We start from the raw sequence: 144,179 nt of genomic DNA on the forward strand, positions 1-144,179 counted from the left end.
TGCTTCAAGGTATCTCTGAGTTGGTTACCACATTGAGGCAGACATTTTGTGTGCTGATACTGAAAGTGGATGTTTCTTTGCTTGTAAAGTAATAATTCTCATCTTTTGGGGCTTGAGTCAGGAGTTTTGCTGCTACTTTTACTCAGCTCTGTTCAAAGTACCACTTTGCACTCTAAACATGGATTTTACAATGGGAATATCTGCATTTTGATATTATACAGAAGAGAAGGGTGAACACATGGAAGAAAAATTCCCTGTCTTCCCTAGGAATTCCAAATTTTATACCCTCCTTAGGTATAATTTAAATGGAGAAAAATTGCCAAGTGCTGCAGTATAGAGAGACCTGGAGGTCCTTGTGCATGAAACACAAAAAGTTAGTATGCAGGTACAGCAAGTAATCAGGAAGGTAAATGGAATGTTGACCTTTATTGCAAGGGGGATGGAGTATAAAAGCAGAGAAGTCCTGCTACAAATGTGCAGGGTATTGGTGAGACCACACCTAGAGTACTGCATACAATTTTAGTCTGTGTATTTAAGGAAGGATATACTTGCATTGGAGGCTGTTCAGAAAAGGTTCACTAGGTTGATTCCGGAGATGAGGGGGTTGACTTATGAAGATAGGTTGAGTAGGTTGGGCCTATACTCATTGGAGTTCAGCAGAATGAGAGGTGATCTTATTGAAATATAAGATAATGAAGGGGCTCGACAAGGTGGATGCAGAGAGGATATTTCCACTCATAGGGGAAACTAAAACGAGGGGACATACTCTCAGAATAAGGAGCCGCCGATTTAAAACTGAGATTAGGAGAAATTTCTTCTCTCAGAGGGTTGTAAATCTATGGAATTCTCTGCCCCAGAGAGCTGTGGAGGCTGGGTCATTGAATATATTTAAGGCGGAGATAGACAGATTTTTGAGCGATAAGGGAGTAAAGGGTTATGGGGAGCGGGCAGGGAAGTGGAGCTAAGTCCAAGATCAGATCAGCCATGATCTTATTGAATGGCGGAGCAGGTTCGAGGGGCCAAATGGCCTACTCCTGCTCCTATTTTTTATGTTCTTATCAAAATTCATAGCTGGCATGAACTGTGAGTGCTTAAGAGGTACCAAACCTATACTAGGGACAGGTTATCTATGCAGTTGCCGGTTCCGGGCCAGTGCCACTTATATGCCTTCTCCGGCCATGCAAATGAGCCTGTGCCCAGGATTTGGAACTGGATCTTTGGCTGGGGCTTATGGTAGTTGTTCCACACTGCTGTATCTTCACCCGTGGATCAGATCTTTCAGAACTTTGTAGCCCAGGACTTTTACAGCTGCCAAGAAAATACATCTATTTAGAATGAGGTATTTTGGATTCTGTGAGATGTGCCACAAATGTCTTCATGTGGGGTATTCCAAAACTAAGGGTCATAAGACAGTCATTAATAAATCCAATGAAGAATTCAGAAGAAGCTTCTTTCCTCAGAGAGTGGTAACAATGTGGAACTCGCTACCACATGAAGTGGTTGAGGTACATAGCATAGATGCATTTAAGGGGAGAAAGAAATGGAAGGATATGTTGATAGAAACATAGAAACATAGAAAATAGGTGCAGGAGTAGGTCATTCGGCCCTTCTAGCCTGCACCGCCATTCAATGAGTTCATGGCTGAACATGCAACTTCAGTACCCCATTCCTGCTTTCTCGCCATACCCCTTGATCTCCCTAGTAGTAAAGACTTCATCTAACTCCTTTTTGAATATATTTAGTGAATTGGCCTCAACACATTTCTGTGGTAGAGAATTCCACAGGTTCATCACTCTCTGGGTGAAGAAGTTTCTCCTCATCTCGGTCCTAAATGGCTTACCCCTTATCCTTAGACTGTGACCCCTGGTTCTGGACTTCCCCAACATTGGGCACATTCTTCCTGCATCTAACCTGTCTGAACCCATCAGAATTTTAAACGTTTCTATGAGGTCCCCTCTCATTCTTCTGAACTTCAGTGAATAAAAGCCCAATTGATCCAGTCTTTCTTGATAGGTCAGTCCTGCCATCCCGGGAATCAGTCTGGTGAACCTTCGCTGCACTCCCTCAATAGCAAGAACGTCCTTCCTCAAGTTAGGAGACCAAAACTGTACACAATATTCCAGGTGTGGCCTCACCAAGGCCCTGTAGAACTGTAGCAACACCTCCCTGCCTCTGTACTCAAATCCCCTCGTTATGAAGGCCAACATGCCATTTGCTTTCTTAACCACCTGCTATACCTGCATGCCAACCTTCAATGACTGATGTACCATGACACCCAGGTCTCGTTGCACCTCCCCTTTTCCTAATCTGTTACCATTCAGATAATAGTCTGTCTCTCTGTTTTTACCACCAAAGTGGATAACCTCACATTTATCCACATTATACTTCATTTGCCATGCCTTTGCCCACTCATCTAACCTATCCGAGTCACTCTGCAGCCTCATAGCATCCTCCTTGCAGCTCACACTGCCACCCAACTTAGTGTCATCCACAAATTTGGGGATACTACATTTAATCACCTCATCTAAATCATTAATGTACAGTGTAAACAGCTGGGGCCCCAGCACAGAACCTTGCGGTACCCCACTAGTCACTGCCTGCCATTCTGAAAAGTACCCATTTACTCCTACTCTTTGCTTCCTGTCTGACAACCAGTTCTCAATCCATGTCAGCACACTACCCCCAATCCCATGTGCTTTAACTTTGCACATTAATCTCTTGTGTGGGACCTTGTCGAAAGCCTTCTGAAAGTCCAAATATACCACATCAACTGGTTCTCCCTTGTCCACTCCACTGGAAACATCCTCAAAAAATTCCAGAAGATTTGTCAAGCATGATTTCCCTTTCACAAATCCATGCTGACTTGGACATATCATGTCACCTCTTTCCAAATGCGCTGCTATGACATCCTTAATAATTGATTCCATCATTTTACCCACTACTGAGGTCAGGCTGACCGGTCTATAATTCCCTGTTTTCTCTCTCCCTCCTTTTTTAAAAAGTGGGGTTACATTGGCTACCCTCCACTCCATAGGAACTGATCCAGAGTCAATGGAATGTTGGAAAATGACTGGCAATGCATCCGCTATTTCCAAGGCCACCTCCTTAAGTACTCTGGGATGCAGTCCATCAGGCCCTGGGGATTTATCGGCCTTCAATCCCATCAATTTCCCCAGCACAATTTCCTGACTAATAAGGATTTCCCTCAGTTCCTCCTCCTTACTAGACCCTCTGACCCCTTTTATATCCGGAAGGTTGTTTGTGTCCTCCTTAGTGAATACCGAACCAAAGTACTTGTTCAATTGGTCTGCCATTTCTTTGTTCCCCGTTATGACTTCCCCTGATTCTGACTGCAGGGGGCCTATGTTTGTCTTTACTAACCTTTTTCTCTTTACATATCTATAGGAACTTTTGCAATCCGTCTTAATGTTCCCTGCAAGCTTCTTCTCGTACTCCATTTTCCCTGCCCTAATCAAACCCTTTGTCCTCCTCTGCTGAGTTCTAAATTTCTCCCAGTCCCCGGGTTCGCTGCTATTTCTGGCCAATTTGTATCCCACTTCCTTGGCTTTAATACTATCCCTGATTTCCCTTGATAGCCACGGTTGAGCCACCTTCCCTTTTTTATTTTTACGCCAGACAGGAATGTACAATTGTTGTAGTTCATCCATGCGGTCTCTAAATGTCTGCCATTGCCCATCCACAGTCAACCCCTTAAGTATCATTTGCCAATCTATCCTAGCCAATTCACGCCTCATACCTTCAAAGTTACCCTTCTTTAATTTCTGGACCATGGTCTCTGAATTAACTGTTTCATTCTCCATCCTAATGTAGAATTCCACCATAGTATGGTCACTCTTCCCCAAGGGGCCTCGCACAACGAGATTGTTAATTAATCCTCTCTCATTACACAACACCCAGTCTAAGATGACCTCTCCCCTAGTTGGTTCCTTGACATATTGGTCTAGAAAACCATCCCTTATGCACTCCAGGAAATCCTCCTCCACCATATTGCTTCCAGTTTGGTTAGCCCAATCTATGTGCATATTAAAGTCACCCATTATAACTGCTGCACCTTTATTGCATGCACCCCTAATTTCCTGTTTGATGCCCTCCCCAACATCACTACTACTGTTTGGAGGTCTGTACACAACTCCCACTAATGTTTTTTGCCCTTTGGTGTTCTGCAGCTCCACCCATATAGATTCCACCTCAGTGTGAGATGAAGTAAATAGAGTGGGACGAGGCTCGTGTGGAGCACAAACACTGGCACAGACCAGTTGGTCCGAATAGCCAGTTTCTGTAATGTAAATTCTATGTAATTCTATGTAAGCACCTTTCTGAAAACTGTACACAAACGAGAACACGCTTCCTCTCAATGCACACTGAATACACTTTTGAAAATTATGACAATTTTTGACAACCTCTTATTTAAAAGGTCTCTGCTCTTAAAATGTTTATGTCACAGATGAAGTATACTTTCTTGGTGCTGCTATTACTGGTGATGCATTCTGCATTTTAAAAAATTCAATGGTAACATTAAAATAATCAGAGCATCAACCGGCCTGAAGTTCGGAGATGATGAAGCAGTAGCACCACGAGAACGAGACTCATTGGTGTCAAAGATGAGCCTATGCACTTCTGGAGACAATACTAAATGGGTTTTGAGCTTTGTGATAAATTATTAATTTACACACTGGTGAGCGTTAAGGTGGATTATTGTCCCCAGAAAGATATGGGACATTGGGAATAATCTTGGAACACTCACAGGATTTTCAGGAGGAGGCAATATTTCTCCCAAGGTGTGAACATGCATAAAGGTGTGATCTGTGTCTGTGTGAAATTATGGTCCATACTGACCCAAATAGTCATTGTACACATATACAGCAGGGTCTTTATTCAACAAAAAACAAGATTTACAAATAAATTGATGATCCCCAGCCTCTCCCACCACAAACAATCAATCCCTTGAAGTTTACATGTGAAATATCCTTAAACCAGTTTTTTCCATTTGTATTCCACACTCACTAGTGTGAGTTTACAATGGCTTCAATGCACATCTTACTATTGTTTACACATTATTACAGATTCCTTTTATTTCAACACTTCTTTATACTCTGGAACATTTTATTTTACAATAATTTCAAATGTTCTCTTTAACTATAAGTTTGGTCTGCTCAGACTATTTACAACGGGTAAATCTCCTGCGAGAGAAACCTTGGTTATGCCACACTTCGGACAAGGTTCAGAGATGGAGCAAGAGCAGCTACAAATATTTTTTACCACAGAAGTTCAATATCAATTGAAGTGCTTGACAAGTGATCAGGACTGTCATTTTGTTCATGTAGGATTTTGCAAGCAAAATTACCTCTAAATCTACTGTACATGCAGACTTATTCCTGGTGATGCATCTGCATTAATGTTTTGTTTCTACAATTTAATACAATATACCTTATTTACCTCTTTTATCAAAAATGCAACATTTTTAACTACCATAAAAATATTCCAAAGTTCTAAAGAAAATGTCAATTCTGCATTTTTAAAATTTATGTAAACTTATATTTTACCCAGATTAAATCTGTTGAATGTTGCACGGTTTGAATATGGTTTATTAAAATGTGTTAATTAAAAATACGACCTTTAGAAAGTATTTATGTACAATACAAGGGGCAATTTTAACTCTCCCTTATTGGCTGGAACAGAGCGGGGACTAGTTAAAATGGAGCAGCTCCATTTCCTGCTCCGGTCCTGTTGATCTGCAATTTTACCGCTGCAGGTTTGATGGAAGATTAGGCTTCCTCTGGATTCTGGTAGGAACCTCATTAATAAGCGCAAATCCAGGTCCCATCAGGTACATGGGATCCCGGTGAAATTTTTTACCTTCTCCTGAAGGGTACACCTGCCACAGCCAGCCCCCGCTCGCTCACCCCCCCACCCCAGGTGAAGCTGCTCCTCCGGGACCCAGGCTCACCACCCATCCCCACTGCCTGCGATACCCTCGCCACACCTACATTGCCACATACACTTTGCTGCCAGCAGTCTTCTCTCAATGCCAGTGGGTGGCCTCCAGACGGCCCAATCTTCATCTACCTGCCACCGCCCAGATGCTGCTTATCACTGGAAATGGCTGAGTGGCTGACCCACTCCCAAGTGAAATTGCCCTCCACTCCTGCCGGCTTCCTTCCGGCAGTTAAATCCTGCAATCCTTCACTTTAGAAATTGCATGAATGAAATCTAATTCAGGCCAAGTCAGCAAGTTAGAATATTGACATTCCTTTCTCGAACTTTGAAGAGAGGTCAAGGCTAAATTACATTGTCTTTATGTTAATGTTAACATATAAAATGCAAATAAATCTGTTATAAAATATAGAAATTGCAGGTATGGTGTGCACAATTTAGAGAACTGGATGGATCAATATGCTATATTTGTTAGTGAATCATACAGAGGAACTTTCTAGGCTTGATCCCTGGTCCATGCTGAGTTATCTGACCTCATCCAGGGTAGCATTCAGATGCTGCAAATGCCATTAATGCCTCTGGGAAACAAAGGGAAAGTAGCAGCCAGGGTTGCTGCTTCCAATTGTGGAAAATGCACTTCTGTCAATGTCAGATGCCGACAGGGTCAGGTGCAGCTATGATGTACCCCTATGGTTAAATAACCTATCGACTAATCATAATGACCACTGAAGTGAGGAAAGCTTATTGGCACCATCAGAACGGCAGTGTAGTATGGGTGATTTATCTTCAGGAGAACATGGGAGAAAACTGGTTGGGGAGGAGAGGAGAAGGAAAGGAATAGAAGAGCAAGGGCATAGAAGTTCTACCTTTGCGCACACAGAAAAGTGGGAGGTAGAGAATAGAGGAAGAGATAAATGGCAATTGAGAAATATCATCAATCAACCAGAAAAAGAAAGATTTGTATTTATATAGCGCCTTTCACAACCTCAGGATGTCCCAAAGGGCTTCACAGCCAATGAAATATTTTTGAAGTGTCGTCACTGTTTAATGTAGAAAATGCGGCAGCCAGAACAATCAGACAAATGACAGATGGCTGTGAAGAGTAAGGGGACAAATTCAACTAACAGCCATCCATTTTCATCTAAATAATGGGTGGCCAGCAGTTGAGAATTGGGGGGAAAACCTCGGTTACCCTTTTGACTTCCAAGGCCTGCCTGATTGGATATTCAGGCGAGCCGGTAAATGGGCATGCAGTGTGGCCACCTGGAGCAGACGAAAGGCTGCTTGAATATGCAAATTAGGGCTCTAACCAGTTGTAGGACTCCAATTGCAAAGTTCCGATACAAATTGGTGAAAGCTTGTGCCGTGCTCTTCCTAGCTGCACCAGACACTGAGTGGCCCAACTAACAGTCCTTAAACATCAGCAATTCAAAAAAGGCCGAAGGAATCCTTAACTTTTATTTTTGTGTTGCAGGTGTGCTCCTCCTGGGCCCATAATAATCTCTGTCCGTGGCCAGCACTCTCAAGGTCCTTCCTGGGATTGCCTCCTCCCCCAAGACCCTAGTTGCCGGCCAGCACCACATGTGAACCAGCCGATTTCCCACCTTCCCAGGCAGGAGAGCTGCAGCGGGGCATCAGCAGCTCGCAGGTGAGATTGAAACAAGATCCGAAGCCAACTTTGGCTCAGGCCTCAGGCCGGTATGGACCAGAAGGTAGAGCCATTGCTCTGCTAACTTTGTATCCGTTTTGGGCGCCAGTCAAATATCTTGGTCTAGGTTTTCAAAAAGGAATAAAATGCATTCTATCAAAATTTAGTTGGACAGTTGCTTCAGAATTTTTAAGATATAATCAGCAGTTTGCTGACAGTGCCTAATATTGGTTCTGAGTGACATTCATTGTTGTTTTCTTTTGTTTTGTAAGAAAACCTTTGGAACAGTCTTCAAGTATTTCAAGTGCATTTAACTTTCCAATGAACAACTGCCTATTTTATCTATCATTTACCCATCCCTTTTCTCTCCCTTCTTGGATCCTCTCTAAGTCACCAGAGATTTAACATAATGTCCATATTCTCCTAAATCCTAATACTTTGGAGTATGCTTGTGAATCCAATGTATTAAAATGTTCTAATTCATGAATTTGAACTCTGCAATAAACTGTATATATATTAAAATGGTCCCTGACATTCTGCTCAGGGCAATTCTATACACACCTTGCTTTCCATAGTGAACCCCACATGACTAACCTGACACATGTATTATTACAGGAAGAAAGATCAAGTAAATGTTTCAATCTTCAGCACTATTGATGTATCCTGCAAGACCATCAACACATTTCCAATTCTAAATAAAAGAAAAACTCCCATGCAAAGTGCAGAGGAAGTGAGAAAGAGGGAACAGTAGAATTCAAAGGAATACAAACAATGACATTTAAGTCAAAAGCAAAATATTGAAAATGCTGGAAATTTGAAATAAAAACAGGAAATGCTGGAAATACTCAGCAGGTCAGGCAGCAACTGTGGAGAGAGAAAAAGAGTTAATGTTTCAGGTGAGCAAGTTTCACCTGCCCTTTTACCTCCTCCCTTCCCACCATCCAGGGCCCCAAATACTCCTTCCAAGTGAAACAGCGATTTACTTGTGCTTCTTTCAATTTAATATACTGTATTCGCTGCTCACGATGCAGCCTCCTCTACATTGGGGAGACTAAATGCAAATTGAGTGACCGCTTTGCAGAATACCTCCATTCAGTCCACAAACGTGAACCTAAAATTCCCATTGCTTATCATGTTAATTCTCTGTCCTACTCCCATTCTAACCTCTCTGTCCTCAGCCTCCTGCACTGTTCCAATGAAGTTCAACGTAAGCTCAAGGAATAGCATCTCATCTTTCGATTAGACACTTTACAGCCTTCCAGACTCAACATTGAGTTCAACAATTTCAGATCATAACCACTGCTCCCATTTTTTAAGAGAGCAGCTATTGGTAATGATTCTGCTGTTGCCATTTACAGCTCCTCTAGCTTCTTTTGTGTAACTATTAGTCTGTTTCGTTACTTTTCTCATTACCCATCTACCCGTTTGTCATTTAATCTCTCCTGCCTTCCATCCTATCACAGACTTCCTTTTTGGTCTTTCTTCCCCTCCCCTTTTTCCGTGCCTCTGCATTTGCTTAAAACCTGTTATGATATATTCTTTACAACATCACTAAGCACACTACATGCAAGATGCCTCTACAGAAAAGTATTGTATGACTTTGTCACATGAAATTTTATTGTATTTACTTCAGCAGTTGCATTACCACAGTCGTCTACGAGGTGGAACAGTAGTCCACTAGGGGAAGCTCTAACTACATTTCTCCCTCCTTAATGAAGAAGTAATCATAACAAAATAATCATCATACATAACTTGCATGATTATACACAGCAAAAGATATGAAGTTATTTTGCCATATTTACTAATCAAACTTAACTACTTGTTTAAGAAATAAAGAAATAAAGGATGGTATCCAATTAAAAACAAAGTGGCCAAAACTAGTGGGAGGACAGAAGATTGGGAAGCTTTTAAAAGCCAGCAAAGAATGACTAAAAAAAATGATTAAGAAAGGGAAGATAGACTATGAAAGTAAGCTAACACGAAATATAAAAACAGATAGCAAGAGTTTCTACACGTATATAAAAAGGAAAAGAGTGGCTAAAGTAAATGTTGGTCCCTTAGAGGACGAAACCAGGGAATTGGTGATGGGGAACATGGCAGAAATTCTGAACAAATATTTTGTATCACTCTTTACAGTAGAGGACACTAAAAATATTCCAACAGTGGATAGTTAAGGGGCTATGGCGCGGAGGAACTTAACACAATCACAATCACAAGATGGTGGTACTCAGTAAGATAATGGGACTAAAGGCAGATAAATCCCCTGGACCTGATGGCTTGCATCCTAGGGTTTTCAGAGAAGTAGCGGCAGGGATAGTGGATGCATTGGTTGTAATTTACCAAAATTCTCTGGATTCTGAGGAGGTCCCAGCAGATTGGAAAACTGCAAATGTAATGCCACTATTTAAAAATGGAGGCAGACAAAAAGCAGGAAACTATAGAACAGTTAACCTAACATCTGTGGTTGAGAAAATGTTGAAGTCCATTATTAAAGAAACAGTAGCAGGACATTTGGAAAAGCATAATTCAGTCAGGAAGTCAGCATGGACTTATGAAGGGGAAGTCATGTTTGACAAATTTACTGGAATTCTTTGAGGATGTAACAGACAGGATGGATAAAGGGGAACCAGTGGATGTGATATATTTGTACTTCCAGAACTCATTTGACAAGGTGCCACATAAAAGGTTACTGCATAAGATAAATGTTCACGGGGTTGGGAGTAATATATTAGCATCGATAGAGGATTGGCGAACAAACAGAAAATACTAGCTTTGGGGGCAGTTCAGAGAAGGTTCACTAAGTTGATTCCGGAGATGAAAGGGTTGACTTATGAGGAAAGGTTGAGTAGGTTGGGCCTCTACTCATTGGAATTCAGAAGAGGTGATCTTATCGAAACGTATAAGATTATGAGGGGGCTTGACAAGGTGGATGCAGAGAGGATGTTTCCACTGATAAGGGAGACTAGAACTAGAGGGCATAATCTTAGAATAAGGGGCCGCCTATTTAAAACTGAGACGAGTAGGTATTTCTTCTCTCAGTGGGTTGTAAATCTGTGGAATTTGCTGCCTCAGAGAGCTGTGGAAGCTGGGACATTGAATAAATTTAAGATCGAGATATACAGTTTCTTAACCGATAATGGAATAAGGGGTTATGGGGAGCGGGAAGGAAGTGGCCCTGAGTCCATGATCGGATCAGCCATAATCGTATTAAATAGCAGAGCAGGCTTGAGGGGCCGTATGGCCTACTCCTGCTCCTATTTCTTATGTTCTTATGTCCTTATGTTCTATGTTTTCTGTTTCAAAGAGGATACCTTTGCTTTTGAACAGAACTTTCCAAACTTGGAGTCGAACGTAGACTCATTCTAGCATGAGAAGAGTTTTTTTTCCAAGGCCAATCCTTGATCTATATTTTGACTCTCTATAACTTCAGACTGTTTGTCCACCTGACTCAGATTCAGACTTAAATTCTGACTTTCTCTTCAACTTGTTTCTCATACATCTGATGTAGGATTTGCTGCTGGTATTCTACTTGTAACACGACTATCTGAATCATCAGAAATAATCAAATCATTCCAACTTTCAATTCCTTCTACATCTGTAGGTAAAATATGATCTATGTGAACAAAGCTAACCTGTCCATGAGCAAACATCTTCACTACTCTTCCTGGTAACCATTTTAACCATTTATGGTGATGGTTCTTCACTCTCACCTTCTGATTCAATTGTACACTTCTCTCTCTTACTCTACTTCTATCACGATTCTCTTTCTGTCTTGATTGTTTCTTTTCTACTGACTGCACGTGTTCTACCAGTAGTTGTATGAGGAGTATTACGATAAGTCTTGTCCATTGCAGTAATGATGGCAGAGTGGGATGGAGGAATTTCAGCCTCACCGTGTTGTCCAGAATTGAATGAGAAGACAGTGTAACAGGTTATAACAGAGAATGGAGGGGGCAAACCCAAACATTTGTAGACTGGAGTGAGAATTTTATGAAGAAAAATGTATTCCTTGATATATTAATTTCCAGCTCTACAGTGTCGCTGTTTACAGTAGGTGGTGGTGAGCCGCCTTCTTAAATTGCTGCAGTCCATGTGGTAAAGGTACCACTGTTGGAGGGGCAGTACTGAGGGGCCAACATATGCAGCATTTTCTATAGACCAGCCGAAAGGACCCCGCACCGGCCTGCTCCTATCCCGGGCCGAAAGGACCCCGCACCGGCCTGCTTCTAACCCAGGCTGAAAGGATCCCACACCGGCCCGCTCCTATCCCGGGCCGAAAGGACCCCGCACCGCCGCTTATATCCTGGGCCCAAAGGACCCCCGCACCAGCCTGCGGCTCCTGTTTGGGGCTTGTGGCCTACACCGGGACATCATCCAAGGTAGAGAAGTTTGGTTGATTAGTGTTCCTGCCACTACGAGACACCGAGAATCGGACACCGGGAGTCCGACACTCCGGGAACCCATCTGGTTCACTAATGTCCTTTAGTGAACATGTGACTCCAGACCCATAGCAATGCCTAGCAAGCAACTCAAAGGCAATTTGGGAGGGGCAATAAATGCTGGTCTTGCAAGTGATGCCCACATCTTGTGAATTAATTGAATAAAAAGCTGTTTTAACTTAATATTGGCACACCATTTGCGAATGTATAGTTGGAACGTCTGTATAGTCTGGTTCACCGTTGGCATAAATAGTGTTCTTCAACGGTGGCATTGTAAAATCATGACGTGAATTGGATAATATAGAGCTCCTTATTTTACATTGGAGAAAACACAATGGGGGTGAATTATCTAGGGACTTCTCCCACTCTGCTGCCATGACATCAGCGGAGATTTGTTAGAAACCCTGTTTATGTGCGGAAACAGGGTCTCCACAAAACCTCCACCGAAGTTACGGTGACAGAGCAGAGGAATCCCTGAGGAATGTTACTCCACTGTCACATCACTTGGTTAGTCCTTGGAGGAACCAATACAGTCAGAATAATTTTGAATTTATCAGCCCTATCCTGGGATTTTCACAATTAGTCACACAAATGTCAGGAAATGCATGCATTACCAAGACAACGGTAATACTTACTGTTGAGACTGCCACTAATTGGTCATAGTAGACAGGTATCTATACAGAGAAACTTTAAGGCAGGTTTCAGACAGATTTCACTACACATGTAATACCATGATCATTATTTCCGATTAACATTAAAGGCTGATCTTGCACTCTTTGAGACATTTTGAACACAATGGCTACCTAGAATGACTATGCAGCAGACTAATCGAGGGTTGAGACTATCATAAGCTTAAGCACACATTTAAGAATAACTTTTTTCTGAATCAAGAATTAGGATTGCTACCCAATAATAATTCTTGGCATCTAATATTTGTTTTTATAGAGTGTACTCTTTGAATTTCATGGAGGAGGAATTATTCAGTCTTGGTCCTATTTTAGTTCCAATAACAGCTGTCTAGCACGCTTGCTAACCTGCTCTATCTCACTCTATTCATTCAGACTGAAGTATTAACATATCTTGATTGCAAGCTGATGGAGGAATAATTTGCAGTTGATTATCAGGGTGTTCAATGGTCAGTGTATATTATATTTCAAAAGCTTATTTTAAGGTACTCATTATAGGTGCGAATAAATTTATGTATTGATTCAGATTCACAGCTTTGCCAGGGTAATCCTTGTGTATATCATAATCACAAATGGTCATTCTCAACTTATCCTTACTCAATCAAAATTGTGATGTTTCTGTGACAGCTACAGAGTCTGATTTATCTACATCAAATGCCCCATTGACATATGCTTCCTTTATCTTCATTTCCTCTTTCTCAGATGCTGCAGTTTCCAAAGCAAATGGATTCACTATATCAATGCCACTTGTGAGGTCCATCTGCTGCAGTTCTTTTCTGGATAGCTTCTCCACAATTCCAGCTCCAAAAGAATCTCCAAGTACGTTCACCATAGTCCGAAACCGATCCCTGAGGAAGTAAACATGAGAGGTTATGGATCAAGAGCAGGCAGAATGAGTATTAGTGCAAAGTGAGGTAGACTATTTTCTGACTATTCTATCTGTAATAAGATATAATTCTGAAGTAGTTTGGACATCCATGATTTTTATACACTTTTGCATAAACTACAAATATAATTTTTTTCTATTTAGTTTGTTATCAATTTCACGGTTTCCAAAAGCACTTTTTGGAATCCAGTGATTGTTACAAATATTTGACTTTTGTGTTGCTACTCTCTCGAGTTCAGGATCTCCAGCCACTTCTGTAAATGAACCTCATGTCTCCAATGATCCTGAGTGTACCTTTCTACTGCTCAATATCTAGTTAAACAATAGTCTGATCCAGAGATCATAAAATAGAACACGTGTATTCTGCTCCTGTAATTTTCCACAAGCCACCGTGTGCATCCACCTACCTTTACGAAAGAAACCCTAGCGGGAGGATACATGATTTTTAGCCTGCAAATTGGTTTTATTTGACATGAAGTTCATGACTAAACAGAATACAGTTTTCACAGTGAGAGCCATTAATTTTCTCTTTGTTCCATGAAAATAACAAAAACATAAACTTCACTGACACTCTGGTCAAATGGCAGCTTTGAAGCTAACTAATCCTAAACTAACTAGCTCTCTATTTTTTGGTTATAAGCTGCACGGGTTTGTGCACCAATCTGTCTGAGAGACAGGGATGGAGAAAAAAGCTGGCCGCTTAAGAAAAATGTCTGTGGTGGGGGGGTGGGGGGTTGCGAAGATTAGCCCACCGAGCTCTCAATCAAAGTTACCTCTGATCAAAATGCTTCTTTCTCATGTGATTGCCAAAATGTCTTAGCTAAGCCCTCTGCTGATTGCAATGAATGAACCAATGCCTGGTTGTTTAGGTGTCTGAGGAAACCAATGCGTTATTTACAGTCTCTGTCACAGATGGAGCAGGTGGTGGTTGGAGGGACGGGTGGGTGGGGTTGTCGTGCGTTCCTTCTGCTGTTTGTGCTTGGCTTCCGCGTGCTCCTGGTGAAAAGACTCAAAGTGTTCGGTGCCTTCTCGGATGCTTATCCTCCACTTTGAGCGGTCTTGGGCCAGGGATTCCCAAGTGTCGGTGAGAATGTTGCACTTTGTTAAGGAGGATTTGAGGGTGTCCTTGAAGCGTTTTCTCTGCCCACTTGGAACTCGCTTGCCGTGTCGGAGCTTGGAGTAGAGCACTTGTTTCGGGAGTCTAGTGTCGGGCATGCTGCCAATGTGGCCTGCCCAACGGAGCTGATCGAACGCGGTCAATGCTTTGATGCTGGGGATGTTGACATGGTGCGCCTCTCCTGCCAATGGATTTGCAGGATTTTGTGGAGGCAGCGTTGGTGGTACTTCTCCAGTGCTTTAAGGTGCCTACTGTACATAGTCCATGTCTCTGAGGAATATAGGAGGGCAGGTATCACTACTGCTCTGTAGACCATGAGCATGGTGCTGGGTTTGAGATCCTGGTCTTCTACTTTTATGCTCATGGTAAAATAATTGATGGCCTATATAGGTAGTTACACAAGAATTTTCTGGTCAGCTCATTTGTATATTTATTGGAATAGTGATTGGCGTAAAACCTTTGTAAAATGGGAATAGTGTTCTGAGGTGATGGAAATTAGTGTGAAGAATCGAGAAAGCTAGCTGAAGATTGTAGCAGCAGTTTAGGTGAGCAGCAAGTCAGAAAGGAACTGACCTTGGTTCACTCAGTTGACTGCAAGCTTATCTGGATATCTCATCACTGTTTTTGTGCCACTTTTCAAGAATGTTTAACACAGGATCGGCTGGCACAGGAAGCCAACAAGAGACCAGGGCACAGCATGGCAACACAGACGTCTGGCTGTTTGTGGCAGAAAGTCTATCAAAAATATCACTCTTGCTATATTGTGTGAGTGGAATCAACACCGAGTGCCACTCTCTCACCCCCAGGGCTACACGTCAATGCTGCAAAAAATACAATGGCCTGTTCAGGGCAGACAAGGTAACACACTGGCCACTCTCCCTTTTTTTGCTTGGGAACCCCAGGTACCAGCCCACTCTTCAACTTCTAAAAGTAACAGTTGTACATCTAACCTTTCACAATGCACTCTGGTTAAGGGGCATTAAATTGGAATCTTAATTATGACCACCCATCTCCCCTAACAGAATACAAAAGCAAAGTATTGTGGATGCTGGAATCTGAAATAAAAATAGAGAATTTCTCAGTGGGTCAGGCAGCATCTGTGGAGAGAAAAACAGCCTGACCCACTGAGATTTCCAGAATTCTCTGTCTTTATCCCCGAACAGAATGTTTCCTCATTCCCAAGACGGTAATGTTCATCAATTCTTAGCTAGCACACTCCTTTCCTGAAGATCCACCACCAGCAACTTGGGTTACAGGAGAAGGATTAGGAAAATGATAATAATGAAGATGAGCAGCAGGACATACATTTCTTCATCATTGACTATGACAATAATGATGAAGAGGACCAGGCCACACAGGTGTTTCTGGAGCATAATCTTCTCCATGTTTCTCTGCCCAAACCCCTCAATGTACACATAAGAACATAAGAACATAAGAATTAGGAACAGGAATAGGACATCTAGCCCCTTGAGCCTGCTCCGCCATTCAAAAAGATCATGACTGATCTGGCCGTGGACTCAGCTCCACTTACCCGCCCGCTCCCCGTAACCCTTAATTCCCTTATTGGTTAAAAATCTATCGATCTGTGATTTGAATACATTCAATGAGCTAGCCTCAACTGCTTCCTTAGGAAGAGAATTCCACAGATTCACAACCCTCTGGGAGAAGAAATTCCTTCTCAACTCGGTTTTAAATTGGCTCCCCGTATTTTGAGGCTGTGCCCCCTAGTTCTAGTCTCCCCGACCAGTGGAAACAACCTTTCTGCCTCTATCTTGTCTATCCCTTTCATTATTTTAAATGTTTCTATAAGATCACCCCTCATCCTTCTGAACTCCAACGAGTAAAGACCCAGTCTACTCAATCTATCATCATAAGGTAACCCTCTCATCTCCGGAATCAGCCTAGTGAATCGGCTCTGTACCCCCTCCAAAGCTAGTATATCCTTCCTTAAGTAAGGTGACCAAAACTGCACGCAGTACTCCAGGTGCGGCCTCACCAATACCCTATACAGTTGCAGCAGGATCTCCTTGCTTTTGTATTCCATCCCTCTCGCAATGAAGGCCAACATTCCATTCGCCTTCCTGATTACCTGCTGCACCTGCAAACTAACTTTTTGGGATTCATGCACAAGGACCCCCAGGTCCCTCTGCACCACAGCATGTTGTCATTTCTCCCATTCAAATAATATTCCCTTTTACTGTTTTTTTTCCCAAGGTGGATGACCTCACATTTTCCGACATTGTATTCCATCTGCCAAACCTTAGCCCATTCGCTTAACCTATCTAAATCTCTTTGCAGCCTCTCTGTGTCCTCTACACAACCCGCTTTCCCACTAATCTTTGTGTCATTTGCAAATTTTGTTACACTACACTCTGTCCCCTCTTCCAGGTCATCTATGTATATTGTAAACAGTTATGGTCCCAGCACCGATCCCTGTGGCACACCACTAACCACCGATTTCCAACCCGAAAAGGACCCATTTATCCCGATTCTCTGCTTTCTTTTAGCCAGCCAATTCTTGATCCATGCTAATACATTTCCTCTGACTCCGCATACCTTTATCTTCTGCAGTAACCTTTTGAGTGGCACCTTATCGAATGCCTTTTGGAAATCGAAATACACCACATCCATCGGTAAACCTCTATCCACCATGCTCGTTATATCCTCAAAGAATTCCAGTAAATTAGTTAAACATGATTTCCTCTTCATGAATCCATGTTGCGTCTGCTTGATTGCACTATTCCTATCTAGATGTCCCGCTATTTCTTCCTTATTGATAGCTTCAAGCATTTTCCCCACTACAGATGTTAAACTAACCGGCCTATAAGTTACCTGCCTTTTGTCTGCCCCCTTTTTTAAACAGAGGCGTTACATTAGCTGCTTTCCAATCCGCTGGTACCTCTCCAGAGTCCAGAGAATTTTGGTAGATTATAACGAATGCATCTGCTATAACTTCCGCCATCTCTTGGAATCCACGATGTCACTGCTTCTCACTCCCAGACACCAGGTTAGATACTTTCACCCAGGGGCAATTAGATAGTATTAGTGACAGTTAGGTGCAGGGGGATTTACGAAGCATGTGGACTGCGTGAGGATGTGCCACATTCCAAGTGGAAACAGGAGACAGCTGCCTATGGCTTTGCAGTCATGGGATCTAAACCTCATGGATACTTGTCTGAAAAGATGAATGTTCTCGGAATATTGGCTGCTAAATTGAATAGCCCCTGAAAACAGGCACGGAGACCTTGATGTGCAGTTAACCCGTGCCCTTTGATTGAAATGCAGGCAGCACGCCATCTTCATGCTGCTCTGACCAGCATGATTGCTGCGTTCAACCAGCACTAACCATGTTGTTCATTATCTGCATACCTCAACAGCGGGCCCAAAATCATAACTTCCTAGCACCACTTAAAAGCTAAACTGCTTTGCCTAAAGCTAGGCATCACCTCTTAAAGGGGAGATGCATTGTGGCTGAAGCAGGTGCTGGGAGTCATGCAGGAAGTGAATCTGACCTGGGAAACAATGAAGAATGACACAACATGGGAGAGAGCAGGCTCCAAGGTTTTCAGACACTGCAATGGAGATCTTGGTGAAGGAGGTAGAAAGGAGGAGAGACGTCCTGTATCTGAAACAATGGACTTTAAACTGAGATCTTGCTAATATCTGCCTGGAAGGAGCCAGGTGTTAAAAGTTCATAGCCACGGTCACCTTCACAGCCACTGGCAATGTTGTCCTTGCCCTGTTCTGAGGTTGGAGTTGTGGCTGCCGCAGTTGGCAGATTTCGATGAAGACCTCCTTAGTGAAGTGCAGACATCTTACACATGGTTCCTCGCTGAGGTTCAGGTAGGAGAATTGCTCCCTGAACCCCCTGGGCGGATGTGGCTCCTGCTGAGAGCCCTTCTCCTCCTCCCTCTTCTAGCAGCTTGCCCTGCTCTGTGTGACCTCTGCTCATTCTCTCTGTCATACTTGATTCCAAGAGGAAGGCCGACTAGTGTGCCCATGTCTGGGAGCATCTGGTTTGTGTAGAAGCCTTGAAGTCAGCAAAAAGTATTTCAGCACCTGCCACACCACTCCCTGTAAACTTTTGAAACAACTACAGAAAGCTCTAAAAACATGCAGAATTGTAGCAACAGCCAGAAGAAATCAACCAGCAACTAACCTGTAAGGAGTTAATGATCCCCTTAAATTGCACTGGTAGGGGGTTCTTCCTTCTACTGAACCTGTGTTTAGCTGTGCGAGCTTAAGAGGGAGCATTGGTTGGAGCATTGAGCTACAAAATGGCAGCCCTGGTGTCAAATCAGCATTGCACACTGATTGACGTCATGATCTGCCTGCTCTGCATACTTCCGGTGGATATTCACTGCGCATTCGCTAATGCCTGTGCCAAGGTGCCTTCCGGCACGATTCACATCACATGTGTACGTGTGTGCCACAGACATCATTTTGGAGCTCTAAGGGCACTCAGAGTGCCCACGAAATGCACGCTACTGAGCCCAATTTCTCCCCCACAGTACCTAAGTGCTGGTGCTTAGCTCAGTCGCGAAGGATGTGCAGCTACTGACATGTGTGACTCTTAAGTCAGCAGCTCTCATTTGAGGCAAAATCAGGAAAGCTATTTGCAGACATCAATGGAGATTTCCTTCAGAGCACTGCATCAGCAGCACCCAATGGGTGATATTCAGCTGTGGCTCAGTGGGTAGCACTCTCATCTCAGAGTCAGAAGGTTGTGGGTTCAAAGTCCCACTCCAGGGACTTGAGCACCAAAAATCTAGGCTGACACTCCAGTGCAGTGCTGAGGGAGGGAGTGCTGCACTGTCTTTCGGATGAGATGTAAATAATCCCATGGCACTATTTCGAAGAAGAGCAGGGGAGTTATCCCCAGTGCTCTGGCCAATATTTATCCCCAATCAACATAACAAAAACAGATTATCTGGTCATTATCACTTTGCTGTTAGTGGGAGCTTGCTTGTGTGCAAATTGGTTGCCGTGGTTCCCACATTACAATAGTGACTACACTCCAAAAAGTTCTCCATTGACTGTAAAGCGTTTTGAGATGTCCGGTGGTCATGAAAGATGCTATATAAATGAAAGTCTTTCTTTCTTTTACCCAGGAGCAAGCTCCAGATATGCAGCCAGGAGCAAACTGCTGTGGAGCGAAGGCCACCTCAGTCCCATGAGCTTTTTGTAGAGCATGAACAGCCAACCATCTCTTAGACTGGCCCTCAGACTACAACTAGAAGTACTAGAACAGGTAAAAGAAAGTCGTGTAGCTATCTAGGGAAAGCAGAATGGTGGGAAAGAGTAGGTTGGCTTGTGTTCACTTTGGACTTTAATCTAATAAAACAGAATATGCACTGACATCAGGCTTTGTTATTTATGGTCATACAGGAAAAGGATGCATTTATTTGGTGCAGACTTATTAAATCAGGTAGTGATTATTAGCACTCTCATGTAGAGAGCTATTATGTTGTAAGATGGATAGTGGATTGAGGGAATGTTCCATTATTTGAAAGTGGGAAGACAGAGATAGGCTCTGGTGTCAAAGGTAGACAGTATGATGCAGAAAAGAAGTCTTCAGTAATGAGATATGCTCTAATGCATCAGTCACTGTGGATTCCGAGTGTAGGTCGCAGTGACATTTTCCTCCAATAATTCTACAGACAACAAAGCTAGAGTCACCTCTCCAGCAGTATCAAAGTCCAGATCTTTGTGAATGGTGCAGTTATCAAGAACACAGCAGGTTACAAATATATATGATGCTGCACAGACACTCCCAACCTGTCTAGAGAGCAACAGCATTCTTTTAAGACCCTGATGGTTCTCTCAATGCTTAATCTAGTAGAGGCATGTACCTTGTTGTCGTGTTTCTCTGCTGTTCGGGCAACTCTTAGTCATTAACCATGGAGCAGTGATAGGCTTTGCCATCCAGAAGCCATCCATTGTCATGATTGTCTTCCCTGGAGCAGTCAGAGAGGGCCAACACTTGATGGATGAATGCATTGTGACTACTTTGAGCATATTTCACATTGACATGTTGGCACACACAATATGTACACTGAGGAAGTGCAGTTTTTGAGGTAGTTGAGGGGGCGTACCGTGGGAGCTTGCAAAGCAACTTGGGCACCATCGATTCCATCCTGGACCTTGGGGAAGCCAGCAACCTCATAAAACTGGATGACCCTATCTTGCTGCTGCCTTTCTGTGATGCCAAAGGTGATGAATTCTTCAGCTCTTTTGTAAAGTGTGCCAGTCACTTGAAGAAAACATATCCATACCGCAGCCTGGCTGATATTAAAGATTCCTCCACAGCAATCCCTCAGGCTCCTTTAATTTGATATTGGTCCCACAGACACACTACCTTCCTATCAATGATGTTGTTCTTGACCTGCATACTCTAGAACTTTTATTACACTGAACAAAAACAGTAAAAATGGTGCAAAAAAACATGCATCTTGACCATTGGAGACAATTCTCTTTTCCACCCCACAATTAGAATGAAAAGTACATTTTGTTTTTCTACGAGAAGAAACTTTTTCTTCATGGACACTTACAGAAGCCAATCTACGGCAATGATCAGAGTGACGTCATTAGCAGGTAATCCAACTGCAGTAAGAACAATCACCATGGTGACCATTCCAGCCTGAGGAACTCCAGCTGCTCCTATACTAGCTGCTGTTGCCGTAATACTAGAAATAAACAGACGCACATTTAAAAGTTCAATTGAAAAACATTGTGATCATACTCCACGTCGTTTGCTAGTGTTCCTTCTATAAGAACAATTCTAAAATCCCATCACATCTCATCCAAAGGCAACACTTTGAAATGGACCGCAACCTCAGGATGTTGTGTATGCGCATCCTAATACAGAAATCCTAAAGTTGCGATCAGTCATTCATTGCTCTGACACTGGCGACCTCCGACCCCCAGCCCCCCCGCCCCTCCCACACACCACACACAGCCAGCAAACAGTGTAATCTGTAAAATCAGGGACATTGATGAAGTATGAGAGGAAGCTTGCTGGGAACATAAAAACTGACTGCAAACGCTTCTTTGGTTTTTGTGAAGAGAAAAAGATTAGTGAAGACTAACGTAGGTCCCTTGCAGTCAGAATCAGGTGAATTTATAATGGGGAACAAAGAAATGGCAGACCAATTGAACAAATACTTTGGTTCTGTCTTCACAAAGGAAGACACAAATAACCTTCCGGAAATACTAGGGGACCGAGGGTCTAGCGAGAAGGAGGAACTGAAGGAAATCATTATTAGTCAGGAAATTGTGTTAGGGAAATTGATGGGATTGAAGGCCGATAAATCCCCGGGGCCTGATAGTCTGCATCCCAGAGTACTCAAGGAAGTGGCCCTAGAAATAGTGGATGCATTGGTGATCATTTTCCAACAGTCTATCGACTCTGGGTCAGTTCCTATGGACTGGAGGGTAGCTAATGTAACACCACTTTTAAAAAAATAGGGAGAGAGAAAACAGGGAATTATAGACTGGTTAGCTGACATCAGTAGTGGAGAAAAGGTTGGAATCAATTTTTAAAGATGAAATAGCAGTGCATTTGGAAAGCAGTGACAGGATTAGTCCAAGTCAGCATGGATTTATGAACGGGAAATCATGCTTGACAAATCTTCTAGAATTTTTTGAGGCTGTAACTAGTAGAGTGGACAAGGGAGAGCCAGTGGATGTGGTGTATTTAGACTTTCAAAAGGCTTTTGACAATGTCCCACACAAGAGATTGGTGTGTAAAGTTAAAGCACATGGTATTGGGGGTAATGTATTGACGTGGATAGAGAACTGGTTGGCAGACAGGAAGCAGAGACTCGGGATAAACGGGTCCTTTTCAGAATGGCAGGCAGTGACTAGTGGGGTGCCCTAGGGTTCAGTGCTGGGACCCCAGCTATTTACAATATACATCAATGATTTAGATGAAGGAATTGAGTGTAATATCTCCAAGTTTGCAGTTGACACTAAGCTGGGTGGCGGTGTGAGCTGTGAGGAGGATGCTAAAAGGCTGCAGGGTGACTTGGACAGGTTAGGTGAGTGGGCAAATGCATGGCAGATACAGTATAATGTGGATAAATGTGAGGTTATCCACTTCGGTGGCAAAAACATGAATGCAGAATATTATCTGAATGGCGGCAGATTACGAAAAGGGGGCGGTGTAATGAGACCTGGGTGTCATGGTACATCAGTCATTGAAAGTTGGCATGGAGGTACAGCAGGTGGTGAAGAAGGCTAATGATATGTTGGTTTGTAGCTAGGGGATTAGGAGCAGGGAGGTCTTACTGAGGTTGTACAAGGTCTTGGTGAGGCCTCACCTGGAATATTGTGTTCAGTTTTGGTCTCCTAATCTGAAGAAGATTGTTCTTGCTATTGAGGGAGTGCAGCGGAGGTTCACCAGACTGATTTCTGGGATGGCAGGGCTGACATATGAGGAGAGAGTGGATCGACTGGGCCTCTATTCACTGGAGTTTAGAAGAATGAGAGGGGTTCTCATAGAAACACATAAAATTCTGACGGGACTGGACAGGTTAGATGCAGGAAGAATGTTCCTGATGTTGGGGAAGTCCAGAACCTGGGGTCACAGTCTAAGGATAAGGGGTTAAGCCATTTAGGACCGAGATGAGGAGAAACTTCTTCACTCAGAGAGTTGTTAACCTGTGGAATGCTCTACCGCAGAGAGTTGTTGATGCCAGTTCATTAGGTATATTTAAGAGGAAGTTAGATATGGCCCTTACGGCTAAAGGGATCAAGGGATATGAAGAGAAAGCAGGAAAGGAGTACCGAGGTGAATGATCAGCCATGATCTTATTGAATGGTATTGCAGGCTCGAAGGGCCGAATGGCCTAATCCTGCACCTATTTTCTATGTTTCTAAAACGTCAGCTCTTCCACGGTAATACCGCTGTTAAATACCCCATTAGAAGTTAGACCTTTTTGAATTAGGTGTAACTGGGGTTTTAACAGCGTATTGACTGTTAATCAAAAACTAAAACCGCAAGATGTCTGTGAGAAACTTACTTTGGGGACAGAGTGAATGCCTTTGCTTCACTGCTGACCCCAAAGTAAGGGCCAAGAAGTTTGTAGATTCTAAAATAATCATTATTTCTTATATTAAAAGATAGATAAGATTACATACAAAATTTTAGTACTTATTTGAGAACCATGGAATTAGGCAAACAATCACACAGAAACTGATTTTAACTCGCTCTGCCGAGCGGGAACGAGACAGTAGCAATCAAAGTGCTGCTTTTACTGCCTGATTCCCATTCGGATCCTGCCTGCTGCCATTTTGCCTGGGGTTGTCCCGAGGGTGATCCAGGTGAAGCAGGCAGGAACCTCATTAATATGGAAATTGAGATCCTATGATGTCAATAAGACCCCGACACCATATTTACACATGAAAGCTGAAATGATTAGCAGTTGCTTTTAGGTAGAAGCAGAAAGCTGTTATTGTCGGTTGTGAGGGGAGAAGAAACAGGTGAGTGTGTGATTGGAATGAGAAGGAGAGTTGGAGCAGTGTCCTCTTGTGATTGGTGGATATATTAAACACCATTCACTCGAAAAATCGGAACTCCTCCACAATTTCTTCAAATGCATTTTGCATGGAAAATAGTAAAATGGGGAAAGTCGCTCAATTCTAACAAGGCAATATTATAATTTTGACAGCACCACTACCTTCAAAAAAAAAGGCAACAAAATTGATTGATCGGATTGATGGAGGTCTCACCTGATAGTGACTAACTGTCCAGCATCCAATGGATAGTCATTAAGTTGAGCAATAAATATGGCGGCAACTGCTTCATATAGAGCTGTTCCATCCATGTTTATTGTAGCACCCACTGGCAACACAAATCTAGTGATCCTCTTGTCCACTTTGTTTTTTTCCTCAGCGCATCGGAATGTCACTGGCAGAGTTGCCGAGCTGCATACAAGAATGAATGTTATTGCCAGAGCAAAATTCTCTTTAAAACAAGCATTTTCATATCTTTGTATAATCCTCTGCTCTGGTGGAAGTATCTATTTTGTGATCAATGATCTAATTCAATTAGAAGTATCTATCGCCTCTTGTTCCCTCTCCCTTTCTCACAAATCCACTTTTTCCACATGCACACTGACAAAAGTAGACCACCGTATTTGCTCAATTACATTACCAATTCCAAGGCATATTGGAAAAAATGTTTGACTGATTGATTTTATCTTTAATGCCAATAATCACTTCAGCACCACTCTAAAGGGAAACAAGGATTACTCCAGAGAAAGTTCTCAACAATAATTTCTGCAAAATATTCGCTATCTGCTAGCTCCTTCGGGAAGCTCCAGCACCCCTCTGGTACCTCACCCAAGCGGTCATGCCTATCGTATTGGAAGATACAGCGAGTGTATAGATGGAGCATCGACAACCTGAGCAACAGCAAGGAACATTGCAAACCTGTTCCTGTCCTTGCCCAACATCTATATACTTTCCAACAGGGATTGTTGGATAGCAAGCAGGACCATCATCCTTCCTGGTCCAGGGATGCTAAAGACAATTAGAACACCTTTACTACATCCCCTGAGAACTGTTAAACCAGCATGCAGGGATTAAACTTGCAGCCTACCTGATTTGTACGGTTCAGCAACAGATCATGAATTGCATTAAGTTAAATAAGTCTTCAGGGACTCAGTATTTTGAATTTTAATTGGTAAGCCTCTTAACTACATTCAGAATAAATGATTAATGAGGATCAATTATTTCTTCTTTTCTGTGCAGTCACTATAAATTCCTATCCCAGAAATGTCCCTGCTGCTTACAGGATCGTACTCCATTACTAAAATCTGGCCTGTACCTGGATGAAATCATGACAGATGTCAGTAATGCCTCAGCCATTCCTCCAACGAATATGAAGGGGTTTTTCCGTACCACGATAAAGTAGATCATGGGTAGAATAATAACACCATGGATGGCTAATCTGCAAAAGCAAATTAAAACAAAGTTAAAATGAATCAGGTGTCATATATAGTTTATAAAAGCAAAATACTGCGGATGCTGGAAATCTGAAATAGAAACAGAAAATGCTGGAAATGCTCAGCAGGTCAGGCAGCATCTGTGGAGAGAGAAACAGAGTTAATGTTTCAGGTCGATGACCTTTCGTCAGAACTGGAAAAAGTTAGAGATGTAACAGATTTTAGGAGGCTGCAGAGGCAGGGAAGGGAGAGGGAAGGAAAGAACAAAAGGGAAGGTATATGATAGGGTGGGAGGCAGGGAAAATTAAATGACAAAAGTGATGATAGTACAAAGCAAACGTAGATGGTAATGGGACAAGAAAAGAAACAAAAGATGAATCAGGAAGAGGTGCAAATGGGAATGGCAGAAACTACCATGTGAAAAAATAGAAACGGAGGTTATGGTCTGAAATTGTTGAACTCAACGTTGATTATGTTATATTTTGTTTACTCTCAACCTGCATTGTAACTAATAAATGCTAATAAAATCCAATATAGAACCATTCTACATGGCACAATTTATGTCAAACATTACATGGTTATTCATTAACTCTTTGTTGAGGGCCTCAATAGTATAATTGGAATATCCATAATTCTCTTGCTCTTTGTCTCTCTATTATATACACTTCTGGTCTAGCCAACATTGTCGTTTCCAGGAAATCCAGGGATACATAGAATAGTAGGGGTCCTGATAGCCAAGATGATCCCCAGCCCATGTTGTGAACATCATTGAACTAAGATGAGGTACGCTCCTGTGCAGCACTTGGGATATTTTACTACGTTAAAAGCACTATATAAATGCAAGTTATTGTTGTAGTAAACATTTAAATCTTTTTACTAAAAATTTCTCTGCATTCGCTCAGCGAGATAAAGAATATTAATACTGGAGGATGGAACACCTTTCAATTTTACACCCTTATGTCACCCTCTTGGAACTCACATACACAAACACCACACAAAAATGACATTACAATACATCTCAATCCTTATCCCAAAAGAGAGCTCTCATTAATGTGAGTTGGTCACATCGCAGGTAAAGGTTACACAGCCAGATAGGGAATGGGTGACCATCAGGCAGAGCAGTGGAAGGAAGGTAGTGCAGGGGTCCACTGCGGTCATCTCCCTCCAAAACAGATACACCACCTTGGGTAACGTTGGAGGAGATGGCTCATCAGGGGAGGGCAGCAGTAGTCAAGTGCATGGCACCAGGGGTGGCTCTGCTGCACAGGAGGGCAAGAAAAAGAGTGGGTGAGCTATTGTGACAGGGGATTTTATTGTAAGGGGAATAGATAGGCGTTTCTGCGGCCACAAAAGAGACTCCAGGATGGTATGTTGCCTCCGTGGTGCAAGATTCAAGGATGTCTCGGAGCAGCTGCTGTGCATTCTGGAGGGGAAGGGTGAACAGCCAGCTGTCATGGTACATATAGGTACCAACGATATAGATAAAAAATGGGATGAGGTCCTACAAGACGAATTTAGGGAGCTAGGAGTTAAATAAAAAAGTAGGACCTCAAAGGTAGTAATCTCAGGATTGCTACCAGTGCCATGTGCTAGTCAGTGTAAGAATTGCAGGATAGCTCAGATGAATATGTGGCTTGAGGAATGGTGCAAGGGAGAGGGATTCAAATTCCTGGGACATTGGAAACAGTTCTGGGGGAGGTGGGACCAGTACAAACTGATTTCCTAGACGGAGTGTTTGCTAGTGCTATTGGGGAGGGTTTAAACTAAAAAGGCAGTGGGATGGGATTCTATGCATGGGCAGAAGCAAAAGGTAGGAAGGAGAAAAGCAAGAGTGGAGGGCAGAGAAATCAAGGGCAAAAATCAAAAAGGGCCACATTACAACATAATTCTAAAAGGAAAAAGAGTGATAAAAAAACAAGCCTGAAGGCTCTGAGTCTCAATGCGAGGAGCATTCATAATAAGGTGGATGAATTGACTGCGCAGGTAGCTGTTAATGGATATGATGTAATTGTGATTACAGAGACATGGCTCCAAGGTAACCAAGGCTGGGAACTCAACATCCAGGGGTATTCAATATTCAGGAAGTACAGACAGGAAGGAAAAGGAGGTGGGGTAGCATTATTGGTTAAAGAGGAGATTAATGTAATAGTAAGGAAGGACATTAGCGTAGATGATGTGGAATCTATATGGGTAGAGCTGCGAAACACCAAAGGGCAGAAAACGTTAGTGGGATTTGTGTACAGACCACCAAACAGTAGTCGGGAAGTTGGGGATGGCAACAAACAGGAAATTAGGGACGAGTGCAATAAGGGTACAGCAGTTATCATGGGTGACTTTAATCTGCATATTGATTGGGCTAACCAAACTGGTAGCAATACTGTGGAGGATGATTTCTTGGAGTGTATAAGGGATGGTTTTCTAGACCAATATGTCGAGGAACCAACTACAGAGCAGGCCATCCTAGACTGGGTCTTGTGTAACGAGACAGGATTAATTAGCAATCTGGTCGTGCGCGGCCCCTTGGGGAAGAGTGACCATAATATGGTAGAATTCTTCATTAAGATGGAGAGTGACACAGTTAATTCATAGACTAGGGCCCTGAACTTAAAGAAAGGAAACTTCAATGGTATGAGACCTGAATTGGCTCGGATAGACTGGAGAATGATACTTAAAGGGTTGACAGTGGATAGGCAATGGCAGACATTTAAATATCACATGGATGAACTACAACAATTGTACATCCCTGTGTGGCGTAAGAATAAAAATGGAAGGTGGCTCAACCACAGCTAACAAGGGAAATTAGGGAAAGTGTTAAATCCAAGGAAGAGGCTTATAAATTGGCCAGATAAAGCAGGAAACCTGAGGACTGGGAGAAATTTAGAATTCAGCAGAGGAGGACTAAGGGTTTAATTAGGAGGGGGAAAATAGAATATGAGAGTAAGCTTGCAGGGAACATAAAAACTGACTGCAAATGCTTCTATAGATATCTGAAGAGAAAAAGCTTAATGAAGACTAATGTAGGTCCCTTGCAATCAGAATCAGGGGAATTCATAATGGGGAACAAAGAAATGGCAGACCAATTGAACAAATACTTGGGTTCTGTCTTCACTAAGGAAGACACAAATAACCTCCCGAAAATACTAGGGGACAGAGGATCCAGCTGGAAGGGGGAATGGAGGGAAATCCTTATTAGTCAGGAAATGGTGTTAGGGAAATTGAAGGGACTGAAGGCCGATAAATCCCCAGGGCCTGATAATCTGCATCCCAGAGTACTTAAGGAAGTGGCCCTAGATCTAGTAGATGCATTGGTGGTCATTTTCAAACATTGCATGGACTCTCGTTCAGTTCCTATGGATTGGAGGGTAGCTAATGTAACACCACTTTTTTAAAAAGCTTGACATCGGTGGTGGGGAAAATGCTGGAATCAATTATTAAAGATGTAATAGCAGCGCATTTGGAAAGCAGTGACAGGATCGGTCCAAGTCAGCATGGATTTATGAAAGGGAAATCATGCTTGACAAATCTTCTAGAGTTTTTTAAGGATGTAACTAGCAGAGTGGATAAGGGAAAACCAGTGGATGTGGTATATTTGGACTTTCAAAAGGCTTTTGACATGGTCCCACACAAGAGAGTAGTGTGCACAATTAAGGCACATGGTATTGGGGGTAACGTATTGATATGGATAGAGAACTGGTTGGCAGACAGGAAGCAAAGGGTTGGAATAAACGGGTCCTTTTCAGAATGGCAGGCAGTGATTAGTGGGCTCAGTGCTGGGACCGCAGCTATTTACAATATACATTCATGATTTAGACGAAGGAATTGAATGAATATCTCCAAATTTGCAGATGATACTAAGCTGGGGGGTGGCAGTGCAAGCTGCGAGGAGGATGCTAGGAGGCTGCAGGAGGACTTGGACAGGTTAGCTGAATGGGTAAATGCATGGCAAATGCAGTATAATGTGGATAAGTGTGAGGTTATCCACTTTTGTGGCAAAAACAGGAAGGCAGATTATTATCTGAATGATGACAGATTAGTAAAAGGGGAGGTGCAACGAGACCTGAGTGTCATGGTACATCATTGAAGGTAGGCATGCAGGTACAGCAGGCATTAAAGAAAACAAATGGCATGCTGGCCTTCATAGCAAGGGGATTTGAGTATAGGAGCAGGGAGGTCTTACTACAGTTGAACAGCGCCTTGGTGTGACCACACCTTGAGTATTGTGTACAGTTTTGGTCTCCTAATCTGAGGAAGGACATTCTTGCTATTGAGGGAGTGCAGCGAAGGTTCACCAGACTGATTCCCGGGATGGCAGGACTGACATATGAAGAAAGACTGGATCGGCTCGGCTTATATTCACTGGAATTTAGAAGAATGAGAGGGGATCTCATAGAAACATATAAAATTCTGACGGGATTGCACAGGTTAGATGCAGGAAGAATGTTCCCGATATTGGGGAAGTCCAGAACCAGGGGTCACAGTCTAAGGATAAAGGGTAAGCCATTTAGGACCGAGATGAGGAGAAGCTTCTTCACTCAGAGAATTGTGAACCTGTGGAATTCTCTACCACAGAAAGTTGTTGAGGCCAGTTCGTTAGATATATTCAAAAGGGAGTTGGATGTGGCCCTTATGGCTAAAGGGATCAAGGGGTATGGAGAGAAAGCAGGAATGAGGTACTGAAGTTGCATGATCAGCCATGATCTTATTGAATGGTGGTGCAGGCTCGAAGGGTTGAATAGCCTACTCCTGCACTTACTTCCTATGTTTTTATGTTTCTATTACCATTGTCACATACTCTCATTCCTCGCGTCATGGTTTTATAAAATGAGCTACCTAAACCAATTTAAATTAATGATGAATTTGAAGGCACTTTTATTCTCTGAATTCTTGTCCAGTGCCATCTGGATTAAGACTGCTTCTGCTTATTTAATATAGAGAGCTCAACAACTATCATCCTATCCAGTCCTAGTAGATTTAAAATAGGCCTTAGGGATAATAGCGCAGCTAATTACCATACAGAACCATCGCATCATGCAAGATTCAATCCTGCATCATCACTGAAAGATTTCAATCAACTCTTATACTTAACTCTATAAATAACCTTAGTCCATATATTTTCCCTGAAATAACTCAGTAACCTGCACTGTCTTCCTTTAAATGATAATTGTTTTAGTTACTATTCAAAATTTGATTCAGCAATTCCCCAAAACATTTTAAAGAGCTGTGATACATACCCACTCAGCACTGTAGCCATATAAAGCCCAAGTCTACGGAAAATTTCCCAATCATCCACTTCCATTACTTTTGCAGCAATGAGGAATAATATACCTATTGGCATATACCTAAAAAAATCATTGACAAATGGTCATGTTAGGAAAATAATTGTCAAATATCTCAGTACATTTACATTTCTGACAATCAAGAGCCTGCAAGACCATCAGCAGACCGGGGCCATTGGAGGGAGTAGCATGCGGCAGCATACCACTGCAGGGAGCAGCACATGCTGCTGCAGGAGGGCGACGGCTACGAAGCCAGGTCGCTGATTGCAGTGGACAGCAGGAAGGGCGAAGGAGCGACAAGCACAGCAGGAGGGGAGAAGGAGCGGCAAGAGTCCGTAGAGGGAAGTGACCGGGGCCCAGAAGAGGCGAAGGCCCAGGGGCAGTACGGGCCGGCCCACACTGCGATATGTGTGCGCACTCGGTCTGTACAGCAGAGCTGGTCTCCAGTTAGTCTTGGGTAATCCTTGTCACTGGACCAAGACCTAACTCTGTCAAGCCCGTGTGGTGGCTGGTGTGCAACGGCCACCCCACTTTAAAAAAAATCTAAGCACAGGCATCTTCCACCCTTCACGATGTAGTTCTGTATCTGGAATATTAGGTCCTTCATTGAAACACCTGTGAACTCATCCCTTTTTGGCGCAGAAGCAAGTCATCCTATGATGATGATGATATTATTTCAGAAATCATAGTTAATTTCATTTTATTTTAGCTCAAATAAATAGTACTACTGAAGCAGGAAAGTTATACCTTGTAGTGGAAGTTTAAATAACAGGTGCAACAGTAAAACAGTTCATTACTGGAGATTATATAAATTCCTCTTTATGACAGCAAAGTCATATTTAAATATGTGGATTTTATACAGCATAATAGCACATTTTTCTTACTGGCACCATACTGCAATGGCTGAAGACATGTCCAGGGGTTAAGTAGCTTTTTGTTTACCTTTTCACACTTTACTTACTCTTCCCCCATAATATAGTTGTCATCACTCTTTGGCTGTTGAAAAGTGGAAAGCCGCCCAGGAACTTGGTCCCCAGGACTATAGTGAGGGTAAATGTAGCTTTTAACTGGCCGTGTCTCCACCAAAAGTGGAAGCAACCATCGAAGGAGAAATATGGGTCATAGGTGACAATAAGAGTTATCACCAACATTCCCTCTTATTTTTTTCGGGGGGGTACTCCGTCCCTTTAAGTATTTGCACGGCCCAGTCAAACTTCCGTGCATGTGCAGTTTTGACATTGAGAAATTGGCGAGCAACCTGTGCGGGAGCTTCAAACAGCCGCGTGGTCATGTGGCCGTGCAGCTAAACGGGAATGTTGGTTATCACCCCTTGCTCTTGTAGACCGGGCCAACCCTTTCTTGCTAGAGCTGTTTCTGTTTTGAAGGGGAAGGAGGAATCATAGACTTGATAACAGTTTACGGTTCTTGTTACTGCCAAGGGGGGAAAGCCAATCCACAGATGGTGTCAATGCCTCACTCAGTTAGCGCAAGAAGAATGGTGTTGAAATAATGCAGAGCATAATTTTAGTGCAACATCCTACTCACCACATGATGATCTGTACTATTTTCATGGTGGCTTCATTCAATGCATCAAAGAAGTCAAGCAGAATTTTGCCTTTTTCGCCCATCTGTCCTATGACAATCCCAAACACCAGGCAGAAGACAATGAGGCCCAGTACATTGATTCCATCAGAGTATGCGCCAATTATTTTGTAGTCCTTGGTTTTATTCTATGAAGATTTTTGAAAAGATTAAAAATAAGAATTGTAGCCTAATTTATAGTTTTGTTATTTGTACATGATTTGTTTTCAATTAATCAACACATTTAGTAACTCACGAATGGACATGCACCAGACTACCAGAACTCACAATGTTATACTTATATGATTAAAAATAAAATCATATGCACAGGGCTATACTAGGAAAGACCTCCACAGCTGTGCATATCTTTTTAGACATAAATGTTATTTTGGTTCGCAGGGAATCACAGCCATGTTTTCAAGATTGAATAAAAAATGTCTGCACTTTTCAGCATGGGCCGTTGAATAATTATTAAGAGGATTAAACGTTGGAATGAATCCCTCCTTCTCGCTGCAACCCAAAGAGACTGAAGCCAATTGCAGTGCACATCATGTGAGAGCAATCCTGTGAACTTAATGGCTCAGTACCTACTGTGTAAGAGAGATAGCCATTTGTTAAGTAACATCTTTGGTGCACCAATTAACAGGCATTTATAAAAACTCAAAAATCTCATTACCTTTCCCGAAGGGATATCTGAGTGAAAGTGGCATTGGCACAGTAGTGGCTTTAGAGGATAACATGGTGGGGAAACCATCATTAGAGAGGCTATTTGGATAGAATTTAGTTGTCAGTTTGCAGCAAAAACTGACTGATATTTATAAATTACACATTTATGTTGTCAAAATTCTTGAAGTGGAGTGGAATGTGGAGGGGCAGGCAGCTGGGAGATGCTGTGCTACACTGTAGTCACTCTAGGGGCTGAATGCTGTAGGATCAAACCTTGTAGTCTCCACATTATATTTATGTTTCCTTCTTCCACAAATCTTATCAAAATTGTTGAGTTTTCCCGAACGCCAGCTCTTAACTATAAAAGGCTATTATAAGAAAAACGTGGCATGCGTTTAAAGGATATAGGCCTTCCATCTCTTTCCATGCTCATGTTTTGCTCAGATACCTTGAGAAAGGATTCACTTTTTCTTTACATTTTTAAGTAGGGAAGATGTGCAGCTATTCAAAAAAAAAAATCAAGTCCAAGATATGCACCGTGATATTATGAAATTTTTTTGTGTTATAGCCATACTGACATCACTAGCGAGCTCATCTCTAGACCTAATTTTCGTCTGAAAACGAGAAGAAGGCTGTGCAATCTGAATTTTCATGAAATGGGACCTGGATATTCTTTAATTACTGCTGTGAAGTTAATGCTGTTTACACGTTCGCAAACAATGCTCAAAATGAAAACTAGCTTTTACTGATTTTCTTTGAATTTACCTAGATTTTTGGGGGTCCAATTGTTTTTCTTGCTCATTTTTTTCCATTTTTTTACACTAAAAATAAAAATCAGAAAAAGTCCAGAGTTTTAAATTGACAAAAAAGCCTGACTTTAATGATCCTTAGTTACCTTTAAAAAATAGGGTATGAAAATCTGTATTGTTCCTTTTTTCCTCCTAAAGTGCTATCAAACCACACACTTCCTGTGTCCACAGTTCACTTAAACAATGCTGCTGAGACAAACCGTGGTAGCTGTGCTCCTTCACTCTGTGGTGCTATGTATTGGTGTTCTGAGATGCTCTGCCAATTCACCGCAGACTAAGCACACTACCAGGCCGAAATTCATCAACTCGCTGCCGACACTGCTCTTGCAGATCTGCCCAGTGCCACTTTCTTGGTGGCCTGGAGCGGGCGGGAGGGGCGAGCCACCGGGAACCGCCCGCTGACGTCAGCGGATGGCCGAGTGGCGTAAGTGACTTCCCGCCCGCTGAGATCCCACATTGATGCGTGCGGGAGTCAGCGGGAGTTGGTGCCAGAATTGGGGTGGGCCGCTGTGAGGAGGCTGATCTGTCCCCGACGGTAAGTATGAAGAACCTGAAAAAAAGGTTAATGAACATTTTATATATTTTTTTCCACAGTGACTTACCTGCATGGGGTCCCCCGAAGGTCTTCCGATAGTTTAAAAAAATTTTTATTGATGATTTTGTTTTGCAGCTCTTCGACCCTCCGTGGGCCCGACTATATCCTCGCCGGCACTTGGGCAGCAAGTGCCTCTGCCACCGAGAATGAGACCTCCCGCCCGCTGCTGCCCAGATTGGTGGCATACGTTGTCCATTTGCTGCCCGCTGACCTTGGAGGGACCTCGGCGATGAATATACTGCTCAAAGTACTGTCCGGTATCTCGGCGGCCATCGGTGGCAATTTGGGCGACACTTGGGAGGGCGAAGCCCTTGATCAACCTAAGAAACTTTGATCTTGAAATTGCGTTTCATAAAAATTACTTGGCAAATATTGTGATACCAATAAATAGCAAGTAAGTTATGTTACCTCATTCATTTGTGTTGTCATAACAACAGTAACTGTTGGCCCAATAGTAAGACTGGTATTGTTTAGAGGTTCAATTTCTTGTCGTTTGCTTTTATACTGAAAAAAAGAAAAATGAGGTCAAACACAACATGTTTTGAATTATACCTGAATCAACCATGGCATTATATACAGCTGTAAATAACTATCAAAGCAACTCAATTCAGTTTTTTTAAATCACCCAAATGCAGCTTGAGTAAATATAAAATATTTTAAGGGAAAAGAAAGGTTACTGGTGTCTCATACAGGAGTGAAAGTGCAGCCTTTAACCTCTGGGATCAGAGTACAAATCCAGCCCAGCCTGCTGGGATGAATGCTTCTTCTAACTGTTGGCTATATGGGTCATGTGTGTAGTGCGTTGATACAGTGTCAACCCAGTTCCTAGTAGGCATGGGCCTATAGCACAAAATTGATAATAGTTGACAATCTCACTCAAACATGCCACAGGATGGCACAGGGGTGCTCTTCTGAGATAGGAGCCAATGTACATTGTTCGGGAAGAGTTACAGGGAGCTCTAATCTGCATCTGGCTGTGCTATACCTGTTCTGGGATAGCTGGGTGCCTAAAATGAGAAGAGTTGCATTCCCAAACACAAAATGTTTTAAGTGAACATCACAGTTGAATTAATCTAATGGCGACAGTAACTCCTGGCTGACCTGGGAGCATTTCAAGAGCCACCCAGGGTAAAAAGCCATCAGTTGGCATGCTGCAGCAACACCACTGGAGCAGCCTTGTGGGAAGGAGCCTTGAAATGACAGGTCTCTGTTGGATTAGATCATTTTGAAAACATCAAAGAATATTTTTACAATTTTGGGGGTAAATTTCCACACAGTGGCTTTTACATCAATGGAAAAATTTGTGCCCGCTGATGGTTTGCAGAAACAAGCACAAAATGCTAAAGGTTTACTGTCACTTGATTTTATTTATGCCCAAATGATGCATTTTCACTTAGCTATTAGTTGGTATTTTAGATGACTTTACACTGTCTCAGCAAGTATCAATATTTAAGGGATATTTAAGTGAATGTAGCATCAGCTGGGTTCTTTGGCTGATACAGAAGTTTTCCACTTTTATTCCTGGTACATTATTGATGATTTTATTTACAAACTGTGGCAGGATTGTATAATGATTCATTCTTTGGCAACATTTTCATTATAGTAATTTTTGATTTTTCAATCATTTATATGGTAGCAATTTTAAACCAAAGCAAAGTAAAATCAATCCAATGCTGAGCAACAGGCTGAATCTGATGCTTTTCAAGTACCTGGAGAAAATAGTTACTCAATTACCTGCTGAAAGCTGGCTTGTACCAGGTTTTCTGGGAATGCATTCCTGTATGAAAAAAAACATTGGCGATAAGAATACTTCACAGAGAAGTGGATATGTGGAACAAGCTCCTACCAAAAAGTCATTGATGTAGCATTGATTAACTTCTGCAAAAAGAGCTGAATAATGTCTGGTACTGCTCACAATTGACTTCCATCAGTCTTGAGTAACTCTGGCATATTATAATGAGTTGTTCCTCTTGCAACTATCTCATTAGATTTCCAATCAGCAAACCTCATGTCCCTTGTGACCAGAACCTGCAGCCACTCAGTTTCCTGCTCCTCAAAGGGCCTTGCAACTTTGGCACTCACAAAATCCTGTATTGACAGTGCCACCACACTGTACTTTTCTCTAAGCCACTCTGGAAGATGTTATTATCAATATGCTACATTTGGACTCAGATTCTGAAATAACAAACTCAGTTTATTTACAGAAATGAAACACCCAAAAGGCACAATGCGGTTACGTACAGCAACAGCAGAGAAAGGCCTGTGTCTCGAAGTTCTGGCACTGCTGTTCCACCAATGGAAGTGTGGCAGGGAAAAATTTGTGCCCTAAACTTTGACCTGGTCATAACCCCATTTCAAATTCTGGACACGGGGTAATTTCAATAATAGGGCAGGGTGTCTGTGCCTGTAGCAGCACAGCATGATTTTGATGCTACTTCTGGTCACCGGATTTATTAAAAGAGAGCACTCAAAAAAATTCTAAGTCAATGGGGAAAGCTGGTAAAAGCTAAATTGAAGCAGAATCACACAAGTAAGAATCAAAAGTTAAAGAAGACAACTGATGTAAGCCAAAATGAAGAAAAAGTATATCTTACAGTATTAAACACTTTAAAAGAATACAATATGCGACTATTTGAGCGAATTAACTTCAAAAGGGAGACCCTTGAAGAAGTAAAATTATAAAAGGGGACAAACAGAAGAAAGAAAAGAAATAAGGGGCTCCTAAGTGAAGTTAACTCTAAAAGGGCAATGAGAAGTAAGATTAAAAGGAATGCTTGACTTGGTAAGTGAGTTATCACGCGTTAATGAAAAGTATGGGCTAGCATTAGACTTCCAGAGTGAATCATCAGGGAACAGAGCTGGATTAGGATTGCCATGAAATAGAGACAAGTGTGAAGGGAAACCAAGGATATCGGGATTCTAGATGGATTAAGATTGATAAAATGTCTGTAAGGTTACCCAAGAGATTGCAACAAAAAACAGATACTTGACATTGGCCATAAATGCAAAGAGAAACAAGACAGAAGACAAGGTAGCTAAAAGCCAGAGATGTTAGGTTGGCTAAAGCTGCAGTCTGAAAGTTACAGAGAGATTGTAGTTGTACAGAAACTCCGGAAAGTTGATAGCCACGTGTGTTGTAAGGACAATACTGCAGGATGGTGAATTATTTTGCTGAAACTGGTGCAATACATATTGAGGAAATGTTGAGGCGAGGAGTTGGCAACACCCGAGGCTATACAAATCCGGCGAATTCAAATACAACAAAAAAAGGAGTGATGTCACAGGACTTCAGGTAGATGATTGGTTGGTGAGTATTAAGGTTTTTTCTCTCAGCTGGGCAATCGTTTAAACTAAGAGCTGGGAAACTGTAATGCATTTTGTTAAATTAATAACATAATTAGGTAAATTAATTAATATAACTATAAATAATCATTGAATAAAGACTTTAAATAATTAAATAAATAAAATAAGGTTGGACTAAGATATGGCAGAGCAGGTTGTAGGTCTGGACTGCAGAATGTGGGAGTTTGTGGACAGCGAGACTGTCCCGAGTGAAAACATCTGCAGTAGATGTCTCCATCTCAAATCTTTCTGGCTCAGATTCATTGAGCTGGAGTGCGAGTTGGAGACACTCCGACACATAAGGGAGTAGGAAGAGTAATCGAGACAGTGTGCTCCAGACTTCGGTCACACCTCGAGGTTGGCGTGACCAATAGTGTGCAGAGTAAGGGGAACACTAGAACGGGACTGTGGATTCACAGAAACTGATCCTATCCAACAGGTACAATGTATTTGCTACCTGTGAGGATAAGGATAAAGACTAGGAGAAGGACAGCCAGAATGTGGACCATGGCACTTTGGAGCAGGAGACTGTCAAAAGGGGGAAGGAGGAGGAGGAGAAGAAGTGAAATATGGCAGTTGTAGGTGAATCTATAGTTAGAGAGACATATAGCATCCTTTGTCAGCAAGATCGAGAGTCCCACATGGTAAGCTGCCTACTTGGTGCCAGGGTGGGGGAACATCTCGAAGTGGCTTGAAAGGATTTTGTAGAGGGAGAGGGAGGATCCAGGAGACGCTAACGGGGTGATAAGGATGGCGGCGGTGCACACGCCGATGATGTCATCACCATGAGCACCTACCCCTTACTGCCCCATTCCGGCCCCTTTGTGCCCCACGGGTGAAATTGCCCCATGGGAGCGAGGTTGGCACGGGACGATGCCACTGACAGCTTTGTGGGTCGCAAAGCTTGTGGTGGCTGGGCGGCCCGTCCGACCTTAAACATAGAAACATAGAAAATAGGTGCAGGTGTAGGCCATTCGGCCCTTTGAGCATGCACCACCATTCAATATGATCATGGCTGATCATGCATTTCAGTACTCCATTCCTGCTTTCTCTCCATACCTCTTGATCCCTTTAGTCGTGAGGGCCACATCTAACTCCCTTTTGAATATATTTAATGAACTGGCCCCAAAAGCTTTCTGTGGTAGAGAATTCCACATGCCCACAACTCTATGAGTGAAGAAGTTTCTCCTCATCTCGGTCCTAAATGGCTTATCATAGAAGCATAGAAACATAGAAAATAGGTGCAGGAGTAGGCCATTCGGCCCTTCTAGCCTGCACCGCCATTCAATGAGTTCATGGCTGAACATGCAGCTTCAGTACCCCATTCCTGCTTTCTCACCATACCCTTGATCCCCCTAGTAGTAAGGACTTCATCTAACTCTTTTTTGAATATATTTAGTGAATTGGCCTCAACACCTTTCTGTGGTAGAGAATTCCACAGGTTCACCACTCTCTGGGTGAAGAAGTTTCTCCTCATCTCGGTCCTAAATGGCTTACCCCTTATCCTTAGACTGTGACCCCTGGTTCTGGACTTACCCAACATCGGGAATATTCTTCCTGCATCTAACCTGTCCAATCCCGTCAGAATTTTATATGTTTCTATGAGATCCCCTCTCATTCTTCTAAGTTCCATTGAATACAAGCCTAGTCGATCCAGTCTTTCTTCATCTGTCTGATGAACCTTCGCTGCATTCCCTCAATAGCAAGAACATCGTTCCTCAGATTAGGAGACTAAAACTGTACACAATATTCAAGGTGTGGCCTTACCAAGGCCCTGTACAACTGTAGTAAGACCTCACTGCTCCTATACTCGAATCCTCTCGCTATGAAGGCCAGCATGCCATTTGCCTTCTTCACCGCCTGCTGTACCTGCATGCCAACTTTCAATGACTGATGTACCATGACACCCAGGTCTCCTTGCACCTCCCCCTTTACCAATCTGTCACCATTCAGATAATAATCAGCCCTGTTTTTACCACTAAAGTGGATAAACTCACTTTTATCCACATTATACTGCATTTGCCATGTATTTGCCCACTCACCTAACATGTCCAAGTCACCCTGCAGCCTCTTAGCATCCTCTTCACAGCTCACACTGCCACCCAGCTTTGTGTCATCTGCAAACTTGGAGATATTACATTCAATTCCTTCATCTAAATCATTAATATATATTGTAAATAACTGGGGTCCCAGCACTGAACTTTGCAGTAACTCACTAGTCACTGCCTGCCATTCTGAAAAGGACCCGTTTATTCCGACTCTCTGCTTCCTGTCTGCCAACCAGTTCTCTATCCACATCAGTACATTACCCCAAATACCATGTGCTTTAATTTTGCATACTAATCTCTTATGTGGGACCTTGTCAAAAGTCTTTTGAAAGTCTAAATACACCTCATCCACTGGCTCCCCCTTGTCCACTCTACTAGTTACATCCTCAAAAAATTCTAGAAGATTTGTCAAGCATGATTTCCCTTTCATAAATCCATGCTGACTTGGACTGATGCTGTCACTGCTTTCCAAATGCGCTGCAATTACATCTTTAATAATTGATTACAACATTTTCCCCATCACCCATGTCAGGCTGATCACTCTATAATTCCCTGTTTTCTCTTTTCCTCCTTTTTTAAAAAGTGGTGTTACATTAGCTATCCTCCAGTCCAAAGGAACTGATCCAGAGTTTATAGAATGTTGGAAAATGACCACCAATGCATCCACTATTTCTAGGACCGCTTCTTTAAGTATTCTGGGATGCAGACCATCAAGCCCTGGGGATTTATCGGCCTTCAATCCCATCAATTTCCCGAACACAATTTGCTGACTAATAAGGATTTCCTTCAGTTCCTCCTTCTCGCTAGACCTTGGTTCCCCTAGTATTTCCGGAAGGTTCTTTGTGTCTTCCTTAGTGAACACAGAACCAAAGTATTTGTTCAATTGGTCTGCCATTTCTTTGTTCCCCATTATAAATTCTGACTGTAAGGGGCCTACATTTGTCTTCACTAATCCTTTTCTCTTCATGCATCCGTAGAAGCTTTTGCAGTCACTTTTTATGTTCCCTGCAAGCTTACTCTCATATTCTATTTTCCCCATCCTAATTAAACCCTTTGTCCTCCTCTGCTGAATTCTAAATTTCACCCAGTCCTCAGATTTGCTGCTTTTTTTGGCCAATTTAAATGCCTCTTCCTTGGATTTAACACTATCCCTAATTTCCCTTGTAAGCAATGGTTGAGCGACCTTCCCCCATTTTATTTTTACGCCAGACAGGGATGTACAATTGTTGAAGTTCATCCATGTGATCTTTAAATGTCTGCCATTGCCTATCCACCATCAACCCTTTAAGTATCATTCACCAGTCTATCCTAGCCAATTCACGTCTCATACCGTCGAAGTTACCTTTCTTTAAGTTCAGGACTCTAGTCTCTGTATTAATTGTGTCACTCTCCATCTTAATGAAGAATTCTACCATATTATGGTCAATCTTCCCCAAGGGGCCTCGCACAACAAGATTGCTAATTAATCCTCTCACATTGCACAACACCCAGTCTAGGATGGCCAGCTCTCTAGTTGGTTCCTCGACATATTGGTCCAGAAAATCATCCCTTATACACTCCAGGAAATCCTCCTCCACCGTATTGCTACCAGTTTGGTTAGCCCAATCTATATGTAGATTAAAGTCACCTTTGATAACTGCTGTACCTTTATTGCACGCATCGCTAATTTCCTGTTTGTTGCCATCCCCAACCTCACAACCACTGTTGGTGGTCTGTACACAACTCCCACTAGCGTTTTCTGCACTTTGGTGAGTGTCTTGCGCCATGGCCGGCCATCTTCCTTTTTTTTGGCCGACTTTGCAGTCGGCAAGACAATGGCAGCCATTGGCTCAACTGGGCCGCGAATAGGCAGTCCAGCAATCCCACTTGGGTGCCGAGCTGCTGGCCCAACCAAAACCCTCTCTAGTGGCCCAGTGGGTGCCACGGAAGCAGCTGTGGAGTAAGCAGCAGCCTTCTCCTTTAAGAGAAGGGGAAGGACATTGTGAAGCGTCAGTGCAACGCACTACATCCACGTTACGCTGACATCATCAGCGCAGCGCTGAGTGACATCGCTGCGCTTCCGACCCGCTACCGCCTCGCAGAGCACCTCCGATACCGCTCGGGTGTTTTTTCATGCAACAAGACCCCAATTCCAGGTCATTAAAGTTCCGCTTTCTCCGGGTAATAAATTTTTATTTAATTCGAACTGTGCATCCCAAACGGGGCGCCGGGCAGTTTCACTCCGAATAATCTCTGGATTATTACCTGAGCTGCATGCAAATTGGTGTAGGGATATGCTGATTAGGGAAGTAAACATGCGGCTAAAGGAGTGGTGTGGGAAAGAGGGTTTTCATTTCATGGGGCAAAAGATATGGGGGCCAAAATTGCCCTCTGCCCAAAATGGGGCGCTCCTACCGAATTTTTGCGTGTTTTTCCATCCCAATCGATGGGGAGGCCATTAGACCGAAATGCGGCACTTTGAAGAAAAAAAATGAGTGGGGCGGTGTTTGTGGCGGGAATGGGTTATTTGTAGCGGTGTGGGTGCAGACTGACCGATTAACTGGAGAAATTCAGCTGATTCCCATTGAGTGATGACGAGGCAGCTGTTCCCTGGTCTTCTTAAACGGCAGGTTTTGCAGGTAGGTCCTGAGCATTGGGAGTTTGTCTTTGGTGCTTCTGATGGTACATAATGGCAAAGGCAAGAACTTCAAGGAGTGCCAGCTGCTTCTCTGATGCAGGAATTGAAACCCTTGTCCAAGGTATGGAGGGAAGGATGTGCGTACTCTTTCTGGACTCAGCAATGCTTAGTCAGGAGGTGTTTGTGAATGCCTGGAGAGAGGTAGCTGTCAAGGTGTTGGAGACCTCAGTTTATGACCGGACTGCCACCAATGCCGCAAAAGGTTTAACGACATCACTTGAATGGTGAAAGTGAGTACATGTTCCCCCAACTTCTGACCTTCCATCTCTGAGCATCTCCTTCACCTACTCTTATATTCCACCTTCACTTTATAGTTAGTGAAGCACCATTTGAGTGCTGAGGCACCCGTATCTATGTGTGCATACTCACAATTGAGGGTCCCTTTCATTTGCGAGTTATATCTGCATGTAATGGACCAACACATGCACTAATTGCCGATGCATCATTACACTGCTACTCACCAACCCTTCTTTGCTTTGCAGTCCAAGATGTCACAACCATTTGGAGCAACAGAGGACTGATGGAGCGAGGATGATATCCACTGACATCGAGGAGAGGGTGCATTGGCTAATCCATGCAGGCAATGTGGATCTAACTGGGGACATCATCGGTAAGGGAAGGCCTTCCGATAAAGCCATCTGTCCCTGAATGTCCAAACGCCTATCAGTCAATTGGTTATGAATGTGTGCAAGTTGCTTGCTGAATGGTGCAATCCACTACCTGACCCTCCCATTTATGCGTGTAGATGATACCCCGAGTGTGAGCCAGAGTCAGATTGACACCCTTGAGCCGAGTGGAGAGATTGGCGACATGTCCGATGAGGATGATGAAGAGGGGGACACTGCTGGTAGCACCGCGTCACTGCTCCCATGCAGCCAGCTCAGATACTGGGAGTATACAGTCATTGCAGTTAGATTTAGGAGAGGGGTCTGCACTGGGTGATGCACCGGGGCCTAGCGGGCTGCAGCATGATGAAGGGCAAAGGGAACTGCGGGGCCCAGCTCGCCGGAGGGCGAGTTTGCACGTGACTTCTGTTGGAGAGGACTCAGATGTGCATCTCAATGTGGCGGCCTTTGAAAAAAGGGTGCAGGCCATGCATTTGCAGATGTTGGAGGCAACAACAAAGGTACCCAAGAGCCTCTCGCAAGTGGTCAGGAGTGTGGAGGAGTCCGCCTCCCACATTGCGGACAGCTCTGTGCACACTATGGAGCCTATCATTGCCAGTGTGCAGACGAGGGTCGACTCCCAGAGTGATCATGCAAACCCAGCTGTGATGACGCATGTCGTGGGCAATGTGACAGCTGCCATTACAGTACAGGCACAAAGGAACCAATGTCTCAGTGCTTCATTGGAGAGGATGACCGCTGCCCTGGAAGCTCGAAATGCTCTCATGCATTCTGAGCAACAGGCCACAGAGCATCTTACTGCTGTTGTGTCTGGTGGCATCGAGACTGTGTCTGCCCTCATGCAATCTCAGCTGGATGCCATGCGAGATCTGACTGCTGCCATCACCGCCGGGTCCACCACAGTCCACTGGGGATCTTCCAATGCCGCCCCACCCCACCAATCTGTGCTCCAACAGATTGGTGGAGATGCTGAGGTGCTGCCCCGGGGGAGTGGCTCTGGGTCATTGGAGCAGGATCCTGATGAGCTCTCTCTCGATCGCAGCAGTCGTGAGGCGAGCCCTCTCACTCCGCCATTGCTCCCAACCATGGCTTGCCCCCAGCCAATCCAGACTGATGGTATGGAGGCTGATGTGGCCCAGTCTGCAGCCGGCCCTTCCAGGTCCAGAGCTGGTCGAGGAAATCCTAGAAGGACATCTATAGCTTCTACAGTTCAAACAGAGCAGCCTTCCCACAGCCATGATGCAGCCACAGGGGATACAGTGAGGTGTAGTTGTAGAATCGGTAGGTGCAAGATGGGTTATAGGGAACTTCACAAGGGTGAGAATTGATAACATTGATGTTTTATTGCACCATTATTGTGATATAAACAATTATATTGATTTTGAATATCTGTGCAGGTCTCTCATTTCAGTATGGGGAATGATGTGTGAAAGGGCTCATTGATTTGCCCATGGAGATATACAGATGAAGGTCAAAGTGTGAATGAACTCAGCAGAAATGAGCAGCAATGAGATGGTCTCGGATTTCCCTTGCAAGAATCGGATGGCGACACCGCCTGCTATGTGGCCACCGAGCTGCCTCCTGGTCCTCCTCCTGCGCCTCCTCCTCCTGGTCCTTCTCCTCAGGTGGTACTGCTTCCTCGTTGTCCAATAGTTGTGCCCTCGTGATTGCCAGGTTGTGAAGTATGCAGGAAATGATGACAAATAGGGACATCCGCTCAGGTGAGTACTGCAGCACTCCTCCTGAGCGATCCAGGCATCGGAACCTCTGTTTAAGGATTCCGATGGTCTGCTCAATGATGCACCTGGTGGCCAAATGACAATCATTGTACGATTGCTGCGCAGCAGTCCTGGGGTGGTGAAGGGGAGTCAGTAGCCAAATGCAGAGTGGGTAGCCCTTGTCTCTTAGGAGCCAGCCGCAATCTTGATTTGGGGCAGCAAACACACCTGGCACACCGGTCTGTCACAGGATGAAAGCATCATGGCTGCTGCCAGGATACCACGCATCAACTGCCATGATTATTTGGTTGTGGTCGCACATCAGCTGGACATTGAGGGAATGGTATCCCTTGCAGTTAAGGAACATCTCGGGATTGTTCTGCGGTGCCCTCAATGACACGTGGATGCAATCTATGGCACCCTGAACCTGGGGAAGCCTGCTATTCTGAAAAATTTGGTGTGCCGCTCCAACTGATTCTCCCTGGTCATTTGAAAGGATATGTAGTCTCTCCTCCTCTTATTATCATCATAGGCAGTTCCTCGAAATCGAGGAAGACTTGCTTCCACTCTAAAAGTGAGTCCTCAGGTGACTGTACAGGTCAATATGGGAATTACTGTCGCAGCTTGGACAGGCAGCGGTTGAAGGAAAGGGTGGGTGGGACTGGTTTGCCGCATGCTCCTTCCACCGTCTGCATTTGGTTTCTGCATGCTCTTGGCGACGAGACTCGTGGTACTCAGCGCCCTCCCGGATGCTCTTCCTCCACTGAGGGTGGGCTTGGGCCAGGGATTCCCAGGTGCCAGTGGGGATGTTGCACTTTATCAAGGAGGCTTGGAGAGTGTCCTTGAAGCATTTCCTCTGCCCACCTGGAGCTCGCTGGCCATGTAGGAGTTCCAAGTAGAGCGCTTGTTTTGGGAGTCTCGTGTGAGCATGCGGACTATGTGGCCCTCCCAATGGAGCTGGTCGAGTGTGGTCAATGCTTCGATGCTGGGGATATTGGCCTGAGCGAGAACACTGACGTTGGTGCGTCTATCCTCCCAGAAGATTTGCAGTATCTTGTGGAGGCAGCGCTGGTGATACTTCTCCAGCGCTTTGAGATGTCTACTGTATACCTGTCACCTAACGGATGGAGCAATGCACGGCAAATTGTAAGATTTTAGAGATCTCTGCTATTGCAGCTTGAAATTCAGGGTGATGGTGACCTTTGATGCCACTGATAGAGCTGTCCTCAACCTTGGTTGAGCCTGCAGGTCTGGCTGCAGGAGATTACACAACTCCACTGCCACATCTTTGCCGAATCGGAGTCTCCGCAGACACTGGTCATCAGTTAGGTCCATGCAGGAGAACTGTTGCCGGAAGACTTGGACGATAGGGCCTTCTGCCACCACATCTGTGTAGGCGCCTTCTCCTGCATGCCTCCCTGCCGCGCACAATGTGGAGGAGGCATTCAGTTGCCAGCACTGATCCCACTTTTTAAACCTGTTCAAACACAACTTCCTCAAGCAGCGTTCTTTTTTGCTGACTATGAAAAGGCAGGCTCACTAATGCACAAATCCGTTCTCAGTGACCCAACTTTCAATACTTGAAACCGTCAAAATAAATTTGGCCAACAACAATGGTGGGAGCCGCAGTGCGCCTTTAAGTCCCGCTGGCGGTCTTCATCCCACACTGTGCCCCGTCCCAAAAACCTGTTGTTGGCCCCGACAAGCAACTGGAAGCTGATTTAAGGGCAATTTGGCTTTGGGGCAAGGCTGAGCTGGTGCGCGGTTGGTGACGTTGGGGCGGAAGTTGGGGGAGTGGGATGGTGACAAACATCGCAGGAAAAAACAGCGAGGGGAATGTTGCGAGCATTGGACACTCCGCGCCGTCTGGCCGGTGAGTCCGCACCGGCCCGTGGCCATCTCTTTCAGGCGGCCATGGCTCTTACAGAAAGGGGAAATTTCGGCCCAATGGATTTATTTTTCCATATTTACAAATCAAACTTAACCACTGGTTTTCTGTTTCAAAGAGGATACCTTCGCTCTCGAACAGAACTTTTCAAACTTGGTGTCGAGCTTAGACTCATTCTAAGCCTGAGGAGAGTTTCCTCCAAGGGTAGTCCTTGAACTACATTTGGACTCTCTACAATTTCAAATTGTTTGTTTGCCTGACTCGGACTCAGACTTAAATTCTGACTTTCTCTTGGACTTGTTTCTAGTGCATCTGATGTAGGATTTGCTACTGGTACTCTACTTGTAACAAGATATGTGTCTCATCAGAAATAAATGAATCATTCCAACTTTCAACTCTTTCCACATCTGTAGGTAAAATATGATCAAATGAACAAACCTAACCTTTCCATGATCAAATGTCATGACCAAATATGTGCGCGGGCCACATATCTTCACTACTCTTCCAGGTGACCACTTTAACCATTTATGGTGATGGTTCTTCACTCTCACTTTCTGATTCAATTTCACACTCCTTGCTCTTACTCTATCACTATCATGATTCTCTTTCTTGATTGTTTCTCTTCCACTGACTGTGCCAACTTTGGCTTTAATAATGAGAACGTGGTTCATGGCTGTCATTGAGAAACAACTTTGCTGCTGTTCTACCAGTAGCTGTATGAGGAGTATTATAATAAGTAATTAGAAAATTTGCTAGCTTGTGGTCCAACGAAAACTGCTGTTTCCTTGGATTTGGATCCAACATTTGCTTGATGAGAGCATGTTTTACAATTTGTACTGTGCACTCTACTGTACTATTTGAAGCAGGGTGACATGGTGGAACTTTAATGCACCATTTCTGCTCATGAACTGTACAAATTCTTCTGAACAAAATTGCGGCCCATTATCAGACATAATTTCTTCTGGGAGACCATCTGAAGAAAACAATCCGCAAATTGTCTGACGAAGGATCATCGACCCGAAACGTTATCTCCGCTTTTCTCTGCGCTGATGCTGCCTGACCCGTTGAGATTTCCAGCATTTTCTGTTTTTATTTCAGATTCCAGCATCCGCAGTATTTTGCTTTTGTATTCGCAAATTGTCTCGTGTTTTACTTGTTGTTAATTTCCGCATCAGAAACACCTCTACCCAGTTTGAATGACTATCGATCACAATATTGTCCTTCTAGCTCAGCAAAATCTACATGTAATCTTTGCCACACCCTGGGAGGTCATTTCCATGGCTATAATGGTACTGATGGTGGTTTCTTGCTCACCTATTGACATGTTGTACACTGACTAACGATGTACTCTATATCTTTATCTAAACCTGGCCACCGTAAGTAACTGCACGCAAAACTCTTAGTCAAGCACATTCCCAGGTGCTCATCATGAAGATCGCCTAACTATTTGAACCTGAACTTATTTGCGATAACTACTCTTGCACCCACATGATACAATCTTTATCCACTGACAATTAATTCCTACGAAGTATGGATGAATATCTTTGTCTGTTATCTGGTTTGGCCAGCCATTTGCTATGTAATCATACACCTTTGACATAACTGGGTCACGTTTTGTTGCTCTACCAATCTCTTCAGCTGTGACAGGCAGCTCATCAATGTATGAAAAATAGGACACTTCTTCCCTGTTACGTATAACTTGTGATTGGGAAGGCAACCTGGACATAGCATCAGCATTATTATGATCCGCTGATCGTCTGTATTCAATGCCATACATATATGCTGACAAAATCAAAGCCCATCTCTGCATTCGAACTGCAGCTAAGGTTGAAACTGGAGACTTTGAATGGAGGATTTCTGCCAGGGGCTTATGTTCAGCAATGATGGTAAACTTACAACCATACAAGAATTTGTGGAACTTCTTGACCTCAAAAATCAATGCCAAAGCTTCCCTTTCAATCTGCGCATAATTACGCTCACTGGCAGAGAATGCATGAAGCAAAAGTAATTGATCTCTCCTCCCCAAAACTGGTACATGAGAGATCACTGCCCCAACTCCATATGGAGAGGCATCACATGCTAGCTTGAGTCCTTAAATACATCATAGTGAACTAACATGGTACTCTCTATCAACTGGCTTTTACACTCCTTGAATGCTGTGTCACATTTCCTCTGACCACTTCCAATGGACCTGTTTTTTCAACAGCTGTGCATGTAACAACAGTGGATGTAACACTAGCTAATTTTTGCAGGAACTTCCCATAATAGTTCAAAAGGCCCAAAAATTATCGATGTTCAGTGACATTCTTGGTTGCATCCAGCTTTCCCATGGTTGGATGTAAACCACCTTTATCGACTTTGTGCCCGAATACTCCACTGAGTTTTGAAATAACTCACGATTGTGAGAAGTCACTCATACTCTGTGCTTCTCGAGCCATTTGAGCAGTTCATTCAAAACGTTATTATGGATTTGCCTGTTTGGTGCCAAAAATAGTCTGTCATCTAAATAACATACTACCCCTTCAAGGCCTTGCAGAATCTGGTTCATCACCCTTTGGAATATGGCGGGGGAGGAAGATACTCCAAATGGTAGCCTATTAAATTGATACAGGCCTAGATGGGTATTTATAGTCAAGCATGACTTGAATTCCTCATCTAGTTCAAGTTATAAATAGACATTTGTCAGATCTAACTTTGAGAAGATCTGGCCACCTGTCAGCTTTGTGAACAAATCTACTACATTTGCCAATGTATTGGGGAGATGACCCTCTAGAACTTGGTTTACGTTTACTTTATAATCATCACACAACCTTACCTTACCATCAGACTTAGGGACAACAATTACTTAGATCTACCTTGGAGATAATGTTCTCAGTTTCTATTCTTTTGAGTTCTTGCTCAACTTTCTCCTTGAGTGCATATGCTACGGGACGTGGTTTGCATTAAATTGCTCTAACGTCCTTCTGCACTGTGACACTCACATTGAAGCTTTGGATCGGACTGCCTGTTGCACGGAACACCTTCGGATACTGCTTGATGACATCTTTTGATGCAAATTTCATTTCCTTACGAAAAATCTCATCCCAATCCAGCTTCAGTGATAGCTACCAATTTTTACCTATTAAAGCAGGTTTGTCTCCTGCCACTACTATAAGAGGCCAGCTCTGAAACTGATCCTTGTATTTCACCAGTATGGTGATATGACCTACAACAGGGATTTGCTCCTGAGTAGCCTTGCAGCTCTATCTTCGACTTCTCCAGTCGAAAATCACGTAACTTATTGAGAGATAGCGATTCCGCTACTACACTCACAGAGGCACCAGTGTCGATTTCCATGGGTATCCTGGTTCCTGCAACATCTACTTGGATGACGATACTTCGCGAATCGCTATTAGGTACCCTCATGCACCTGATAACGTGTATCTCCAGAACCTCCTCACCCTGTTGCTTCTCGTCAGTGCTATGTAATGTCTATCAATTTCTACTTCTCGCATTGAAAGTTGGTTTACACTTCAGTTGGCATGCCTTCGCAAGATGTTCAGTTTTCTTGCAGAAGAAACACTCTGCCTTTACATATGAACAGCTTTGAGCAATGTGTTGTCCCAGGCACCGATAGTATAACTTCAATGTATTGTTACCGTGGCCAGTTTCTGAGGCCTTGGGGCCCAACTGCCTTTTACTTTTAACCTGCAGGCGATTCACCTCAGTTGTCTGATGACTGGAAATGGCACGAAATTTTCAGGAGTACTGGTTGGTCATATCCATCAATATAGCTGCCTAACCAGCTATATCAAAATTCAAGTCAGGGGTTGTCAACAACTTCCTTCTGATTTCTTCATTTTTCATGCCACAAACAAAGCGGTTACGCAATGCTCGTTCTTGAAAGTTTCCGAAATGACAGTGAATGGATAGCTTTTTTGCTACAATGTACTCGGTAATACCCTCGTCAATTAATTGGTCTCGTATTCCAAACCGATAACTTTCAGCAATTTCCAGGGACTCAGGTCTGTAGTTCTGCCTCCATCAGTGGCATGTTCTTCGGCTTGATGGGAACAAGCACATTTTTCAAGATTTCATATACCTTGAGGGCCCGCTTCAGTCAAGAAAATGGCCCATTTTTTTTCTAAAACCTCGTTATGGTTTTCATCATCGGGGACTTCGACAATACTATTTGCAGTGAAAAACATGTCTAGCCACTCCACATATGCTCCGAAAGTCTTTCGGTCATGATGGAACTCACCCAATCGCCCTATTCCCATAGGCATGGCCATCTGGACTCTGGCAATGTCGACAGTTCAACTGTGAATTTTGGCTGTTCTATAAAACAGAGAATCTCTCAAAGTCTCTCTGTCGGTTGGCCGCATTAGCCACCAACAAAAATTTCAGGTAGGGAATACGATTATCCTATCCTCATCGCCAATGTGAAATATTTTCTTACTACATCACTAACAAGCACACTCTGCAAGATGGCTCTTAACAAAGAAACTGTCATCCTGTGACTTTGCCACATGATCCTTTATTATTTACTTCAGTAGTTGACTTACCACAGTAGTCCACGAGGGACTCTATTACAGTCGTCAACATGTGAGCAATATCACATAGACGCAGAGATATATGCATGAAATGGGGACCAGCAGATAGGTGGGGTCATGAAAAGAGGTAAATGTATATTAAGATCTACATATATATATGCTAGAAGCATTAGAAATAAAATGTTCGATATAGAGGCTAATGTGGCAGCAGGGAATTATGGTGCAGTAGGAATATCAGCAACATGGCTAACTCCAGAAGATGGGAATGAGTTTAACATTCAGGTGTATCATGTCTTCAGAATAGATAGAGCAGACAGAAAAGGATGCGGTACAGCCATACATGTTAGGGACACCTGGAAGGCTAATGAATTGATTCTTACGAGAGGTAAAAAGCTACAAAATGAACTAGTCTGGTTGGACATCTCTTTAAAAAAAAATCTAAGTTAACACTAGGGGCATACAAGTCAGCTCAAGAAGGAAGATCGTTCACTCTATGAAGAGATAGGAAGGATATGTGAGAACAGAACATTTGTTTTAATTAGACATTTCAATCAACCCATTAAAATTGGGAAAAGCCAAGTTGTTTAGAATGAGTTGGTAAATGTGATGTGTGATTGCTTGTTGTGATGTGAGAGAAACTACAAGGAGTAATGTTCACCTGGTATACATAAATGATTAGGTTCAACATGATCTGGGCACTGGGGAAAAAAGGTGATTTTAGTGCCCAAAAAAACCCCCCCAAAAAAAGAAAAACACAAAAAAAAAAGGGCCTTGTAAATGTCTGGTGTGTCATCCAGGTCGGGTGGCACGGTTTAATGTTTTATGTATTATAGGTAGACTCTAAAAGAGTTTCAACATGATCTGGGATTCAGGAAAAACAAAATCAGGAACCAGTTAAATAGCTTTAGCGGGGCTAATTTCAACAAAATGAGGGAACATAAACAAATTGATTGGGGGCAGTTGTTGAACAACACTTCAGTTTAGGCCAAGTGGAACACCTTTAAGGGTATAATGCTAAGCATACAGGAAAAGGACATACCTAAAACCAATAGACACAAACTAAATAGGCACGACCTGAAATGGATTAACAAAATAATCAAAAGTGAAATAAAGAGGAAAAAGTCCTCTATAGATTCTGCCGAGAGAAAGGGGATGGAGTTCACTGGAATGAACATAAGAACATGCAGAAAGATGTTAAAAGATTGATGGGTGGTGAACAGAGACCTAGAGAAAAACAAAGGGGGCGATTTTAAACCCATCCACACAGCCAAAATCAATTGGATGGGTAGTTAAAATTGCCCAGAATATGTAACCACTGAAAATCAGCCAACAATTCAATGTACGACTTTTAGCCTGCTCTCCTGAGCAGGCAGCAAGTTGTTTGGTCCTTCTTTGCTTGTCGGATCCTGATGATGACATTGCGACCTGACTGCAATTTTAGCTGGTGGCCTGAGTGGAGAAGCCACTTTAGCTTTCCCACCAGGTGAAGCCAACTGCGGCCTGAGGAGACCGAAACAGTTATGTTTTTTACTTTCCCTGAACGCCTGGAGGAACAGGAAAACTCCTCAAAGACCCACAAAGAAAGCTTTGGCCTGCCCTGTTTTCGATGCATGGATGCAGCCTAGCAAGTGGCCGCCACCAAAAAGGTAACTTTCTTTTCTTTAAAAATTAATTTGCTACCAGAAGGCGCAGATGTGGCCTTCGCAGCGCCACAGCAGTCATTTTCCAACAGTCTATCGACTCTGGATCAGTTCCTATGGACTGGAGGGTAGCTAATGTAACACCACTTTTTAAAAGGGGAGGGAGAGAGAAAACGGGTAATTATAGACTGGTTAGCCTGACATCAGTAGTGGGGAAAATGTTGGAATCAATTATTAAGGATGAAATAGCAGCGCATTTGGAAAGCAGTGACAGGATCGGTCGAAGTCAGCATGGATTTATGAAAGCGAAATCATGCTTGACAAATCTTCTGGAATTTTTTGAGGGTGTAACTAGTAGAATGGACAAGGGAGAACCAGTAGATGTAGTGTATTTGGACTTTCAAAAGACTTTTGACAAGGTCTCACACAAGAGACTGGTGTGCAAAATCAAAGCACATGGTATTGGGGGTAATATACTGACGTGGATAGAGAACTCGTTGGCAGACAGGAAGCAGAGAGTCGGGATAAATGGGTCCTTTTCAGAATGGCAGGCAATGACTAGTGGAGTGCCACATGGCTCAGTGCTGGGACCCCAGCTCTTTACAATATACATCAATGATTTGGATGAAGGAATTGAGTGGCATATCTCCAAGCTTGCAGATGACACTAAACTGGGTGGTGGTGGTGTGAGCTGTCAGGGGGACGCTAGGAGGCTGCAGGGTGACTTGGACAGGTTAGGTGAGTGGGCAAATGCATGGCAGATACAGTATAATGTGGATAAATGTAAGGTTATCCGCTTTGGGGGCAAAAATGCGAAGACAGAATATTATCTGAATGGCGGCAGATTAGGAAAAGGGGAGGTGCAACGAGACCTGGGTATCATGGTTCATCAGTCATTGAAAGTTGGCATATAGGTATAGCAGGCGGTGAAGAAGGCAAATGGTATGTTGGCCTTCATAGCAATGGGATTTGAGTATAGATCAGGGAGGTCTTACTGCAATTGTACAGGGCCTTGGTGAGACCTCACCTGGAATATTGTGTTCAGTTTTGGTCTCCTAATCTGAGGAAGGACATTCTTGCTATTGAGGGAGTGCAGCGAAGGTTCACCAGACTGATTCCTGGGATGGCAGGACTGTCATATGAGGAGAGACTGGATCAACTGGGCCTTTATACATTGGAGTTTAGAGGGATGAGCGGGGATCTCATAGAAACATATAAGATTCTGACGGGACGGGACAGGTTAGATGTGGGTAGAATGTTCCCGATGTTGGAGAAGTCCAGAACCAGGGGACACAGTCTTAGGATAAGGGGTAGGCCATTTGGGATTGAGATGAGGAGAAACTTCTTCACTCAGAGAGTTGTTAACCTGTGGAATTCCCTGCCGCAGAGAGTTGTTGATGCCAGTTCATTGGATGTATTCAAGAGGGAGTTAGATATGGCCCTTACTGCTAAGGGGATCAAGGGGTATGGAGAGAAAGCAGGAATACTGAGGGAATGATCAGCCATGATCTTATTGAATGGTAGTGAAGGGCCAAATGGCCAACTCCTGCACCGATTTTCTATGTTTCTATGTTTCTATGACAGCAGTGTTTGGTTCCGCCTCCCGGTACTGACCTGAGGGCCACTGCCAGTGAGGCAAGCAGCCCAAAAGTGGTTGTCTGAAATTGGCAAGCTGCCTAAGAAGGTGTGGCTGACCCACGTTATTTAGCTGAGGTTTGAAACCTGATTTCAGGCGGGCCTTGGTTCTTCCAGTCTGACCCTGTATTTCTACCCCAAGATATCCAACCAACGTAGAACAGCAATCAACAAAGCCAATAGACTGTTGAACTATATATTAAAAACAGTAGAATACAAGAATTCATGATCAGACTGTAGATGGTTTGGTCAGACTACACATTGGGAAACTGGGTCCAGTTCTGGTCATTGAAACACAAGGGAGACATTCAAATCATGGAGGTGGTGCAAAGAGGGGCCATAAGACTTATCTCTGGTATTAGGAGCCTGGAGTAAGAGACATGGGGGTTGAAATTCTGTTATGCCCCATTTGGGGGCAGTAACTGAGGTGAGGCGGGACTTCCTACGCCCGGCGAGGAGGTCCCGCCCCGGCCGCGAAATTCCGGTTACTGCCCCTCACAGGAAGTGGAGCGCGATGTTAAAGGGGAGGGATACTGCAAACTCTGCAGGCCCTTTGATGGCTTCCACTGGGCCACCAGGGCTAAGGGGTACCATGGCTGCAGCCTAGCTCTGAGACGGAGTGCCGGCTGCACGATCGCGAATGGAGCGGCGAATGGCCCAATCGGTAAGGGTGGGAAAAAGCAAAGATGGCGGCATGGGGCGCAGCGCACCTCCCCTTTAAGGTTCACACACGATGGATGACCGGCCCAGCCCAAAACCCGCAAGACAAATGCGGGCATCGGCCATGACATCCTCACAGGGCGCTTGCCAATTTCTGCCGCAGGGCAAAAAGGGGTCACAGCCCATGGCGATGATACCAGTGCCAGAGGCACAGCGGCCAATGAAAATATTGTTGTACCCGGTTAGTGCCCCCCCCTCCCCCCGCCCCCAGAGGTGCAGAACAGGAGCATTTTGGGCCCATGGGCTTTTTAGCCTTGAAAAGAGATCTTTAAGTGGTATATAAGATAGTTAAGGAAATGGAAAAGGTAAATCCAGTCTATTACTCTACATAAAGCATGAATGTAGAACAAGGGGCCAAAGGTTGAAATTGGTAAAAGGCAAATTTAAGACTGATAGCAGGAAGTTATTTTTCACAGAAAGCGTGATCAACACTTTAATGGACTTCGAGTAGGGTAATGGAGGTGAGAACCCAGGAATAATGCTGCAATGGGGGGACTTTGGGCTTGTTCTGGATGGACGAACTAAGATGGATTGAATGGCCTTGTGATTATTTTGTGATCTTGTGAACAGTGGGTCTTACCCAATGAAAGAGCTGGTACCTTGAAGCAACACCCTGCTGCTCTGAGAGAGGGAGCCAGAGGTTGGTGGAGCCAGAAATGACAAGGTTCATATTTCATGTTTACTTTCCTCAAGAGATAAAGCCCTCAATGAAACAGCAATTGATCCCTTTGGGGTCCAATGCCATTTACAACTGTACTTCTGGGGTCCTTAATAGCTGTCAGCAGACACAAGTTCCACTGGACCAAACAGAGGTCTATCTGGATTACTGGACATAGCTTAGAATGTCTCAGGCTATGCCAAGACTTAAGGGATGGCCTAAGAAGTGCCCACTGTTCTGCTGAAATTTGTTGCTATTGTAATGATTGAGTTGGTCCCATTTCCTGACCTCCCTGGTCTCATCTTATGACTTACATCACACAATTTCTACCTTTTAATCTTTAAAAACTACATGATTCTGTTTATTAACACTGTTTAATATGCTCCAGCATGCACTTCCAGGTCCGATTCAATAGGACCACCTTGGGATCAACACTTTTTGGTGCAATCTTTCTTTCTTTTTCTGTTTTGTATGCAATAACTCAATAGACTGAATACTATAAACTCTGAACAGGTACAATCCTGGCTCTACTTTATTAGGGCCCAAAGTGATTACATTACAAGATGGCTGGCCTTTTATACCTGGGCCACACACACGTGCGCACAGCCCAATGACCACCGACAGTGGCGCCACCTGGTGGCTAGTAAAACCATGATGATAGGATGATAGATTTAAATTGCAGGCAATGGGGGACAAGGAGAAAATGTAGGTCAGCAGGAGAGAGGTGATAGGTGAGCATGACTTGGTACCAGATAGGATATGGGCAGCAGAGGTTTGGATGAGCTGAAGTTTACAGAGCATGGAGGATAAGGCCGGCCAGGACAGCACCAAATAGTCAAGTCTGGAGGTGTTAAAGGCATGATTGAGGGATTCAGTGGTAGGTGGGGCAGAGGCGGGTAACATTATGCAGGTAGAAGTAGGTGGTCTTTGTGATGAAGAGGATATGGGTTTGGACACTCAGCTCGGGGTCGAATAGGATGCCAAGATTGGTTATCATCATGGAAACATCAGCAACATTGTAAAACCAAGCATACATACATGATAATATCCCCCTTTAAGTATTAGTAATGGTCTTTTTACAAATTGAGACAGTCCGGGGCATTCCGCTCCCGAGTTGAATGTCTCAGTTCAACTCCAGCCTTGGACGAGCATTCTGAGTCTGTTATGACTGGGGTCTGGGTAACCGATCTGATGGGAGTGGCAATGATCACATCAGGGATTGAAAGTCCAGATTAATTGAACATGTCAGTGATTGAAAGTACAAATTCATTGATGACAGCGGAGTCCTCTGATGACTGAGAGTAGGTTGATTGGTCACTGATTGTGTCTTCCTCAGACTGTTCCAGTTCATCCGTGTGCTGCAGCTTTATCTGATCGACATGTTTCCTGCATGTCTGCCCTTTCTTGAGCTTAACAATAAAAACTCTGTTACCCTCCTTGGCCGTAACAGTACCGGTGATCCATTTGGGACCTTGACCATAATTCAGTACATACACAGGATCATTGATAAAAATGTCGCGTGACACAGTAGCGCGATTATAATACCCTTGCTAACCTTGATGTCTGTATTTGACACAATTATTCAAGTCAAGGTGGACAAGAGAGAGCCTGGTCTTGAGACCTCTCTTCATCAATAGTTCAGCAGGGGACACCCCGGTAAGTGTATGGAGTCTTGTCCTGTAACTAAGCAATATGCGTGACACGCGAGTTTGCAGTGAACCTTGAGTTACACGTTTCATACTCTGCTTGATGGTTTGGGCTACATGCTCTGCTTGTCCATTGGATGCGGGTTTGAGCGGTGCTGACTTCTCATGTTTGATACCATTGAGTTTCATGAACTCTTGAAACTCCATACTGGTGAAGCAAGATCCGTTGTCGTTTACAACGATGTGAGGCGGACCAAGCGTAACAAACATGACACGAGGGCTCTCAATGGTAGCTGTGGATGTGCTGGATGACATGATTGTATACTCTATGCACTTGGAATAAGCATCCACCACAATTAAGAACATCTTTTCCAGGAAGGGACCTGCAAAATCGATGTGGATCCTGGACCATGGTTTAGATGGCCATGACCACAGACTCAGCGGCGATTCCGCTGGTGCTTTACTAAGCTGCATGCAAGTGTTGCGCTAATGCACACATGATTCAAGATCAGAGTCAATTCCAGGCCATCATACATGAGACCTGACAATGGCTTTCATCATGACAATACCGGATGCGTGCTATGTAGATCATGCACAAATTTCTCTCTGCCTTTCTTGGGCATAACAATCTGATTGAATGGATAGTTTGTCTTTGCGACGGATGTAAGGTTTGTTCTCCTCACACATTTGCTTGGGTATGGCAGACCAATCACCACTAAGGATACAACGTTTCACAACCGATAATATCGGGTCGTGGCTGATCCAGGTCTTAACTTGTTGGGCTGTGACAGGGGTTCCTTCACTTTCAAAAGCATCCATGACTAACAATAGCTTTGCCGGTTGTGGCGTTTCCACCTCTGGTGTGGGCAATGGTAGACGGCTCAATGCATCGGCACAATTCTCAGTGCCAGGTGTATGGCGAATGACATAATCATAGGCAGATAATGTCAGCGCCCACCTCTGGATGCGGGACAGTGCATTGGTATTGATACCTTTGTTTTCTGAAAACAATGAAATGAGTGGCTTGTGATCTGTTTCCAATTCCCAATTCAAACCGAAGACCAAACAAGTACTGATGTATCTTTTTAACCCCATACACACAGGCTAGTGCTTCTTTCTCTACCATGCTGTAGGCTCTTTCCGCCTTTGACAAACTTTTTGAAGCATATGCAACAGTTGTAATTAATGACTCATTGGCTTATTGGAGCAAGCAACCAACTCCATATGATGAAGCATCACAGGCCAATACTAGACGCTTACATGGATCATAATGTACCAGCAGCTTGTTCGAGCAAGGCAGATTAGTAGCTTTCTCAAAAGCTCTATTTTGCGATTCACCCCAAACCCAGTTGTCGTCTTTTCTTAGCAGCATCTGCAATGGCTCTAATAAGGTGCTCAATCTAGGTAAGAAATTACCAAAGTAGTTGAGTAGACAAAGGAACGAACCCAGCTCCGTCACATTCTGAGGCTTGGGTGCATTTTTGATAGCCTTGGTTTTTGAGTCCGTAAGCCTGATACTGTCAGCATCAATTTTCCTCCCCAGGATTTTGACTTCCGGTGCCATGAAGATGCACTTCGAGCGTTTCAGTCTGAGTCCCACTTTGTCCAGACAATGTAGAACCTCTTCCAGGTTGTTCAGATGTTCAGCAGAGTCATGACCTGTGACCCGTATGTCATCTTGGAACACAATGGTTCTGGGGATGGACTTCAGTAGACTCTCCATGTTCCTCTGAAATATGGTTGCAGCCGATCGAATTCCAAAAGGGCACCTGTTGTAGATAAACAGTGTTGATGCACGTAACTTTCTTCGGCATGTTGAGCAGCTCCTGTGTCATGTAGGCTGACATCAGATCCAGTTTTGTGAATGACTTCCCCCCGGCTAGCATTGCAAACAGGTCATCAGCCTTCGGTAACGGGTCTTGATTCTGTTTCGAAACTCGGTTGATCGTAACCTTGTGGTCTCCACAAATCCTGACCGTTTTCAACACGGGAACAATGGGGCTGGCCCATTCGTTAAATTCGACCAGTGATATGATCCCTTCACGCTGGAGTGTGTCCAGTTCGATTTTGACCTTCTCCCTCATCATGTACGAAACTGCCCGAGCTTTATGATGGACTGGTCTTGTATCTGAGTCATGTGGATCTGCACCTTGGCTCCCGTGAAATTGCTGATGCCTGGTTCAAACAGCGAGGGGAACTTGCTCAGCACATGAGCACATGGAGTATCCTCCTCCGATGACAATGCTTTGATCTTGTTCCAGTTCCATTTGATTTTTTTCTAACCAGTTCCTGCCGAACAGTGTTGGACCATTGCCTGGAACAATCCATAATGGTAAATCGTGAACCGCACCATCTATGACACCTTGATTACTGCACTGCCAGTCACCGTTATGAGTTCTTTAGTGTACATACGCAACTTGGCATTGACTGGACTCAGCTTAGGCCTCACAGCGTTAGTATCCCACAGCCTGTCAAATGTCCTCTGGCTCATTATTGATTGACTCGCACCCGTGTCCAATTCCATCGATACCGGCACATCATTAAGTTTTACATTCATCATTATCGCTTGGCTCTTTATTGGGAACGAATACAGTCCATACACTTCCTCCTCTCGTATCTCGGATTGCATATCCAGATCCGCGCTAGACTGGTCATCATCCTCCATGTGTGTTGCAGCACGATTGCTCAGTTGCGGACACATGCGCTGGAGGTGCCCCACTCTCAAACAGCCTTTACAAATATACTTTATAAACCTACACCGATGATGCCGATGATTTCCCCCACAACGCCAACACGGTGATATCGGATTCATTCCCGTTGGCGGACTTGAGCAGCCACAGGTTTCGCGTACGCAGTCGGGTTGGCCCTGCCATATGCAGCTCTGCCAAACGACGATACTATCTTGTTTACAGTACTTGCTGAGTTCTGATTTTTCAATTATATCTGCTTTAAGCTTTTGTCCGTCGTCATGCATGATTGGACAATCATGATGGCCTTGCTCAAATCCAGTGTCTCCGCCGCTAGTAGCTTACGCAGGATCACCTCATGGTTGATGCCAATTACAAAGAAGTCCCGCAGCATGTCTGCCAACGCAGTTTCGAACTTACACAGTCCAGCTAGACGTCTTAGATTGGCAACGAATTCCGATACATGCTGGCTCTCAGAACAAACGTGCGTATAGAATCGATATCTTGAGATGATGATGCCTTCCTCTGGTTTGAGATGGTCACGTACCAGAGCACACAATGTTTCATATTCCTTGTCCCTTGGACTTAATGGCGAGAGGAGATTCTTTGAGTCCATAGATTTTCGGACTGCAAACCGTGAGGAGGACCGCCGGATGCTGAACTGCATCTGCCTCTTTCTCCATTTTGTTGGCCACGAAGTACTGGTTCAAGCGGGCTACAACGTCTGCCCAATCGTCTCCCTCCACGAATCGCTCCAGAATTCCAATTGTGCTCATATTTGCATGCGAAGGTTCTTGTTACCTCATGGCCAAATGTTGTGCATGCAATAACTCAATAGACTGAATACTGTCAACTCCGAACAGGTACAAACCTAGCTGTACTTTATTAGGGTCCAAAGTGATTACATTACAAGGTGGCTGGCCTTTTATACCTAGGTCGTACACACGTGCGCACAGCCCAATGACCTCCGACAGTGGTGTCACTTGGTTGCTAGTAAATCCAAGCATACATATATGACATTTTCCACACCAGATATTTGATTGTCCCATCAGCCTTTGAACTACTTAGAATGCATGTGAATTCTGGCATACGTAAGACAAATGCCTATTATAGTCTAATGCTTCCTTTGACCGTTCCATTTCCAGGCTGAATGATCCTGAGGACAGTATTGCTCACATGATCAAAACAACACCTTCCTGATTTAATTAACACTTTGATACCTTAAGTTGAAGACAAAAGCCACCTTATGAAAACAAAACACATTTTAGCTGAGGCTGTTCCCAGCCTTCATGTTTTATTTGTACAGAGCACAAAGTAGTCAATTATATTAATACATAAAACTAATTCTGCCTCTATCTACCGAAATATGCTGTCAGTACCATGGAATTTGCCATAGATATGATGATTCTTTAGCTGCTGGGGTATTATTGTCTGTGGAAGGTAGCAGACCAGGGTTGTGAGAATGGATGAATATTGTATCATTTCATTTGATAATTTTTGAAAATTAAAGAGTATTTACGTTTTCTTATTTTCTCAACATGAATCTTTTGACTACAAACAGATCAACTCTCCTTTGTTAAAACCTTTGTGACTTGTTCAGTTCATTAAAAATTAAGCTTTTTTTGGATACTCTGAATTTCTGAGGGCATATATTGATTTACACAACTGAATAGTCAATTAGAAGAGTAAATGTTTGAGCTTAGAGTGATGTCTTCCAACCCTATATATATATATAAAATATAGTTAATAATTTATTTACACCGTATTGATTCAAGGATTACCTGCTAATGTTACAGCAATTTAAGCATGGAACAAATGCATTGAAGCCACTCAATAAAAGACAATGCCCATATGAAACTTTTGTCTGTATGTTACGAATAAATATAATTTTAAAAAGACACATGCATTTGGTTAAAAGCTAAACTGGTTAAAAAAGTGATATTTGGGAGTTATTATGTGACACGTTCACAAATGGTGTAATGGGGAGTGAAGGGCGGCTAAGCTGCACGCACACAAGATTTGGATGTTAATCATAGATAATGTATGTAGAGGTAAATGTTTACTAATGACTGCCTATATGAAATATGTAAGTGAATTACTCACCTGAGGAGATCTAACATGGCATCCACAGTGGTGACCTCTGGGGTACTTCCACTCCTGTCAATTTCTTCAGCATTTTGGGAGACGCCAGGTTTGATGGTCATCACCAACACAATTCCTTATACAAAATAAAAGATATAATTTGTATGTAAGGCCTGCTTTTAAAAGTATATTTAAACTTTTGTTCAGCAAATGAATGTTGATGGATCATTTACATTCATACATTTAATTGTGTATATAAAAAATAAATCCTGCGATTTAGTGCTAGTAATGAACGCCAAGATATGCACAAGTCAGTGTTTTACTTTTGAAGCATTTATGTAGCATGCTGTTTTACCTTGAGCTAAAATAATCACTGGGTTGCAAAATTAAATCTATCGGGAAATTGCTATTCTCCTCAGGATTCTTTTTGAGCACATTTACAGTGTCGCTACGCAGCATGAACAGAATCATTTTTTTACCTTTGTAAGTAAAACAGTAAGAAATTTCACCATATATGCAACATTATACAGCATAATTTATTACCTAGAATTACAGCAATAACAGTGGTTGAAAAGTAATATACCACTGCCCGTACTCCGACTTTTCCAGAGACATCTGAATCCAAAGCAGCAACTCCTGTGGAGAAAAATTTTCAGGTACTTAATATAATATTTTGCATAAGTCGACTGCACAAATATTTTAAATTAGTTATTTGCTAATTTACTTAAAATATGTAAAAGCAAATCTAGCTGTTAGTGCTCCAATGTATTACACCACTATTTTGTTGTCCAAATCTTTTAATATAATAATTGATGAGTTATTTATTTAATAGAACAAAAAAGAAAGCACTAGCATCATGTAACATCTTTTATGACCTCAGGGCATCACAAAATATTTCATAGCCACTGTAGTCACTATTGTAATGTAGGGAAACATGGCAGCCAATTTGCATACCGCAAGGTCCCACAAACAGCAATAAGATAAATAACCAGATCATTTGTTTTAGTGATGTTGGTTGAGGGATAAATGTTTCATAGGATGCCAGAACTCCCCTGCTCCTCTTCGAATAGTGCCATGGGATCTTTTAAATCCACCTGAGAGGGTGGATTTAAATAATCTAATCTGAAAGACAGCATCCCCAACAGTGCAGAACTCCCTCAATACTGCACTGAAGTGTCATCTTAGATTACGCACTCAAGTCTCTGCAATGGGGCTTAAACCCACAACCTTCTGACTCATAGTAAGAGTGTAATGGAGACTGTAGCTTTAAAATAATTGTAACAGTAGAAACACAATTAATTGAGATACATTCATATGTAATTAACATCATTGGCTCCCTTGGTTTCACTCTTACCTCTGCATCAGTGGGTTATGAGTTCAAGCTCTTCTCCAGGCCTTAAACATCAATATAGGTTAGCAAGCCATTACAGTCAAGGGTGGTTCAGATGAGATATTAAATTGAGACTCTATCTGCCTGTTCCAGTGGTTCAAAGAACAATGAGAATTTCTCCTGATGTTCTGGCCAACATTACTCTTTCAACCCAGAGAGTTGTGGAGGCTGGGTCATTGAATATATTTAAGGCGGAGATAGACAGATATTTGAGTGGCAAGGGAATAAAGGGTTATGGGGAACGGGCAGGGAAGTGGAACTGAGTCCGTGATCAGAGCAGCCATGATCTTATTAAATGGCGGAGCAGGCTTGAGGGGTCAGGTGGCCTACTCCTGTTCCTATTTCATTTGTTCTTATGATCTTAACCAATACCACCGAAAACAGATCGACTACTCATTCATCTCATTGTGGGGTCTTGCTTATGCAAAATATTTTCTCAGGTTGCAGTCACTGCACTTTGTTTCATTTCAGTGTTAGCTGTGGCTCAGTGGGTAGCACACTTGCCTTTGAGTCAGAAGGTTGTGGGTTCAAATCCCACTCCAGAGACTTGATCTCCAGTGGGGCTTAAACCCACAACCTTCTGACGAAGGGAGTGCTGCACTGTTGGCAGTGCCATCTTTCAGACCAGATGTTAAACTGAGGCCCCGTCTGCTCTGTCAGCTGGATGTAAAGGATCTCATGGCACTAATTCAAAGAAGAGCAGGGGAGTTATCCCCGGTGTCCTGGCCAATATTTATCCCTCAATCAACATAACAGAAACAGTTTATCTTGTCATTATCACAGTGCTGGTTGTGGAAGCTTGCTATGTGCAAATTGGCTGCCGCGTTTCCCACATTACAACAGTGACTACACTCCAAAAATATTTCATTGGCTGTAAAGCGCTTTGAGATGGTCGTGAAAGGCGCATATAAATGTAAGTCTTTCTTTCTTTCATTGTATGTGAAACCAATACGTAGAATTGCACCAATAATGCATTTGCTCCAAATATGGCCAATTTCACTCCAATTAATGGACATTAAAATAAAAATCGCAGGATTCAGGAAGTTAATCTCCCTGATTCCAATACTATGATTCAATAACGTGACTCGGTAAGATTATTTACCTGTAATCATACTGGAGACAATTAATGGTAAAATAATCAGCTTCAGCATTCTCATCAGGATCTCTCCAGGAAACCCAAAGTAGAATTTGTCTAGATTTGACAAAATGGCAAATTCACGTACCAGAACTCCTGTCACAATACCTGGAAAGTAGAATATTATTAAGTCGGTAGGACAGCATCTGAGATTCTTTATCATTTCTAGAGACATTTGTGGCTTGTCACATTTTTGGATTTTTGAACATATTTTACTCCACTGAAAGAATTTTGGAATTGATCCAGGTTAAAGTGTTTTGGTACAAAACAAAATTAATTCACACAGGTTTTTTTTTAATAAAAAGGCCATAGGCTGCAGGAATTGAAAGCCAGACAAGACAGTTTGTGGAATGGTACAACTCACAGTTTGTTTCAAATGAGGGCTCATTGTCTCATCACAGGCCTACTATCCAGGATCAGTGGGATGTTAAATAATTCATAATCTTACCTCAGATGACCAAATAATACTCATAACCATTTTACTAAGGACAATTCCATCATGTAAATACTACAGGAGTATTTTTAACTGACTGATGGAGTATAAAACTGGCATTGGGGTTCAGGCACCCTTTATAGAAACTGCCTAATTTTCCTTTCCATTGGTTTGACAATACAGCTTATTACCCCCATCCCTAAGCTTCCTTGGAGGAGAATCAACAAAAAGAAGACTGTTTTTAAACATAAGACAGCAAGGTATGGTTCTTGGCCTGGAGCTGGAAGCTAAAATGCAGGAGGTCAGACTTTAGAGTTTGAAATTATCTAGAAAGAAATTAAGTCATCCCACAAAAGGGGCATGGCAGGTATATGTTTGTTCCTATTTTTGAGGAGAGAAGTGGGATTGAGCTTATTAAATATAATTTGCTTTAACTATTACTTTGTATGTTCAATTATTTTCAATAAATTAAGCAGCTTAATAATTCATATCTGGCCGTATCACACCAAGTATCTCTCTGTCTGCCTTCAAAAAGATTGGACAACGCGCGAGGACACATGCAAAAGACACAATCTCCAGTCCGGATCACAAGGAGGCCGTATTGTTACACCCCTGGGTTAAACTATTGTATAATTAGATATTAGAATATTTCAGAATATAAGACACTTTGGGCTAGGAATTCATCTCGGGCACAAAATGGGCAGTATCGGATCAACAGGCACACAGCGCCTGATATTCAGTTCTATTACCGTCCAAGGAACTGAAAATCAGGCTCTGTGTATAACGGGCAGCCGGTCCGATACATTATGCGTCAGCGCCCAGGATGAATTTCTAGTCCTTGAACTGCTTACAGGACTGACCAGCACCACAGCATATAAGAGACAATCTAAAACAGACCTGAAAGTTGTACAGTGGAGACATTTTAATAACAATTGACTGTGTATATTAGTAGAGCAGTACATAAAACTCATTATTCATTTTTGAACATCTGAAAGGCCTTGTGTATGCAAAATCAACAATTTCTGAAGTCCAACTTGATGCAGATGACTTAAGAAAATAAATCAGTGATTTGAAGTATACTGCTAGCTATAAAATGGTACATAAAAATAAACAGAATATTGATGAGCAAAGAGGGCAGAATGCTGCCAAACAAATTGTTGTCATTGCAAAGATCAACATTTTCAACACATTAAGAATAATTGAGCCCAAAACACCGTCTGTATTTTCAGACCTCCAGCAAACCAGAAATAGAGCATTAGCACTCCAAAAATCTGGGAAGGACCCACCACTCCCACCGCCCCCCCCACCACCCCCCAGGATTTCATTATTGCTGTGGCATTGGCAATTCTCTCCCTGGGGATACTGCTGGGCCACCAAAATTACCCCGAGTCAGCCAGTAAGCCAGTTAAAATGCAAATTGGGTACTATGATATACATAGGGTGGAACGTGCACTGCTGGAGTACTGATGGAGTACAAAAGCAGGGAGGTCCTTCTGCAACTGTATAGGGTATTGGTGAGGCCGCACCTGGAGTACTGCGTGCAGTTTTGGTCACCTTACTTAAGGAAGGATATACTAGCTTTGGAGGGGGTACAGAGACGATTCACTAGGCTGATTCCGGAGATGAGGGGGTTACCTTATGATGATAGATTGAGTAGACTGGGTCTTTACTCGTTGGAGTTCAGAAGGATGAGGGGTGATCTTATAGAAACATTTAAAATAATGAAAAGGATAGACAAGATAGAGGCAGAGAGGTTGTTTCTACTGGTCGGGGAGACTAGAACTAGGGGGCACAGCCTCAAAATACAGGGGAGCCAATTTAAAACCGAGTTGAGAAGGAATTTCTTCTCCCAGAGGGTTGTGAATCTGTGGAATTCTCTGCTCAAGGAAGCAGTCGAGGCTAGCTCATTGAATGTATTCAAGTCACAGATAGATAGATTTTTAACCAATAAGGGAATTAAGGGTTATGGGGAGCGGGCGGGTAAGTGGAGCTGAGTCCACGGCCAGATCAGCCATGATCTTGTTGAATGGTGGAGCAGGCTCGAGGAGCTAGATGGCCTACTCCTGTTCCTAATTCTTATGTTCTTACGTTCTTATGCATGCTTTGTCCAGTATCAATTGGAGGTCTAGCTGAAGAGGATCCTACAGGTAAACCTGTATTTATTTTTTGAGTCTGGGGAAAATTTTAACTTTTGGACCTATCGGGAGTGGGGGGAGCCCGGTAGAGCATGGGAAACCTGGAAATCTGGGTTTCCCCGCAGACTGAGGCGTTTTAATGCCACAGCATGCGTGTAACGTCACCGACAGGTTCCTGCCTTGATCACAGCCTGGCTTGGCTTCCAGTCGGGCTGGAGAAGAGATGCAGCCAGAGGTAGGTCCAATCCCATGGTGGTCTGATTCCCAACCCCGGAAAGGGGTCCGATCCTGGCAGGCCCAACCCTTAGGGGACCCAATTTCCGATCCTGGGGGGATCTGATCCCGAGGTAAGGTCTTGTCCCCACCCCGAGGTGGGTACGATCCCGGCGGGGTCCGGTCACCGATACTGGGGGGATCTGATCCCGAGGTGAGGTCTTGTCCCCACCCCGGGGTGGGTACGATCCCGGCGGGGTCCGGTCTCCGATACTGGGGGAATCTGATCCCGAGGTGAGGTCTTGTCCCCACCCCGGGGTGGGTACGATCCCGGCGGGGTCCGGTCTCTGATACTGGGGGGATCTGATCCCGAGGTAAGGTCTTGTCCCCACCCCGGGGTGGATACGATCCCGGCGGGGTCCGGTCTCCGATACTGGGGGATCTGATCCCGAGGTGAGGTCTTGTCCCCACCCCGGGGTGGGTACGATCCCGGCGGGGTCCGGTCTCCGATACTGGGGGGATCTGATCCCGAGGTGGGGTCTTGTCCCCACCCCAGGGTGGGTACGATCCTGGCGGGGTCCAGTCTCCGATACTGGAGGTACGGGGCGTCCGAGCCCCAACTCCTGGGGGGGGGGAGTCGGGGGTCCGATCCCCGACCCCAGTGGGGGAAGGCTTCTGCAGGAGCGGGCTGATGGTGGGGGAGCGCTTAGGGGGCCGGGGAGAAGCACTCTTGCTCCTCCTGGCCCATGAGGAATGCTCCCCAAAGCTGTCCTCACCTTGCTGCAGGATCCAGGATTCTAGAGGCCCGGGAATCCTGGCCGGCTGCAGTTAAAGCTGCCAAGCAGGTTACATTCGAGGCTTCCAGCCTCATTATCAAATTTAAATTGCCAATCCGCCTCCTGGGAGATGGTTGGCTGCCCACCCCCCCCCTCGCATCCATTAAAACCGGCAACGGGCGCGTTGGAGGTGGGCTGCGATCGGGATTTAGATTTTTAACACTTTAACCTCCCAATCAACCCAAAATTTGGGAGTTAAAATCTCCCCCCCCGCCCCGCCCCCCCCCCCCCCCCCCCAGGGGTGGCCAGAGTATTCCACTGGTCGCCAAAATTTGTAGGTAGCACCAGACCCTCCACCCCTCGCCTCCATCCCCTTCGACCCCCACCTCCCCTCCACCCCAGGATATCCCTGCAACTGCCACCGTCTTTCCAGCCTGCCACCATTCCTGTGGCTCAAAGCTGACGAGCTGTCTTGGGACACTCGTATGGCATCTGCAGCTCACCAGTCGGATTAAAATGAGGCCTGGGCTTCGAAATGGTGGTCACCATTCAACAGTCAGCTGATGCGCTCCGCTGATCAGTCCCACAAAAATCCGAAACTTCCTCACACCCAATTTTCCCTTTAAGCTGTTCGGCCGCTCTTGAGGTCACGCGCCAGCTTTTAAATTGAAAAAAACGTGTGGAATTTTTAATGTAAAAATAAATTACAGGGAACATTGCTCCTAGCTCGTCTGAAAGTTCTGATTTTGATAAGTGATATATAGGTTTTCAAAATTAATGAGTAAGTAATAATGTCACTAAGTTTTATCATTTGAGTTATAGCATGCTGGTCAATAATATGTAATAATTCTTGCCATTCTCATGCATAATGCTCTTTGACCTTAATTGTGTGCTGTGAGTGCAGCAGACACATTAGGTATTATCCCTCTGTCATCGAGACAAGCCACTTGGTAAAAACATTTGCAGTTCGTGTATAATTAAAAATCAATTAATAAAAATATCCTTTCATCTCCCTAGCTGATGTTTGCACATCCTTGGAATTATTCCAAGGCTCTGAAAAGGAAAACAAAGACATTGTTGAGATGTCTGGCAAGGGGATACACACCACAGTGTTTGAGTATAAGAGATCTATTAACCAGTTCACAATCTATACACTTGTGTTGCAGGAAACGAATGTTTGGCAGGATCTTCCACAATTTTGCCTCCAGATCGTGTCATGCAAACTTACAAGTCCAGTATTGTTCTGACAGTGACCTTCAATTTAATCTCAAGGTTCTTAAGCTATAAGCAACAACATTAACTTATATTTATATAACAGTATAACTATTTGCACTGCACTTTTTTGGATAAACATGCGTCTGTCAAGCCCCGCCACCTGTCAAGCTCCGCCTAACTCCACCTCCCCGGCCTGAATCATTCCCTCCACGTGGTGCCGAGAAGCAGGACATGAGGCTCCGACTCTCTTCGCCCACTCAGGCCCCTCCTCCCCCCCATTCTGACTCTCTTCCCCCCATCTCCCCTCGCCCCCCGACTCTCTCCCTCCCAGTCAGCTTGGGGCCGAGAGCAGTCGGCCTGGGGCCAAGAATAGCGGTACTGGGGCCACAAGGGACATCGTTGGAGTGGATGATATCCAGAAGTCACGACACTGTCACTATTCACTTCATACCCAATAAACTTGTTAATAATCTGTACAATGCCTGCCCCATCTCTGGTGGGGTGGTGGGGGAGGCGGGTGGGGGAGGTGGCGGTGGTGGGTGAAGGATGCACTTGTGCTGGGGTAAGGCACTTTGTCTGGGGAAGGCATGCACTTGGACTTGGCTGGCCCTTGCTGTCTTCTAGGGAGCTCTGTCCTCTGTCACTTCAGGAAGTCAAAGTGGATCAAGTTACAATTGCAAAGTCAGTGAGACCTTGGGATGGGTGGTTCCAGTTACACATTCCTGTGAAACTTCAGGCGTGGTTTATCCTCCAAGGGGACCAATCATAGACAAAGGGTGGAGCATGGTGGCCATTTTCGTAGTACAAATAAGCACATCCTTTATATAACACTTTTATCGTAATAAAGCCTTCATTATCTGGTCATTCATTCATTTGTTGTTTGTTGGATCTTGCTGTGCGTAATTTAGCTGCTGGGTTTGCCTACATAACAACAGTGACTGTACTTCAAAAATAATCCAATGATTATTAATAACTGTTAAAGAAATGAAAATTTTCTTTGTTTAACCTGAAGTTAAAAGGTGAATCCCCACTGTACATTTAACTATTTCCTGTACCAGCCATCTTTGTAGCCTGTGATGAATTATGATTAAATGTTCCAAACCTGTTGTGTATCTGTAAAGCATGCACTCCCATGTTCCGCCACCAGGGAGCTCATCCCCTGAAGTCCCAAGGGATCCCAGCATCCCTTGGGAGCACTGTATATAAGTCGGCCCCTAAGACCTGTTCCTCACTCTGGAGTGTCTCAATAAAGACTGAGGTCACTGTTACGTTAACCTCCCTGTGTGCAGTCTCATCTGTGTTAGGAACACAATAACTGGCGACAAGAATACGAATACAACGCAAAGATGCAGCAAGCTGTGGGCATTCTGGAGAAGTTCTTGGAGGGTGAGGACTGGGAAGCCTATGTCGAACGGCTAGACCAGTACTTTGTAGCCAATGAGCTGGACGGAGAAGGAAGCGCTACAAAAAGGAGAGCGGTCCTCCTCACAGTCTGTGGGGCACCTACCTACAGCCTCATGAAGACACTTCTGGCTCCGGTGAAACCCACAGATAAGTCGTATGAGGAGCTATGTACACTGGTTCGGGAGCATCTTAACCCGAGGGAGAGCGTGCTGATGGCGAGGTATCGGTTCTACACGTGCCAGCGATCTAAAGGTCAGGAAGTGGCAAGCTACGTCGCCGAGCTAAGGCGACTTGCAGGACAATGTGAGTTTGATGGCTACCTGGAGCAAATGCTCAGAGACTTTTTTGTACTGGGCATTAGCCACGAGACCATCCTACGAAAACTTTTGACTGCAGAGACACCGACCCTCAGTAAGGCCATTGCGATAGCACAGGCGTTTATGTCCACCAGTGATAACACCAAATAAATCTCTCAGCACACAAGTGCTAGCAATGCTCATAAATCATAAACTGTATTTGCGAGCAGAAATGTACAGGGCAGAACCCACCAGTCTGCAACTAGCAGCAGGCCTCAGGTGACCCAGATGACTCAGAGACCCCAACAAAGGATGAATGCAAGGTAATTCACACCTTGTTGATGTTGTGGAGGCTTCCATTCAGCCTATTCATGCCGCTTCAAAGGGTATGTTTGCAAAAGCTGTGGAACAATGGGGCACCTCCAACGAGCTTGCAAACGGAGCTGCAAGCTCTGCAAAACCTGCTAACCACCATGTGGCAGAGGAAGATCGGTCCATGGTGGATCAAAACAATTTTGAGCCTCAGAGAGAGGAGCCAGATGCTGAAGTACACAGAGTGCACACATTTTCGATGAAATGTCCACCTATAATGTTAAATGTAAAATTGAATGGCTTACCCGTAACCATGGAACTGGACACTGGCACTAGCCAATCCATCATGAGTAAAAAGACGTTTGAGAGACTGTGGTGCAACAAGGCATTCAGACCAGCCCTGAACCCCATCCACACGAAACTGAGAACGTACACCAAAGAGCTCATCCCTGTCCTGGGCAGCGCCATGGTCAAGGTCACCTATGAGGGCACGGTGCACGAACTGCCACTCTGGATTGTCCCGGGCGATGGCCCCACACTGCTTGGAAGCAACTGGCTGGGCAAAATCCGCTGGACCTGGGATGACAACCGAGCACTATCACATGTCGATGAGGCCTCATGTACCCAAGTTCTTAAAAAATTTCCTTCCCTTTTTGAGCCAGGCATTGGAAACTTTTCCAGGGCGAAGGTGCAGATCCACTTGATCCCAGAGGCATGATCCATTCACCATGAGGCGCGAGCGGTACCTCACATGATGAGGGAGAGAGCGGAAATCGAGATGGACAGGCTGCAACGCGAGGGCATCATCTCCCCAGTGGAATTCAGTGAGTGGACCAGCAGGATTGTTCCAGTACTCAAAAGTGATGGCACGGTCAGGATTTGCAGCGATTATAAAGTAACTATTAATCGTTTCTCGTTACAGGACCAATACCTGCTACCTAAGGCAGACGACCTATTTGCGATGCTGGCAGGAGGCAAGACGTTCACCAAGCTCGATCTGACTTCAGTCTGCATGACGCAGGAGCCTTCGAAGGGCCTCACCTGCATCAACACGCACAAGGGACTGATCATCTACAACAGATGCCCGTTTGGAATTCGGTCGGCTGCAGCGATCTTCCAGAGAAACATGGAGAGCCTACTCAAGTCGGTACCACACACGGTGGTCTTTCAGAACCCGACATATTGGTCACGGGTCGGGACACCGCTGAGCACTTACAAAACCTGAAGAAGGTCCTCCAGCGACTGGATCGCGTGGGGCTGCAGCTGAAGAGGTCGAAATGCGTCTTCATGGCAACAGAAGTGGAGTTTTTGGGAAGAAAGATCGTGGCGGACGGCATTCGGCCCACAGACGCCAGGACAGAGTCTATCAGGAACGCGCCCAGGCCACAGAACGTCACGGAGCTGCGGTCTTTCCTGGGACTCCTCAACTATTTTGGTAACTCCTACCAGGGTTAAGCACCCTCTTAGAGCCCCTACATGTGTTATTGTGCAAAGGTGAGAATTGGGTATGGGGAAAAAAAACAAGTAATTGCTTTTGAGAAAGCCAGAAACATTTTATGCTCCAACAAGCTGCTTGTATTGTATAACCCGTGTAAAAGACCCGCGTCGTCGTATGGAGTCAGGTGTGTACTACAACAAGCTAACGTTGCGGGGAAGTTGCAACCTGTCGTCTATGCTTCCAGGAGCTTGTCTAAGGCCAAGAGGGCCAACAGCATGATGGAGAAAGAGACATTAGCGTGTGTGTTCAGGGTAAAGAAAATGCATCAGTACCTGTTTGGCCTCAAATTTGAGCTGGAAACCGATCACAAGCCCCTCACATCCCTGTTCGTTGAAAACAAGGGGATAAATACTAATGCCTCAGCTCGCATACAAAGGTGGGCACTCACGCTATCAGCGTATAACTATACCATCCGCCACAGGCCAGGTACCGAGAACTGTGCGGATGCTCTCAGTCGGCTACCATTGCCCACCACGGGGGTGGAAATGGCGCAGCCTGCAAACTTGTTGATGGTGGCGCAGCCCGCAGACTTGTTGGTCACGGAAGCGTTTGAAAATGATAAATCACCTGTCATGGCCTGCCAGATTAGGACTTAGACCAGCCAAGATCCTCTGCTGTCCCTAGTAAAAAACTGTGTACTGCATGGGAGCTGGGCCAGCATCCCTGTTGAAATGCAAGAACCAATCAAGTCGTTGCAGCGGCGAAAGGACGAGCTGTCCATTCAGGCAGACTGCCTGTTGTAGGGTAACCACGTAGTGCTACCCAAAAAAGGGCAGGGAGACGTTCATCCGGAGATGAGGGGGTTACCTTATGATGATAGATTGAGTAGACTGGGTCTTTACTCGTTGGAGTTCAGAAGGATGAGGGGTGATCTTATAGAAACATTTAAAATAATGAAAGGGATAGACAAGATAGAGGCAGAGAGGTTGTTTCCACTGGTCGGGGAGACTAGAACTCGGGAGCACAGCCTCAAAATATGGGGGAGCCAATTTAAAACCGAATTGAGAAGGAATTTCTTCTCCCAGAGGGTTGTGAATCTGTGGAATTCTCTGCCCAGGGAAACAGTTGAGGCTAGCTCATTGAATGTATTCAAATCACAGATAGATAGATTTTTAACCAATAAGGGAATTAAGGGGTATGGGGAGCGGGCGGGTAAGTGGAGCTGAGTCCACGGCCAGATCAGCCATGATCTTCTTGAATGGCAGAGCAGGCTCGAGGGGCTAGATGGCCTACTCCTGTTCCTAATTCTTATGTTCTTATGTTCTTATCTCGTATCTCCACAGCACACACCGGGGTATAGTAATGATGAAAGCAATAGCCAGATCCCACGTGTGGTGGCCCGGTATCGACTCTGACTTCGAGTTCTGTGTTCTGCAATACAGCGTATGTGCTCAGTTGAGCAACGCGCCCAGAGAGACACCACTAAGTTTGTGGTCCTGGCCCTCCAGACCATGGTCGAGGATCCATATCGACTATGTGGGCCCGTTTCTCGGTAAAATGTTCCTGGTGGTCGTGGATGCTTTTTCAAAATGGATTGAATGTGAAATAATGTCGGGAAGCACCGCCACCGCCACTATTGAAAGCCTGAGGGCCATGTTTGCCACCCACGGCCTGCCTGACATACTGGTCCGTGACAACGGGCCATGTTTCACCAGTGCCGAATTTAAAGAATTCATGACCCGCAATGAGATCAAACATGTCACCTCGGCCCCATTTAAACCAGCCTCCAATGGGCTGGCAGAGCGGGCAGTACAAACAATCAAACAGAGCCTTAGACGAGTCATAGAAGGCTCACTCCAAACCGGCCTGTCCCGAGTACTGCTCAGCTACCACACGAGACCCCGCTCGCTCACATGGGTGCCTCCGGCTGAGCTACTCATGAAAGGGACACTTAAAACCAGACTGTCGCTGGTTCACCCCAACCTGCATGATCAGGTAGAGAGCAGGCGGCAGCAACAAAATGTAAACGATTGTCACGTCACTGTGTCACGGGAAATTGATCTGAATGACCCTATGTATGTGCTAAACTATGGACATGGTCCCAAGTGGATCGCGGGCATGGTGATAGCTAAAGAAGGGAATAGGGTGTTTGTAGTCAAACTAGACAATGGACAAATTTGCAAAAAGCACCTGGACCAAACGAGGCTGCGGTTCACAGACTGCCCTGAACAACCCACAGCAGACACTATATTTTTCGAGCCCACAACACACACCCAAAGGATCAACGACACCACGCTGCAGGGCCAACAACACGCCAGCCCAGCGAGGGCACAGCCAACACACCAGAACAGACATTTGTACCGAGGCAGTCCACCAGGGAAAGAAAGGCTCCCGACCGCCTCACCTTGTAAATTGTTTTGAATTTGACTTTGCGCGGGGAGTGATATTGTGTATCTGTAAAGCATGCACTCCCATGTTCCGCCACCAGGGAGCTCATCCCCTGAAGTCCCAAGGGAAGCCGGCCCTTAAGGCCTGTTCCTCACTCTGGAGTGTCTTATTAAAGACTGAGGTCACTGTTACTTTAACCTCCCTGTGTGCAGCCTCATCTGTGTTAGGAACACAATACAAGCAATGACATTTTTTGATGAATATTGGTGAGTTTTGTTATACCCTGTGGGAACAGTATAACCTCGTTTCATGCAGGACCCCAATAGCGAGTAAATTTTCATCTATTAGTTTAGCCTGGATTCATGACCAAGTCCCACATGTGAAATAACAGTGTGCTAACTCACTGCGCCATCCAGCTATCTTCTAAGCAATTTCTTAAATCTCAGTGTATTTCTTTTTGTTTTTATTTCCCCCTTTGTAGGCTCAATGCTACCAAATGTTAATTCTTTAATTTTGGCATTAAATTCTCAGTTCCATTCTTTTTTATTCAGTCACATTCTCAGACTTCAAGCCTTTATTGCAGCAACCTCAATCTCTATCTGTTCTTGTTTTCATTTAATTTTCTGTCTTTGGATTGTGTTAAATTTCTAAAAATGTACTTGATGGTCTCCAGTTCATTATTTTACTAAATAAATCACAGGTATTCAGTGGTGTTTGTGAAGTTTACATTCTATTCAGTCCAATCAGTTTATGCTATTTACTGCTGTCCACTGTATTATAATTCGTGTTATATCTGTTTCTAAGCAACTGCATTAATCAGGTGCTTATTCACTCGTAGGTTCATCTTGTACATTATATTTTCTCCAGGTGACGTGCACTGTAATAAAAGTGAATTAAGATGCTTCACCCTTCATCATGCCATAGTTTCAATATTGAACAAATCCAATTTCAAGCTGAATTTCCCTTTAAAACAGTGATGGTGCTATCTTCAGTACAAACTCAGCATACAATTTGATATACCTCTCCAATGCTGGCTTGCATTTTAAATGTATTTAAACTGCATGTATGTAGAGAAGCAAAGTGATGACCTGAGTAAAACTAGCAACTGAGAACAGCACATCATGGTATGTATGTAGCCAGAGGCGGCCTTCGGACCATGCAATTACACAGGAACCCCCACCAGCCAGAGGCTCCAATGATATGTTTGTCTATTAAAATATAGCGCCCAAAACCGAACGCTTGCGTGGGGCCCCAGCAAGGCAAACATTGCTCCTGTATGCAGCTAAACATCTGTAAAACCCTTGCTTTAGATAATTAAACAACGTGGTGGGAAAATGTTCTTTCTGCTGTGCCAGGAACAGAAATATGTTTACTATTTTACATCTATGGGAGCCTCTGCTCTGCTGAGCACAAATACTCAGTTCTCAATTTCAACTCTAACTGTTTCTCTCTACTCTCTGGGGGCAATATTCATCTGTGACATAAATCACATGGGTGGTCATTGGGTCATACGCTCAATGGAGTTGCTGAGGGGGCTGTCTATTTTTTGTAGCAGTGCCTAATTTGTAAAGGCCTTTGTGACATCCTAAGGTTGTGAAAATCATTATATAGATGCAATTTTTTTCTTTACATATACCACACACTCTCTTTCTGCCTGGATCTAGATCCTGAGTTCTGTTCCTTGTTGATTTTTTATACTCCATATAAATACGATTTTTTCTTTCTGTCTTTAATTTAAATCCAACCAGCATGCTATCAGCTGATATCATGCTCCCTACAAGCTCATCTCTCTCACTCTCTCCACAGTCCTGCACTACCCTACTTTATCTCCAGCACTCTCAATCATTCCCTTCCTGTGCTTCCCAATCAGAATGGGACCATTCATTGCACCTCATTTTGCTTACATTCACAACCTCAAAACTGGCTATTGCTTTTACAACTAAGCTAAGCTGCTTCATACATCTTTAAATTCAATGCAATTTAGGCTGACACTCCAGAGCAATACTAGGAGGGTGCTGTACAATCGGAGGTGCTGTCTTTCGGATGAGACAGTAAACCAAGGCCCTCTTAGGTGGACATGGCACTATTCGAAGAAGAGCAGTGGAGTTCTCCCAGTGTCCTGACCAACATTTATCCTTCAACCGATATGACTAAAACAGATTATCTGGTCATTATCACATTGCTGTTTGTGGGGCCTCACTGTGCACAAATTGTCTGCCGTGTTTCTTACATTACAACAGTGACTCCATTGCAAAAGCACTTCATTGGATATGAGGCCCTTTGGGATGTCCTGAGGTCATAAAGGGAGATATATAAAAACTTTATACAAAAAAAGTTCTTATCATTTTCACTTAACTCTCACTCATATACGCCCATACTGTGTCTGACAACCTGATGATGCATTATGTTAGCACTCATCTGCTACTACTTACCCTTGCCACTACATACTAACTCTTGTCCCTCGCCAAATTAAGTGTATCTAAGGGTTAAGTCATGGCAGGAGAGCTCGGTCATGTGATATGCTCCTCCTGTACCATGTGGGAACTCACGGACACTTTCGGTGTCCCTGACGACTACATGTATGGGAAGTGTATCCGCCTCCAGCTCCTGACGGACCGCGTTGAGGAATTGGAGCTGAGGGTGGATTCACTCTGGAGCATCCACGATGCGGAGAATGACATGAGTAGCACGTGTAGCGAGTTGGTCTTACCGCAGGTGAAGGGTCCACAGCCAGATAGGGAATGGAAGACCAGCAGGAAGAGCAGTGCAAGGAAAGTAGTGCAGAGGTCCCCTGCGGTCAACCCCTGCAAAACAGATACACCGCTTTGAGTACTGTTGAGGGAGATGACTCATCAAGGAGGGCAGCAGCAGCCAAGTTCATGGCACCGTGGCTGGCTCTGCTGCACAGGAGGGCAGGAAAAAGAGTGGGAGAGCGATAGTGATAGGGGATTCAATTGAAGGGGAATAGATAGGCGTTTCTGCGGCCGCAACCGAGACTCCAGGATGGTATGTTGCCTCCCTGGTGCAAGGGTCAAGGATGTCTCGGAGCGGGTGCAGGACATTCTGAAAAGGGAGGGTGAACAGCCAGTTGTCGTGGTGCACATTGGTACCAACGATATAGGTAAAAAAAGGGATGAGGTCCTATGAGACGAATTTAAGGAGCTAGGAGCTAAATTTAAAAAGTAGGACCTCAAAAGTAGTAATCTCGGGATTGCTACCAGTGCCACGAGCTAGTCAGAGTAGGGATCGCAGGATAGCTCAGATGAATACATTGTTGAGCAGTGGTGCAGCAGGGAGGGATTCAAATTCCTGGAACCGGTTCTGGGCGAGGTGGGACCAGTACAAACTGGATGGTCTGCACCTGGGCAGGACCGGAACCAATGTCCGAGGGGGAGTGTTTGCCAATGCTGTTGCGGAGGAGTTAAACTAATATGGCAGGGGGATGGGAACCAATGCAGGGAGACAGAGGGAAACAAAATGGAGACATAAGCAAAAGACAGAAAGGAGATGAGTAAAAGTGGAGGGGAGAGAAACCCAAGGCAAAAAACAAAAAGGGCCACATTACAGCAAAATTCTAAAGGGTCAAAGTGTAATAAAAAGACAAACCTGAAAGCTCGGTGCCTCAATGCGAGGAGTATTCGGAACCCAGGAGAGGGCTCTGAGCTAGTTAGAGTGGGTGAGAGCTCAGATGAACAGGACCCCAAGAAAGAATGCAAAAGGCAGGAGGCAACAGAGCAGAGTAGCACTGGGGTAAGCGTAAACCACAAGGTGATAGGAAGGGACAATATGTATGAATATAAAGGTGCTGCAGGAGGGGTCAAAACTAAAAATCATGGTTTAAAAACTAGTATTAAAACACTCTACCTAAATGCACGAAGCATTCAAAATAAAGTAAATGGAGTTGACGGCACAAATCAATACAAATGGGTATGATTTGGTGGCCATTACAGAAACGTGTTTGCAGGGTGGCCAAGACTGGGAATTAAACATACACGGGTATCTGACAATTCGGAAAGATAGACAAGAAGGGAAAGGATGTGGGGTAGCTCTGTTAATAAAGGATGATATCAGGGCAGTTGTGAGAGATGATATTGGCTCTAATGAACAAATATTGAATCATTATGGATGGAGATTAGAGATAGTAAGGTGGAAAAAGTCACTGGTGGGCGTAGTTTATAGGCTCCCAAATAATAACTTCACGGTGGGGCGGACAATAATCAAGGGAATAATGGAGGCATGTGAAAAAGGAACGGCAGAAATCATGGGGGATTTTAACCTACATATCGATTGGTCAAATCAAATCGCATGGGGTAGCCTTGAGGATTCATTCATAGAATGCATACGGGATTGTTTCTCAGAACAGTATGTTACAGAACCTACAAGGGAGCAAGCTATCTTAGATCTGGTCCTGTGTAATCAGACAGGAATAATAAACGATCTCCTAGTAAAAGATCCTCTCGGAATGAGTGATCACAGTATGGTTGAATTTGTAATACAGATTGAGGGTGAGGAAGTAGTGTCTCAAACGAGTGTACTATGCTTAAACAAAGGGGACTACAGTGGGATGAGGGCAGAGTTGGCTAAAGTAGACTGGGAACACAGACTAAACGGTGGCACAATTGAGGAACAGTGGAGGACATTTAAGGAGCTCTTTCATAGTGCTCAACAAAAATATATTCCAGTGAAAAAGAAGGGCGGTAAGAGAAGGGATAACCAGCCGTGGATAACCAAGGAAATAAAGGAGAGTATTAAATTAAAAACCAATGCGTATAAGGTGGCCAAGGTTAGTGGGAAACTAGAAGATTGGGAAAATTTTAAACGACAGCAAAGAATGACTAAGAAAGCAATAAAGTAAGGAAAGATAGATTACGAAAATAAACTTGCGCAAAACATAAAAACAGATAGTAAAAGCTTTTACCAATATACAAAACAGAAAAGAGTGACTAAAGTAAATGTTGGTCCCTTAGAAGATGAGAAGGGGGATTTAATAAAGGGAAATGTGGAAATGGCTGAGACCTAAAACAATTATTTTGCTTCGGTCTTCACAGTGGAAGACACAAAAACCATGCCAAAAATTGCTGGTCACGGGAATGTGAGAAGGGAGGACCTTGAGATAATCACTTTCACAAAGGGGATAGTGCTGGACGGGCTAATGGGACTCAAGGTAGACAAGTCCCCTGGTCCTGATGAAATGCATCTCAGGGTATTAAAAGAGATGGCGGAAGTTATAGCAGATACATTCGTTATAATCTACCAAAATTCTCTGGACTCTGGGGAGGTACCAGCGGATTGGAAAGCAGCTAATGTAACGCCTCTGTTTAAAAAAGGGGGCAGACAAAAGGTAGGTAACTATAGGCCAGTTAGTTTAACATCTGTAGTGGGGAAAATGCTTAAAGCTATCATTAAGGAAAAAATAGCGGGACATCTAGATAGGAATAGTGCAATCAAGCAGACGCAACATGGATTCATGAAGGGGAAATCATGTTTAACTAATTTACTGGAATTCTTTGAGGATATAACGAGCATGGTGGATCGAGGTTTACCGATGGATGTGGTGTATTTAGATTTCCAAAAGGCATTCGATAAGGTGCCACTCAAAAGGTTACTGCAGAAGATAAAGGTATGCGGAGTCAGAGGAAATGTATTAGCATGGATCAAGAATTGGCTGGCTAACAGAAAGCAGAGAATTGGGATAAATGGGTCCTTTTCAGGTTGGAAATCGGTGGTTAGTGGTGTGCCACAGGGATCAGTGCTGGGACCACAACTGTTTACAATATACATAGATGACCTGGAAGAGGGGACAGAGTGTAGTGTAACAAAATTTGCAGATGACACAAAGATTAGTGGGAAAGCGGGTTGTGTAGAGGACACAGAGAGGCTGCAAAGAGATTTAGATAGGTTAAGCGAATGGGCTAAGGTTTGGCAGATGGAATACAATGTCGAAAAATGTGAGGTCATCCATCTTGGAAAAAAAAATAGTAAAAGGGAATATTATTTGAATGGGGAGAAATTACAACATGCTGCAGTGCAGAGGGACCTGGGGGTCCTTGTGCATGAATCCCAAAAAGCTAGTTTTCAGGTACAGCAGGTAATCAGGAAGGCGAATGGAATGTTGGCCTTCATTGCGAGAGGGATGGAGTACAAAAGCAGGGAGGTCCTGCTGCAACTGTACAGGGTATTGGTGAGGCCGCACCTGGAGTACTGCATGCAGTTTTGGTCACCTTACTTAAGGAAGGATATACTAGCTTTGGAGGGGGTACAGAGACGATTCACTCGGCTGATTCCGGAGATGAGGGGGTTACCTTATGATGATTGATTGAGTAGACTGGGTCTTTACTCGTTGGAGTTCAGAAGGATGTTATAGAAACATTTAAAATAATGAAAGGGATAGACAAGATAGAGGCAGAGAGGTTGTTTCCACTGGTCAGGGAGACTAGAACTAGGGGGCACAGTCTCAAAATACGGGGGAGCCAATTTAAAACTGAGTTGAGAAGGAATTTCTTCTCCCAGAGGGTTGTGAATCTGTGGAATTCTCTTCCTAAGGAAGCAGTTGAGGCTAGCTCATTGAATGTATTCAAATCACAGATAGATAGATTTTTAACCAATAAGGGAATTAAGGGTTACAGGGAGCGGGCGGGTAAGTGGAGCTGAGTCCACGGCCAGATCAGCCATGATCTTGTTGAATGGCGGAGCAGGCTCGAGGAGCTAGATGGCCTATTCCTGTTCCAAATTCTTATGTTATGATGTTCTTATGTACCCTTTTTTTTAGGTCCATCACGCATTTTGGGCTTACAGTCGCTAGGGGAGAATCTAAGGGAGAACCCGCTGAGATGCACAGTCACTCGCTCTTACCCTTCCAAGCACAGAAGTATCTGGTACAGATAGTGAGTTGGAGGAGTCTGTACTGGATGATTCACAAATGAGCAGAAGCAGTTTCAGGTGGACAGCACAGCCCAGGAAACAGCTTGGGGATGACGAGTGTATGTCCTCGCTGTGCTGAAGTGGACAGAGCTGCAGACTTTAGGGTACAGCCTTTAAAAGAAAATGGATTTTTGTCTGCCAGGAAACTGCGCATGGCATCGACACTCTGCAGTCAACGATAGAGCATGTGGTCACCTCAATTGACACTATACCTGGGACCTCCCTGCAGGAGTCTACGGCACCATTAATAGCATCTCTCAGGAATGTTCATACTTGGGCTGTGCAGCCTTTGAGCTCAACCACCTCTTCCACTTTGGACAGGCTGAATCTCCTCAAGTCTGCTCTCCTGCTGATTAGTAGGAGTGCTGAGCCACAGCCCAATAGTACAGTGGGAAGGAAACATGTTGCTATCTCTCAGGATGACAGCATGGGTGGGCTCTCGTGACTCATTCAACCAATGCCCACCCCGATGTCAGAAAGCCAGCTGGGCCTGCCTGCCATAGCAGCCACCCAGTTTAAAGAAAAAAGGTCGAACAAATCTAGCGCCCCCTAGATATCAAGGGACATACAGGATAAGATAAAGAAAAAAAGCGAAGCTTATGACAGATACTGAGAACTCAATACTGCAGAAACTCTGGAGGAGTATAAAAAGTGCAGGAGTGCAATTAAAAAAGATATCAGGAAAGCAAAGAGAGAGCATGAAAGAATGTTGACAAGTAAAATCAGGGAAAACCCAAAGATGTTTTATAAATACATTAAGAGTAAGAGGATAACTAGAGAAAGACTGGGGCCTATTAGAGATCATAAGAGAAATTTGTGTGTGGAGGCAGAAGAAGTGGATATGATTCTTAATGAATACTTTGCATCTGTTTTCACAGACTTTGCAATGAGGGAGGAAGAGTGTGAAATATTAGATGAGATAAACACAGTGAGAGAGGATGTATTAAGGGGCTTAGCAGCTTTGAAAGTGGATAAATCCCCAGGCCCGGATGAAATGTATCCCAGGCTGTAAAGAGAAGCAAAAGAGGAAACAGCAGAGACTCTGACCATCATTTTCCAATCCTCTCTGGCTTCAGGTGTGGTGCCAGAGGACTGGAGGACTGCTAATGTTGTACCTTTGTTTAAAAAGTGAGAAAGGGATAGACCGAGAAATTACAGGTCAGTCAGCCTAACCTCAGTGGTGGGAAAATTATTGGAAAAAATCCTGAAGGACAGGATAAATCTTCATTTGGAAAGACATGGATGAATCAAGGACAGTCAGCATGGATTTGTTAAGGGCAGGTCGTGTCTGACGAACTTGATTGAATTTTTTGAGGAGGTAACCAGGAGAGTCGATGAGGGCAGTGCATATGATGTAGTGTATATGGATTTTAGCAAAGCTTTTGATAAGGTCCCACATGGCAGACTGGTTACGAAAGTAAAAGCTCATGGGATCCAGGGCAAAGTGGCAAGTTTGATCCAAAATTGGCTGAGAGGCAGGAAGCAAAGGGTACTGGTTGATGGGTGTTTTTGTGACTGGAAGGCTGTATCCAGTGGGGTTCCACAGGGCTTAGTGCTGGGTCCCTTGCTTTTTGTGGGATATATCAATGACTTGGACTTGAATGTTGGGGGTACGATTAAAAAATTTGCAAATGACACTAAAATAGTCTGTGTGGTTGATAATGAAGAAGAAAGCTGCGGATTCGAGGAAGATATCAATGTACTGGTCAGGTGGGCAGAACAGTGGCAAATGGAGTTCAATCCAGATAACTGTGAGGTAATGCATTTGAGGACGGCTAACAAGGCAAGGGAATACATATTCAATGGTAGGACACTGAAAAGTGTAGAGGAACAAAGGGACCTTGGAGTACAGGTCCACAGATCCCTGAAGCTAGCAGGAGAGGTAGATAAGGTGGTTAAGAAGGCATATGGAATACTTGCCTTTATTAGTCGAGACATGGAATACAAGAGCAAGGACGTTATGCTTGAACTGTATAAAACACTGGTTAGGCCGCAGCTGGAGTACTGTGTGCAGTTCCTGTCACCACATTACAGGACAGATGTGATTGCAATAGAAAGGGTGCAGAGGAGATTTACAAGAATATTGCCAGGACTGGAGAATTCTGGCTATGAGGAAAGATTGGAGATGCTGGGTCTGTTTTCTTTGGAACGTAGTAGGCTGAGGGGAGACCTGATTGATGTGTATAAAATTATGAGGGGCCTGGATAGAGTGGATAGGAAGGACCTGATCCCTTGGCAGAGGGGTCAACAAGCAGGGGACATAGATTTAAAGTAAATTGGGAGGGGAGGTATAGAGGGGAAATGTCTTTATCCAGAGGGTGGTGGGGGTCTGGAACTCACTGCCTGAAAGGATAGTAGAGGCAGAAACCCTCACCACATTTACCAAATACTTGGATGTGCACTGAAAGAGCCATAACCTTCAGGCCTACGGACCAAGAGCTGGAAAGTGGGATTAGGCTGGATAGCTCTTTGTCGGCCTTCTTCCATGCTGTAAATTTCTATGATTCTATGATTCTTTGCAGCTGGGCCCTCTCAGATCCAAGCTCCTAGGGTTCGCTTACCATGAGCATCTCTCATGCCCCTAATTTAGCCACACCAGCCTTCAACCTTCCATGCTGCAGACAATTGGGGAGCGCCTATAGGAGCACTAGAGTAAGAATGAGATAATTTAAGATAGGCATCAGGGCTCACACCAGGGTGATAATTAACAAGGCAGTAAACTGATAATCCTTTTTGAAATCTTTGCGTACAGAGATGGTGAATGCAGTTTATTTGGAAGAGGTATTGGTCATAACTGTTAATGCAAGGGGGCACGGATTGTTCAACTGAAGTGATCTTCAATGTGCTGTTGCCTCTGTTGATTGTCATCAGTCTCCTCTCCTTCATCATGCTGAAGATCCTCGCCCAATTGTGGTCCATACGCTGCCCCATAGAGCAAAGTTATACAGCACAGGTGCATTTTCCCACCGGGTGGCTGCCTCATAGTCCTGTCAGCAGGCCTGGTGCATTTTGAGGACTGGGCCACATTTGCATCGGGCTGGTGGGCTATGGCCAGAAACCGAACACTCCGGGACAGGCTGCCGGCTACAGGCTGTTGTGATACCAGGCGGCCTGGCCATCCTCTGGACTAGGAGAAGGTGAACTCCTGGGGGTTCCCTGATTTCTGGAGGGAAATGGAGCTAAAGTGGCTCAGGCTAGGCTTATGGAGCCTGCATGACATGCTCCTCCTCACCCCACAAAAATGAAGAGAAACTCACCTGCAGAACCCTCTTCGGCCAGACCACCCACTGGTTGCTGTTCAGAGCATGCATGGTTCATGTTCTGCCCAGCTTAATCCAAAAATAGAGTTGGAATCCTACGTACATCAAGGGACCCTGATTAGAATTTTAAATGGGCCTACTGCCTAATGCAGGGGCCACTTTGGCCACCCAATGCTAGGCCCAGGGAAACATTGCTGTGGCCAAAAATGCCAATGGCAATGAGGTGGTAGGTTATTGTCCATGATATTCGGGTCGCTGGAGCCGAAAACTTCACCAATATAACAAATTGCTATCATATGGAACACTCTTTGTTGGCTGTATTACAGGAAGCCACCCCTATTGAGGCATCAGAATTATTGATGGAGTGAAAAATCACTCCTGAGTTATGGAAAGAAATGGAATTTATTTCCAGTGGTGAAAAGATTGAAAGGGTACATGACCCAAGTGCTTGAAGTGCTGAGAGACATAAAAGATGAAGCTATGAGCTGACTATTTGACTTAGACTGTGAATGCAGAACAACAAGACATAGATTTAAAATTAAAAAGACTCAAAGGATAAGAGAAAAATATTGTAGCTATGTGAAGCAGAGTCCCAGAAAATGCAATTGAGTCTGAGTTTATTAGCTCCTTCAAAAAGAGGCTGAATAAATGCCTGATTGAAAATAGGATTAGACGCTAAAGGGTTAGCTATAGATTGACATGATCAAACACAACATACACCATTGTTCCTGTACTGCGAGGACTGGGCATAGGCATGTTGTCAATGCAAGGTAACAGGCCAGGGTTGAATAGTAAAAATGTGCAGGTCGATAAATGTGGCAACTGCCAAATTTCACAAAGTTGTGTTTGCCTTTCAGCTCTGCATATTGTTTCACTGTTTATTTTTAATCATTTTTGTAGCAACTTGCATCAAATTGCCTGAGTCTTCTGTGTACCTTAGACAAAGAATGCTGCATTGAATTGAAACTCAACTAACTGCATGGAAAAAAGAAAATTACAAATCAAATTTGTGTGTGTTATGTGTGTGAGAAACAGATCTATTGATCCTATTGGGACATTGGAACCAGTTCTGGGGGAAGTGGGACCTGTACAAAAGGGACGGTTTCACTTGGGCAGAACTTGAACTGATGTCCTGGGGGTAACATTTGCTAATGCAGTTTGGGAGTGCTTAAACTAATATGGCAGGGGAATGGGAACCTATGCAGCGAGACAGGGTGAAGTAATATGGAGTCAGAAACAGATGGTAGAAAGGTGAAAAGCAATAGTGGAAGGCCGAGGAAACAAAGGCAAGAAACAAAAAGGGCCACACGACATCATAATTCTAAAAGGACAAAGGGTGTTAAAACAACAAGCCTGAAGGCTTTGTGTCTTAATGCAAGGAGTATCTGTAATAAGGTGGATGAATTAAATGTGCAAATAGATGTTAACAGATATGATGTGATTGGGATTACAGAGACGTGGCTCCAGGATGATCAGGGCTGGGAACTCAACATCCAAAGGTATTCAACATTCAGGAAGGATAGAATAAAAGGAAAAGGAGGTGGGGTAGCATTGCTGGTTAAAGAGGAGATTAATGCAATAGTTAGGAAGGACATTAGCTTCGATGATGTGGAATCTATATGGGTAGAGCTGCAGAACACCAAAGGGCAAAAAACGTTCGTGGGAGTTGTGTACAGACCTCCAAACAGTAGTAGTGATGTTGGGGAGGACACCAAACAAGAAATTAGAGGTGCATGCAATAAAGGTGCAGCAGTTATCATGGGTGACTGTAATATGCATATAGATTGGGCTAACCAAACTGGAAGCAATACGGTGGAGGAGGATTTTCTGGAGTGCAGAAGGGATGGTTTTCGAGACCAATATGTCGAGGGACCAACTAGGAGGGAGGCCATCTTAGACTGGGTGTTGTGTAATGAGAGAGGATTAATTAGCAATCTCATTGTGCGAGGTCCCTTGGGGAAGAGTGACCATAATATGGTGGAATTCTACATTAGGATGGAGAATGAAACAGTTAATTCAGAGACCATGGTCCAGAACTTAAAGAAGGGTAACTTTGAAGGTATGAGGCATGAATTGGCTAGGATAGATTGGCGAATGATACATAAGGGGTTGACAGTGGATGGGCAATGGCAGACATTGTACATCCCTGTCTGGCGTAAAAATAAAAAAGGGAAGGTGGCTCAACCGTGGCTATCAAGGGAAATCAGGGATAGTATTAAAGCCAAGGAAGTGGCATACAAATCGGCCAGAAATAGCAGCGAATCCGGGGACTGGAAGAAATTTAGAACTCAGCAGAGGTGGACAAAGGGTTTGATTAGGGCAGGGACAATAGAGTACGAGAGGAAGCTTGCAGGAAACATTAAGACGGACTGCAAAAGCTTCTATAGATATATAAAGAGAAAAAGGTTAGTAAAGACAAATGTCGGTCCCCTGCAGTCTGAATCAGGGGAAGTCATAACGGCGAACAAAGAAATGGCAGACCAATTGAACAAGTACTTTGGTTCGGTATTCACTAAGGAGGACACAAACAACCTTCCGGATATAAAATGGGTCAGAGGGTCTAGTAAGAAGGAGGAACCGAGGGAAATTCTTATTAGTCGGGAAATTGTGTTGGGGAAATTGATGGGATTGAAGGCCGATAAATCCCCAGGGCCTGATGGACTGCATCCCAGAGTACTTATGGAGGTGGCCTTGGAAATAGCGGATGCATTGACAGTCATTTTCCAACATTCCATAGACTCTGGATCCGTTCCTATGGAGTAGAGGGTAGCCAATGTAACCCCGCTTTTTAAAAAAGGAGGGAGAGAGAAAACAGGGAATTATGGACCAGTCAGCCTGACATCGGCAGTGGGTAAAATGATGGAATCAATTATTAAGGATGTCATAGCAACGCATTTGGAAAGAGGTGACATGATAGGTCCAAGTCAGCATGGATTTGTGAAAAGGAAATCATGCTTGACAAATCTTCTGGAATTTTTTGAGGATGTTTCCAGTAGAGTGGACAAGGGAGAACCAGTTGATGTGGTGTATTTGGATTTTCAGAAGGCTTTCGACAAGGTCCCACACAAGAGATTAATGTGCAAAGTTAAAGCACATGGGATTGGGGGTAGTGTGCTGACGTGGATTGAGAACTGGTTGTCAGACAGGAAGCAAAGAGTAGGAGTAAATGGGTACTTTTCAGAATGGCAGGCAGTGGCTAGTGGGGTACCGCAAGGTTCTGTGCTGGGGCCCCAGCTGTTTACACTGTACATTAATGATTTAGACGAGGAGATTAAATGTAGTATCTCCAAATTTGCGTATGACACTAAGTTGGGTGGCAGCGTGAGCTGCGAGGAGGATGCTATGAGGCTGCAGAGCGACTTGGATAGGTTAGGTGAGTGGGCAAATGCATGGCAGATGAAGTATAATGTAGATAAATGTGAGGTTATCCACTTTGGTGGTAAAAACAGAGAGACAGACTATTATCTGAATGGTGACAGATTAGGAAAAGGGGAGATGCAACGAGACCTGGGTGTCATGGTACATCAGTCATTGAAGGTTGGCATGCAGGTCCAACAGGCGGTTAAGATAGCAAATGGCATGTTGGCCTTCATAGCGAGGGGATTTGAGTACAGGGGCAGGGAGGTGTTGCTACAGTTGTACAGGGCCTTGGTGAGGCCACCTGGAGTATTGTGTACAGTTTTGGTCTCCTAACTTGAGGAAGGACATTCTTGCTATTGAGGGAGTGCAGCGAAGGTTCACCAGACTGATTCCCGGGATGGTGGGACTGACCTATCAAGAAAGATTGGATCAACTGAGCTTGTATTCACTGGAGTTCAGAAGAATGAGAGGGGACCTCATAGAAACGTTTAAAATTCTGATGGGTTCAGATAGGTTAGATGCAGAAAGAATGTTCCCAATGTTGGGGAAGTCCAGAACCAGGGGTCACAGACTAAGGATAAGGGTTAAGCCATTTAGGACCGGTTTGAGGAGAAACTTCTTCACCTAGAGAGTGGTGAACCTGTGGAATTCTCTACCACAGGAAGTTGTTGAGGCCAATTCACTAAATATATTCAAAATGGAGTTAGATGTAGTCCTTACTACTAGGGGGATCAAGGGGTATGGCGAGAAAGCAGGAATGGGGTACTGAAGTTGCATGTTCAGCCATGAACTCATTGAATGGCAGTGCAGACTCGAAGGGCCGAATGGCCTACTCCTGCACCTATTTTCTATGTTTCTATATTTCTATGTAAAAGGTATGAGGGTGGGGAGTTCCTGTACTTAGATGCTCCCAGCAGGAGCCGTTCTCTCAGAGATCACAAATGCTCGGCTGATTATTTTTTGTCAATTATGGATGGAAAATCATGGGTTGCGCACTGTGATACCCTGAGATGCATTCATTGGGGTCAAGTTCCGGCCGCCCGCTAGAACAGCGCACATCGGAGAGGCCCGCCGAATTTATAGAACAAAAATTGCGCCGGATACTTACCTCGTGATTCTCCGATAGCTGTAGGCCCATTTCCACCTCGGCGCGAGCAGCAGGAGCTGCTGGGGGGGGGCGGAGCTACAACCCCGCGCCAAAAACAGTGTCGGCAGCTGCGCGCGTGCACAGTAGCTGCCGGCGTCCTGTCTCCAGGGCGACGACCCTATCCCAGGCCGAAGGGACATCGCCCCTATCCCCGGCCGAGTGGCCTATGAATCTTACCTCGGTGGCGGGGCTCGCCCGCCCGGCCTCTCGCTGGGTGCTGGCCCCACCCGAAGAGTCGGCGGGGCCCGGCTTCTTCTTCGTCATCTTCTCTCTCCCCCCATCTTCTTCTCTTCTCCTCCCCCCATCTTCTTCTCTTCCCCCCCACCCATCATCTTCTCTTCCCTCCCCCCTCTTCTCCCTGGTGCTGCAGTAGGTGAGTAGAAATAATTTTTTATTTATTGAATGGTTTTTAATTTTTTTAAATTTTACATTTTTTAATTTATTTGGATTCATTTATTGGTTTATTTACTGATTTATTTATCATTTATTCTTGAAGATGGCTCTTTATTTGTAAAAATGAAGTGTTTAATGTTTGTAAACCCACCTCCCCCCCGCCTATCTCTCGTTCCGTACGGCTGATTTCCAAGTGTAGGCAAGGTTTTTCTGAGCGTACAAAAATCTACACTTACTCCATTCTAAGTTCGTTTGGAGTAAGGTTTCACTGCCTAAACTTGCAAAACAGGCGTAAGTGGCCGGACACGCCCCCTTTTGAAAAAAAAAATCTGTTCTAAAATGAAACTGTTGTAACTGACTAGAACCAGAGCAAACTAAAGGCCGAGACTTGCAATTTCTAAGATACTCCATTCTAAACTAGTTGCTCCAAAACAATAGGAGCAACTCAGGCTGAAACTTAACCCCCATGTGTGCACCACTCCACCACTCCCTGCTGGGAGCCAGATTGTCGAATCACTCCTGTTGTTTTCAGCTGGCTAGAGAACAAGCTCAACATGTTTGACAATAGAATGGGAGGTCAAAACCTTTGATTCATTCAAGAGGTAGTTAAGCTGTAAGGGATAGTAGATTTGAATGGAAGTGAGAGCTAGTTAGACGAAATGGCTTCTACCCTCTGTACTTATCTTTATGGAGATCCTCAGAGTTTAGCTGAAAAACTCACAATTATCAATAAATTGTGGACAAATGCTAATATATGGATATAAGCCTTACTTCTAAGAGATTTGTTGGGGTGAGGTTTAATATTGAATCTCATTTGAAGGATGACTTTACCCTCCGGCTGCATAAGTATTCATTTCTGATATGATGTAGGATACCATTCTACCTGAATTGCATTTGAGCACAAATACTTTATGGGCAGTTCTATTGCTGGATTTCGCCATCTTATTAGATATTTGTATGGGTGTGAACAGAGTGCCTTGGACTTACATCCTGTTATTTATTTATTTAAAATATATTAAAAAAGTTAACTGTCCTTTGTATGGAGTTAAGACCTGCTTTTTGTTTAATTGATTTTACCATTAAATCTGCTGTATACGTCACACCAGTTGTAAAGTTGCCATTTCAGCAAGAACCCTAAAAGATGCACTGATATAAAAGTGACTGACCTATGTTCAGAGGGTATAAACTCAGCAAATAATCTTATACATCAGATTTTACCATAGCTCCTCTGACGGTAACATTCAGTTAGATGGGGAAGAAAATGAGAATTGATCTATTGAAGTACTCTCTGTTCTCAGTGCTGAAGGACACAGGAATTGCAAGAGCAATGCAATCCCATAACTTACAGCAGTGCCTTGTAAAAGTCACTTTTGCTTTGATTCATAGGTGAATGGGGATTCAAAAAGGATGAATTCAGTCCCATATCCTTTATAAAGGTCAAGCTTGGGGTATAAAAAATTGGACTTACGGAGATTGGAGGGGAAATCTGCACTGATCACAATGTGTATACAACATTGTAAATGGGTAAAATAAAGATTTCCCCCAGTTGGTGTTTCTAGCACAATCATAAACGCATTCTTCTTACTGACAATACCAGTCAGAAGAAATTTTTCTGAATGTATTTTTAACGTGCGACGTCAGTAGCTCTTCCCATTGGTAGTAAAGAAACTGCAATCTTTGGATAATATTGCTAAATGTTTAAATTTGCTGAAACATTGTCACAATAATGGCGTGCCTACAGTGTACACCATTATACAAGCACAGAACTTCCAGGAAATTATAGTGCAAGTCGCTTATGCTAGTGCATATGCTACTACCTAATTTCCTGGGACTTATGCTCCGTTCCACTGTTATGCCTCACCAGCTGGATGGAAATTATCCGAGCTCCATCCTACTAAACTAAATGGCGATCATGAATTAGTTTCATTTATGAATGTCTTCACGCCTCTGCTACTTATAATTCTGCTGCGGACCTGGGAGCTGTGTGATTTATGTCTTTATTCAAGATGGTTGCAGGAGGGGTGTCCTTTCTGCTTCTAATTTCTCATTATCCACACTTTGTGCACAGAAGATCAATCCGAAGACAATCCCCAGACCGATTCTTATCAATGGAATCACAGCTGCCACATCTGTCTGCAGGAGTGTAGAATTGAACTTAGCAGTTAATAAGTCACCTATCAAAGAAATCTCATTCAGATACATCATTTAGCACTGTAATCATTCCCATTGTAAAAAGCATTAGGGTAACAGAATATTTAATGTTACTTTATTGCTGTTGAGTTTAGAGCTTCAGTATTGCCACCATAACAAATAAATCACACCGTTATATTATCAGTTATAGATGTGCTAAATGTTAGGTATGTAAACATTACCAATGTGTAAGACTTGCCACCAGGGGGCGCACCTGTGGGAGACCCAAGGGTCACCTGCACACCCTGGGCAAGCAGGTATAAAAGGCAATCTACCATGCTGCTTCGGCACTCGGGAGTTACATTAAAGATAAAGGTCACAACAGTTTGAGCTTACAATATAGAGTCTTGGAGAGTTATTCTGAACATAACAATTGGCGACGAGTAACAGATCATGAACTTTCACGCGGTTATGGCTGCCATTGGTATTCTTGAGAGATTTGTTGAGGGTGATGATTGGGAAACCTTCATTGAGCACCTTGACCAGTACATCGTGGCCAACAATCTGGAAAAGGAAGAAACCGCAGTCAAGCGCAGGGCGATTCTCCTCACCGTTTGCGGGTGTACAATATATGGTCTCATCAAAAATCTGTTAGCACCGATGAAACCAACGGAGAAGACATATGAAGAACTGTGCACGCTGGTTCAGGAACACCTCAAACCAAAGGAGAGCATCTTGATGGCTAGGTATCGCTTTTATACGCACCATCGCTCCGAGGGCCAGGACGTGGCGAGTTATGTTGCCGACCTAAGATGCCTTGCAGGACCGTGCATATTTGCTGGATTTTTGGAGGAAGTGTTGAGACTTTTTCGTGCTTGGAATTAGCCACGAGGTCATTCTTCACAAACTGCTGTCTGCCAACTCCCTAGATCTGAGCAAGGCCATCACAATAGCCCAGGCTTTCATGTCCACGAACGATAACACTAAACAGATATAATTGCAGCATCGAAGCTCACCGACAAGTACTGTGCATAAAATAATGCCTTCAGTAGGCAGAACTGTACATGGCAGGGCCTACACGCCTGCAGAGGCCAGACCTAGGATGACTCAGAGTCCGCCATGGGGCATGAATGTGAATCCATTAGCACCATGTTGGCGCTGCGGGGGTAATCATCGAGCCCATCAATGTCGATTCAAGCACTACATGCACAAGGGCTGTGGAACAATGGGGCACCTCCAGTGAATGTGCAGACGTGCTGTGACTCACCACAAGACAGAGTCAGCAGAAGATGACCGATCCGGCAAGGATCACGCTGAACGAGTATGAGAGGCAACTCAACCCGAGGCTGAAGAGAAAGTGTATGGAGTACACACCTTCACCACCAAAAGCCCTCCGATAATGTTAAAAGTCAAATTAAACAGCATTCCTGTTTCCATTGAACTGGACATGGGGGCAAGTCAGTCAATTATGAGCCAGAAGGCTTTTGAGAAACTGCGGAGCAACAAGGCACAAAGGCCAAAACTAAGCCCAATCCACACCAAGCTGCGCACTTACACCAAAGAGCTTATACCAGTCATTGGCAGTGCAGCAGTGAAGGTATCATACAATGGAGCTGTGCATGATTTACCACTATGTTCGGCAGAAGCTGGCTAGGAAAGATACGATGGCACTGGGACGACATCAAAGCACTTTCTTCGGTGGATGACGCCTCGTGTGCCCAAGTGCTAAACAAATTACCGTCGTTATTCGAGCCAGGCATCGGCAACTTCACAGGCGCCAAAGTGCAGATCCATTTAGTCCCTGATGCACGACCCATTCATCACAAGGCCCAAGCGGTTCCATACATGATGCGAGAGAAAGTCGAGTTCAAGCTGGACAGACTTCAACGAGAGGGGGATCATATCGACAGTCGAGTTCAACGAGTGGGACAGTCCAATTGTTCCGATGTTGAAAAACAATGGGACGGTCAGAATCTGCGGGTCCTACAAGGTAACAATCAACCGAGTCTTGTTACAGGACCAGTACCCACTACCCAAAGCGGATGATCTGTTTGCAACGCTAGCAAGGAGGAAGTCGTTCACTCAGCTGAATCTAACCTCTGCTTACATGACACAGGAGCTGGCTGAAACTTCGAAAACATTGATGTGAATCAACATGCACAGAGGACTGGTCATATATCACAGATGCACCTTTGGGATTCGCTCGGCTGCAACCATCTTCCAGAGGAACATGGAGAGTTTGCTGAAATCGGTTCTGCGAACCATGGTGTTTCAAGACGACATCTTGATTACTGGCCGCAACACCACCGAACACTTGCACAACCTGGAAGAGGTTCTCAAGCGACTGGACATAGTGGGACTCAGGCTGAAACGCTCCAAGTATGTTTTCCTGGTGCCAGAGGTCGAATTTCTCGGGAGAAAGATTGCGGCGGACGGCATCAGACACACGGACTCCAAGATGGAGGCCATCAAGAATGCATCCAGACTACAGAATGAGATGGAGCTTCGTCCCGCATCCAAAGATGGGCACTAACGTTATCTAACGTATGGTTATGTAATCCGCCACAGACCAGGCACTGAAAACTGTGCGGATGCCCTCAGTCGGCTAACATTGCCCACCACTGGGGTGGAAATGGCGCAACCTGCAGACTTTCTTCTTGTAATGGATGCTTTTGAGAGTGAAGGGTCACCCGTCACGGCTTGCCAGATCAGGACCTAGACTAGCCAGGACCCTGTGTTATCACTAGTAAAAATCTGCTTCCTCAATGAGAGCTGGTCGGGGAAATGCATCCCGGGGAAATGCATCCCGGGGAAATGCAAGATGAAATTAAGCCGTTCCACCGACGCAAGTATGAAACGTCCATCAATTCGGACTGTCTCCTATGGGGTAATCATGTAGTTTTGCCAAAAAAATGTTTAGACGCGACCTTCACAGTACCCACCCAGGCATAGTCATGATGAAGGCTATTGCCAGGTTGCATGTTTGGTGGCCCGGCATTGACTTGAAATTTGAGTCATGCGTACACCAATGTAACACTTGCTCACAGTTGAGCAACGCACCAAGAGAGGCCCCACTGAGCCTGTGGTTATGGCCCTCCAAACTGTGGTCCAGGATCCACGTAGATTTCGTGTCCCCTTTCTAGGAAAGATGTTCCTAGTAGCAGTGGACGCTTACTCTAAATGGATTGAATGTATAATAATGTCATCATGTACGTCTACTGCCACCATTGAAAGCCTCCGGGCCATGTTCGCCACCCATGGTTTGCCCAACATCCTTATTTGTGACAATGGACCATGTTTCACCAGCTCGGAATTCAATGAGTTCATGACCTGCAGTGGCTTCAAGCATGTCAGGTCTGCACCGCTTAAGCCCACATCCAATGGTCAAGCAGAACAGGCAGTCCAAACCATCAAGCAGAGTTTGAAATGCATGACGGGCAGTTCCCTGCAAACCTGGTTATCTCAGATTCTGCTCAGCTATCGCACGTGACCCCACTCGCTTACCGGAGTTCCCCCTGCAGAATTGCTAATGAAGAGAGCACTCAACACTAGGCTCTCCTTAGTCCACCCGGATGTCAATGACCATGTAGAAACCCGGCGTCACCAGCATAATGTGTACAACGATCGCGCGGCTGTATCCCGTGACATTGAGGTTAATGAACCTGTGTTTGTTCTTAATTACGGCCATGATCCCAAATGGGTTGCTGGCACTGTGTTAGCCAAGGAAGGGAATAGAGTGAGGGGAATAGAGTGTTTGTTGTCAAACTTTTGAATTGACAAACGTGCAGAAAGCACTTGGATCAGACCAAACTGCGATTCACTGACAATCAAGAACAGTTTGAAGAGGACATTACTATCAATGATCCACCCACACATACCCAACCAGCAATCGACCTCACGGTCAACCACGAGGATGAACCCACCATGCTGACAGTCCAATCAGACCAGCCACACCACAGTGCAGCGACTCACCCATGCCAGGACTTTAACTCAGGTGATCAACCTGGGAACGCAGAGCCCCGGATCGCCTCAACTTGTAAATAACTTGTATCTGAGACTTTGGGGGGGAATTATGTTATGTATGTAAACATTACCAATGTGTAAGACTTGCCACCAGGGGGCGCACCTGTGGAAGACCCAAGGGTCACCTGCACACTCTGGGCAAGCAGGTATAAAAGGCAATCTACCATGCTGCTTCGGCACTCTGGAGTTACGTTAATGAGACAACACTTTGAGCTTATAATATACAGTCTTGTGGAGTTATTCTGAACATAACACTAAATTCTAATTATTCTCATATCACATTCTTGATGAGGATTCAAAGCAAACCACATTGTGCTGTCTGTACAGGCAATTAACAGACAAACATCTTGCTCACATTGTGTAGAATATCATGCAGTGTCTCTCTCAGGTAACTAATTGTGGCCTCAATAAAGTTGAACAGAATAAATAGTAGCAGAATAATGGCAAGTGCTTATATATCCCCTTAACTTTCTCCATTCCATTTATTAAGTGGGTAGTGAAATCCATCTATAATGTTCTGATGGCTCTTAAATACACAATGAGAGATGAATTGATTGATGAAGAATCATGTTAGGGCTTCTCTACACATTTTGTTACAAATGGCCATCGAAGTGGGTTTTACCGTAAAGAATTAAACAAACCTCAAAAATCTTTGAGGTACTTTAGGCAGCTAAGCTTACAATCTGCCACGAGTAAGCATCTTTACAACCATAATCTATTGGTATGTTAACAGGGTTTATGGAAACTCAATGGCAATAAGAATTATTTACAAACTACATAATCAGGATCAATATATTGGCCATTGGCACCGCCATTTCTGATTCAGCGTTATGCCGGCTGCAGCTTATTCTAATCAGTTCTCCAGCAATATCTGGCATAATTTGGCCATTGGAGGGCTGGTCTAACATATGCCGTTCATTATCGATATCGCCATTGCATCAAATTCTGGGCCAATATTTCCAAATAATGTTTTAATGGTTGTAGTGGCTTTAGCATCATCCAAGGAAACTGTGCTTTGAAACAACTTGGATATCAGGTTCTTCTTAAATGGTGCTATGGGATCTTTTAGGGGCACCAGAACAGGCAGACACGACTTGGGTTGAACATCTCATTAACTACTCAAATCAATAGTGAAGCATGAACCTACAACCTTCTGATACAGAGGTGACAGTGCTATCAACTAAGCCAAGATGACACTTCTAAATTGGAATTTAACAATCATTTTAGATTAATCATCAACAGATTTTTTCCTGTTTGGCATACCTTTTTCATAAGAATTCTGAAACAAAGTATCCCGTAAGCTGTTCTGAAGTTCAATAGCCTGTTTACCACTGAACTTCTTTAACCCCTTCTCTCCCTCATTCATGTGACTGACTTTATTTTCTACAATACAGGGAAATTTGTTCTTCTGGATACCAACAGCGGTGTATGTAAAGTTGAGGAGTCTGGGGCATTGCTGAGAAATAATGACATAAACCCACCCTGTAAAGTACTCATTGAACCAAATGCAACGAGCAAAAATGCTAATAGTTTTTAAAATCATTTGCATTGTGTTTTTCTTTCTTTGATTTTGTGATTAAGGCTTTATTTTTAAAAGTTTGTCCGTCTTTGAGTAAAAATGAAGTAAAACATATTTTTGGATAGGTTAGCAGCACAGTATGGCTGTGTACCAATTCAGTAAGATTTGGCAGGACATTGCCACATATTAAGCATCTGCTTTAGTGGAGGTATCAAGTGGGTACATGTTACTGGATGGATGTTTGTAGTCTGCTCCTTAACACTAGACAATGGTAGCTGACAAAGTTAAATTGGCAGCCTTGCAGTAGTGTAAAAAATATTTGAAGTTTAGTTCTAAGCTTCATTCTGAACCTCAAATTTTTGATTTTTGATTTTACTTATTAGGGGCGGTTTTGGGTCCCCTTTGTTTGATTTTGCATTCATTAATTCCCAATGCGTCTTTCTAGCAGAAGAGGCTCCGCAGTGGGAGTGCTATTTCATCAAATTACCCCTGTAGTGTTCAGAAGACGTTTGGCCCTTGTTTTAATCTTGTCCTTTGTTTGCAAATTTTAGTGTGACATGCTTAGAAAAAATGGGGTAGATTTTATCTATTGGGCAGCTGGCCAGTGGAAGGTGCATTCTCCAATCTTTTCGAAGGTGGATTGATATACTTGCGAAAACCAGGCCATTAAGCTGCTTTGTTTCACAGATAGCAAGGGAACAGAGTACAGTCAAAACAAGTTCCACTGACTTAATTCAAAGCTCACTTCTTCTTTCTTCAAAATAATGTGAAAAATATAACAAGCCACATGCCCTGTCCCTTTTGTGGGCTGACTAGCATTTTACATAGAATTACGTAGAATGTGTAGCACAGAAACAGGCCATTTGGGCTAACTTGTCTGTGCCAGTGTTTATAGTCCACACGAGCCACCTTCCACCCTACTACATCTCACTCTATCATAGAAACATAGAAACATAGAAAATAGGTTCAGGAGTAGGCCATTCGGCCCTTCTAGCCTGCACCGCCATTCAATGAGTTCATGGCTGAACATTCAACTTCAGTACCCCATTCCTGCTTTCTCGCCATACCCCTTGATCCCCCTAGTAGTAAGGACCTCATCTAACTCCTTTTTGAATATATTTAGTGAATTGGCCTCAACAACTTTCTGTGGTAGAGAATTCCACAGGTTCACCACTCTCTGGGTGAAGAAGTTCCTCCGCATCTCGGTCCTAAATGGCTTACCCCTTATCCTTAGACTGTGTATCCTTCTATTCCTTTCTCCCACATGTACTTATCTAGCTTCTCCTTAAATGCATCTACGCTAATCACCTCAACCACTCCATGTGGTAGTGAGTTCCACATTCTCACCGCTGTCTTCTAAAGAAATTTCTCATTAATTCTTTATTGGATTTATTAATGGCTATCTTGTATTTATGGCCCTTAGTTTTGGACCCCTCCACAAATGGAAACATCTCTATGTCTACTCTATCAAACTCCTTCATAATTTAAAGACCACTATCAGGTCACCTCTCAGTCTTCTCTTTTCTACAGAAAAGATCCCCAGCCTGTTCAGGCTTTCCTAATAGTTGTACCCTCTTGGTTTTTGGCATGCCTTTTTCTCTAGACAACATCTAATTGCAAGATCTGACCACCTGTACTTTTAGCTTCGAGCTATCGGCCAACAGCTGTGGCTCAGTTGGTAGCATACTCGCCTTTGAGCCAGAAGGTTGTGGATTGAAGTTCCACTCCAGACACTTGCAGCACATAAATCTAGGCTGACACTCCAGTGCAGTACTGAGGAAGTGCTGCATTGTCGGAGGTGCTGTCTTTCGGATGAGACAGTAAACCGAGGCCCCCGTCTGCTCTCTTAAGTGGACGTAAAAGATCTCATGGCACTATTTCGAAGAAGAGCAGGTGAGTTATCCCCGGTGTCTTGACCAATATTTATCCCTCAATCAACATAATTTAGGACCGAGATGAGGAGAAATTTTTTCACTCAGAGGGTGGTGAACCTGTAGAATTATCTACCACAGAAGGCTGTGGAGGCCAAGTCACTGAATATATTTAAGAGGGAGATAGATAGATTTCTAGAAACAAAAGGCATCAAGGGGTATGGGGAAAAAGCGTGAATATGGTGTTGAGATAGAGGATCAGCCATGATCATATGAATGGCGGTGCAGACTCAAAGGGCCGAATGGCCTACTACTTCTCCTATTTTCTATGTTTCTATGTTTCTATAACAAAAAAACAGATTATCTGGTCATTATCACATTTCTGTTTGTGGGAGCTTACTGTGCGCATATTGGCTGCCGTGTTTCCCACATTAAAACAGTGACTACACTTCAATAAATACTTAATTAGCTGTAAAGAGCTTTGAGACGCCCGGTGGTCGTGAAAGACGTTATCTATATAAATGCAAGTCTTTCTTTCTTCTTTCTCACAAAAAATTCAAAACTTGACTTCCTGTCGAACCAGGATCCTGTTATTTATGATCTCAGGAAACAGAGAGGGGGGTGTCGCAGGCAGGAATTTGTTAGCAGGCTTTTAATCAAACTGTCTGCCCTCTCGTCCAAGATTATATTTACCAGGCACCTCGTGCTATGCCTGTATGAATAGAATTATCTTCACCATATTGGGTGTGAATATTATTTGGTCATCTGCAAATAAATGACAAATTGTTTAATGTCCCTGGTCATGCTGGCTAAAAGACCTGGGATGAAGCAATAGATCTTTGTTGTACCAGTTTGAAATAGACTATGAGTTGTTAAATTCCCCCAGACTGGCTCATCTGGCTTCAATACACATCTTCATTGTCTGTAACCTATGCTTTTTTTAAAAACATGTGTGGAATTCACTGTTTTAAAACACAACTGTTTAAATATAACAAAATCCTTTTTGTGAATAAAATTCAACATAAAGCCCAAAACGTGACAGTTACATAGCAGGTAACGCATAATCTCCAATAAAATAATCCCCAATGTATCGTATTCATGTAAACATATGGCTTAGAATGCACCAAATAGGGATATATTAAAGTTTGCCTTATTTTACATATTGAAAAGTTGAAATGACTGCAGGTGTCATGGTTTACTAATGTTAACTCATGAATTACAGACTTAGAACACACTTCAGTGTTTACATATATACATGTTTTCAGTAATTTCCTACCACTTGGCTTATTATTTTCTGTTTTATCTTCTAGTGTGATGTTAGGGTGTACCTTATATTATTACTTAATGGTATTCATTGATATAGAATAAGAGAATGATTTTTGTAGTTGCTAAAGCAAAGCTGAAAATGTGTATTAATAGGACCTAAGCCAGTGTTATGCAATAGATATTACTGATTAGCCACAAGTGTGGCTTCAGTGACATAATTCAGTACTCACAATTATCAAAAAACACTCACATACTATATTTTTCATCCTATCATTTTACCAACAAATGCACAAAAAGGTTAAAGTACATATGCATACGCCACTTGAATATGAGCTTTGGGATCACACGCCCAATGATGGTGTCTAGTACTCATTTTTTCTTTACTAATCAGGAATGAATGAGCCAAATTTGGATTCACAATTATCCATATGTGGCTAGTGGTTAATGTATTGGACAACACTGTCCTAATCACTAATCATGCACAATACTAGTCTACGTAAGCTATCTAAGATATATCGTAGTCAATCAGTGCTTGGGCCATCATCTTCTCACTCATTTGTTCTACAGTAGCAAGCTGAGGGATTGTCAGACTTCCTAATCCAATGAATATATCCTACATTCAAGGTAGTAGTGAGGAACAAAAGTGATATTAGGTGAGGCATTTGGATTGTAGACAAATCACTGGAATTCAAAGTTTTCTCTGAGATAAGGAAAGGAGAGCCACTCAACCCATAACGTTTTTATGCAGCCCCTTAGCAGCCATTTCAAGAGTGCCTTTGGAAAGGGGATTAGAGTATCTGCAGCAGAAGTAACAATACTTCTCTGTGAAACAAAAGTAAAATACTTTTAATGTTGGAAATCTGGAATAAAAAGAGAAAACACTGGAAACACTCAGCAGGTCAGGCAACATCTGTGGAGAGATCTGAAACGTTAACTGTTTCTCTCTCCACAGTTGCTGCCTGATCTGCTGAGTGTTTCCAGCCTTTTCTTTTTATATTTAACACTCCTCGGTGCTTTGGCTCCCATCACTGCTTTTGGAATTTGCACATATTTTTACAACCCATCGATTCTATTGTTCCAGGTCTCATTGTTGCACCTATACCATATGTAGGGAAATTTATCCTGCTGTTGTGCTTGGAACAGCGTAATATCGCTTTACTTATGCCTGCAAGTTTGTACCTCCAATTTCCTCCAAAAATCAGGCTGCCACTGCATATGATTAAAGTTCAGTGTGTGCCATATACTTCACCCAGACACAGATACTGAAACATACTTGCCATGCATTTGTTTTTGTGCAACAAGGAAGGGGCTGAATCCATCTGAGCCAACACAATGTGAATCTAGCGCTGAATAGAGGTGCTGATTTCAAAAGGGCAGTTCACTGTGGTAATATATTAACATTAGAATGCTAGGTTAATGCAGATACCAGCATAACTATGGCACTAAATTAGTCCTATGAAAACAATACTAAGAGCAGAGGTAGACTGGGATCAGTGCAAAGTAATGATCTTGCATTCCTCCCACAGAACAGACTTGGCTGGTTGTGTTGCTTACACAATGGTTGGATCCGACCACCAGTTACAGAGATATTAGTAATCATCATCATCATCATCATGGGCAGTCCCTCGGAATCGAGGAAGACTTGCTTCCAATCTTAGAATGAGACCTTAGGTGATATTGGTGATAACCAACACTTGAATGACAGAAGCTAGAGTGATGTTTATCAACTGATGTAGTTGGTATGGAGGATCTGTTGTCAAAAGAAGGAGGACGGTTAAGGAGTAAATAAGGAATGATGATTGGGCCACTTAGAGAGAAAATGACTGACATAACAGAGAAGGGGGTTATACATGTAACACATTAACCCTTCCAAATCAGAATTACATTGTAAGAAAAATTCAGATGCACACAGTTTGCAAGCTTGGGAAATCTAGAAAAGGAATTGCAATGTTTAAAAGCAATTACATTTTTTTAAAAAGTTAACTTCACTTCAATTGCAGATATGGTTATAAATTTTAATATATTTAAATAGCAAACCCAACAGTTGTTTTAAGACCTTTTTCCGAAATCTAATAGGGAATCATATCAATTAATATATATCTCATTTAGCTGTATTCTCTCTCCCTGCCCCTATTATTCCTCCTGAGGCAAGTTCTTCAAGTCAGTTGGGCTTTGGGCTCTTTCTCTGTGTGGACGCACTCAATAAAGTTGAAGTTTCTTCCCGCAACAGACTGACAGAGTAAATACTGTCAAGAAAGATATTGATATGGAAGGCCATCCAGCCCATCTTGGCTCAAACATCCAGAACAAACCTACACTCCGCTGTTACAACTCCCAACTATTAAATCATTCCAGGGTCTCCATTACCCTGTCTGGAAATCCATTCCATGTGTTAGTCAGACAGCATCTCAATCCATGCCGCTCCTGCATATCTCCGAGCAGTTCAGTACAGAGTGCAGAAGCTTCAGCCTGGGAGCAGGTTTGCTCACCTTATGGGAATGGTGAGTGACATGAGGTAACCCGATGAGCAGTGTGGAGAATAAAAATTAAATGGGGAGAACAAAATCAATACACACCAATTAATAGGAGGTTTACTGGGCCTAGCAACTGTTACGTTTACTGGCTTGTGCAGGATCTTTAATTCCAGTGAGACATATTCCACGATAAGAAATTGCTATCAGGGTTTTGTTATTATGTAGGTCTAAAAAAGACTGAGGCTCTGAGATAATGGAATTCTGCATAATTTGTCAAAGCAAGCAATTGAAGCATGCAAATCAAAATCAGCTGTGCCAGAGGGGTATTAATATAAACACAGAGATATTAAAACTGATAGGCTCAAGAATATGGCTCCATTTTATACAGAATTCCATATACCAATATTACTAATAATTACCAGTACTAATCTGTTCCTTCACAAAGAAATAACCATTGTACACAAACAAAAAGGAATCAGGAATCTACAGATTCAATGCTTACCTAACACTACAGCGAGAATTGTGCTCAGGAGCAACCAGTTCTTCCTCAAAACAGCTTTAAAATCACAACGTTTTTTGGATTTCTTCCCCATGTTTGGTTGATGGTTAGAATTCAGAGGAACAGATTAAAAATACATGCATACACACACACACACACTCACAAATACACAGTGCTGAAGTCAGTGTGAAATGCTGCTGCCTTCACTTCACTGCACTGTATTCCGTCACTGCAGACAAATCCATAGTCCAGCCACTTCATGCACTCACTTGTAGCTAAGTACCACCCCCTCTGAATGCAGTGTGAGGAACCTAACAATGGCTACCACGAAACATACAGCCATGCTTTTTAAAAGACCCTGTCCATCATTTAACTGTGGATTCTGCACCTCCCACAAACAGCTAGTGGAATCAAGCCACCAATCATTGGCATATAATTCTCGGGGTGTTTATTCATTATGAATGGTGAAATGAAAATACTTTACATTGAATATAAAATGGGCTTTTTGAAAAGGAGAAATGTTTTTCTCTGCTTATTTACAATGGGGTCGAATTTGGTCTCCGTCCATTTCTCGGCGGCCCCCGGGCAGCACCTACATTTTTGCCGCCCGCTGCCGCCGGGTCTCGTTGGGAGCCGCTTTCGGTTGCGTGGGCGTCAGCGGCAGGCAGCTGGCAGGAGTGGGAGTGAGCGGGAGTGAGCGGCCGGCGTCATCAGTGTGTAGCAGCTGGAGGCCTCTCCACTCAGGGACTTTTGGAGGGCCTCCAATGCACATGCACGAAACTTTGCGATTTTTTTTTAGTTTATATCTTCGGATGTGCCGTCATTTCGGGGCCATTTGAGGCTGATTGCTGTACTGCACATGCGCATAAAGGCACACCACTTTATTCCACCTGTGAGTGTGAGAGGGGAGAGGAGAGAGTTGGCATCTGAGAGGATAGAGTTGGAGGTTGTAGAGGGGGCAGTTGGAGAAATTGAGACATACAAACTGTTGAGCATCCATTCGTTTCATCATTGACAATGAGTGGCCAGATATCAACAATGAAGACTGGCAAAACCAGACCCAGAGTTCCATGGTTTAATGAGGAGGAATTGGAGGAGCTAGTAATGGAGGTGGAGCGCAGGTACAAAGACCTCACCCACGATGGTCGTGGCAAGCCTCCACCACCCAAATACCGACACATTTTGAGGGAGATCGCTGAAACATAGAAACATAGAAAATAGGTGCAGGAGTAGGCCATTCAGCCCTTCTAGCCTGCACCGCCATTCAATGAGTTCATGGCTGAACATGAAACTTCAGTACCCCCTTCCTATAGAAACATAGAAAATAGGAAAATTTCACGCGGCGCGATAGCTGACCGCTGTGTCTGCAATGGGCAACGTTGAGCGGGATGGGGACCAATGCCGGAAATGTTGGAATGATTTGATGGCGGCAGCAAGAGTGAGTAAAAATTTATTCACCCCCCCTTCTGTCCAATGCCAAAAGGGTTGTGTGCCAGATATGTGTGTGTATGGGAGTGCGTGCGGGGGACATCAGCAAAGGAGCCAAAGGCTGCAATATTTCTTTGTGCAGAAGTAAAATGCATCCAAGGCAGCGCCTGCGTGGGACAGGAGAGGGACCAGCAGTGGTGGTCGAATTGAGCAGGCTGAAGGAGAATGCATTGGCATTGGTGGGTGACCACCGCCATGCAACCACAATGGTTGCTGCAGATCTTGTGCTACAGCATGGTAAGGTTATACTAATCTGTGGTCTGAGCCACGCTCATGGCATGAAAGGTCATGCAATGTTAAGGCACTCACGGTTTACCGCTCACTTTGTTGCCCAGTATTGGTGTGTCCATGTAGAGATGCAATTACTTGCTGGCAGAATGTGAGATGGCACGGCTCACATCTCAGCTTGACCAGCACCACCCACCCCTCCCACCTCCCCCACCAACCCCCTCACCCCATAAAGACTGAAATGTCATCTTCTACTTGCAGATGTTGACTCAGACAGCACGGATCAAGGCACACCATCGACCTCTGGCCTTCAAAGAAGCCGTAGGACCCCAACGTCTCCCATGCTGACATCGACCCCTGCCCAAGACAATGGATCCCTCCTCCACCCCCCCCACCCCCAGATCACCCATTTCCACTGCTCCCACCTCCGCCACCTTGAGCCACGAAGAAAAGGAGAGAGAGGAGGGAGTAGGGCCCATCTTTGAGCCCCTTGAGCCCCAGGAGTAGGAACAGGATGACAGCAGCCTCCTGCCATGTGAGCCAGATGTCAACAGAACCTCGGCGTCAACCTCGGGGTTCCTGGGGTTTGGAGCGGACTCCACACTGACAAACTCAACCAAGCGCTGAGGCTGTGGCGCGAAGGCAAGCAAGGCGCCAGAATCCACCGGCAGTGAGCATGCACCTGAGGATCCACCATGGCTCTCTGCAATTCTGGAGATGGTCCAGCTATCATGGACAAGCATGCAGATAGGTCGCGATATGCTCCAGACCATGACTGGGATGGCTGCCAGCATAACCACCTTCACCCAACAGCACGATGACAAAATGGTCCAGCTCATCACTGTGTTGGAGTGCACAACCGAGACCATTGAGGTGATGAGGCAAGAGATGGCTTCTGAATGCGCAGTTCAAGCCCCCGAGCCCACACCCTCAACGCAGACAGATCCGGTCACGCCCCCTGCCTTCTCACCAAGACGCACACATCTGCAGACATCCTGCTACCCTCCTGCACAAGCTTGTCAACCAGAAGCAGTGAGTGCCAGGGGAGCGGGACACTGCAGTGCAGGCAGAGCGAGGAAGAGGAGCTTCAAGTGGGAGGGGGGGGGAAAGAGAGGAGGTGGTGGGTGGATGTTGGTGGTGTAACTGTTTTTAAATGCAATAATGTTATGTGTTATATATGTAAACATTGTAACTGTGTTGTAAGACTTGCCACCAGAGGGCGCAGCTGTTGGAGGCCCACCTCGTGCAAGGGAGTATGAAACATTGTCTGCAATGTTGCTTAGGCACTCTGGAGTTGTATTAAAGAGACTAAGGTCACATCAGTTTTACTTCACAGTACTCAGTCTTGTGGAGTTCTTCCATACCCAACAATTGGCGACGAGTAACAGATTACAAACTTTCATGCGGTCATGGCTGCCATTGGTATTTTAGAGAGACTTGTAGAGGGTGATGATTGGGAAGCCTTCATTGAGCGTCTTGACCAGTACTACATGGCCAATGAGCTGGATGGGGACGATAAAGCAATCAAATGCAGGGCGATTCTCCTCACGAGTGTGGGTCCACAATATACGGCCTCATCAAGAATCCGCTAGCACCGGAGAAACCAGCGGAGAAGACATATACAGAGTTGTGTATGCTGGTTCGGAATCACCTCAAGCCGAAGGAGAGCGTCTTAATGGGCAGGTATCGCTTCGACACGCACCACCACTCTGAGGGCCAGGACGTGGCGAGTTATGTTGCCGACCTGAGACGCCTTGCGGGAAGTTGTGAATTTGCTGGATTGTGGGGGAAATGCTGCGGGACTTTGTCCTTGGCATCGGCCACGAAGTCATTCTTCACAAGCTGCTGTCCACCGAATTCCTAGACCTGAGCAAGGCCATCACGATAGCCCAGGCATTCATATCCATGAGTGATAATACCAGACAGATATCTTCCCAGCATCGAAACTCACCGGCAAAAGCAAAAGACAGAAAGGAGATGAGTAAAAGTGGAGGGCAGAGAAACCCAACGCAAAAAACAAAAAGGGCCACTGAATTGTAAAGGGGCTGCAGGAGGGGTCAAAACTAAAAATCATGGTTTAAAAACTAGGATTAAAACACTCTACCTAAACGCACGCAGCATTCGAAATAAAGTAAATGAGTTGACGGCACAAATCATTACAAATGGGTATGATTTGGTGGCCATTACAGAAACATGGTTGCAGGATGGCCAAGACTGGGAATTAAACATACAGGGGTATCTGACGATTCGGAAAGATAGACAAGAAGGGAAAGGAGGTGGGGTAGCTCTGTTAATAAAGGATGATATCAGGGCAGTTGTGAGAGACGATATTGGCTCTAATGAACAAAATGTTGAATCATTGTGGCTGGAGATTAGAGATAGTAAGGGGAAAAAGTCACTGGTGGGCGTAGTTTATAGGCCCCCAAATAATAACTTCACGGTGGGGCGGGCAATTATCAAGGGAATAATGGAGGCATGTGAAAAAGGAACGGCAGTAGTCATGGGGGATTTTAACCTACATATCGATTGGGCAACTCAAATCGCACAGGGGAGCCTGGAGGAGGAATTCATAGAATGCATACGTAATTGTTTCTTAGAACAGTATGTTACAGAACCTACAAGGGAGCAAGCTATCTTAGATCTGGTCCTGTGTAATGAGACAGGAAAAATAAACGATCTCCTTGTAAAAGATCCTCTCGGAATGAGTGATCACAGTATGGTTGAATTTGTAATACAGGTTGAGGGTGAGGAAGTTGTGTCAGAAATGAGCATACAATGCTTGAACAAAGGGGCTACAGTGGGATGAGGGCAAAGTTGGCTAAAGTAGACTGGAAACACAGACTAAACGGAGGCACAATTGAGGAACAGTGGAGGACTTTTAAGGAGCTCTTTCACAGTGCACAACAAAAATATATTCCAGTGAAAAAGAAGGGTGGTAAGAGAAGGGATAACCAGCCGTGGATAACCAAAGAAATAAAGGAGTGTATCAAATCAAAGACCAATGCGTATAAGGTGGCCAAGGTTAGTGGGAAACTAGAAAATTGGGAACATTTTAAACAACAGCAAAGAATGACTAAAAAAGCAACAAAGAAAGGAAAGATAGATTACGAAGGTAAACTTGCGCAAAACATAAAAACAGATAGTAAAAGCTTTTACAGATATATAAAACGGAAAAGAGTGACTAAAGTAAATGTTGGTCCCTTAGAAGATGAGAAGGGGGATTTAATAATGGGAAATGTGGAAATGGCTGAGACTTTAAACAATTATTTTGCTTCAGTCTTCACAGTGGAAGACACGAAAACCATGCCAAAAATTGCTGGTCACAGGAATGTGGGAAGGGAGGACCTTGAGACAATCACTATCACTAGGGAGGTAGTGCTGGACAGGCTAATGGGTCTCAAGGTAGACAAGTCCCTGGTCCTGATGAAATGCATCCCAGGGTATTAAAAGAGATGGCGGAAGTTATAGCAGATGCCTTCGTTATAATCTACCAAAATTCTCTGGACTCTGGGGAGGTACCAGCAGATTGGAAAGCAGCTAATGTAACGCCTCTGTTTAAAAAAGGGGGCAGACAAAAGGCAGGTAACTATAGGCCAGTTAGTTTAACATCTGTAGTGGGAAAAATGCTTGAAACTATCATTAAGGAAGAAATAGCGGGACATCTAGATAGAAATAGTGCAATCAAGCAGACGCAGCATGGATTCATGAAGGGGAAATCCTGTTTCACTAATTTACTGGAATTCTTTGAGGATATAACGAGCATGGTGGATAGAGGTTTACCGATGGATGTGGTGTATTTAGATTTCCAAAAGGCATTCGATAAGGTGCTTACACACAAAAGGTTACTGCAGAAGATAGAGGTACGCGGAGTCAGAGGAAATGTATAAGCATGGATAGAGAATTGGCTGGCGAACAGAAAGCAGAGAGTCGGAATAAATGGGTCCTTTTCGGGTTGGAAATCGGTGGTTAGTGGTGTGCCACAGGGATTGGTGGTGGGACCACAACTGTTTACAATATACATCGATGACCTGGAAGAGGGGACAGAGTGTAGTGTAACAAAATTTGCAGATGACACTAAGATTCGTGGGAAAGTGGGTTGTGTAGAGGACACAGAGAGGCTGCAAAGAGATTTAGATAGGTTAAGCGAATGGGCTAAGGTTTGGCAGATGGAATACAATGTCGGAAAGTGTGAGGTCATCCACCTTGGGAAAAAAAACAGTAAAAGGGAATATTATTTGAATGGGGAGAAATTACAACATGCTGAGGTGCAGAGGGACCTGGGGGTCCTTGTGCATGAATCCCAAAAAGTTAGTTTGCAGGTGCAGCAGGTAATCAGGAAGGCGAATGGAATGTTGGCCTTCATTGCGAGAGGGATGGAGTACAAAAGCAGGGAGGTCCTGCTGCAACTGTATAGGATATTGGTCAGGCCGCACCTGGAGTACTGCATGCAGTTTTGGTCACCTTACTTAAGGAAAGATATACTGGCTTTGGAGGGGGTACAGAGACGATTCACTCGGCTGATTCCGGAGATGAGGGGGTTACCTTATGATGATAGATTGAGTAGACTGGGTCTTTACTCGTTGGAGTTCAGAAGGATGAGGGGTGATCTTATAGAAACATTTAAAATAATGAAAGGGATAGACAAGATAGAGGCAGAGAGGTTGTTTCCACTGGTCGGGGACACTAGAACTAGGGGGCACAGCCTCAAAATACGGGGGAGCCAATTTAAAACCGAGTTGAGAAGAAATTTCTTCTCCCAGAGGGTTGTGAATCTGTGGAATTCTCTGCCCAAGGAAGCAGTTGAGGCTAACTCATTGAATGTATTGAAATCACAGATAGACAGATTTTTAACCAATAAGGGAATTAAGGGTTACGGGGAGCGGGCGGGTAAGTGGAGCTGAGTCCATGGCCAGATCAGCCATGATCTTATTGAAAGGCGGAGCAGGCTCGAGGGGCTAGATGTCCTACTCCTGTTCCTAATTCTTATGTTCTTATGTTCTTAAGTACTGTGCATAAAATAACGTCGCTAGCAGGCAGAACTGCATATGGCAGGACCAACACGTCTGCAGCTACAAGACCTAGGATGACTCAGAGTTCGCCATCGGGCATGAATGCAAATCCATTCGCACCATGTTGGCACTGCGGGGGTAATCATCGCATCCATCAATTTCGATTCAAGTACTACGTGTGCAAAGGCTGCGAAACAATGGGGCACCTCCAGCGAATGTGCAAGAGTGCTGCGACTCACCACGTGGCAGAGTCGGCAGAGGATGATCGATCCGGCGCAGATCACGCAGAACAAACGAGAGAGGCAACTCAACCCGAGGAACATACCTTTACCACCAAGAGCCCTTCTATCATGCTGAAAGTCAAATTGAATGGTATTCCAGTGTCAATGGAGTTGGACACGAGGGCGAGTAATTCAATTATGAGCCAGAAAGCTTTTGAGAAACTGTTGGGCCACAAGGCACAAAGGCCCAAACTGAGCCCGATTCAGACAAAGCTGTGCACCTACACCAAAGAGCTCATACCATTCATTGGCAGTGCGGCAGTTAAGGTATCGTACGATGGAGCTGTGCATGATTTATCACTGTGGATTGTGCCAGGCGATGGCCCAATGCTATTCGGCAGAAGTTGGCTGGGAAAGATTCGATGGAACTGGGACGACCTCAAAGCACTATCTTCAGTGGATGATGCCTCATGCGCCCAAGTGCTGAGCAAGTTTCCATCGCTATTTGAATCAGACATTGGCAATTTCACAGGCGCCAAGGTGCAGATCCATCTAGTCCCGGATGCAAGGCCAGTTCATCAGAAGGCTCGAGCAGTTCCATATATGATGAGGGAGAAAGTCGAGATCGAACTAGACAGACTTCAACGAGAGGAAATCATATTGTCAGTCGAGTTCAACGAGTGGGCCAGTCCGATTGTTCCGGTGTTGAAAAACGATGGCATGGTCAGACTCTGCGGAGACTACAAGGTAATGATCAACCGAGTCTCATTACAAGAAGGATGACCTGTTCGCAATGTTGGGGGGTGGTGGGAGGGGGAAGTCGTACAGCAAGTTGGATCTAATCTCCGCCTACATGCCACAGGAGCTGTCTGAATCTTCGAAAAGATTGACGTGCATCAACATGCACAAAGGACTGTTTATATACCACAGGTGCCCTTTTGGGATTCACTCGGCTGCTGCCATCTTCCAGAGGAACATGGAGAGTCTGCTGAAATCGGTTTCGCGCACTCCTCAACTATTTTGGTAACTTTCTACCCGGGTTAAGCACTTTGCTGGAACCGTTGCACATGTTGCTACATAAGGCTGATGACTGGGTTTGAGGTAAATCTCAAGAGACAGCCTTTGAGAAGGCCAGAAACCTACTTTGTTCTAATAAGTTATTTGTACTGTATGACTCGTGTAAACAATTAGTGCTAGCTTGTGATGCATCTTCGTACAGGGTCGGCTGTGTGTTACAGCAAACCAATGTGTCGGGCAAACTTCAATTGGTTGCATACGCTTCTAGAAGTCTGTCTAAGGCAAAAAGGGCCTACAGTATGGTCGAGAAAGAGGCGCTAGCATGTGTATATGGGGTTAAGAAAATGCACCAATACCTATTTGGAGTTCAGTTTGAGCTTGAAACCAACCACAAACCACTCATTTAATTGTTTTCAGAAAGCAAAGATGGCACTAACATTGTCCGTCTATGACTATGTTATCCGCCACAGACCAGTCACGGAGAACTGTGCTGATGCCCCCAGTCGGCTACCATTGCCCACTACCGGAGTGGAAATGGCGCAGCCCGCAGACTTGCTTCTGGTCATGGATGCTTTTGAGAGCGAGGGGTCACCCGTCACTGCTCGCCAGATCAGGACCTGGACCAGCCAGGATCCTGTGCTATCACTTGTAAAAAGTTGAGTCCTCAACTTTTGGTCGGCTGTTCCCGGGGAAATGCAAGATGAAATTAAGCCATTTCACTGACGCAAAGATGAAATGTTCATCCAGTTGGATTGTCTATTATGGGGTAATCACATGATTTTGCCAAAAAAAAGGCAGGGAAACGTTTATACGTGACCTACACAATACCCACCCAGTCATGATGAAAGCTATAGCCAGGTTGCATGTTTGGTGGCCCGGCATTGACTCGGACTTAGTCATGCGGACACCAGTGCAACACATGCTCACAATTGAGCAATGCACCATGGGAGGCTCCATTGAGTCTGTGGTCATGGCCCTCCAAACCATGGTCCAGGATCCACGTAGATTTTGCTGACCCCTTTCTCGGAAAGATGTTTTTAGTTGTAGTGGACGCTTACTCTAAATGGATTGAATGCGTAATCATGTCATCCAACACATCCACTGCCACCATTGAAAGCCTCTGGGCCGTGTTCGCCACCCATGGCTTGCCAGACGTCCTTGTCAGTGACAATGGACTGTGTTTCACCAGTTCAGAATTCAATGAATTTATGACCCGCAATGGCATCAAGCATGTCACGTCTGCCCCGTTTAAGCCCACATCCAATGGTCAAGCGGAACGGGCAGTCCAAAGCTATCAAGCAGAGCTTGAGATGCAGACCCGCTTATCTCGCATTTTGCTCAGCTACCGGACGCGACCCCACTCACTCACTGGGGTTCCCCCTGCAGAATTGTTAATGAAGCGAGCACTCAAAACCAGGCTCTCCCTAGTCCACCCGGATCTAAATGATCATGTGGAAACCCGGCGTAGCCGGCAAAACATGTACCACGATCGCACGGCTGTATCGTGTGACATAGAAACATAGAAAATAGGTGCAGGAGTAGGCCATTCGGCCCTTCGAGCCTGCAGCACCATTCAATGAGTTCATGGCTGAACATACAACTTCAGTACCCAATTCCTGCTTTCTCGCCATACTCCTTGATCCCCCTGGTAGTAAGGACTGCATCTAACTCTTTTTTGAATATATTTAGTGAATTGTCCTCAACAACTTTCTGTGATGGAGAATTCCACAGGTTCACCACTTTCTGGGTGAAGAAGTTTCTCCTCATCTCGGTCCTAAATGGCTTACCCCTTATCCTTAGACTGTGACCCCTGGCTCTGGACTTCCCCAACATAGGGAACATTCTTCCTGCATCTAACCTGTCTAAACCCGTCAGAATTTTAAACATTTCTATGGGATCCCCTCTCATTCTTCTGAACTCCAGTGAATACAAGCCCAGTTGATCCAGTCTTTCTTGATATGTCAGTCCCGCCACCCCGGGAATCAGTCTGGTGAACCTTCGCTGCACTCCCTCAATAGCAAGAATGTCCTTCCTCAAATTAGAAGACCAAAACTGTACACAATACTCCAGGTGTGGCCTCACCAAGGCCCTGTACAACTGTAGTAACACCTCCCTGTCCCTGTACTCAAATCCCCTCGCTATGAAGACCAACATGCCATTTGCTTTCTTAACCGCCTGCTGTACATTAATGTTAACGACCCTGTGTTTGTCCTTAATTACGGTCATGGTCCTAAATGGGGCACAGGCAATGTCTTGGCCAAGGACGGGAATAGAGTGTTTAAAGTCAAACTATTGAATGGACAAACGTGCAGAAAGCATTTGGATCAGACCAAACTGCAGTTCACCGCAACCAGGAACAACCTGAAGAGGACATCACCATCATCGATCCACCAACACACATCCAACCAGCAATCGATCTCGCTGTCAATCAAGAGGATGAACCCACCATTCCCAACAGTCCTGTCAGACCAGCCGCGTCGCAGTGCAGCAATGGTCTGACCAACTCACCCATGCCAGAGTTTGAACTCAGACGATCAACCAGGGAGCGTAGGGCCCTGGATCGTCTCAACTTGTAACTTGTAAATAATTTATATCAACGACTTTGGGGGGTGCGGGGGCGGGGGGCGGGGGGAGTGATGTTATGTATGTAAACATTGTAACTGTGTAAGACTTTCCACAAGAGGGTGCAACGTTTGGAGGCCCAAGGGTCACCTGCACACCTCATGCAAGGGAGTATAAAAGATTGTCTGCCATGCTGCTTCGGCACTCTGGAGTTGTATTAAAGAGACTAATCAGTTTTAGCTCACAGCACTCAGTCTTGTGGAGTTCTTCCATACTCAACATTATGTAACCTTTTTTATTGTGCACTTGTAAGTACACTCACATTGTTGACCCTCTCTTTGTGAATGTCTGATTTTAACGACATGTGTGGTGCCTTGTGAGAAACACACATCTGTGCCTCAGGTCATCTGCTTTATCAAAAATATCTTCCCATCGACATATGACTGCACTGTATAATGGATACTGTCATCAGGCCATCGCAACACGCTTTACGTGCTGTGAGGGTTATTCGATGTGTCAGATTAATTACATTACATCTCTCAGAATAGACTTATGTCCGTCACCACAACAAGGCATGCTGGGTACAGGTCTGTTGTGATGAATCAGAACAGATTTTATGAAGTAGTTTCCTTGCAGTACAAAGAAAGACACATTAACAAAGCGATAGTGACAGGCTAGTCGTTGAAACCTCAACAGTAGGCCACTGAATCACTGTGGCGCTTGTCTCTTGCTGTGTTTTATTGACCGTATTCCTTCCTCAGTTTGGTCTGTAATCGTGCTGCCCTTAAAGTTGATTAGCTGTAACTTTATACCCTTTTCCTCCCATACAAATGTTGTCAGAGTCTGTAGCTGTCTCAGGCTTACAATAGATGATTCTAACCCTAACCCTCTCACCCTCTCTGTGATATATAGTGCTTCCCTGAGAACTTCTTGAAGGACTGTGTCACAGAATTAATTAATCAGCTTGGATGGACAAAATGTGACTTTTCACATATTCATAATTATTTTGCCTTTGCTATTGGGCTTCTCAATGAAGGTCTTTCAGCAAGGTCAAAGAAGAAAGTTTCCATCAGCCTGGATACATTTCAGTCGCTTTTATCACATCCAAATTAAACATGACCATCAGCAATAAAGTAAAGCAACATCCACCTAACTTTTTTCCAGCGGTCCCACTGATGATGGTCTGGCACCTGCACCATATCCGCGATGTACAGCGCTGCAGCACTCGGAGCCCTTCTCCCTGCCGCCCGACTCACCGCCAGGTCACACCTGCTTTTTGCAAGTGGTCTTTCTAGCGGACGGCAGGTCAATCTGAGGCCAGCACCCCTCACCAAAATGGCTGATTTGGAGCATCTGGCATGGGCGGGCGGCATGACGTCATGCTGACGGATCCGTCCGCAACCAATCTCGCGCCGGGCGGAACCTGGATGGCATACATTTCCAGCGGATCCTTGGCAGCTGCGGGCGCAACCTGTACCAAATTCGGCCCCATATGTTTATAAAAAAACAGGCAATTTATAAACCCCATGTGATGCTTTTGCAGGACTTTCAACACTGAGAAAATGTTATGTGATATTTATGATCAGAAAGAGTGAAATTTATCAGAGGTCCATTTAAATGCATGCAGCAGTGTTCATTGAAGTAGGTTACATACATAAACCAAAATGTGTTAATCTCACTCCAAATGAATGTAAGTTCAGAAGTTGCTTTTGTTCAAAATTAGCTTGTTCTGTCCGTCTCCTACACAAGGCAAAAGCCTCTTTAAATCATCAGTCCTGAATTATTGAACCTGTTTCCGTGTGGGGATATGATATATCAAGAATTGACTCATATCATAAATCGTTTGTTAATATTGGATAAGTGCTGTTTATGAAAATCTTACTTTTTATTAAATATCAGAAGGCTTTGAAACAGGAATCAATTTCACTTTTAAAATGTCTGGACTTGTCCATCTATCACAATTGTAAACATCAGAAACGGATACGATATTGAGAAGTGCCTCACTAGTCGTAAAAATAAAACAGACGAAGCACTTGCCTTCGCACCAGAAGGTGAACCATTTTGAGTCATAAGGCTGCCTGCCAATTACACTTGTTCACTTCAATTGGACGTTTGTAAACAGTTCTCAGTCTGGGTAGTGGGATTATGGGCCAAGTTTTTCTGGAAAAATAACGAGGTGTTAATGACACACACTGTTATTAATGCACAAATTGGCCACAAACTTCAGGGATTAAGAGATAAGCTGCGAGTCTCCAGAATTTGCTGTTCAATTTACGCCACTTGGCAGTTTGCTTCACACAAATGGTATCACCCCGCTATTTTGAAGAATTTGCTGGATTTGGACATTAATTCCCTATTAAACTTGCCGCAGAAAATTAGCACTGGCAATTAATAGTGCAAGTACTATTTTAACAATGCGATAATTGTTAATGAAATGCCAATGAACCTCTTTGGCCCAGAAAGGGAATGATTTAAATTATTCAATCTCACTCCTGTATGTAGTAGATTGTTGTTAGAGATTTTAAAAATGTTAAATTTATTTCTCACTTTTTCTTTCTGTCTCTTTTCTCTCTCTCTTAATCTAATTCTTCTTTTCCTCTCTTTATTTCTCTTTCTGCACCTGATTTGACTGTCCCTCGTCCATTCTTCATCTGGTTCTTTCTCAATCCTTAACTCTCATTGGTTAAAGAGATAGCCTGTTCTCCCCGCCATTCACCAAGGTTCCAGATGCCCCACTGTCCTCACAGTGCGATTATCATCTCACACTTCCAGCAAGTTATGGCCCAATTTTTTAAAAAGCTGCTGGGTGCAGGAAAAAGTCTAATTAACGCCGCACACCGCAAAATGCCCCAATCCAGTAAGATCTGGCCCATTATATCTCAGGGAGAGGAAACAAAACTGACATTACCCAACTTACCTTATACGAATCAGTTTCCTGGAGCCTTCTTTCTGCTGTTTACAGATGTTGGGTGTTGTAATATAGGACTGGACTTTCCACTTAGATCGCTAGGGCCCAGAAAATGGGCGAATGTCCAGTCTGAGCGATGTTTCAGCTCTCAGGATCGCCGGAAGATCACCCATTTTTCGGATCACAACTTTCGGCTTTTTTTTTCCGGCGATAGCACAGCGATAGCTCAGCGATGTGGATTGGGCCTTAGTGAAGCAAAATGGGCCCCAGCGATGTGGAAACATAGAAACATAAAAAATAGTTGCAGCAGCAGGCCATTCGGCCCTTCAAACCTGCACCACCATTCAATATGATTATGGCTGATCATGCAACTTCAATACCCCACTCCTGCCTTCTCTCCATACGCCCGATCCCTTTAGCCGTAAGGGCCACATATAACTCCCTTTTGAATGTATCCAACAAACTGGACTCAATAACTTTCTGTGGTAGAGAATTCCATGGGTTCACAATTCTCTGGGTGAAAAATTTCTCCTCATCTCGGTCCTAGGTGGCTTACCCCTTATCCTTGAACTGTGACCCCTGGTTCTGGACTTCCCCAACATCGGGAACATTCTTCCTGCATTTAACCTGTCCAATCCCGTCAGAATTTTATATGCTTCGATGAGATCCCCTCCTATTCTTCTAAATTCCAGTAAATATAAGCCTAGTCAATCCAATCTTTCTTCATACGTCAGTCCTGCCATTCCGGGAATCAGTCTGGTGAACCTTCGCTGCATTCCCTCAATAGCAAGAATGGCCTTCCTCAGATTAGAAGACCAAAACTGCACACAATACTCAAGGTGTGGTCTCACCAAGGCCCTGTACAACTGCAGCAAGACCTCCCTGCTCCTATACTCAAATTCTCTCGCTATGAAGGCCAACATGCCATTTGCTTCCTTTATTGCCTACTGTACCTGCATGCCTACTTTCAATGATTAATGTACCATGACACCCAGGTCTCGTTGCATTTTACTAATCTGTCACCATTCAGATAATAATCTGCCTTCCTGTTTTTGCCACCAAAGTGGATAACCTCACATTTATCCACATTATACTGCATCTGCCATGCATTTGCCCACTCACCTAACCTGTCCAAGTCACCCTGCAGCCTTTTAGCATCCTCCTCACAGCTCACACTGCTACCCAGCTTAGTGTCATCTGCAAACTTGGAGATATTACATTCAATTCCTTCATATAAATCATTAATATATATTGTAAATAGCTGGGGTCCCACTAGTCACTGCCTGTAATTCTGAAAAGGACCCATTTATTCACACCCTTTGCTTCCTGTCTGTCAACCGGTTCTCTATCCACGTCAATACATTACCCCCAATACCATGTGCCTTAAATTTGCACACTAATCTCTTGTGTGGGACCTTGTCAAAAGCATTTTGAAAGTCTAAATAAACCACATCCACTGGTTCTCCCTTATCCACTCGACTAGTTACATCCTCAAAAAACTCTAGAAGATTTGTCAAGCATGATTTCCCTTTCATAAATCCATGCTGACTTGGACCGATCCTGTCACTGCTTTCCAAATGCGCTGCTATTTCATCTTTAATAATTGATTCCAACATTTTCCCCACTATCAATGTCAGGCTAACCGGTTTATAATTCACTGTTTTCTCTCTCCCTCCTTTTTTAAAAAGTGGGGTTACATTAGCTACCCTCCAATCCATAGGAACTGATCCAGAGTTCATGGACTATTGGAAAATGACCACCAATGCATCTATTATTTCTAGGGCCACTTCCTTAATACTCTGGGATGCAGACTATCAGGCCCTGTGGATTTATCGGCCTTCAATCCCATCAATATCCCTAACACCATTTACTGACTAACAAGGATTTCCCTCAGTTCCCTCAGTTCCTCCTTCTCGCTAGACCCTCGGTCCCCTAGTATTTTCGGGAGGTTATTCGTGACCTCCTTAGTGAAGACAGAACAAAAGTATTTGTTCAATTGGTCTGCCATTTCCTTGTTCCCCATTATGAATTCACCTGATTCTGACTGCAAGGGACCTACATTAGTCTTCACTAATCTTTTTCTCTTCACTTATCAGTAGAAGCTTTTGCAGTCAGTTTTTATGTTCCCTGCAAGTTTACTCTCAAACTCTATTTTCCTCCTCCTAATTAAACCCTTAGTCCTCCTCTGCTGAATTCTAAATTTCTCCCAGTCCTCAGGTTTGCTGCTTTTTCTGGCCAATTTATATGCTTCTTCCTTGGATTTAACACTATCCCTAATTTTCCTTGTTAGCCACGGTTGAGCCACCTTCCCCTTAGAAGGCAAGGCGTCCCTAGCAACGGCCTGTCTGCTCATGTGTTTTTGTTTTTTATTTTGCAAAGAAGTTTTCCCGTGATTTGGGAGGTCAGGGGTCATCCAAGCAAGTGCAGAAGGTAAGGTGAGAGAGAGAGAGAGAGAAAGGCAGTTGAGAGTAGATAGAGAGAGAGAGAGGGAGGGAGAGAGAGAGAGAGAGAAAGAGAGAGAAAAGTGAAAAGTGAAAAGAATATTAATATGTCAGGGCACAAGTCCGCAGAGAGTGGGCAGGATGTGGAGGGTAGGAGGAGGGCAAAGCCTTCTCTGATGAGGCAAATGTGGCCCTTATTAATGAGGTGCACAGCCAGTGGGGCCAACTAACCCAGGGTGGGCATGGGAAACCTCCACCTCGGGCAGACCACAAAATTTGGGGCGAGATCGCTGACGTGGTCTCGTCGGTGTCCCACGAGGCGAGGGTGTCGGACCAGTGCCGCAAGCGCTGGAACAGCCTGGTTGCTTCGGAAGAGTAAATATGAAATATATTTTAAATTGTAATGATCCACATAATATGTAAATCTCCCATGTTGAAATTAAGCTGGTTATTCTTGCATGTAATCCCTGCTAAGATCAGGGCAGGGTTCGGAACCTGTGCCCTTTTTAAGTCTTTTTAAGTCTAAATTTGGCATCATCTCCTTTTGGATTACATTGGTGGATGGGGCACGACTGAGCAATGAGGGGTCTGGTGACCTTTACCCAGATTGTGACAGTCTCTCCTGCTGCTGTCACTTACACAGTGAGCCAGTCTAGACTGGGGGAGAGCTGCCCTGGCTCACTGTCTGCCCTGGGACACTTTTGGACATTAGCGCTTGTCATTCCCGAGCGGTCCTGATTACTTCCCCATCCACCTGGGGGCCCTCATGGAGATTGTAGTTGAGATGTTTTATGTCCAGCATTAGATCCTAAACACGATCTTATGAAATATTTTATCCGAACATTGATGTTATAACCATGCATCAATTGTGGCTACAAACCATATGAGCATATAACATTGGAAGCTGTTGTCTTTCCATGATAGTACCTAGTCAATTAGCTTATGCCACGCTCTTGTCATGTTTGCAGAAAAAGATATCTAACAATCGCTTGCAGCAGAAGCGTACCGGAGGAGGCCCTGCTCAGCTCATCTTACTCACCGATCTCGAGGAACGTGCGGCGGCACTTGTGGCAACCCACAGTCGCTCGGCCACCACCCGTGGTGTTGCAGAACCCTCCTTGCATCACGTGAGTAATGTGTAAAGCAGTGTTAAAGTAATGTAACAGCATTTCATTATAATATACGAATTATGTCATGTTATGCATGCAGCTCCTGTGCTAATCTCAGGTTAACAACATAAGAACATAAGAAATAGGAGCAGGAGCAGGCCACCTGGCCCCTTGAACCTGCTCTGCCATTTGATAAGATCATTGCTGATCTGATGTAGGGCTCAGCTCCAGTTCCCTGCCCGCTCCCCATAAACCTTCAGTCCCTTATCATTCTGCCGATCTCCGACTGATCCAGCCTCCACAGCTCTCTGGAGCACTGAATTCCACATAGATGTACTACCATATGTACTACCATATGATGCATTACTCTGTAATGTCTCTCGGTCACATTTATTGTAGTAGTGCTTCTCCTCCTACATATGCCAACGCAGCACAAGATTCATGTGTACCCTTCTGTTCTAATAAGCTCAATAAGCTCAATTGTGTTTTGCAGGTCGCCCCAGCACCAGAGGAGCAAAGGGAGGCCACACCTTCACCTTCACCTGCACCTGCCCCTGCCCCTGCCAACTTGCAGGTGGTCATCACCACGGGTGCTGAGGAGGAGGAGGACACCAGCGAGCCAGAGGAGGATGTTATGGAAATGGACAACAATGCCCCTTGCATCCCTGTTGCAGTTGAACCTGCGGCCACTTCGTCGTCTTCGACAGAAGAAGTAGTGGGACCAAGCGGCTTGCAGCAGACGACTCCACGGCGTATAGTGCCCATGCCGACCCCACGGAGGTCAAGTCAGCGAGCTCGACACGCGCCGGGACAGGCAGATCGAATCAAAAGCATGTACAGACTGTGCTTGGAGAGCATCGCGATGTCGCGAGTTCCTCCAGGCGTTCGGTCTGTTCACAGGGTACATTCCCCGGATGTCCGCTCGCATATCGGAGGATATGCAGCAGATGATCCGGGAGATGCGTGAGCAGACCGCCGCCATCCATGCCTTGCGGCATGTGAGACTGGTGGGAGACGGCACTGCACTCCAAGGTGCCGTCCCACCAACTGCCAGTACGGATGTGAGTCAGGAGGAAGGACTTCCTTCTGGCTCGGAAGTTGTTTCCTCAGAAATGTCTTCTCCTCCACCACCCCCTGAGACGGTCTGATCACCGTCACTGTCCCCCCCCCCCCCCACAGCAGGAAGACTTGAGGATCCCACTGCAAGTCGTCCTCGTCCCACTACTCAGGGATTCAAGATTCAAACGGGGGGCTAAGACATGGGGCGGGGTGGGTACAAGATCTGGAGGGAAGCGTGGCCGCAGGTAGGGAGGGGATGTTTTATTGTTGTTGTTATTGTTGTTATGTTCTTATTGTTTTTGTTGTTTTTTTAATTTATTGTTGGGTGATTGTTGAGGGGGTGGGGAGGGCGGCATTACAGTTCAAAAAAAGATAGTTACTGTGTTAAATTATTAAAATGTTTTATTGAATTATACAATTGTTGTGCAGTGTCTTATAATAATGTAAGGTAAGGTAAAACATGAATACAATTGTTGGAAAACAATGGCCAGGCCAGACAAGGATGTAACGTAATGCAACTGCAACTGTTGTCTTTCCATAACTGTAACTGTCGCCAATGTAAGTTCATGCAAAGCGTTCATTTATGAACTGCTGACGCAAGAGTTTTGCAGCTGTGTAACTCCGACGGGGTTTTTCCAGTCTTGCAGAGGGGCCTGGGGGCATGGGTTCATCGCCAGGCTGAGTGTCCTCCCCGAGGTCCTCATCAACCTCCTCCTCCTCTCCCTCATCTGCCTCTTCCGCCTCAACTCTTTCCTGAGGTGGACCGGCAGCCCCATCTGGCAATTGTTGTCCTTTCCTTATAGCTAAGTTATGCAACATGCCGCACACCACAATAAACTCAGCGACCTGGTCAGGGTGGTATTGCAGGCTGCCTCCAGAGTTGTCTAGGCATCTGAAGCACTGCTTCAGCACTCCAATTGTCTTTTTGATGATATTGCATGTAGCTATATGGCTATATGCAGGCTCGAGGGGCTAGATGGCTTACTCCTGTTCCTAATTCTTATGTTCTTTCGTTGTAGTGCTTCTCGGCTTCCGTCTGGGGATTATGCAGGGGGGTCATGAACCAGCTGGCAAAGCCATATCCTTTATCCGCCAGCATCTAACCGTGACCTTGTGGCTGACTGTTAAACAGGTCAGAAACAATGCTCTCATGTAAGATGTGCGCATCATGGATGCTGCCTTGAAAATTAGCATTTACTGCCAAGATTATTTGATTGTGGTCGACAACAAGCTGCACATTCAGGGAGTGGAATCCCTGTTGGCTACGAAACACCTCCGCATCCTGTAAAAGTGCTCTCAGGGCAATGTGTGTACAGTCTAATGCTCCCTGTACCTTGGGAAATTTGCTATTCTCGAGAAACCCCAAACCCTCCCGGTCTGTGCCTCCCTGTCATAGGGAAACTTATAAAGTCAATCCTGTGAGTGTAAAGGTCTTGAGTCACCTATCAAATGGAGCAATGTGTGGCGTGCTGAGAGGTACCACAGATGTTGACAGCTGAAGACTTAAAGGAGCCCAATGCGTAGAAGGAAAGTGCCACAGTAACCTTTACCTCAACAGGCAGTGCAGTCCTGATGGTGCTGGTGGGCTGCAGATCTCCCTTAATTAGCTGACATATCTCAGCGATGACCTCCTTTCGGAAGCGCAGCCTCCTAAGGCACATGTTATTGGACAAGTTCAGGTATGATTGCTTTTCCCTGTAAGTTCGTCGGGGTGTAAGGTGCCCTCCTCCGCATCAGTCTGCCATCTCTTTGATTGGGCTCTTTAATAAATCCATCTTCAGTCTCCAGCATGTGATTATTCACCAATAATGGTAGAGAAGTTACAGACCCCATCACTATTGCTATAAATGCCCTAAATGTTGTCCTCAATAAATAGAAATGTGAGCAGATGGGTCAGTAAGGCCCTTAAAATAACTCACAAATTAATTATCCTCATAAGCCCCTTCTTCAAGCAGCCTCTCACTTCCTCCGACATTCAAAATGGTGTCCGTAGTGCCGAGCCCTGCTGAACAGTGCCCACTGGGAGCAGCTTTTCTCCAGCGATCTCCAGCGATCTTCTCGGCGAGCGATCAGCCCGGCGATGTGTGGGCGATGTGCTGAAAGTTGGGTCGGCGATCTTTGGGCAATGTCCCGGCCCAACTTTCCACTTTTTAATAAAATGGGCGATAGCTTGCCTATTTGGGTGATAGATGGGCGATAGCTTAGCGATCATCAATGGAAAGTCCAGCCCATAAAGTATGATCGGGAGACACTAACAGTTCATTTTCATTTGTGCTACATTCAGGAAATGTGCCATATAGGTATATAAACAGTTTCCATTTCAATCCCCGTTGTTTGCTGAGTTAAACTAAAGCAGGTTGAGATAAGCAATTGTTCTTAGCACTGCTAGCTCAGGGAGGGGATAAATAGCCCAAGATTTCACTCCTGAACCAGTGACCCCTTTGGAAAATGTATGTGTGATGGCAGATGAGGGCAAAATCGAGCTATGGTGTCCTCCATGGTTGAATAGTCTACTGATACTAAAGGATGTATTTTCCAGACCCAAAACTAAGATGGCAAGACTGGACCATAGTGAACATAATGCAACCCAACCTCTTGCCAGGCTTATAATGTATTCACCTGTGAGTATGCTCACAGGTTTGTAGAGCAGTTGCATTGTGAGTGGCTTAGCCAGTCATGTGATGTTCACAAGACGCTTAAAACCCGAGCCAATTGAGTCTAAGTCAGCCACGATGAGGTATGCAGTTGTGAGCCTAGTGGATGAACTGGTAATGTGTAGTGTGATTGTTAAACCTTTGTTAATAAACCAACTAGTTCTTAATACTGATTCCCAGGATGGCAGGACCGACATATGAAGAAAGACTGGATCGACTAGGCTTATATTCACCGGAATTTAGAAGAATGAGAGGGGATCTCATAGAAGCATATAAAACTCTGACGGGATTGGACAGATTAGATGCAGGAAGAATGTTCCCGATGTTGGGGAAGTCCAGAGACAGGGGTCACAGTCTAAGGATAAGGGATAAGCCATCTAGGACCGAGATGAGGAGAAACTTCTCTACCACAGAAAATTGCTGAGTCCAGTTCATTGGATATATTCAAAAGGGAGTTAGATGTGGCCCTTATGGCTAAAGGGATCAGGGGGTATGGGGAGAAGGCAGTGAAGTTGCATGATCAGCCATGATCATAGTGAATGGTGGTACAGGCTCGAAGGGCCGAATGGTCTGCTACTGCACCTGTTTTCTATGTTTCTATGTTAATAGCAATGTGTTGCTAGGAATTCTTAAGCAAAAAACCCATGAAGCAAATACATTACAAGGTTGAATTCACAGGATTTTCCAGGTTAGCCCGATTGAACTCCTATCTCATAATGGTTCCCAACACTGGAAGTTCATCAAAGATGCAGGTTGGCTGCACCTGTCCTTTCAGCACATATCATTGATCTGCAACTGGCTACACACTGAGCTGGAGCCGGTAGAGCCAAATTCCATGGTGACTGTTGGGTAGATATGTCAAGGCCTGCAGATTTGGTTGATGGCATAATTTTGGGTGTGGCTATCTGGAAAATGCAGTCCTTTATTCATAAAGATAAAAATGAAAAGCTATTTGAAATTGTGCCTAATTTCATCGTGTGCCACTTTAACCATGAAATATTTAGCCGAACATTCCAGCCTCGCCGGGTCCACACTGTCCCGGCAAGGCCTCGCAAAAGCTGGTTTTCAGGGCAAGATGCACATGTGCTGAAAACCGGCTTTTCCGATTTGTAAAGATTTCTCTACAGATCCTCCACATCCCCGGGATGGCTGGGGTTTTAAGCGTGTTGTGAACATCACGTGACTGGCTAAGCCATTCACAATGCAACTGCTCTACAAACCTGTGAGGGAGAAATTGGGCCATTTGCCCATCTCTTGCCCAGCAAATGTCCTTTACGCTTAGTAAAAGCAGGTATATAGCTTACTTTTGCCAATGTAAGAGTTTTAAAACATATAAAAATTAAATTTAATCATACATTTTTATGTTAAAAACCCTGTCCATTAAGGTAAGTTTATTTTTAACCCTATTAAAACACATTAAAAACAATTCCCCAAAATATATTTTTTTCTAAAATTTTTAATTAACTTTAATTTAAATTAATTTTAAATGTCTGTGGTGTTTTTTTATTATGTTGTGTTTCTTGTTTTAAGGGGTATTCTCATTGATAGTAATAGGAACACGCAAAAACGGAGTTTCCATTATTATCAATGAGATTACTACCTAGTGATTGGTGGCCCAGGCCCATGTGACTGCAGCATTTCCATGTGTTCAGGGAAGTCCCCTCCCCATATGCTGCGCATCGAATGAAGGCCTCCGACCACTATCTTTGGAATTCTTTGAGGATGTAACGAACAGTGTGGATAAAGGGGAACCAGTGGATGTGGTGTATTTGGACTTCCAAAAGGCATTTGACAAGGTGCCACATAAAAGATTACTGCACAAAGTAAAAGATCACGGGGTTGGGGTAATATGGATAGAAGATTGGCAGACAAACAGAAAACAGAGAGTCGGGATAAATGGTTCATTCTCTGGTTGGCAATCAGTAACAAGTGGGGTGCTGCAGGGATCAGTGCTGGAACCCCAACTATTTACAATCTATATTAATGACTTAGAAGAGGGGACTGAGTGTAACGTAGCCAAGTTTGCTGATGCTACAAAGATGGGAGGAAGGGCAATGTTTGAGGAGTACATAAAGAGGCTGCAGGAAGACATAAACAGGCTAAGTGAGTGGGCAAGAATTTGGCAGATGGAGTATATTGTTGGGAAGTGTGAGGTCGTGCACTTTGGCAGAAAAAATCAAAGAGCAAATTATTATTTAAATGGAGAAAGATTGCAAAGTGCTGCAGTACAGCGGGACCTGGGAGTACTTGTGCATGAAACACAAAAGGATAGTATGCAGGTACAGCAAGTGATCAGGAAGGCCAATGGAATCTTGGCCTTGATTGCAAAGAGGATGGAGTATAAAAGCAGGGAAGTCTTGTTACAAGGTATTGGTGAGGTCATACCTGGAATACTGCGTGCAGTTTTGGTTTCAATATTTACGAAAGGATATACTTACTTGGAGGCAGTTCAGAGAAGGTTCACTAGGTTGATCCTGGGGATGAGTGGGTTGACTTATGAGGAAAGGTTGAGTAGGTTTGGCCTCTACTCATTGGAATTCAGAAGAATGAGAGGTGATCTTATCGAATCGTATAAGGTTATGAGGGGGCTTGACAAGGTGGATGCAGAGAGGATGTTTCCACTGATGGGGGAGACTAGAACTAGAGGGCATGATCTTAGAATAAGGGGCCGCCTATTTAGAACTGAGATGAGGAGAAATTTCTTCTCTCAGAAGGCTGTGAATCTGTGGAATTGACTGCCTCGGAGAGCTGTGGAAGCTGGAACATTAAATAAATTTAAGTCAGAAATGGACAGTTTCTTAAACGATATGGGGATAAGGGGTTATGGGGAGTGTCAGGGAAGTGGAGCTGAGTCCATGATCAGATGAGCCATGATCTTATTGAATGGCAGAGCAGGCTCGAGGAGCCTTATGGCCTACTCCTGCTCCTATTTCTTACGTTCTTATGTTCTTATAAAGGTGCCTCCGTGACCACCAAGTATTTTCACAATTCTTTTTCAGGTCGGAGGCGTTCGTCCAAAGGAAACCTCCGACCGCAATTTTCCCCCCAATGTAATTTGTGGCACTTCACATCTAACCGCAATGATAAATTTTAACATAACTTGATAATCACCACAAGATACTTAGGTTATTTGACTGATTTTCTGATATTTGCAGTACCCAAGCGATCCACTGTATCTGAGCATTGACCCAGGAAAATCTCTTATATTGTGTGAGGTTCTATCCTTTCCTTCCACGATGCTGCCCCTTGGTTACTATACATGATATGTGTTCTTAGCTCTGAATAGCTGTTTAATCTGAGATTTCTTCCAGTAATTGAGAGGTAACAGAAGTTTATTTTGTTGTGGCTGCTAATTGTTAAATCCCATCTTGCAGAGAATTGCTTAGTTTAATAAACACAGAATACATGCATAACATATTTTGAGATGTTTAATTCCACCAGCACATATATTTCAAGGACCCGAACTTGGTTAAAGCCAAGGCCCACCCAAGTGCTGCCCAAAGGATCGCCAAGGGTTGCCGAGAGACCGGGCGGTACTTTGTCAGGAAGATTCCTCTAAAAGAGATGACAGTACCACCCGACGGCAAAATAATGACCTATGCCGTCAATCTGGACGGCAGCAGGAGGGAGTTCCCAATCTCGGTGACAAATGCAATCCTCACCAAAGTGCTGCCGAGGATTGAGTCGGGCCCAGGGAGGAGGTGGAAGACCTAAAAATAAAAATCTTCACAAAAAAAAGCACTGGACCGCATTCAGATAAATCATTGGAAAAAAAAATAAAAGAAGTTCACTAATCTTTTTTTTGCAGGTCTTCTTACTTACTGACAGGGTTAGACCTGCCTTCACACAGCGGTCTTTACCCCTGCTGCTGCCGACTCCCGCACGGATGGATCTGCCAGCTCGGTGGGTGAGAGGTCACTTACGCGACTTGAGCGCCAGCAGCTGTCCGCGGGCGGTTCCCAGCGGTACGCCCCTCCCGCCGGCGGTAGACCGAGAGCAATCTGTCATCAAGGGGAGACTGTCGAAAACACTCGGCGGCAGCCAGCGGCAGTGGGTGGTAAGGCAACCAATTTTGGCCCTCAAGTTTCCTGGCAGTTCACATGATGCCTTCATTTTGTTGCAATATTTTGAGAGTACCTTCTTTTTAGTTTATACAGCAACATGTAACGATAATGCTATGTTAACATAACTCATGTTGGCACTGAAGAACTCTCATTCTCTGGGGGAACAATAGGTACAGTGAAGCACACATAAGAGCAAAGACTGTGATAGAAAGAATTTCAAGGTCCTGAAGCAATACTAAGAGACTGCCGCGATTGCTTTCCAATACATTATGAAGCTTCAGATGATGGTGTGACACAGAAAATACATATTTGCCACATCTTGATGAATAATTTCTCTACCCATTGAATTACATGCCCTGTAAAGCACATCACAATTGAGAAGCAGCAGTATACATCAGCTATTAATAGTAACATATGATAATGCTTCCATATTACACTTGTACATTCCACAGTTCTCAGATATTTCTAAAAATCCTAATATCTGATCTGAGTTTCACATGCTGCCTGAATTCTCAATTTCATGAAATGCTCTTGGATACAAGGAAACCATGAATTATTTTTCAAATCACTCAGCAAGTTCCTGATAGCCACATGTATCATTTTGTAATCATGAGCAGTTTATCAGATGGCTGACTCCACTGTTGCTTGCCCAGTTACATTTCCTCCTTGTAAGGTGCAATGAACCACAAAATGCCTGTGATGACATATTTGGTGCAGCATGGTACAGAAGCCTATATAGCTAAGTAAGGAGTCCCAATATGTTGGTAATTCACATTTGTTCATTTGTGTAATGAGCATTGCCTTTTACAATGTGTCATAATGTGTCGCTGTTCCTCCTCTGCATTCTACAGCAAAGTGATGCCTTTACAGTGGATGAAGTGGATATCATTGCATGGAAGATCTGTTGTTGAATATCTCCAGATTAGGATCAGATGGCACTTCCAAATGTTAATGGACCAAAAATCGTGGTCTCTACAGAAATATACGATGTGCGCACATCATAGAGGCCCCACAAGTGCTGGTTCTCGCCGCGCAATGCGCAGGCGCCGAAATCCAGCACTTGTGAACTGTCAAAATTTCTTTTGACAGAACCAACGCATACCTGGGAGATGGGCCTTCGCGGGCAGAGATTTGGGCTATTCAAAATCTTACACCTGGTGAAAGCAGGCATAAGACCTGCTTTTACCAGTGTAAGAGTTTTAAAAGATAGAAAAATAAAATGTTATCAATAATTTTTATATTAAAAGCACTGTCCATTAAGATAAGTTTATTTTTACCCCTATTAAAAGATATTTTTTTTAAAATCCAAAAATTAAATTTTTGTCTAAAAGATTGAATTAAATCCCATTTCAATTAATTTTAAATATATGAAGTGTTTTTCTTATTTATTTAAAATGTTTGTGTTTTTGGGAGTATCCTAATTCACAGAAATGGTGATCTCCGTACTAATGGAACTCACCATTACTATGAATGGGGATACGCCATTTTCATTGGTTGGTCCGGCTCACGTGATCCCAAACTACTCCTGGTATACGTGGTCCCCTATGCTGCACTGCGCAGCCAGGCCTCGGAGAGCAAGTCTACTTTACTCAGGGACTACCATGTATTTTCGTTTAAAATTTTTCGGTCGGAGACATCTGTCCGCGGGAAGCCCCCAACCGCAATATTTGGCCCAAGTATTATTGGAATCTGCAGGTGTACCCTCTATCAGATCATTGGTGGCCTACACGGTATTTGAATGCTGTGCACTCACTTATGCAGAGGCAGATGATTTTGTTAAAGCGCCATGAAGGACCCTGATCTCATTGACCTTTGGCCTCCCACAAAGTCTATGTGGGATGTCCTTGTTCTGTTCCCCTACTCCTCTGGCACTTTCTCCTCTTTTGAGCATCTCACTTTGTTTCATCCCTCTCGCCTCATTTAACCCACCCAAATACAATAAAAATGTATTTATATCTTGACTGCTTTCCTCCCTCAGCCTCTGCACCGAGTGATTTCTCATCCTCGATGATTTCAACCTCTATCATCCATGTTAATTCATCATGCTCGCTCTCCACTGAGTTCACTACCCTCCTATCCTCCCTTAATCTCGCCTTCCATGGGAACTCCCCAACCCATATTTATGGCCACTCCCGTGATCTTGCCATCTCTCGTGGCCTCGCTATTTCCACAGTGTTAATTGCAGATAAGGCCATCTCTGACCACTTCCTTGTATTGTTCTCCACCCACATGCCCCTTCCCCCACCCAACCCTAATTCGTTCTCTTCAAACTCTCTTACAACTGCACTTACAAAATCCCAACTGTCCAGCCTTTGGCCTTCCATTCACCATGACATTTCTGCAGCCACCGATCTGCTCAACCATACCCTCACCCCCACCTTTGATGGTCTAGTCGCTATTAAAATGATGACTCTCTCTCACCCTGGCCATTCCCCCTGGTACGGCCCTCATCTTCGCTCCCTCAAGTCCAAGGGACACAGACTTGAATGGATATGGCAGACAACTGGTTTAGCCATTCACCATCAGATCTGGCTGGGCCACATAAAGCATTATCGGGTCGTACTCTTGTTTGCCAAAACTGCTCACTATTCCAGGCTCATTCTGGAATGCAAAGATAACTCCCGGCTACTATTCTCTACAGCTGACCGTCTTCTTAAACCCCGCTCCCCTGTCACCACCACACTCACCTCCAACAAGTGTGAGGAGCTCATGGACTTCTCTGTCTCTAAAATTGAGACCATCCAAACAGCTGCCTCTGCCACTTCCCTTCCTTCCCCTAGCCCACCAGGCCAAACTTCCTCTAAGGTTGCCCCCTACCCTAACTTTGAACTCGTATCTTTCTCCACTTTCTCTCCAATCTCCCCTCTTGACATTTCCATGTTCATCTTGTCTTTGAGACCCACTTCCTGCTCCCTTGACCCTATTCCCACTAAACTGCTGACCACCCATCTTCCTTTTCTGGCTTCCATGTTAGCTGACATTGTTAACGGTTCTCTCTCCTCAGGTACTGTCGCCCTCTCCTTCAAACCTGCCCTCATCACCCCTCTGCTCACAAAACTAACCCTTGACCTCATTGTGCTTGCAAGCTACCGCCCCATCTCCAACCTCCCTTTCCTCTGCAAAGTCCTTGAATGTGTTGTCACCTCTCAAATCCCTGCCCATCTTTCCCGCAACTCCATGTTTGAATCCCATCAATCCAGTTTCTGCTACAGTACTGAAAGAGCATTCATAAAAATCACAAATGACATCCTTTGTGACTGTGACAAAGGTAAGCTATCCCTCCATGTCCCTCTCGACCTGTCTGTAGCCTTTGACACGGTTGACCACTCCATCCTCCTCCAACACTGCTCCACCATTGTCCAGCTGGGTGGGACTGCACTCGCCTGGTTCCATTCTTATCTATCTAATCATAGCCAGAAAATCACCAGCAATTGATCTTCTTACCACTCCCACATCGTTATCTCTGGGGTCCCTCAAGGATCTATCCTTAGCCCCCTCCTATTTCTTATCTATATGGTTGGCGACATCATCCAAAAACACGGTGTCTCTCAACTCCTCCACAGTCTTTAAATTGTCGGACTGCTTGTCCGACATCCAGTACAGGATGAGCAGAAATTTCTCAAATTAAATACTGGGAACATAACATAAGAAATAGGAACAGGAGTAGGCTATTTGATCCCTCGAGCCTGCTCCGCCATTTAATAAGATCATGGCTGATCAGATCATAGACTCAGCTCCATTTCCCTGCCTGCTCCCCATATCCCTTTATTCCCTTATTGCTCAAAAATCTGTCTATCTCCGCCTTAAATATATTCAATGACCCAGCCCCCACAGCTCTCTAGAGCAAAGAATTCAACAGATTTACAACCCTCTGAGAGAAGAAATTCCTCCTCATCTCAGTTTTAAATGGGCGGCCCCTTATTCTAAAACTATGCTCCCTAGTTTTAGTTTCCCCTATGAGTGGAAATATTGTCTCTGCATCCACCTTGTCGAGCCCCCTTATTATCTTATATGTTTCGATAAGATCACCTCTCATTCTTCTGAATTCCAATGTGTATAGGCCCAACCTAAGACCGAAGCCATTGTCTTTGGCCCCCGCCACAAACTCCGTTTCCCAGCCACCGTCTCCATCCCTCTCCCTCGCATCTGTCTGTGGATAAACTCGACTGTTTGCAACCTTGGTGTCATGTTTGAGCTTCCGACCACATACCCGCAGCATATCTAAAACCGTCTATTTCTACCTCCATAACATTGCCTGTCTCCATCACTGCCTCAGCTCATCTTCTGCTGAAACCCCCATCCATGCTTTTGTTACCTCTAAACTTGACTACTCCAATGCACTCCTGACTGCCCTCCCACATTCTACCCTACGTAAACTTGAGGTCATCCAAAACTCAGCTGCCCATTCTATCTCGCACCGAGACCTGTTGACCCATTACCCCTGTGCACGCTAACCTACATTGGCTCCCGGTTAAGCAATGTCCTGACTTCAAAATTTGCATCCTGGTTTACAAATCCCTCCATGGCTTCACACCTCCCTATCTCCATAATCTCCTTCAGTCTCACAACCCCCTGAGATATCTATGCTCCTCAAATCATGCCCTCTTGAGCATCCCTGATTATAATCGCTCAACCATCGGTGGCTGTGCCTTCAGCTGCCTGGGCCCTAAGCTCTGGAATGCCCCCGCTAAGCCTCTTCACCTCTCTACCTCTCGTCCTCCTTTAAGACTCTAATTAAAACCTACATATTTGACCAAGCTTTTGGTCATCTACCGTAATTTCTTCTTCTGTGGCTCGGTGTCAAACTTGTGTCTTATAACACTCCTGTGAAGTGCCTTCGGAAGTTTTACTACATTAAAGGCACTATATAAATACAAGTTGTTATGTAAGCATAATTTCACGGTCGCACAGAATCCTCCTTTTGAAAAAGCCCCCAAGCTACCCAAATCAGGAATGGAATCTGCTGGACCCATGGACCTACTGGATGTCCATGCAGAACATCCCAGACATTGGGCAGCACCAACACTTGCCTCTTGTGTCACCTGTGGTGCTTTCTGTTCCCATTATCTAAATGCTTTGTGACTTGTGTCTTGGCACCGGCACTTGTGTATGTAGAATGGTGATACTGCTGAACATCTTTCTGCTCTTGCACTTATGACTTCCCACTGCTGTAAACAGAATAGTTTTGAAATTGTCAATGATGATTTCCTCTATCATTCTACGAGCTGACTAACAAATGGCTGATAAATTAAACATACCTGTGCCCATCTCTACAGTAACATGAAGTGCATTCTTGCTGAGGGTCCTTAACCTTGGTTCATTTATTTTGAGGCTACGAAACTTCTTCCTTACTTCAGATGGGACACAGCATTCACTTCTTCAGAGATATCCAGCCATGTCAGCCAAATGAATCATAGAATCATAGAATGGATACAACACAGAAGAGGCCATTCAGCCCATCAAGCCAGTGCCGGCTTTCTACAAGAGCACTTCAGCTAGTCCCACTCCCAAGAAGTATGGCTTTTTAGCCACTGATCCAAAAATCATGTTTTTACATTGTTGAACCCTATTTATAAGTGTCTACGGAGCACCATCCTCAAACCTGGCTTTAATTGACCTTTTTCTCCCTTCTATTATTACGAGTGTAGGACAGATCTTCTTCAAAAACTGACTTCTATTAATATTTCTCAACTACAAGTTAAGGCTTGTTCAGTGTAAGAATAAAAGTGTTTATTAATGATAACATTGATTCTGTGTATGTATAAATGTTGAAAGTGTAGATTATATGGAAAGGCTGCAGTTTGAAGAGACAAAATGGATGCATCCCTCAAGTTCATTGTCTTCTCTGGCTGGGCGGAGCTTAAGGGACAAAGGGAAGCATGGTTTTGAAACCCATTGAAACCAAAAGGTGCTAATTGGAAAGCAATTAACCTAATCGAGGTTATGTTTTTTCTTTTTGTCTCCAATGGCAGCTGGTCATTATTGCACCATTCACACCCAATCTGGACTAACCTTTTTCTAACTTTTGCCATTACCATTTCAATTTGGCCCATCATCCCTTTTGTCTCTCTAAACTCTTTTGCCTTCCACCCTAGCACAGACCTTCCCTTTTGTTCTTTCTTCCCCTCCCCCTTTCAGAGCTCCTTAAGAATTTTCTTTTCGAACATTCGCCAGTTCTGACAAAGGGTCATCGACCTGAAACCTTAATTGTGTTTTTCTCTCCACATATGCTGTCTGACCTGCTGAGATTTCTAGCATTTTCTGTTTTTATAACCTAATCAAGGAATGGCACCGGTCCCCCCAGACAGACACATGTGTGAGGAAAGCCAAAAATGAAATGCCCTGGAACCAAGATCCATTCCTGGTGCTTTCTGAGAAACAATGGACTTGAGAGATATAATAACCCAAGCGCAAAGCTTGTTAGGCCTCTTCTTCTCAGCACATTGCAAAGCAGGAAGCCTCCCTCTACAGAACCAGAAGCAAGGAACAACATCATGTGCTTTTTCTTCACTCAGAGGGAAGAATACATTTTTATAAATCTGTAACTCATTATTGTAAAATCATTGTACCTGTTGTAACGAAGTAGATCCATAGGATACTCTTCGACTGCTGTTTGTCTGAAACGCTATGTGCATTTGTGTGTGTTTAATAAAGAATTGATCTTGCTGTCAATTTAATGCCAGAGATTTAGAAATCTTACATCAGGGCATTAAAAGGTTAACAGCAGCTACTCAGGTTAACATACTTCAAACAAATGTGAAATCTGAGAAAGGGCATACATTTTCATAATATTCTTATCCCTCTTCCTTTGGTGCTGACAGTATGATGCTGAGGTAATTAAAAACTGCATTAGAACCAGGAGAAAGAAAAGCGGATAATAAGAACATAAGCACATAATAAATAGAAGCAGGAGCAGGCCACCAGGCCCCGCTAGCCTGCTCCGCCATTTATTATTCTGAGACTATGTCCCCTAGTTTTAATTTCCCCTATGAGTGGAAATATCCTCTCTGCATCCACCTTGTCGAGCCCCCTCATTATCTTATATGTTTCGATAAGATCACCTCTCATTCTTCTGAACTCCAATGAGTATAGGCCCAATCTACTCAATGTAACTTGATAAATCAACCCCCTCATCGCCAGAATCAACCTAGTGAAGCTTCTTTGAACAGCCTCCAATGCAAGTATATCCTTCCTTAAATACTGAGACCAAAACTGTACGCAGTACTCTAGATGTGGCCTCACCAATACACTGTACAGTTGTAGCAGGACTTCTCTGCTTTTATACTCTAACCCCCTTGCAATAAAGGCCAACAGTCCATTTGCCTTCTGATTACTTGCTGTACCTACATACTAACTTTTTGTGTTTCATGCACAAGGACGCCCAGGTTCCTCTGTACTGCAGCACTTCGCAATTTTTCTCCATTTAAATTATAATTTGCTTTTCTATTTTTACTGCCAAAGTGGATAACCTCACATTTTCCCACATTATATTCCATCTGCCAAATTTTTGCCCACTCCCTTTGCCTGTCTATATCCTTTTGCAGATTTTTTGTGTCCTCCTCACAATTTGCTTTCACACCCATCTTTGTATCATCAGCAAACTTGGCTACATTACACTCGGTCCCTTCATCCAAGTCATTAATATAGATTGTAAATAGTTGAGGACCCAGCACCGATCCCTGTAGCACCCCACTAGTTACTGGTTGCCAACTGGAAAATGACCCATTTATCCCAACTCTCTGTATTCTGTTAGATAGCCAATCCTCTATCCATATTACCCCCAACCCCGTGACTTTTATCTTGTGCAATAAACTTTTATGTGGCACCTTATCGAATACCTTCTGGAAATTCAAATACACCACATCCACTGGTTCCCCCTTATCCAACCTGCTCGTTACATCCTCAAAGAACTCCAGCAAATTTGTCAAACATGATTCTCCTTTCATAAAACCATGCAGACTCTGCTTGATTGAATTTTGTTTTTCCAAATGTCCTGCTATTGCTTCCTCAATAATGGCCTCCAGCATTTTCCCAATGACAGATGTTAGGCTAACTGGTCTATAGCTTCCTGCTTTTTGTCTGCCTCCTTTTTTAAATAGGGACATTACATTGGAGTTTTCCAATCTGCTGCGACCTCTCCAGAATCCAGGGAATTTTGGTAGATTAAAACCAATGCATCCACTATCTCTGCAGCCACTTCTTTTAAGACCCTAGGATGTACGCCATCAGGTCCAGGGGACTTGTCCGCCTTTAGTCACATTATTTTAGCAAGTACTACTTCTTTTGTGATAGTGATTGTATTAAGTTCCTCCCTCCCTATAGCCCCTTGATTATCCACTATTGGGATGCTTTTAGTGTCTTCTGCCGTGAAGACCGATACAAAATATTTGTTTAAAGTCTCTGCCATTTCCATGTTCTCAATTATTAATTCCCCAGTGTCATCCTCTAGGGGACCAACATTTAATTTAGCCTCTTTTCCTTTTTATGTACCTATAGAAACTCTTACTATCTGTTTTTATATTTCGTGCTAGTTTACTTTAAAATTTACCTTCCCTCTCAATATAATTTTTTTTAGTCGTTCTTTGCTGGCTTTTAAAATTTTCCCAAAACTCTGGCCACCCACTAGTCTTGGCCACATTGTATGCCCTTGTTTTCAATTTGAAATCACCCTTATTTCCTTAGTTAACCACGGATCCCGTATCTTACAGTCTATCCTTCTCATTGGGATATATTTTTGTTGCGAGTTATGAAATATCTCCTTAAATGTCTGCCACTGCTCATTAATCATACCACACTTTAATCTATTTTCCCAGTCCACTTTAGCCAACCCTGCCTTCATACCTTTGTTGTCTACTTTATTTAAGCTTAGGACATTGGTTTGAGATCCAACTTTCTGATCCTTCAACTGAATTTCAAATTCAACCATGTTATGGTCACTTATTTCTAGAGGATCCTTTACTAATCATTTATTAATCCTGCCTCGTTACACAGTACCAGATCTAAGATAATAAATTGTAGCAAGCATTCACACTACTGCTGACTAGTCAAATAACAAATCAAAACATCACTAGGGGTCAATTACCTTGCCATGTTGGCATATTTACCATGCAGGAACAGCGCAAGAATTTTACTTATTTAGCAAGGACATTCAAGTGGAGGCCATTTCTGCCCGACTCCACCTATAAAACACATCCCTCGAGATTTCTTACGTTTTAAAGCCCTTCGCAGTTTTCCCCCAAACTGAGAGATAGTGATGCAGATACTCTGAATTTCTTGGGTTTGCACTGTTATTGCACTTGGGGTAAATTAGACTAAGATATATGAGTCACAGTAGTTGCCTGGATCAACTGATATAGGCAGAAGAGAAGAATTCCTGATCCAGAAGAGTCTGGACATCTTTACAGGTTTCTGCAGCTGGGAATTGTTTTTTGAAGCTTTTCTTTCTTTTGCCATTGTGACCACAGACATGTGCACTTGCTTCTGATTACTTCTTACAAGGCCACGCCACCGATTGATTTTCAGACCACCTGCCAACAGTCAGAGCTTCTCAGGAGCAGGTATGGCATTCCTCCATATGCCATTATAATGGAAGGGGAGCCTCACTACAGGGTGGAACAAAGGATACTAAGGCAGCATTTATTGCATGAAGCATAAGAGCAGATGTCATCATTGAGGTTTTTTCTTCTGTGATGTAAAATCTACCTTTGGTACCACCTGTAGCTTTTCTATTCCCATGGTCTTGATCATTGACAAGGCTATCTCTGACAACTTTCTTGAATCATCTTTGTTGCATTTATCCCCAGCCAAACATCCTGATCATTCCCCTGATAGTGCTCCCATTTTCACTCCCTCAAAGTCCTAGGGGGGGCAGCCTTGACTATCTTTGGTGCGCAACTGGTTCAGCCATTTTTCACTGAATCTGAGTAAACTACATCAAGTTTTATTGAGCCAAAACCACCCACTACTCCTTGATTATCCTGGAGAGCAAAGTTAACCCCAGCTTCTCCACTACCAACCATCTTTTAAACCTTTCTCCTCTGTCGCCTACAACTTCATCTCCAACAGTAATTGCAAGAACTTCTTTGTCACAAAGATTGAGACCATCATTCAGTTGTTTCTACTTCTTTCCCCCTTCATTTTGCTCTTCATGTTAAACCTCTGCCCCAATACATACACCCTAACCCTGAACCTATATCTCTCTCTGGTTTCTCTTCCATCTCCCCTCATGCTCCTCCAAAAGGAAACCTTAGACCACCCCTGCTCCAGGCTTCCATCCCCCTCTTCCAACCATGACGCCAAGCACGTGCCTGACTGCCAGTGAGCATTCCTCCTGCTGCCCAAGATCTCACACCCACCCACCTCTGGGTTCGGTTAGGAGAAGAATGTGGCCCATGCAGTTGAGGCCAAGGAGTTAAAATCTCTCAGGCCTCACACTGAAGATGGCCAGATGGTTTCTGGTCTACCTTGGCCCCTGCCCGCACAACTCCTACTTGGAGTTAAAATCCAATCAATGTAATGAAAATCAGGCATGGTCTATAATGGCTGGATAATGCACTCCACCAGATTTCTGTCCATGCAGTAAAGACAAAAATGTACCCCTTTGGGTTTGATTGGCCTTACAAAGCACTATTTGGTGCTATTTGCCTTTTACACATTTTATTAGGAAAGATTTAGAGTAATGATGAAACAGCTTCTTACATAGCGAAATTGCTCTTTTTAATAACCCCATTAGCACCTCTGGGTGGCGCTAATGGGGAGCAATGAGGTTATCACCCGGGGAAAAGGTCGATATCGCCTAAGGGGAAATTGTCCCAGAGGTTTGGGAGACGGTGTGTCGTTAGCGCCATGCTCCGCGATTTGCACACCGGGCTGGCGCATGCATAGCGATGACATCATCGGGTGCATGCCGACCCCTTTGCGCCCTGCGGGGGAAATTGGCCTGTGGGTGGCGAGGATGACGCTGGCCGTTGTCACCGCCAGCTTCGTGGGTCGTGAAGTTGGCAGACATCCACCACCAGGGCATCATATTTTTCTGTCGGCCCGACAATGGCGACATTCACCTTGACCGGGCTACCATCCTGCAGCCTGGCACTCTCTTATGGTTGTTGGGCTGTTGTCCCGGTCGAGGGCATCCCTGGTGGGCCAGTGGCAGCCATGAAAGGGGCTGCAGAGCGTGCAACGGCCACCCCTTTAATTGAAGCTACACAGCGCTGATGTTGCGGGTGGGGTGCTCGGCTGCGGAGCACGAGGCTGAACTCAGCGCCGGCCTACCACCCTAGGAGCACCCCTCCATGGACACGGAATGCCTCCGTTAACACTCTACCTCTGTTGAGGGGTGGAAGGGCCGAATATCTGGGCAAGGTGATAAATGTTCCGGCCCCAGAAGGTTACTGCCTCCAAATGGGGCGCAGGGCAATTTCGCCCCCACAGAATCTTCGCAAAACATTCCAAAGGTGAAATCCAGAAACCAAGCAGGAGTTAAGAGGAATTAGAGGGGGGGAACCAACGGTGAGCTCTAATAAGTAGGTTTTGCAAGGGTTTTTGAAGGTGGGGAGAAATGAGTAAGATTGAGGGGGTTTAAGAAGAGAATTCCACAGAGCAAAGTCATGATAGTTGAAAGATCTGCCCAATGTAATGCCCCTATTTAAAAAAGGAGGCAGACACAAAGCAGGAAAATATAGACCAGTTAGCCTAATATCTGTCGTTGGGAAAATGCTGGAGTCCATTATTAAGGAAGCAGTAGCAGGACATTTGGAAAAGCATAATTCAATGAAGCAGAGTCAACATGGTTTTATGAAAGGGAAATCATGTAATGAGCAGGGTGGATAAGGGGGAACCAGTGGACGTGGTGTATTTGGATTTCCAGAAGGCATTCAATAAGGTATCACATAAGAGGTTACTGCACAAGATAAAAGCTCACAGTGTTGAGGGTAATATGTTAGCATGGATAGAGGATTGGCTAACTAACAAAAATCAGAGAGTTGGGATAAATGGGTCATTTTCCGGTTGGCAAACAGTGACTAGTGGGGTGCCGCAGGGATCGGTGCTGGGTCCTCAACGATTTATAATCTATATTAATGAATTGGATGAAAGAAACGAGTGTAATGTAGCCACGTTTGCTGATGATACAAAGATGAGTGTGAAAGCAAATTGTGATGAGGGCACAAAAAATCTGCAAAGGGTTATAGACAGGCTAAGTGAGTGGGCAAAATCTGGCAGATGGAGTATAGTGTGGGAAAATGTGAGGATATCCACTTTGGCAGAAAAAACAGAAAAGCAAATGACAATTTAAATGTAGAAAATTTGCAAAGTGTTGCAGTACAGAAGGACCTGGGGGTCCTTGTGCAAGAAACACAAAAAGTTAGTATGCAGGTACAGCAAGTAATCAGGAAGGCAAATGGAATGTTGGCTTTTATAGCAAGGGGGGATAGAGTATAAAAGCTACAGCTGTATGGGGTATTGGTAAGGCCACACCTGAAATACTGCATGCAGTTTTGGTTTCCATATTTACAAAAGGATAGAAACATAGAAACATAGAAAATAGGTGCAGGTGTAGGCCATTCGGCCCTTTGAGCCTGCACCACCATTCAATAAGATCATGGCTGAACATTCACCTCAGTGCCCCTTTCCTGCTTTCTCTCCATACCCTTGATCCCTTTAGCCATAAGGGCCACATCTAACTCCCTCTTCAATATATCCAATGAACTGGGATCAACAACTCTCTGCGGGAGGGAATTCCACTCTCTGAGTGAAGAAGTTTCTCCTCATCTCAGTCCTAAATGGCTTACCCCTTATCCTTAGACTGTGTCTCCTGGTTCTGGACTATCCCAACATCGGGAACATTCTTCCTGCATCGAACCTGTCAAGTCCTGTCAGAATTTTTAAATATTTCTATGAGGTTCCCCTCTCATCCTTCTAAACTCCAGTGAATAAAGGCCCAGTTGATCCAGTCTCTCTTCATATTTTAGTCCAGTCATCAGTCTGGTGAACTTTCGCTGCACTCCCTCAATAGCAAGAATGTCCTTCCTCAGATTCGGAGACCAAAACTGAACACAATATTCCAGGTGAGGTCTCACCAAGGCCCTGTACAACTGCAGTAAGACCTTCCTGCTCCTATACTCAAATCCCCTAGCTATGAAGGCCAACATACCATTTGCCTTCTTCACCGATGGCTGTACCTGCATGCCAACTTTCGATGACTGATGTACCATGACACCCAGGTCTCGTTGCACCTCCCCTTTTCCTAATCTGCCGCCATCCAGATAATATTCTGCCTTTGTGTTTTTGTCCCAAAAGTGGATAACCTCACATTTATTCACATTATACTGCATCTGCCATGCATTTGCCCACTCACCTAACCTGTCTAAGTCACCCTGCAGCCTCTTAGCGTCCTCCTCACAACTCAGACCGCCACCCAAATTAGCGTCATCTGCAAACTTGGTGATTTTACACAATTCCTTCATCTAAATCACTAATGTATATTGTAAATAGCTGGGGTCTCAGTACTGAGCCCTGCGGCATCCCACTAGTCACTGCCTGCCATTCTGAAAAGGACCCGTTTATCCCTACTCTCTGCTTCCTGTCTGCCAACTAGTTCTCTATCCACGTCAGTACATTACCCCCAATACCATGTGCTTTAATTTTGCACACCAATCTCTTGTGTGGGACCTTGTCAAAAGCCTTTTGAAAGTCCAAATACACCACATACACTGGTTCTCCCTTGTCCACTCTACTAGTTACATCGTCAAAAAATTCCAGAAGATATGTCAAGCATGATTTCCCTTTCATAAATCCATGCTGAATTGGACCGATCATGTCACTGCTTTCCAAATGCGCTGTTATTTCATCTTTAATAATTGATTCCAACATTTTCCCCACTACTGATGTCAGGCTAACCGGTCTATAATTCCCTGTTTTCTCTCTCCCTCCTTTTTTAAAAAGTGGTGTTACATTAGCTACCCTCCAGTCCATAGGAACTGATCGAGAGTCGATAGACTGTTGGAAAATGATCATCAATGCGTCCACTATTTCTAGGGCCACTTCCTTAAGTACTCTGGGATGCAGACTATCAGGCCCTGGGGATTTATCGGCTTTCAATCCCATCAATTTCCCTAACACAATTTCCTGCCTAATAAGGATATCCTTCAGTTCCTCCTTCTCACTAGACCCTCGGTCCCCTAGTACTTCCAGAAGGTTACTTGTGTCTTCCTTCGTGAAGACAGAACCAAAGTATTTGTTCAACTGGTCTGCCATTTCTTTGTTCCCCATTAGAAATTCATCTGAATCTGACAGCAAGGGACCTACGTTTGTCTTCACTAATCTTTTTCTCTTCTCATATCTATCGAAGCTTTTGCAGCCAGTTTTTATGTTCCCGGCAAGCTTTCTCTCATACTCTATTTTCCCCCTGCCAATTAAACCCTTTGTCCTCCTCTGCTGAATTCTAAATTTCTCCAAGTCCTCAGGTTTGCTGCTTTTCCTGGCCAATTTATATGCCTCTTCCTTGGATTTAACACTATCCTTAATTTCCCTTTTTAGCCACGGTTGAGCCACCTTCCCTATTTTATTTTTACTCCAGACAGGGATGTACAATTGTTGAAGTTCATCCATGTGATCTTTAAATGTTTGCCATTACCTATCCACCATCAACCCTCTAAGTATCATTTGTCAGTCTATTCTTGCAAATCAACTTGCTTTGGAGGTAGTTCAGAGAAGGTTCACGAGGTTGATTCTGGAGATGGATGGGTTGATTTATGAAGAAAGGTTGAGTAGGTTGGGCCTCTACTCATTGGAATTCAGAAGAATGAGAGGAGATCTTATCGAAATGTGTAAGATTATGAGGGGGCTTGACAAGGTGGATGCAGAGGATGTTTCCACTGATGGGGGAGATTAGAACTAGGGGGCATGATCTTAGAATA

General features: G+C 44.1%; 1 protein-coding gene across 1 annotated transcript; it reads right to left on the bottom strand.

The window, feature by feature from the left end:
• Positions 1 to 13,329: 13,329 nt before the first annotated feature.
• Positions 13,330 to 104,598, bottom strand: slc1a1 (solute carrier family 1 member 1). The gene is made up of 12 exons (XM_070857480.1): positions 104,508 to 104,598; positions 64,999 to 65,139; positions 63,050 to 63,142; positions 62,528 to 62,642; positions 36,342 to 36,384; positions 35,016 to 35,111; positions 32,502 to 32,686; positions 30,912 to 31,019; positions 25,563 to 25,685; positions 24,464 to 24,658; positions 21,283 to 21,417; positions 13,330 to 13,576 (listed from the first exon to the last, which is right to left on the bottom strand). The coding sequence occupies exons 1-12, from the start codon at positions 104,596 to 104,598 to the stop codon at positions 13,330 to 13,332; spliced, it is 1,572 nt and encodes a 523-aa protein (XP_070713581.1).
• Between the last annotated feature and the right edge of the window lie 39,581 nt (positions 104,599 to 144,179).

Source organism: Pristiophorus japonicus, chromosome 1 (assembly GCF_044704955.1).
Source record: "Pristiophorus japonicus isolate sPriJap1 chromosome 1, sPriJap1.hap1, whole genome shotgun sequence".
In the NCBI taxonomy this organism is placed as follows: Eukaryota; Metazoa; Chordata; class Chondrichthyes; family Pristiophoridae; genus Pristiophorus; species Pristiophorus japonicus.

Excerpts from the sequence above, each read along its gene's own strand:
- slc1a1 (XM_070857480.1), bottom strand. The coding sequence starts at position 104,598 with ATGGGGAAGAAATCCAAAAAACGTTGTGATTTTAAAGCTGTTTTGAGG. Across the intron at positions 65,140-104,507 it reads AATTCTCGCTGTAGTGTTAG|GTATTGTGACAGGAGTTCTG; the intron begins GTAAGCATTGAA and ends TCTACTTTCCAG. Across the intron at positions 32,687-35,015 it reads TGACAACACAAATGAATGAG|AATAAAACCAAGGACTACAA; the intron begins GTAACATAACTT and ends AAATCTTCATAG.